We start from the raw sequence: 137969 nt of genomic DNA on the forward strand, positions 1-137969 counted from the left end.
AGCAACTCCTGGAATTTGGTAAAATGAACTCCCTATTTGATTTCCAGCAGCTTGGTAAAGCAGCTCACTAGAAACAAGAAGTTGACAAAGCTCGTCGAAGAGGCTAACGCTGCCTGGATTGCGGCCGCTTTAGATTATTGCTGTCTGTGTTATTTGCAGTGAACGGCACCTTTCTCTTGTAATCTTTTTTTTCTTTGTGTAACCCGCACACTAGGAGGCATCTCGCCAAGTGCTGTCAAGGGTGTTTTTTTCTCTCTCTAAACTCCTCTTAGAGCAAGTATTATAATACAGCCAACTGCTGGCTGTAAGATTTCTTTATAGCTTTCTTACAGCCTACTCATATAATGATTAGCTCATCACTATTAATAGATGGTCCACTTGTCTGTCTCACAGATTTTTTTGGTTTTTGTGTCTGAGCCGGGCTGTAAGCTTACAACCCGCTTTTACTCTCTCTCCTCCACCTCAGCATTTAGCTGGCTTACAGCCTGCTATAATACTTGCTCTTAAAGAAACACGTGTCACGCATGTCCCAAAAAAAAACAAAGCTCCTCGAACTCTGTAACTTTTGGCGAAGAAGCGCGTATCCGTCCTGTCACGCCGGTTTTTAGTTTCCCCCAGACCCCACGTTCTTCTTTTCTCTGTTTTGGCGCCGCCCGAGCGGCAAACACGGCGGATCAGGCCATCAGCGTGATTTGCGTTAAAAAAAAAAAAGGCCATCAGGGTGATGGCGACCATCTGGACGCCGCCAGGCCTGGCCACCCCGCGATGGCGCGTTCGGCGTTTGTGACTAGTGGGAGCTTATGGTTTATCGCTAGGGGATCTCATTGTTCTTATCTGTTTCTTTCTAATTTTGGTTCTAGGTTATTTTATTTTTTTTTGAACATGGAAAGGTTCTCCATTACTCATAAAACTGCGCCAAATCATTGGCGACCAGAACTCGAGTACAAGTTGGGATGCTGTCCACAATCGGACCTTCACCCGGATTCAAACTCGCCCCTAGGGCAGCAAGGCTATCAGCAGCCGAATTACAAGAACGGGATGTGTGAACTACAGTATAAGAGGTAAAAATTCTTTGAAGAAGGGTTTTAAGCTCCCACAAGAGTCCTCCAGCAGAACAGCGATCAACGTCTTGAAACCTCAACGCTTGCACGATCGAGCTTGCATCTGTTTCTAGGATGATTTTTTGTATTCCGAGATCAGCTGCCCTTTGCAAAGCTTGGAGACAGGCCACTATCTCAGCATGGAAAGCCTCACTGACCCTTTCAATTTTGCCATAACCCGATGTGATTACTCCTCCATCCCATTCCCGTATCAGGAAACTCCATCCACCTGATCTATTGCTTGCAGAAAAAGCTCCGTCACAGTTGATCTTCAACACATCTTCAGGCAGTGGCGACCATCTCTTCCTTGTTACCGTCTCTTTTGCCTGAATGGCGTGTTTCAGAGATGACCATTCTGTTGCATAGGAGCCAATCAACAGGGCCAGCCGACAACTTTCTCTAGGTGTTTCTCCTTCCCTGACTCCACAACGCTCAGACCACCACAGGTACAACAAGGTTATCACTTGTCTTTGCATTTCTGGTTTCATCTTCAGAATCAGGTCCAAGGCTTCTCTGGCTGATATACATACTGCTAACTCCTCCCGTACTGTCTCGAGTTGCAGACATGTCCAAACACGACGCACCTCCTTGCATTTGAAAAACAGATGTGCTCCATCCTCATCAAAACGCCCACACATGACGCAGCTTGGATTAATCCCCATCCCCCTCCTTCTCAGGTTTGTCCGGAGAGCCAAGCTGTTGTGTCCCAGGCGCCATAAGAAGTGGGTCATCTTCTTTGGACAGTTCAGGTTCCAGATATTTCTCCAGAAAGGATCACTCGCCGTCGCAGCAGTACCCGACGTCGAGCCTCCTCCCCTGCTGGCCGCATCCAATTTTTTATTTGCCACAAAAACCTTGTACGCCGATCTAACAGTGAAATGCCCATTGTTATTGAAATGCCAAGCCACCAGATCATCCATACCTTCATGAACTGGTATACATAAGATGCATTCAGCGTCTTCCTCCCAAAAGGTGTCCCTGACTAAAACTTCATCCCAGCCTCCCGTGCCTGGGTCGATTAGTTCATGGACGTGTGAAATCAGGTTGGAACCTCTTGGTGGTGGTGTTGACATGTAATTTTGGGCAGAAGTAAAATGTGCTCATCAATTTACATTTGTTGTACCTTTCGCAGAATCATTTGTTATTTATTATATCATGTTTTTAGAATCATACGTCAATTTGTGCAGCGGTAGGTCAATAAAATTATAAGCCATTACGAAAAAGAGCCAGTTCTTTGGATCATTGCTTATAATAATACAATATGCACCATTTGTTATTATTTGCTCCCCTGTCCTAAAATAAATGCAACTCTAGAGTTTGACACTTGTTCAAAAAGAATGCTACTGACACTAGCTTGTCAAAAGACAATGTAGCATTGTTAATGTAACTTATTCCCCATTCACAATTCCTTTTGTTAGGCTTGCTAATGTTTCTTTTCTCTTCTATGAAAGTACACCCCTATAGTTTAGTTTGAAAATTTTGGCGAGGCCTGGTGTCGCTCTGGCATTGATATTCACATTTCTCAAACTATCAAGGTGGTGTTTGGTTCATTTTAGGGAGTGGTAATGTTAATGTAAGTGGATCACCCTGCTATGAGTTTCAGTCCAACGGAAATTGAGTTTTGTTTGGTTAGCTGTACGAGAGTGATGTGCGGGCTATAGTCATTAGTGTTCAGGGGCAGGCGGTGTCGTATCCGATGCTGCGTCAACCGATTACGTGCCAACCAAACCAAACGATATGTGCCGTAACCCAATCCCACTATAGAGCTGATAGCATTAGCAGGGCAAAAGGCTCGAAACAAACGCGTTCTAAGATCATTGCAGAAATGCCTATTGCCACGTTGTCTTGAGTGTTCATGAGTGGCCATGAATATCTATGATGATGATCCCGACATATGGACTAATCACACTAGTCAATGAAAAGTTCATCAGCCCTTCTCATCATATTCCTATCAACGTGCCCAAACAAGCTAAAATGATTGATGATTTTCTCGTCACCATATACAGATAGCAGATCATGCCATCTACGCTCCAACGCTAGCTTGCTTGATGAGAAATATACCCATTGTCTTCACCCAAGGATTATGATGGTGAAATCATGCATGGAAGGGCGCAGCTAGCTCATATATAGACACATACAGTTCTCTGATTCTTTCGATCAACCTCTAGAACTAGTTAGAACATGATTTTCGATGATTTGCCGTCAGAAAATCAATAGGACACTAGCTCCTCTCCCGTCATGCAATGATGTTTAAGATGTGGACATTGTCTCACAACAATGCCTTTTACTGCTATTTTTTCCTGGCAATACATTCATATATAAATTACAAAAAATAATCATTAAAACACTTAGTACCAGCATCATTTTTTTTTGCAAATTGTTTGCTTGGTTTCTGTTAGTGTTCAAAGTTTTTAAAGTAGTATTAGTATATTTAATATTTGGCCACTAATAGAATTCACTAGCACATGTGAAAAAGTTATATAACATTATAAATGATCTTTTATCTTTTTTATTGAAAATGTTGCTTAAATATTTCATCATATTAGTATAGTTTGGTTGCATTAGTTTAGCTCAAAATATGTTGCTTGGGCTTACAAGTCGAAATGAATGCCGATTAAGAACCTAATCACTCCTAGCTATCTCCAATTGAATGAGTATGCAAGCATAGCAGGAAGCAATCTCAGTCATGAATCAAACAGATTAAACACAAAAAAGGAACAATATAAATACGTTCTATATATTCGAACGGTTCTAAAGTACAAGGCAGAAAGTACTGTTGGCAGAAAGTACTGTTTGTCTGATAAGTCATGGTAGAAAGTACTGTTGGCTGATTTGTTGTGAGAGAAAAATACTGCTGAATGGCTGACAGATTCGGCTGATAAGCTCAAGCGAACAATGTGGACCAGATGGATGCGCATAACTAATACAAATAGTTGTTCGATATTTATTCATATCTTAAATAGAAGGTATTGAGTTTCTTTTGTAGTATTGATGATATTCTAAATCTAGTACACAGTGCTTTTCAAATTGTGTTTATGTATTCATAAAAAAGAGTCATGTGTGGAGAATATGCTGCAAAATATAAAGTATTTTTATTCCATATGACATTAAAGAACAACTAATATATACTAATAATATTCTTCTTTGTGCGAGACACTAATGATAATACTGAAAATAATGTTTGCATTTACATTTTTATAACATACTTAGCAATTCAAATTTCAAATAACATTTGGGTTATGGGTACAATGCAGCAATAAACTATAAAGATATGTTGAGCAAGCGAACGCTAGACTAGTTGGTCTGGCTGTGCAATTTGCACCCTGCCTGGCTAGAGTTTGAATCCCCTATGGAACAAATTTGTTGGACGGAGGAGACGTAGTTTATTTGCGTGTTGAAAAAAAATCTCTTCATCTGCTCCATGCCAAAACACACGTCTAACGTCAGCCCAATCTCATGAGAGCTGCAATGCCGCTACGTATGAGTGAGGTAGAGATTCGGGGGTTTTTCTCGACGTGTGTGAGAAGGTCTTCTTTTTAAGCACAATGCTCGCTTGTGGGTTGAGTTTTTTTTAAGAAATGTTGAAACATGTTTATAATGGGTATAGAGACAATTAAGTTAGTGGACTATATACAATAGTTATGCGTCACCAAATATACTCCTTAATATATGGAGTATGTTGAGAAAAAAATGACACCATATATATGACTTGGCATTTTATCTAAAAAAATTAAAGTCTTTATATTTTTAGCTCAGCTGTAATACACATTAATATAGAGAAAAAAAGTAAAACAATTAAGAGAACGCCAACTAGGAATGGATTTCACATCTGCGATAATATAAAACTAGAAAAAATAATGAACTAGCACATACCGAAGTACGTGTTGGTTACTCATGTCCGTACTGCCGAATTCTGTTGCTTGTCTATTGTATGCAACATGCTTGGCTCGTTGGAATCAATTTTGCAATGCACACAATACCCCTCGTTTACTGTGTTCGCGTACTGTCGTAACTTTTTGGCCTCTTTAATTACACTGTTAGCTTTGAATTTGAACAAGCAGGTTATACTTGAGTGCGGAAATTTTTTAAGATTCTCCGTCACATCGAATCTTTATCTTTAGACGTATGCATAGAATATTAAATATAGACAAAAATAAAAATTAATTATATAGTTTGGTCGAAAATGACGAGACAAATTTTTTAAGTCTAGTTAGTCCATAGTTAGACAATAATTACCAGTAGTTCCTAGAAACTGCTACTATGTCCTTCGGAAACTAAACAAGACCTTATAAGAAAAACTAATTTTAATGAAAAACCGAAGAGAGAGACAGTAGTTCCTAGAAACTGCTACTATGTCCTTCGGAGGAGCCCGGATAAGTTCTGCCGAACATCCCGTAAATGTGCTTGGCTGCTTCTTTGAGCATTCGGATCTAATATTCCCAAAAAAGAAAGAAATAAAGAAAAAAAATGGAGACAGGCCCAACGGCCACCGCTAATGCCGCCTCCTGCCTTTAAATACGTCTCTCACCTCCCATCCTCCTCTCCTCTCCTTGCACAGCAGTCCATTCCATCCCGTCATTCCCAGAAAGACAAGGCCAAGATCGCCAGCGCGCGGTTTCCAAAACGAGAAAAGGAACAGGGGCGAGATCGATGAGGAGTGGCCAGTCGTCGCCGGTGGAGTCAAGCGATGGAGCATGTCTACATGGCGACGATGCCACGGGCGCGAGCTCCAATTCCAAGAAGCTGTGGCGCGGGATGCAAGCCGTCTACCTCGTCCTTGTCAAGAAGCACCAGCCGAAGCTCGCCGCGCTCGGCGTCCACCTGCACAGCCTCCTCTCCAGCAGCAAACGCCGCGGTCACCGCCGCAGCAGACTCGCCGCGCTGGAGCGGGAGCAGAACCCCGCGCTGATGTACCTTTCGTGCCGGTCCATGGACCCCGCCGCCGCGGTGGTCCACCCGTACCCGCGCGGCCACGGCCACGGCCACCGCCGTGCGTCGTCGAGGCACGCGGCCCCGTCCTCGCTGTCGTGCCGGTCCATGGACCCCGCCGCCGCCGTGTGCAGGTACCAGTACCGTCCCCGCGAGGTGGAGTTCAGCTGCAAGAGCACGCCAATGCACAAGCGCCGGCGCGAGGATAAGCGCCGCCGACGCCTGCAGCAGAGCCGCGCTGCCCTCGCCGACCAGGGACAAGACCATGATCACCCGTCGTCGGCCGCGGCGGTGACGAGGCTGTTCGCGCTCATGGACGTCGAGGAGGTGGCCGAGGGCGAGGAGGCGGACGTCGTCGTCGGCTACGATGACGGCGATCTGGACCCGGACCTGGATGCCGCGGCGACGTGGCCAGCGCTGGCGGCGGTGGGGTACGCTCCGCGGCCGGTGCGGATCACGGACTCGCCGTACCTGGCGAGGGAGGAGGACAACGAGGGGCTGAAAAGCGCGGTGGACAGGCGCGCCGACGAGTTCATCATGTGGTTCCACGAGCAGCTGCGCACGCAGCAGCAGCAGCGCAGCACGCGCAACTGGATCAGATAAGGTAGTGACGCAGATCGAAGCAGACCATCGCCTCTACTAGCAGTATTATGATCTTGTGAATAGTTCATGCATGCATCAATGGCATGGATTACGTATTTAGATAAGGAAGGGTACACATTTCTTGGAGATGCGCACTCATGAAACATTTTCATACGGTAGTAGTACTTTTAATTTTTTTTTGACAGTTTTTGATGTATACGAATTGCAGTGCTTGATTTTTGTTACCTTGAAGGCTTGAACATGACACTCCCTGGACTGCTAGACTTGCTACTTCAGTTTTACTTTTACATGTCCCTAGGTGAGGGCTAAGATTGATCAGTGAGCTAGGGCTAGGGTAGCTTGCTGGTTTTTGACTTGTGCTACATAATAACTGAAACCGAAAGGTTTGCACCTGTGTTTCCTTCCGGTGTTGTGGAAGAAAATCGCACTTTGCAGTCAATTTTGGCCTATAAATGTTGATGCTACAGCAGTGACATCAGGCCTAAGGAAGTTGTGCATGCTTTTCTGAATGAAAGCGTGCTTCGGAATTCTGGATTAACTGCGTCGATAGGATTGATGCTGCTGCATTCACCGAGTTGCCGTCCAAAATTTGCACTGAACTTGTGTGGACTTCAGGGTAATCAATCACGTATGTTGATGCGACACCACATATTATAACAGAAGTAACGATGATACTCCTGCTCATAGTATACCAAGCTACTCCCTCCTCTGATCCCAAAAAGAAAACATGCATGTCACCCGGTCTAAGATTCAAAATCTGTCCATATCTGCACATATCTTCCCTGATCTGGAGACAGTGATGTACATGATCTGTTATCACCTACTCCTACTCCTAGTACTAAAATCTGAATGTATACTTTAATTTGTCAGGTAAATGGTACCACGCATGAACGAGGATAGCATGTACTGTATCTTTTTCTCATGGCAAACATCAGTAGGATGAAATGATGGCCAATCATGATCTGGTATTTACACTTCTACAGCAAGCGACAGCATGTGTTTCTGCTGAAAGGAAGTCACTGTCTCTGTAGATTATTTTCCGATCTGCGATTCCTAACCAGTGCAGTGCAGTTCATATATACACTAACATTTCCGTGGCAATTTCGTAAGAAGTTTATCTCCGTTGCCTTCCCTGATTCATGACGAGTTGAAAGTTGACGGCATAATGGCCGTGCTTCATTTGTTTGCTCCTTCATGAAGAAATGAAGGAGCTGCTAGCTGCCTTTTTTTTTTGGTTGAAATAAGTGTTGGGGATGAGATGAACGTCTCAATTCCGTACCTCTAAACATGAACTGATAGCAATTGCGTTAAACTAAAAAAAATGCACTCACTATTGCGCTGAATCTCTAGCACATATCTCTGCTTGTAACATTTCTGCTTGTATGCTGTTGTCCAGCACCTGTTTGTTTATAGGATTTGTCCACTGCCTGATGACTAAACAGCAATTTCAACAGGGAAATTGCTTCGCGAACAGATGGAGGTTTCCGTGACCGGCTTCCCCACTCTTCACACTGGGAAATTGCTTGCCCAGGTTCCGAGTCTGCTGCGTAGTCTAGCAGTTAGTTTCTGACGTTGAAGCTGATGGCGAGTCCTCGCTCCTCTCTTTGAGAGCCTATCAGAATTCATTCCGAGCTTATCACGAAGGAGACGAGATTTAACTCTGATGGTTCTGCCGGACCTACGGTATCACCTGCAGAAGCAAACTGCAAAGCGATCGTTTCAATCCCGTCCATCGCAAGGACCACAGCCCACATGGAGGAAGGGAGGGAGACATCGAGTAGACTATCACCAGCACTTGGCTATGCCCTCTCAACTAGCTGGAGCAAAGCACTGGCCACCTGGCGATAAGAATGAAATTTCAGAAACTTTGAAAATGTCGAGTGAAATTCAATTATTTTTCTTAAAAAAACAGTATCATTTTACTAGAACACACTGCAATACTCTGTCACAGAAGTAGAGCAGCGCAAGATGGCGGACTGAAAGCGAGCGAGTTACCTATATATAGTGGTTGCGTCGGGCGTAGGAGTAAAGAAATTGAACAAACTTGGAGAAATTTAGGAGTTGGAGAGTGTTATGGACACCCATTTTAAGGCAGTTGGGTGTTCGGACTCAAAGTCCGATCGAGAAAAAAGGCAGTTGGGTGTTATTTTAGGGTGGAAGATGAATTCAATCAAAAAATTTCGACCAATAAAAAAAATGTAGACATCAGCGAAAAATGCGATATTTCGAGAATTTCAACGATATTTTGCTGAAATTGTGAACCCTGCTGGCCATTGGCCACAAGTCGCGTCAACCATCGCCGCCGGGTGAATTGCCGCGAAATCATTGTCGTTATAGCTATCGCCCGCTAGGCCGCTACCATTTATTTCGTTTCAGAGACGCAACACGAAAGTTCAGGCATCGTTCAACCTTGGCTCCTGAGCGCGCGGCCACCGGCCAGCAGCAGCAAGGTCGTCCTCGTCCCGGCGGAAACCGCGACAGGCCGGCTTGCGCGGACGCGAACGGCCGGCGCGGGCGTCCACCCGGCCGGGCCCCGCCTCCCTTCGATCGCTTGCAGGAGTTGGACGGGAATTGATGAGCGGAAAGGGATCGGCACGACTGGCGGTTTTACCCGCGCAAAGCGGCAGCGCAACGATCTAGCCAGCGGGCAGCGGGCGGCGCGGCGGGGTGGCCGGCGGCCTCGGGAATTCTTCCCGTCCGAACGCTCGGACGGGAACCGCTATTTCCCGCGCCGGGAGCCGAGGCGGAACGAGTGCAGGAATCGGCAGCCAGGTACGTTGCGTTAGTTTTTTTTCTTATTCCTTTTATTCTTTCCTTTTCCTTTCTTTTTCTTTCCATTTTGATTTCTCTTTTTCCTTTTCGTGATTTATTTTATTTTTATTTCTTTTATGTTTTATATAGTTATTTTTATTATTATTTTCACTTTTTATATTTTATATGTTTTTTTATTTCTTTTTATTTTTTCCTTTCTTTTCTTTCTTTTTCTTATTATTTTTATTTCCTTTTTTCACTTTATCTTTCACTTCTCATTTCTTGTTATTTTCATGCTTCTTTTTTATTTTTTATTATTTTGTGTTTTACATATTTTTTATTATTCTTTTCACTTTCTTTTATATTTTGTATGTTTCTTTTATTTCTTTTTCTTTTCATTCCTTTTTTCTTATTACTTTTATTTTTCTCTTCACTTTATCTTCTACTATTTGTTTCATGTTGTTTTTCATTACTTTATTTTATTTTTCTACGTCTCCAACACATGCGCGGTATGAATTTTTATACAACCATTGGGTTCAGTATTTTTAGATGAACTTTTATCGTAACTAGTAAGTTGTTCATTACTTTCCTTTTTTATTTCTTTTTTATTTTTCTTTTTCTTTTCTTATTTTTTATTCTGTGTTATTTTATAGTAATTAATTATTATATTTTTCATATACATATTTATTTCATATTTTCCAATATAATAATCATTTATTATTCATGTTTTATGTTTTTTCTCTTCTTTGCTATTTTTTCATTTTTATATTATTATTGTTATTACTATAATTGATTACTTTTAATTTATATTCTGCTTTTTATTTTCTATATTTCATGAGATGTTTATATGGTATAGATTTATGTTCTACGATGTTTCATGTGGTATATAATGTTATGTCCTGTGATGTTTTTATGATGTTTCTGTAATATAAATTTGATGTTTTAGATACTTTTTGTGATGTTCACATATTATAAATGTGATGTTCTATGATGTTTGTATGTCCACATGGTATAGATGTAATGTTTTATGGCGATGTCCGTACAGTATACATGTGATGTTCACGTCGTATGTAATGGTGTTCTATGATGTATTTCATGATGTTCATGTAGAATACATGTGGTGTTCTATTACGTTTTTTTGTGATGTTCTATGGTGTATCTAGTGGTGTTTACTTACTATATACGTGATGTTCTAGGTATATTTAGTGATGTTCACTTACTTTATATGTGATGTTCTATTATGTATTTAGTTGTGTTTATGGTTTATTTAATGTTGTTCCTGTAGTATATATGTGATGTTCTATTATGTTTTCTATGTTTGCACAATATACATGTGATGTTTTATGATGTATATAATGATGTTCACATAATATATATGCGATGTTCTATAATATATTTAGTGATATTTTATGGTGTATTTAATGTTGTTCACTTAGTATATGTGATATTCTAGTCTATTTAGGACGTTTAAAAAATATACGTGTTATATTCTTTTTATCTTTTCTTTATTATGTTTTCTCTTATGCTTTACTTTAAAATTTATTGTCATTTGTTTATGTTATCTGTCTATATTTATTTTTATATCATATTATCATAAATCTAAACTAGAATATTATTGTTCTAAACTGAGAACATTTTTTTATTGAAACTTAGAACACCATCTCTGCCCAATAATGTTCTATCTTTGTAAGATAAATATTCGTTAATAAAATATTATCTAAATATATCCATGTGAGATCTTATTTTGAAGAATTTATTGTAACAAAACCGTTGGTGTAATCGGAATTTAATTTTAATGATTAGTATAAAAGTTATGACTTTTTTAAATATGTTGAAGACTATTTAATGCGTCAGCCTAGTTGACGTGGAATGAGATGAGCATCGGTCAGCCTAGAAATATCTACCCACGCGCTGAGCCAAAACCTGTCACTTTCTACTATTGGCCTATACTTACTAGGCGTGAAAATCTATCCGCAAGAAAATTCGGCGGGAATTGCCGGACGCCGGACTCGGTCGGAACGGCCGGACCGCAAGAGGGCCCGGCGGCCTCGCCCTCGATCGCCCTCGAGGTGGGCAAGGGCCCGTTGCTCTCGGGCGCGTCGCGGTCGCGGTCACGGGCCAGGCCGGGCGCCGGCTCGTCTCGGGTGGGCACGCGCCGGAGCGCGGGTTCGGATGCAAAAGCGAATCGCTGGACTGACGACGGTTTGGTGCGACGTACGGTGCATGTGTGGGTGGTTAGGACATAGGAGTGTGATTAGGAAACGTGATGCTGGTTGCTGGAGCCCAAACACAAATCTTTCATTCAATAGAAATAGACGCATCTGTTGATCAGGTGACTGATGTTGATGACGCCTATCAATTCGACAGGCGGCAATCAGAAACTGCAGAGGATTAGTTTTTTTTTTATGTCACACAATGATAACTAAGTACGCCTACTTAAATGTGTTCCAGTGTTACAGTAACTAGTCTTCTTTGATCAACAGCGGATCCCGTGTTCCTGAGTGAGATGGTGATAATTGCGGAGCTAGGATAGACGGTATATATATGAGTTAAGTGTAGCTTATTTATTTAGGTTTTGTGGTGGTAACTGTCTACCTGAGTTATTAGTTGACAGCAAGACACACATTTTGTAACTCTTAATCTTGAAATCTACCGGTATAATATTTTTGAGGTTCTCATACGGAGTAGTAGGTGTGTTTACGTGAGGGTGCATATACGTGAGCACCGTGTTTATATTGTGAGTTAGCGCAAGTACGACAATGGCCTTATAGCTAAGTTAGTCAGCATTTTTGCTGACATGAAGGAGAGAAGAGAAGAAAGCTTAGCTCTTATTCTAGCATCAAGTTAAGCACGGAAGCATAGGCATATGTGGGTCCAAACAAGAGTATATGTTGAGAAGGAGTGGAAAAAGAAAATAAAATATATAGGATACAACATAATAATAAAAGACTTTCTTATAGATAAATAGGAAATAACTATTGTATGACTTGAGGGTGTACCAAATCGTCCCTTAGTCATTCTAAGGTGATGCTGGTTGCTGGAGCCCAAACACAAATCTTCCAATAGAAATTGACGCATCTGTTGAGGTGACTGATGTTGGTGACGCCTATCAATTCGACAGGCGGCAATCAGAAACTGCAGAAGATTAGATTTTTTTTTTATGTCACACAATAATAACCAAGTACGCCTACTTATTAATGTGTTCCAGTAACTAGTCTTCTTTGATCAACAGCAGATCCCGTGTTCATGAGTGAGATGGTGATAATTGCGGGGGAGCGTATGCTATGTAAACCGGCTAGCTATGCAAACTATACAAACTCTAATCAAGTCCATAGAATTCTAATTTGATGGCTTTAGATGAAACTGAGTCAATTTAGCACTTAAATCCTCCCACTAATCTCATCCTAATCATTTTTTGTAAAACAATCCCAGTAGTCGCCGTCTCCGTTACGTCCATCGCGAGTCTCCCGTCGCTCCCGTTTCGTGATACGTCGCGCCGCCTCCTACTCGCGTCGCCCCTCCCGATCGGCGCGATCCTTGCGATCTCCCTAGGGTCGCGCGGGGGGGTGGGGGGGGGGGGCAGGGATCCTTGCGGAGGGTCGTTGAAACGTGGAACAGCGATCCTTGCGAGGGCCGGTGAAACATGGAGCAACGATCCTTGCGAGGGTCGGTGAAACATGGAGCGGCAGAGATCGATCGGACACCTGCCAAGACGTCGTTGGAGTCTACCATGTGGAGTCTAGCAAGCTCGTGTATGCAATTGTTGGACGTGCATGACCCTGTAGTTCGGTTGGGCATAAATGCATTGTTCTGTTCATTGCCTGGGACATGCGGACAAATTGCGGCATGTCCCTGTTGCGAACAAACTGTGGCCTGGGGTCTGCGGACGAACTGGGTGCGGACAAATCATCATAGTGGCAGCGGTGATCATCACAGTCAGCGGGCGATCATCTGCTGGGCGGATGGGCGATCGTGTGCTGGGCGGCAGTCATTTGGACTCTGGATGGGGCGAGCGGCGGCAGTCCATCTGTCGGGGCCTGGCGGCGATCGGGAGGAGTAGGAGACGGCGCGACGTATCACGAAACGGGAGCAACGGGAAACTCGCGACGGACGTAACAGAGACGGCGGCTGCTGGGGTTGTGTTGCGAAAAAATGATTAGAATAGGATTGGTGGGAGGATTTAAGTGCTAAATTGACCTACCTTCATCTAAAGCCATCAGATTAGAATTGTGTGGACTTGATTAGAGTTTGTGTAGTTTGCATAGCTAGCCGGTTTGCATAGCATACGCTCCCTAATTGCGGAGCTAGAAATTATAAATAGACGGAGGCAGAGAAATTCGATATATGTGTGCATCGTGTTTGTATTGTGATTTAGCGTAAATACAACAATGGACTTATAGCTAAGTTAGTTAACATTTTTGCTGATGTTGAAGGAGAGAAGAGAAGAAAGAGAAGAGAGCTTGGCTCTTATTCTAGCACCAAGTTGAGCACAAAAGCATAGGCATATGTGGGTCCAAACAAAGAGTGTATGTTGAGAAGCAGTGGCGAAGCCAGAAGCTTTTGGGAGCCCGGATAATTCCTTTCCTTTTAAATTTTGGGGAGAAGCCCAGCCGGCCGCCCGGGGTAGCCGGGCGGTGGCTCTGCCAGTGTTGAGGAGTAGGAAAAATGAAAACAAAATAGGATACCACATAATAATTAAAAACTTTCATATAAATAAATAGGAGATAACTATTGTATGAATTTCTTATATGATATACCAGATCGTCGCTTAGTCATTCTCTCTCCTTACTCAACCAAATCCGACGGTTAATGTTGATACATCCGTTTTGATGGTGTTGCATTTTTAGGTGCATTTGTGGGTGTGGGTAACATAGGTCATGATTGTGGAGAAGACATTTGCTGTGTAGCTATAGATTAATTCTAGCAGGTGTATTATAGGGGTAAAGGTAAAGATGTCTCTAGACCGACATGTTTTTCTAAAATGTGTAGAATCTTCAAGGCTTATAGATTAAAATTTATTTTAAATAGATTGTGGATTCACATTTATTTAAAATTCAAACATTTTTTTCTTATGTCAGTTGATGGATATTTTTTTTGAAAATACGTATCTGTATTACTGATTAAGAAAAATATATAGTCGAGCATACGAATACAGACACATACATACTAGATATAGAGATTGTTGTGCCGTCAAAACTACACAAAAAACCCCGAAGAAAGAAAAATTTACATTGATACCTCTGGAGTCTTCGTGACTCGTGAGCCATCCGCCTTCGACTGCCTCGCCGCCGTCGCCGGAGAAGAAGTCGAACGCCACCCTGAGCTAAAGACGTCCCATCGCACGCATGCTTTGAATGGAGCCGGAATAGACACCCGTAACGAAGAACCAGTTGATGGATCATTGACACATAACATCGCTCTTTGAGAGGAAGTAGACTTTTATTAATTCATAATGTTTTGAGGTACATGTAGAATTTCTGAACACCCAAAAAACCATAAGTATCTCCCTGGTGCCAATTTACAAACACTTTTAGCAAGAGCATGAGCCTCACAATTTAAATGACATCGCTCTCTTTGTTCGTTTGGTTTGGCAATCGAGCCTTGAGCGGATGAGCTGGCGCGGCCCAACTTTGTTTCGAACAACTCTTCGTATCAGCTTCCTGGCCCAATAACACAACCCCCTCAACCCTCGTCCCCTGCCTCATTCCGCTCACGCCCCCGAGCCCCGCACGCCCCGTCGCCTGTCTTCTCCCACGACCCCAACCTAAGCCATGGAGTATGTGTTTTGATCAATTTGGTACGTGATTTTGTTTTGAACTCGATCTGCAATCTGGATCGTCGTTTACTGGGTACCAGGTCGTGTTGTGTTGCCGTTTCGGAGTCGGGCACGTCGCACGTCCTGCAGGTGTCGGACAAGTGATTTTAGTTTGAACTCGAACTGGAATCTGGATTGTCGTTTGCTGGATCCCAGATCGTGTTGTGTTGCCGTTTCGGAGTCGGGCAAGTCTGCAGGTGCTCTTGCTCGGACTTCGGGCTATATATCAGCCGGCAGGGCAAAGGTTCAAACAGTTTGCAGCAATCAACATCAACAAACATGGCGCTGACGAAGAGTTTCACGAGCCGCGCGCTCCGCATCCATCGCCTCGTGAAGCGCAACCTCGCCGCGGGCCTCCGCCACTGCTCCCGTGGCGCGGCGACCACCGCCGTACCGGCAGCAGCATCGCCGTCGTCGCCTCCGGCATTGCGCCAGCTCGGCGAGAACGCGTTCGCGGTCGACGCGGACGCCCTGCTCCTGAACCCGTCGCCGGGCGCCGCGTTCCCGCCCTACTTCCTCGCCGCCGTCGAGGCGGGCGGCTACGCCCGGGGCCTCGTCCTGCTCGCGCTCTACCCGGTCCTGCGCGCGCTGCCCCGCGGCGCGCGCACGAGGGCCATGGCCATGGTCTCCTTCTGCGGGCTCCGCCGCGACGAGGCGGCCAGGGTCGGCAGGGCCGTGCTCCCCAAGCTCTTCTCCCGGGAGGCGCCGGGCGTGCACGCCGTCGAGCCGGCGCTGCGCGCGTTGCCCAAGGAAGCGAAGGTGGTGGCCGTCAGCCAGACGTTCCCGACGGTGATGGTGGAGGCGTTCTTGAAGGAGTACGTGGGGTTCGACGCGGTGGCCGGGAGGGAGCTCAAGGGAGGCGCACGTTACCTCACCGGGGCCATGGACGAGCTTGACACGGAGAGTGTCGTTTCGCGTGTCCTGGAGCAAACCGAGAAGACGACCTCGTGCGGTTATGGCCCGAAGCCCGTTGTGTTCCACGACGGCCGGCTGGCGTTCACGCCGACGGCGGCGGCCGCGCTCGCAATGTACATCTACTTCCCATTCGGCATCGTCCTTGCCGTCATCCGCATCGCCATCTACGTCCTCCTCCCGTGGCGCGTGTCGGCCGTCGCTGCCGCGCTCACCGGCGTGAGGGTGCGCGTCATCGGGGCCACCACCACCACTTCGGCAGCGGACGACGACAGCGGCAAGCCTCGCGGCGGGCGGCTCTACGCCTGCAACCACCGCACGCTCCTCGACGCGGTTGGCATCGCCAGTGCGCTCGGGAGGCCCGTCGCCTCGGTGTCGTACAGCCTTGGCCGCCTATCGGAGGTGCTCTCCCCGATCCCGCTGCGGCGGCTGACCCGCGACCGCGAGGAGGACCGACGCCGCATGTCGTCGATGCTGGCGCGGAGCGACGTGGTCGTGTGCCCCGAGGGGACGACGTGCCGGGAGCCGTACCTACTCCGGTTCAGCCCGCTGTTCGCCGAGCTCGCCGCCGAGGTGACCCCCGTGGCGGTCGACGCGCGGACGAGCGTATTCTACGCGACGTCCACGTCGCCTCTGGCCAAGAGCTTGGACTCCGTCTACTTCCTCATGAACCCTCGACCGGAGTACAGCGTCCAGTTCTTGAAGCCGGTGAGCACCGAGGGCGGTAAGAGCAGCATAGAGGTGGCAAACGAGGTGCAGCGTGACCTCGCCTCCGCGCTCGGGTTCCAAGGGACAACTCTCACGAGGAAGGACAAGTACCTCCTCCTCGCCGGGAACGAAGGAGTAGTCAAGACCAAGTAGTACATTGATGTTCGTGCATTGCTACGGCCTGCTAGTTGTACGTTTCGATTTGAATCTATTTACTTTTTTGCGAATTTTTTTTATCCTATTTATTGGTAATAAGTGATGTACATTATATTATTATATGCGATCTTCCAATGCGTTGCTACGTTGAAGGTTAAATTGTATCTTGTTTTCTTTAATATAGGAACTCAAATCCATTTTTATATATCTATCAAATGTTTTCAATTAACTTTCAAACGCAATAGGTCACCTAAATAATGTTTTGCAATTATCAAAAGAACTGATCAACCCGTTTAGGTGACCATTTTGCTGCAATAATAACAATATAATATACTCTACAAAACCAGTTGCCCCATTTACAACAAGGAAGCACAATAGCTGTAATTATGAGTTGCAGTTTTCAACATTGGTAATTTGGAATGTAAGTATCCAGGTTATTTGTGAATTGGAATCTTCATCCAGCTCATTTTTACGATGAATAACTACGATCCTCTATCTATTTCTGATAAATAGTATCATCATAGAAGCACGTTGTCTTGCTCTTTCTAATACTAAATCCAATCTTATCGACAAAGATGTTGCACATGTCATAAAATTTGTCCTCTCTAGTTGAAATGTCATTCCAACTCTAGGAACAAATCAATAATTGAAAATTAAAGTTGTACTACATATACAGAAAATTCTCTCAAATTTGCTATTTATATATTTTGTTACCTCACCTCGTCTCATATTTGAACTGCTACGTATTTACTATATTTGCTATTCTTTTCCTTATTAATTATTATTATTATTATCATCTAAATAGAGGTAGTGTTGCCTAAATTTACTTCAGAACCTACATATTTTTTTTATTGCCTAACATCTGCTAAAGAAAAGTTAGGTTAGTTCGGTTAGAACTAAAACCAAACCAAAATAATTGTAAACCGAAACGGTTCACGTCTTTTAAGAGCCAAATTTCTTTGAGAACCGAGAAACCAAACAAAAAAACTAGGTGACCACCCCTAGGCACAAGCTCCGGGCCACAAGCAACGAGGGACCCATAATAACAAAAAATGGACACAAAGTCTACTTAGCCTCCAAACTATCGTTGGTTGTCTACTATACCCCGCTCACTTATAAAACTGGATATTTTGCCTCTTAAATTACTAAAACCCATCTAAATGAGGAAGAAAATTGATCATCTGCCACGCGTCAGCAGTTGAGTCTAGGGGCGCATAGGATGTCGAATGGACCTTGAGAAGGTTTTAAAGGTGGTTTCATTGAGGTGGCATATTATATGAGTGCTAACATGGAGGTAGTCAACAAACAATAGTAAAAAGTATAACCCCCTAGGCCCTAGTATATCAACGGTTGAGTACATCCCCCCCCCCCAACACCCATAACTATTGTAATATTGTGCTAGCCCTTAAACTCTTAAAACATTTAATAATGTTCAAATAACCCTAGATGGTTTTATAGGGTCATTTAGATATTGTATACTCTCTCCATACCTATATATAAAGAAAATCGTTTTGGACATATTTTTGGTCAAACATTGGAAATATAAATCATGAATGAATTTTAAGTTATTGAGTTTAAAAATATAAAAATCATATGAATAATAGATTTATTTTAAAAATACTTTTATAAATATATATATACCACTTTTTAATAAAAATTTTTATAAAAAAGTTAGATTTTGAAAACTATATAGTTGTCCTAAACGATTTTCTTTATAAGTATGGAGGATCCTACCACGCTAGCCAAAATATCCATACTTGCACGTATGTCCATATTTGGCCTGGTTTAGTTCGCGAAATTTTTTTGGATTTGACTATTGTAGTATTTTCGTTTTGTATTTGTCAACTATTATCCAATCATATACTAACTAAGCTTAAAAGATTCATCTCGTAAATTACAGGTAAACTGTGCAATTAATTATCTTTTTTAATCTATATTTAATACTTCATGTATGTGCCACAGGATTTAATGTGACGAAGAATCTTAAAAAATTTTAGAAACTAAACAAGACCTTTATCCTTTTCTCACAATTCTTTCTAGGTTGACTCACCACTTGATGAGCAACATCTGACATCTCTTCTCCTGCTCCACCTCCTAACACTGCGTTCAGGCACAGCGCCTGCGTCGTCATCCAGCGCATCCCACGTTCTCCCTCTGGTACGTAAAAAAGCCTCTACCTGACACGCTTGATAGGGGTCTTTTAAGGCCTTGTTTAGTTCCGAAAAGATTTCAGATTTCGGTACCGTAGCACTTTCGTTTGTTTGTGACAAATATTATCCAATTATGGACTAACTAGATCAAAAGATTCGTCTCGCGATTTACAGCTAAACTGTGTAATTAGTTTTTGCTTTCGTCTATATTTAATGCTTCATTCATGTGTCTCGATGTGACGGGAAATCTTGAAAACTTTTTGCTTTTTGGGGTGAAGTAAACAAGGCCTAAGTGTGCCATTATGAAAGCGTACTGCCTACCTGACGCGAAAACAAACTCTACCTGTCGTGCACAGGAAAAATGGTTTGCTGGTTAGAATTTTTCTTCTTTTTTATTTGACACCAGACGGCGACTGGCCGAAACAGCAACACGCAGATTATGTTTAAAGTTTTCATGTCAGGCACTAACTAAGTACACGCCCCATCACTTGTACATGTTCCACAATCAACAGTCCGGTCCCATTCTCACTATTTCATTTTCTGAAATCAGAACTGTGGTTTGTCTACGAGAAATTTCTCATGCAAAAACATGCATGGCGCCATGCCTCCGTCTTCCTGACGATGTAGTAGTCATCATCCATATATAGGGGGAGTATTCCCTCGCTTTTGCTCCTGTCGGTCATGATCAGTATCTCGGAACCGTAGGTTACCTGCTAGTCTGCTACCTTGGTGCACGCGCCATGCCTGAGACCGGTAGCTACGTACGCGGCTACTATGCCCCATCACAGGCTAACACCCATCCATCTCCATGCGCCCGTGTTCAGTTCGTCCATCACGACGTCACACGCAGTCCCCTGGTCACATGACGTCCACCGCCGCCAGCGCGCGCGGCTCGATGGGGGCAACGGCGTCCCGCTTCGTCTCGCTCCTCGCCTTCTCCCTCCTCGGTCGCCCTCGATCTACCACACTCGCCCAACGTCGTGTTTTAATTTCTTGATGGTGACCTGGCGTACGTACGTGTGCAGCGTCCATGGCGTTGATGCTGGGCTACTACAGCCCCGTGGAGCTGGCCGTCGCCCCGGGGTGCTCGCGGCTCGTGCAGGCCAGTTCAGTCTTCGTGCAAGGCATCGAGGTGAGCAGCGGCCGCACACTGCGCCGGCTCGCTCATGCTCTGACTCTGAGAGGCACTACACTGAATTTTCTTGCTCTCTGAACAAGCCTGGAGGCAACAAGTGTGTGTGCTTCGTGCGTTTTCAGGTCAGCGTGGACGCAGGGTCACAAGGGAGCGGCGGCGGTCTGGTGCTCTACGGGCTGCCTGTGGCTTCGCCGCCCGACGCGCCGACCGAGTGGCCGGAGTCCCGTCGCGTCGTCGTGCCGGCCAACTCTCACAGGGTAACGCCGCGTTGTGTCGTCGTCGTCGTTCGTCTCTGGATCTGATTGTCGCGCTCCGGTTACTGTCACGCAATGTCTCTCTGTCAGAATTCAGACTGTCTGTTGTTGTTAGGCTGGACTTCAGGTTGTTCTGCGCGTTCACAGTACCTGCTGGCTTCCGGCAAAAGCTTTCATCAGAACGTCTGCAACCAAACTAAGCGCGCGTTACTGCAACCGGCTCTATGAATCTATCTCGCCTCTGAATAGTGTTGTTTTGTTTGTATCGTGCAGCAATGGACGTATTTCCTCAACAAGGGAGCTCGACTTCAAGCCGATTACAGTGTCATGTCTGAAGATGACGTGCATCTTCCACTCTGCATCATCATTGCACAAGGTAAGGTACCGTCAGATATAAACTCAAGGCGTGGTTGGTCCCTAACGAAAAGGAGGGAAGAAGATGTGCCGAAGGGTTTGCATCGTATCACGAAATTTATCATAACTGCAAGATACCATCATCTTCCTTTTACTTTGGAAAATTCTGGTTGTGTGATCTTTGGCTCTGGCTCCACAGGCAAGGAAAGCTTCATTCGGTGGACTGAGATGCCATCAGTCCATAACAGTAACAGCACATTATTTTGGGGCTTGGTGCAGGGTTAGTACTATAATATATCAACTAAAAGAACCAGTTCAGTGAAATTCTGAATGCTAATGCTGTCAGACTGTCTGACCACAGGAAATGGAACAGTTGAGCAGACCGTCAATCTCTCCTCTGAGTACTACATTGCCGTGCGCAACCTAAACAATCATCACGACACGACGGTAAATTAAGTAGCCATCTTGAAAGCCTGGTGGAGTTCCTGAAGGTTTCATCCGGCATTTGTTCTGAAAGTTTCATCCGGCAGGTGCAGCTGGAATTCAGAATCAGGGCCTTGCTCTACAACACCAGCGGAGCAGATTACAGATGCTCACCGGGACCGGGTCACGCTATCTGCACCTACAGATTGCCATTTCTAGGACGGAATGTCGCAGTCCTGTTGTCCGGCCACACAGAGGTAAACTCCACATTCTTGTGATCGTCAGGTAAATTCCTTGTCTGCGTTAATTGCACTCACTGATGTAACAATTCTTCAGAGACTGAATTCTGATGCACAGCACGTGAAGCTGTCATACGAACCTCGCTGGACGGTGTACGTGGTTGGATCAGGTACGCTGTAAAAATGTTCACACGCCCTCTGATTACAAGCAAAGCAAACAACACAGTTCGTCGCATCTGCCTTTGCAGTCGTCTTGGCTCTTGTGCTGCTGCTCTTGTACGAGATACTGGACCAGCTGTTCGGTCCCTGCACCGGAGGCGGTGGCGGCGCGGACCTGAGAAGGCCACTGCTGGCGGGCAAAGAGGACGACGGCGCGAGCCTGGGCTCGTCGTACGACTCCGTCTCGCACGATGGCAGCGACGACCGGGAGCCGGAGGAGAGGGGCGAGGGCGGCGGCGGATGCGTGCTCTGCTGCGACGCCCCGAAGGACTGCTTCTTCCTCCCGTGCGGGCATTCTGCCACCTGCTACGCGTGCGGTGCCAGGTAAAGCCTCGGGCTTGCCATGAACCATGATGGTCAAAGAAATGATGAAGTGGGTAAATCTTAAACGGGCGCAAAACGATGGTGTTTTTGGTGGTGCAGAGTCGTGGAGGAAAATGGTGGCTGCCCATTCTGCAGAAGGAAGCTCAAGAAAGTGAGGAGGATCTTCACTGTATGACCAAACTGACTGATCACCAGTGTTGCTACTGCCAAAAACAAAAGAAAAAAAAAAAAAGACCAAACTGACTGATCACTAGTGTGTTGCACTGCTGCACTGTCAAAAACAAAAACAACGCCCACCGTGGGGCTCGAACCCACGACCACAAGGTTAAGAGCCTTGCGCTCTACCGACTGAGCTAGACGGGCTTTGTGAGTGTGCGAGCAGAATGTAATAAATATTTTAATACTATTATTAGCAAAAATGATTAATGTGAGGCTAGGTTTGGCCAGCCTAAAACCACCTGTTTTCCTAATTCCTGAGATAAAATATGTGCGTGAGTATGATACCTACAAAGTATAGCATTTATATAGGTTGAACGATGTGTCTAAAAACATGTTCGAAAGAAACCAAAACAAGTTAAACTTCTAAAAGTTTAATCACATTTATAAAAATAAATAAATCGATCAAAATATATTTTATAGTGCATCTAATAAATCTTGTTTATGTTGTACATTTCCGCATTTCTCTAAAAACTCAGAAGGTCTATCAAAATATGTTTCATGCTATACAATAAATGATTTTTTAAAAATATGTTTCATCCTATACAATAAATGATATACTTTTTAATACCAATACAGATGTAAAAAAAAATACAAGCACTCACCACACCTTATCCATATGAGCACACCTGAACAACTCCGATCAACTAAGATGACTAACAAAGGACGTTGCGTGGGTATTCTTGAGAATAACCAATATTTTTGCTAAAACATTGTGTATATATATCAAGTAGGCACATGTGTATATGTTAGTTGCATTTTATTTTCGTCATTTTCTTTTTCATCTTTTTATCAAAAAAATGTAACTTACCGGCCTCTCCTCCAACCACACTCCATCCAAATTGTCATCCAACGGTTACCTAATCTTTCTCAGCTCCCAATCGCACATGAGTACATATCACTCCTAATCCTAAACCCCATCCTTCTAGAACAAGAGGATGGGGTTTTGTTATAAGGAATGCAAATGGAGAAGTGCTTGCATCTAGAGCTGGAAATATCTCCTTTTGCAGCATCAGTGATTCATACTGAAGCTATCGCCGCTTACAAGGGCCTCCATCATGCATCGCAAATTGGGTATGGCGAAAATCATTTTGGATACCGACGCAATTGTTCTTGCTGATGCTATGAACTCTATGCTGATTGATCAAAGCTCTATTTGTTGTTTATTAGACAGATGTGAGACTTCATGCAATTCGAGTTCTCTTCTTGTACTGTCTCTGTTTGTAATAGAAATAGTAATAAAGTAGCACAGTCTAGCAACTTATGGAGCACCCTGGCTCTTCTGCTAATGAGCCAAACCCCTGAGTTTGTATCTGTACTGGTATGTGGCGAGTTGCCAGGATGTAATGCGTAAATTTTCAAAGTTTTTTTAAAAAAATCCTCTCGTGTTTCTCAAATAGTCAAACCACAAATTCACAATCCCTATATTTGTACCAGTGACAGCTCTGAACAAAATCGTTTCCAGAAACAAAATCGTGTTTCAACAAAATTGAAAACCACAATGCACTCTTATGTGTATGTAGCAGAATATATGAGATTCCTGACAAATTATTTGTACCAGTGGCAGCACTGAACAAATTCGTTGCCAGAAACAGAACGTGTTTCTATGTAATGGAGTTTTCCATGCTTATAAAAGTAAACAGAAACATGTTTCAAGAAAATTGAAAACCGGAATGTTTCTTATGTGTTATATGAAATTAGATTGAGAAAAGCTCAATACTTTCAGGATGCATCAAACTGGAAATTTTCAGGCAACAATTTGGTGGCATATATACAACTCTGGAGGCACACCAACCTCTTCAAATGGTCACAGGTCAGAATGTTTCACATACAATCGAGCATTGTTTGGTTTTGCTCGGCAAATGATCAAACGAAAGTCTCAAGTCTTCTGTCAGCGGAATGTCTCACATTTTCTAAGACAATCATAGAATGGTCCTACAACTACCCAGCAAATTCACATTTCAACTACAAGCACATCACAACGAGCAACATGACCATGCTTTACTATTGCCATCTTTTAGATCCCTTGACTGAAGAACCTCCTGTCAGCTGGCTCGATGGAGCTTTTGTATTACCTATTCAATTAGTATAACTTTTGTTAGAACGGTAACTGTAGCTTAACATGCTCAAGTAATTGTATGGCTGATTGGCCTAGAATACATACTTGGAGTCTTAGCGTCCTTTGATTTTGATCTAGACATAGATGCCTGCCCATTTTTTGTGAGAGTGAATCTGCTTATTCTTGACGGAAACCTATGCCTGCAATTTTAACATTACCAAATAAGTTATCATTCTTGCTATTGTTGAATATAATGAATAAAGAAAGAGAGAATTTACAAGTAAATGATTTACAAGAAGTGAACGAAAGTCTAGATGACTTACAGCCGTTCCACTGTCATCTCAGCAGCTGAATTCAAATTGTCGGTTTCACCTGATAAACCATCATCGGATGCATTGTCCTCATATTCTGGTTCATCTAAGCTCACTGGTGCAGTACCCGTCAAATTATGGTTAGAATCTCCATTCATCTCACCATAACTCAGAGGATCTGATAGAACTCTGTCACTAGACTTAAGCATTCGTTCGCCTGATGATAAATTTGGAGATTTAACTTTGTCTTTGGTGACTTGGAGCTGCTCTATTTCCATATCTTTGCGTGAAATTGTGTCTTTCAAAGACGCAACCTGGATAAAATATGTAAAATGCTACTCTTTCAAAACTGCTGCTGTTTCAAAACCGAGATAATCACAGCAAAAAAAACAGGAATCACATGCAAAATGTAGTACATCATTATCAGCGTCTCTACTACTAGTCCTGGTTTTCCATATATCTAAAACTATACAAACTTTGGACATTGTAAATGGTGTGAAGAAGGTTCAGACTTGAAATTTCCCCTTTTAGTTTCCATTTTATGATTGATCCAAGAGTATGGTTTCATCACAAAGAAAAAGGATGAGCTACTAACTTAGTATATATGTAGCATTAGGGATGTTCTGTGACTGGTGACTGGTTTATCGTCATGAAACAAATACAAAAAAAAATAAACTATAGAAAACTCAGCTAGCAAGAGCCTGGAAAGATTCTAAAAAAAAATAAAATCACTTAAGCTTTAAACTTTGATTCAGGAGCTAGGACAAGAAGTGATTGTAGTATGCAAACCATGCTTTGACAGTTGAACCTTGATAAATACTAACGTAGCATTCATACAAAAGCTTGCCCTTTTTTCAGTATACTATTTCTTTTAAACTAAAATTGCTTAGACAGTCAAACAGAATGAGAAAAAGTCAAAAATAAGAAATACAAGAACCTGTTCCAATAGCTCTTTTATATCCTTTCCCTCCTTGTTACTTCTCGCAGCACCTAACTCTACTCCAGATACCCTTTCAGCAAACTTTAAAGTGCTTATAGTTTCTGAATATGACTCAACATCAGGATTTATTTGAACAAACATTAGAGTTTTTGCTTGTCCACCTGGAAGAAAACAAAAGCTAACATAAATATTTTCAAGATTCGCATAAATCTATTTAATATTTATAATTTACCGGTAGTAAATAGATAATTGATTACCTAAAGAACTTTGAAGAACTTGTGTTAGCTTGCTGTTTCTATAAGGCACATGGGCACTTTTCTGTGACAAAGCAAAAATCACATCACCTAATGCAGAGAGTGATTTGTTAATGTATTGAGCTTCTTTTAATCTATCCCCGGTTGCTTCAGACTTCTCAACCCTTTCACTACCAGCAAGATCAATAAGATGCAGACAACCCCTAGAGGTGGATCCATTCTTCAAATCCAACCCTCGAACATGTACAGTTAGGATACTGCAAATAAAATATTCAGAATAAGATGCCATGCTCAAGTACATGTAGAGGAAACTAGTTATTGGCATGACTAACCTGTGCGACCGACTACTTCTTTCATTTAGGGCTGTTGAACCAACTGCTCTATTTGCTTGCCCAATTTCCATCAAGTCTAATACATCAGATGTTGACTTAACTGAGTGCAAGCTTGCGTCTGGAACAACAAGCCCATTGGGTTGAGAAGTGCTCCAAATCCCAAGTGTTTCTTTATGTTAAGGAAAAAATATTTTTCTAGATGCAAGAATATCATCAATATATGAATATTTTGAAAATAAAAACTATAATGAAAAAGGCTAAAATGATAGTTCAAAAAGGATATCTTCTCTGTGCAATATCATTTGATAGCAGATCACGGACTTGTTCATTATATATCTCAACCATTTGTACCCCAACTTCATAAGAGAAGGCATTTCTCCTACTTAGTGAAATATCAAACAAATCATTTAAAGCTCGATAATTGACACCCCAATCTTGCTTTGATGTGCTAGGCCCACTCTAGAGAATAAATAATAACGAAACAGGTATCATAATTAGTAACATTACTATGTAGTGATAACAATATTTTTATTGTGATTGATCCTACAATACCATTGTGTAAGTTTTGCCAGAACCAGTCTGGCCATATGCGAAAATACAAACGTTGAATCCATCCAGAACTGATCGGATTAGTGGTTGTATGTCAGAAAAAACCTCAGCTGTGAAATTACAGAGAATAACAGATTATAAAACTATTAACATGTAATAACTAATCAGATAGTTTTAAATTATAAAAAACATATATACCTTGAGAAGCAAATGGACTGAACACTTTATTAAACTTGAACATTCTATGTCCGTCCTTCCCTTGCTTAAATGGATTTGATATAAGCAGCTCACCATTTTCCCCCATGTAGTCAATTGTGGTAGACTTTTTGTCTTGACCGGAAAGAAATGGCCTAACACGACAATATACTCTTATATTACCTGGAAAAAAAAGACAAGATTGAAACATGACTATCGCATCTATACTTAGATTCTAAGGTAAAGAAAACATTTCAAAACAAAAATACCTTTTAGTTCTTGCACTTCATTAAATAACTTTTGGTTCTCCGCCAGGACTTTATGATAATTTTCAGCAGCATCAACCAAACATTTTAACCCAGATCCTACACAGATTTTTAGCAAAAAAATGTCGAACATATTAAATAAATATACTTTACTATGAACTTTTGTATAGCATATCACAAAAAAAAACGTACCTAAATTAGATATCTCATTTCTCCACTGCATTTGAAGTGCATACATATCGTTTTTATATGATTGCGACAATATTCTTATGTCCTGCATTTTTTAAGTAGCGGAATGTAAAGAAAATAAATGACATAAAAAATGGATTAATAAATAAAATAAAAGGAGTCACTAATGGTAAACAAACCTTGATAATTAATTGTTGATTATCCGTGTAGCTCTGAAAATTGTTTTCTTTCTTATCCCATAACTGTGATTTTATCCTGGAGGCAGTCTCAACTTCTTCAACTTTCTTATTTGATTGTAGCAAGAGATACTCTACTTCTTTAACTTTGGTGGTCAGTTGTTCCTCCATTTCCTTTGCCTTTCTTTCCGTTTGTTCAAGTTGCTGCTCATGCAACCTATTCATGGCTTCCATATCTTTCTTTAAGTTTGCTATAATATTTTCAGAATGTTCTTTCTCTTTCATTAATCGATGAACATCTTGCTCACTGAGTTTTCTTCTCTCTTCGATTTTTGACTTCTCATTCTAAAAGAAGAAAAAGATATAATAACATTAATCATATTCATAGACCACTACAACTTTTACTAATTACCAACTTAAGTGGTAATGCTGAGATGTTTACTTGTGTCATCATTTTTATAACATCATATACATAATAGCTGACAATTTGAGGATACATCATATCTGCTACCGTAAGTTCTACTAACAGTATAAGTGGTCAAAGTAAAACATCATTGTTTATTGACTCATCATTTTTATCACATCGGATATTATGTATCTGACAGTTCAGAGATCTTTATGTTATTATTGAAGCATACATAATGCATGGAATAAAGAAAGAAGTTTTGAAAACATAGGAAAAGTTTCAAACCTTGACTATCTGAAGTCTGTTTATTGCCATCTGAAGAGAGAAACTACATGTCAATATTAAACGAGGTAAAAACTTTTACACACGCATAGTTTGTCTAACTAATCAACCAAATGAATTATTACCTGGTTTTCTTCATTTGTGCCATTTACCAATATTTCAAGTGCTTTAATTTTTGAACAATACTTCTGTTCTCTTGTCTTGATGATAACATTTTGCTGCAGCATAGGGTATTCGATTCATTGTAAATATGAGTGCCCAAAAGGAAAATTCATGTTTTAAGAAGATTCTCTTACACTTCTTATGTGTTCTGCTTGAATACAAAGACGGCGCTCAATCTCTTGAACGACTTTCCTCAGTAAGTAAACTACACGCTGAGATGAGGCAGTCAAAGTTAAGCACTGTTATAAACAATCATCAATGGAAAGATACTGATGTAGTACAAAATGAACACATACATGTGGTATTTCTCCCTTTTTCCTTTCTATGCTTTCATCCAAAATGCCATTAACAACACTAATAAGTGACTGTGTGGATGCATTCTGCAAGAAGATTACTAATGTTACGACAGGGACACCAGATAGCAGGGTAGCATAACTCAACAACTTTGGGCAGTATCCTTGAAGAACTTACATCTAAGCTATTAGAGTGCATCATCTCTGAAATCTTGGCAGCAGGAAGATCGGAGTATGATCCGCGTTTTAATTGGAAAACTTCACGAAACTTTTGTCCTGCAGGATACATAACAATCCCCCATAAATTAAACAGATATGAAATCTGCACTCCAATGCAATGAATGGCGCTATACAAAATGGAAAATGTTATAATATTGCGGCTGTGCAGCTTGGAAACGATATTAAAATAATAGTGATTATTGAAAGTTTGTGTGTGAAATAAATCTACCAGAAAAGACAGGAGTTTTCTGATGGGCTTTGAGATCTGCAACACCGTTTCTCTTGTCCTCTACAGGGGATCTTTTCTCTAGTGCTGCACCAGGAACTTGAGGCTTGTCCATTTCCAAAACTCCCCATTGTTTTCTCGATGGAGTTCTGGTAACATCTGGTGGAATATTACCACCTAATTTAGGATCCACACTGTCCCTCAAAACCAAGAGACACTCCACTACAGAAGACATTAATCCCTGTAATCATCCAGCCTAGAAGTTAACAGAATGTGACAACCAGGAGTGCAGTAACTAGGGCAATAGTATGCCACATCTAAGTACTCCCTATCTTATAGTGCACAAATAGAAAAACTGTGGAATTTTAATCCATGTTCCCGTGCTCATGAGCCTCAGCAACATAAAAACATTCAAATAGAATGACATGTTACAGGATTGTATAGCTATGTTCTGACATAAGGTTTAAAGCAACAACCCATCACATTTGTAGTTGAAGGCCACCTTCGTGAAAGCAATCAGCATAGTACAAAAAAAGGAACTAACAAAATCAAGTATATTTACCGTGGAACAAGATCTTTGTTATTGCTGCAGTTCAATCATAGCTACACACTGTCATGGTATCAAGAACGCATTTATCACCAAAAACAAAGGAAAGGAATAGCATATAGAAGTACATTCCAAACTTCTACTTGTCTGTATATAGATGAATGGAAAATGTCAAAAGTTCAAAAACATGACCGATAATGCTATGAAATACTACATAAAAAACAGCATCCATGCAATAAAAATTGTTCTTCAAAAGTATGGCAATTCAGAGTTCTGGCGTGCATACCAACTTTTGTGTGTGTGACAACTGATAATGGAACCCTCACCTCATCAAGATCTTTCACACTGAAACCTGGCAGCCCCATATCCGCAACCACAGAGAGGAATTTCTTCACATTGCCTAACCTCTGATCTGACGGTGCGTAACCCTCCCAGGATCCCTGAACAAAAAATGACCACACTCAAAGCACAAACATCAACATCTACACAGCACAACAAAAGCAAAAGCAAAACATATTATCAAACGAAAAAAAAAAAGACTTGCCTCGAGAACCCCCGGGATGAGTGTGTTCACAACACGGCACAGGACCACACCGTCACTGAGCAGCTCTCGTAGCTCTTCATCCGATGAATCCGGAGGCAAACTGAATTCCGGGAGTAAGGCATTCATCCATTCAATCAACTGCGCACGCCGATTAGCTGCAAGGATTTTACAGCACCGTGTGATATAAATATGACCAAAAAAAGGGGGGAGAAAAAAGAGGAAATGACAACTCCGAGCTCGACTGCTCGACAGCTCCAAACCAAAATCTCAGAAAGGCACGACAGCTAAGTTCAGCCATACACACTGATGCTACTTCAATAAATAGAGCTAAACAATCAAACACTGAGATCCAACCAATGAGACCGTCAAGCTAAAATTCAGCTCAATAAACACAAAACAAGAGCTGCCCATTGGTGGGTGACCAAAATCATGAGAAGACTCTCCCTGACCCCAACCCAAACATTCGAGCTGCCTGGCTCGAATTCCACACCCCAAAGTGCACCCAGATCAGCACACGGCTCACCTTCGTGGATCCCCTGGACCCCGCCGTCCACGCTCCCCATTCCTCTGCCGGCGCGCGGCGGCCCCGGCTCAGATCGAGCCCGCCGGCGTCGAGATTGCGCGGATACGAGCTCGGCCCGGGCCGAATCGGAGGGTTCCGGCGCAATGCGGCGCGGGGTTTTTGCCTTCCGCCACGGGTCGCCGGGCTGCGCGCTCGCCTCTCGCTCTTCGTGAGCGGCTGAGCGCTTTGTTTCGTTTCGGGATGGTTTGTTGTTTTCTGTTTTCTCCTCGCGTTGGTCGGGGGGTTTCGATTTTCGAATTGTTTTTTTTTGGACTCGCGTGTTGAATTGCGGCAGGCGGAAGCGGAATTGGCTCTCCTGAGTCCTGACTCGCTCTTCCTAAACTCTCGCGCGCCCCGTCACTGTTACCGTTAGCTAGTAGGGGCCACAGGAGTGATGCCGTTTTTATTTTTCTCCATACTTTTTTTTTGCCCGAAAATTCGGATCGGATTTTAAATTTAATTCTCTTGGTTTTTGCAAGAGAAAAATAGCAGTATAGTGTCTGAAACTCATTCGCACCCACCACCACAATTCGCGAATTATGCTTCAGCGCGGTAGTAGGTTTGAATTTCGTAATTATGGGGTGTTTAGTTCCTCTTTTTTCTAAAAAAAATTAGGTTTTGGTCTAGGAGTATCATTTCGCAAAATAGAACTAAACTTCATGCAATTTTTTTTGTCAAAAAGGTGATTATTCTTCATTTTGGATTTTGATTGACGCCAAAACAACCTAAAAAGATGACAATAAATTCTACATTTTAGATGGAAGTAAACATGACCTTAAAAATTTTAGTATTTTACATTTCACGTTCCAAAATAGTTGGCATTTTGCTTTTTTTAAACTAAACACCCCTCCGTATATGTCGTTAAGTAGAGTCGTTAACATCATGACGTGTCGACATGAACGCCTTGAGATGGTTCCAGCAACTGCAAGATGCGGCATCATACTCCTATTGGGAATGAATGAACAGAATGGGTAGATGCTTGAGTATACTCCCTCCATATAGAAATTATTAGAAGTTATTTAGGATATGATTATATTTACTAAGATGTCATTAATTAGGTGATATTTTTTATGTTTACCCTTGCAGAAATCATTACTAGTTCAACTGTGGGTGGCTTTGCCGAAGAGACGCGAGCAAAGCCGTGTGGACCGGCAGCGCGCATGCCAGGGATAATCGCATCCGAAGGAGGCCTCGATAGTGTGAACGATATCTTTTGCCAAATCTGGCCTCGAGTCCAGTATGACTTCTAAAACCGATATGAAGGGAACAACTTCTAAAATCGATGTAGAGAGTACATTCATATGCAATGAGCAATGCAGCAAGGTTAATCGTGTTCATATGATCAGTTGGTTTGTTGGCTTGTTGGCTTTAGCATAGTTGGGAGAGGCATATACATTTATTCAGAATCACATTTCCTTGCATCACAAAGTGGAGTGGTAAATTACATGAACTATTTTAAATTTTAAAATGCACCTCGCTTTATTTTTGTTTTAAATGAATTTTTAACTTTAACTAAGTTTATATAATCTAGAACTCTCTAGCTAAGTACAACCTCATAAGTCATAACCCATCAATAGATGTAATATAAAAACATTTAATGTCATATAAATATAAAAAATATCAACTTATTTATTTGAGCTTATCAGCCGAATCAGTCAGCCATTCAACAGTATTTTTCTCTCATAAGTCACCTTGCTTTATTTTTGTTTTAAATGAATTTTTAACTTTAACTAAGTTTATATAATCTAGAACTCTTTGGCTAAGTACAACCTCATAAGTCATAACCCCTCAATGGATGTAATATAAAAACATTTGATGTCATATAATATAAAAAATATCAACTTATTTATTTGAGTTTATCAGCCGAATCAGTCGGCCATTTAACAATATTTTTTCTCATAAGTCAACCATACTTTCTGCCATGACTTATCAGCCAAACAAATAAAGCGATGTTTTTAAACGGATGTAGTACTCGTATGGAAAAAAAAAGTTGCGTGAACCGATTTAGCAACAAGTACCGACCGATTCAAATGTTACACGCTTCATTCCCTGATTCAACACATTTCATTCGCTGATTCAACACAGTTCATTCACGGTCTCATTCACTGTCAACACATTACATTCAACGGTATTAGCGATAACTTATTATTAAAAAAACGGTATTAGCGATCATACATATTTTTTAGCAACAAGTTGGACTGTTGGATTGTTGAAACTGACGACGTCAGATTGCTCCGGCTCCGGCCGTCCGGCGAACCCGCCGAACGTACGTACTCGACGGCACCAACATCCATACAACGTGCGCGCGTGACGCTTTTGAAGCTTCGGGGAGCACAAACCTGAGAAAGCCCTCGGTTCCTCAAAGAATCACGGGAATGCCCTTTCGCAGCTCTGTCAACGAGTCACCGTAGCACTAGTCCGGAATGGCACTCTGGTTAATCTATCCAGTCGGCGGGCTAATATATTTTATCCATGGGTAAACCGAGACTTTTCCTCGATGACAGAGACGTGGGGCCCAGTGGGTGGCCGGCACGTTCGGCAGCGTCGACAACGTCAAACAATTCTAATCGTGCTCCCGCCTCGCCTACTCGTGGCTGCTTGTCAACCATTTTTCTCTTAAGATTCAAATGAAGCCGGCCGTGCTGAGCCAAAGGCCTTGTTCAGTTTCAAAAAAAATTAAGACTCTTTGTCATATCAAAATTTTAAACTCATACATAAAACATTAAATATAGATAAAAATAACTAATTGTATAATTTATTTATAATTTATGAGACAAATTTTTTGAGCCTAATTAGTCTATGATTACACAATATTTATTAAATATAAATAAAAGTGCTACAGTAGCTAAAGCCAAAAATTTTCCTCAACTGAACAAAGCCCAAATCGCTCCCCACACGTTTTTTGTTAAGGCCTTGTTCCATTACATTAAATCTTGCGACATATATACGGAGCATTAAATATAAATAAAAAATTCTAATTGTATAGTTTATATGTAAATCGTGAGACAAATCTTTTAAACCTAATAACTTTATAATTGAACAATGTTTATTAAATAAAAACGAAAATACTATAATATCAAAATCTAAAAACTTCTTAAACCTAAAAGGCCTGCAGGCTTCGACTAATCTGTGTGATACAGAGTAGCATTTTTTAAATGGTTGCAACATTAGAAAATAGAACTACCGACCAACCGTAATACCGTAGGCTGTGGCCCACGAAATCTATTGCAGAGATTCGAAGTGGAGGGAGTAGAATATTGTTTTTTTTGTCTGATCTCTCTCTTTTTCTCCTAAATCACATCCCACGATGAGGAATATGATAAACTTGACGAACTTCTCTCGTTTCTTAAATAAATAGATTCCTAAAATTATCTTAAGCTAAAATTTGTAAACTTTGGCTAATTTTTCTAAAAGAAATTAAGATTTAGGATATCAAACTAGTATCATTAGATGTATCATCATAGAATATATTTTCATAATATACTTATTTTATGTCATAAATATTGTTACTCTTTTTTATAAGTTAATTAATTTAAAATTTTTTAACTGACATGGATCTTAGAAATTGATTTATTCGGGGAGAGAGGAAGTATAAGAATTAGAGAGAGAAATGGTTTCATTCGATCCAAAGGTGAGAGAGGACCAAGTAACATAATTGGCAGTACCACAACTGATCATGGATATCCAAGACATAGCTAACTTTTTATTACTAGAATATAACTTGTACTTGTATTTACCCAACATCCAATGATCCTAGGTTAGAGCATCTTTTTTTCTGGTTGAACACGCAAAATGTTTTACGCGACATTGTATTAATAAAGGAGAAGTTTGGGTACAAAGCGCTTTGCTCGCCCTGCACGGGGGTGTGGCGCTGGAAAAGATTACAATGAAGCTCATGGCCACCCTAAGCCCATGCTAACTAAACTATTATGTTATAAATTAGACAAGAGAAAGGTTAGAACATCTCTAAAAACTTCTTAAAATTCATCAGGTAAATCAATGATCACGCCTGTTCGCTTGAATTTGTGCTGATGCTGCAAAATACTGTTCGTAATTTGTTATAAGAGAAAACAATATACAATGGCTGATAAGCCATGCTGATAAATTCATGTGAGAGTAAGCGTGGAAGGTGCAGACATATCTTGGAGTTGAGGAGATTTACCAATTGCTTACCTTTACACATTAAGGTTATTCTACCAAACTCTTGGATGTTTTTTATCCCTTTTCTAAACAAAATTCGAATTAGTTCAACTTTCTATCCATGTGTTTTGGAATCTTGTAGTTTTCACCTTCTCTTTCACCTCATTCAATAATTTTCAGGCTCCTCCGTTCCAAAGTCTCTTATATTTTTTTTTTACAAATAAAGTCTTATCATGTTTCAAGAGAATATATTTATATGTTCTAATTATAAGCTTAGTCATGCTCGTCAGTCGTCAAAAAGATCTTGATCGCATCTATCGAGTTACCGACACGGATGGTCATGTCGCGTCTTGATTTTAGTTCAGTAATGTCCATCAGGTGTTTGATTGCACCCATCGCAACATCGAGTCCTCAATGGTTACCGACAGTTCTGAGCAGCTGCACATCACACAAGTACACAACATCGAGACATCGCATTCTGTATGACAGAATGGACAAAATCAGGGCGAAAAGCAGAGATCTCATGATGCAAACATGCAAACTCCATCGAGTTTATTTGACCAACATATAGAGGCAGGCATGGACAACACGCCTACCAAACCACATCACTCTAGTCTGCTCTTATATGCCGGCCTAGTACTAGTAGTCGGCAGCACCAGCTTAAGGGCCGAGATTAGCGCATGTTACACTTAAAAACCTGTAGAGAACTTCCCAATAGCAAACGGGGAAATTTCTTATTCATGGCCCGTCGTTACCGCTAGCCCCAACAACAGCCTAGTGGAGCAACCCTGCACGTCACCACGCCAACAGCCGTTCTTTACATGCCTCTAGGCCTGGTTGCAGTCACACTCACAGCATGACCGGCTTGTCGCAGCAGCTGCACGCAGGCGAGAAAAGCAAGCAAGGTGATGAATGGTATGGTTCCGAGAGATGAAGCTCGGCGTGCTGGTTGGTCGAGAAAGATCACCTGGAAGTAGGATTCCAGCTTCTGCCTGAGGACTCCATGCTCCCTCTTCAAGTTCTGGAAGGACCTCATACAACTGCGAAAACAAAAGGTAGGTGTATCATTAACAGTAATGGATGATTAACAAGTCTCGCTCAGAGAGAAAAGTTAGTGCCCATCACAGACAAAAGGACAACCAGCCCGTGTAATTGTCAATAGCCAAGAAGGGCTGAACCGCCGAAGCTAATCCAATTGGTTCTAACTGTTAGAAGAAAGAGGAGCAGTAGAGCATGTGTAGCTAGTACGGTTCCACATGACACGGCCAAAGCTATGGGCATTGGCTGTATTGGTGCTTTCTGCAAAGTGCCCATGGGTTGGGTGCTCAAATATCATATTAATGGGAACTAGAGTACTTTTACATGCCCTTTTTTTTTCAAGGGACTGGGGAATTTGGTTTTAGCAATCATCTTAAGATTGACGACCCAAAGTTACCAGTTCAAAGGCCAAAAAGAAAATCATCATGCAGATTACAGACAGAGTGAGAGGGAGATACCCTTCAGCATTCTCGTCTCCACAGCTATTCCTGAATGAGGTGCACTCGTTCTTCATCCTAGAAGCACCAATACTGTCACCGGTAGTGTTATGTTAGGCATGAATAGATCATACAAAGACATAAAGTCGTTACGATGTAAACACATTATCAAAATGTCTATGTATCACTGTATAATTGTATCACATATTCACATATATAAAACTGTGACAGTAATATCACAATATCTTCTATACAACATTGTTACCTTGATATATGCATGAACACAACTTTTAGTTTGTAACGTACATTTTTACGATGAGACTGATCAAACTAAAATTTGCCTTTGCATTAGCAGATCTCATCAAAACAAAATATGCTACACATTTCTGAGCATTGTTACCTACCATTTTGCCAGGCTATGCATTTCAAATCAACCAAAAATATTTAAGCATCCAGGCAAATGTAAGAAGTAACAGATGGGGATGAAGACTTGTTCAGGTTCTTCGCCTATCCAGGCTATATAAAGGGTAGAAAAAAATAAGCTATTTTTTATTCCATTTTAGTTTTGTCTTCCGTGTTGGTTTCTTGGCAAAATAAATTAGGTCTGATGATAGATTAGTTGAACACTTGTTAATATTTGAGAGTTAACAGTATAGGTAACACATGAACAAGAACAACAGTTAAAACCTAAACATTATCATTTTCATTTCCAACCCATGAAAACGACCTGGGTATATTTGGCTCTCCTCCACCTGGCAGTGGTTTTCAAATCTAAGTTGGATCAGTTGTTAGAGAAAGTGGGATTTCTCTCCCCCACCAAAGAGGTGACCAACATTTATAATACATTTGCCTAAAGGCCAAACAAGTCCAACTCAACCTCTAAAGTCCATTGTCAATAGTTCTATCACATAGCCATGCATGATATATGCAGTCAAACAAAGACAAGCAACTATATGGATGGACCAACCTACAACAGCTTCCTTTTAATTGCTGCATGTTTACATCCCATCTACTGAAATCTCTAGGGTTCTTCTCCCTGCACGGTGTTGTTAGATTACCAACAAAACTTGATGTCAGTGAACATGAAAACAGAACAAAGTGTTGTCCTAGTTTATGACATCGCAGCTCTCCTGCGCATTCAAGAAAAAAGACATCGCCAACACTTACATAGCTTGCTCAATAATTGCCATTAGCCTCGTTGAGTTCTTGAAGAACAAGGAAACAACTTCTTCTGTAAAATTAGGGCTTGCTTCATCCTGCAAGTCCTCAATCTGACAAAATTGCTCATCCAAGTATCCCTGTTATTATAATATGGAAAATCAGCAAACATTTTAACAGCACATATTAAAGTAAGGTAGATAGCAGAATTTGGTAATAAAACCAATGTGGCCATGAAGACCTTCGCATCAGTTTGCCTAGTAAAGGTCCACACTAACATTTAGTGGAATTCTAAATTCTATATAAATAATGTTGTCACACTTAATTCAACATTTTTTGTTTCAGGTTCTTAGCTATCTGTCAATTAATATGAAACGATGCAAATGATTTCCCCAAAAACACTCTATTGTACTCCCTGCTCAATGCTGAGCAGAAGATATCACAGAGTAACTATAGATAGAAAGGAATGAGAAGTAGAGTTGCATAGCCTCCAAAGTGAGTTGTTCTTGTGGTACATAGTATATTGGTAGGTATACTGTGCAACACTTAACAAAATGGAAGCACACCATTGACTGGACCAAAATGCGAGCATAAACCTGATCAAAGAGGCTCTTTTTCAAGGATGATGCCTGCTGTTGCAAATTAGAATACTCCATTTATAAATGAATGGCTTCAAGGTAGAGTAGGCACAAAATGCATATGCAACTGGTTGGTCACCTTGCTTGTAAAATAGTTGGCTACGAGATCCATTTATATAGCCGAGGAGGCTATTGCTATCGTCCAACATGAGTAAAAGTGCAGATATTTCAAAGTATGAACAACAAATATTAGCATGCCACGTACAGAAGGGATTTTATTGCCAAGGTGTGCAACATCTATCCACATTTTGGACAATGACTTAAACTGCTGTGTATCTGATGCTCCTTTGAGGTGCATGTTGTGCACATTAGGCCTGAAGAAACAATAACGGCTCTTCTTTCAACTAAGCAGACTGATTAGTACAAGATCCAAGAAGATTGCCATTTCATTGGTTATCGATAAGCAATCCTCCTGAACAATGTTTATTATTACTTGTGATGAAATATTCCTAACATTTCACATGGTCAATAATACATTAGCATCTCAGGTAGACTTTCTGCCTTTCACAAACTCTGATGTTTCATCAGCAGAGTTTTTTCCCCAGATATTATTTTAGTTTCTACTTGTTCTGTCCTTTTTGTACTGGGCAGGTTTTCAATCGCTGAAGAACAAGGAGATGATGGAACTTGAAGCAGAGGTACCAAAAGGGTTGGCACTGCAATTTCACCAGCAGGAAGCAGAACATGACCAAGAAGTGGATGGTGTTGGAGCTTAGAAGATGCAGTCTATCTTGTGAAGCTGGTTCTGCAATCTGTCGGCGGAGTTTAAGTAGCTGCTATTTCGTTGTTTGTTTGAGTAATGAAATTAGGGGATGCCCGTTTGTGGAGAAAAAAACTCTGAGCTGTTGTTCACAGAGAAAAATTTAATGGAATAGAGGAATCCTATATTGTAACTACCAAAAGATGTTAATATTCCTCAACTTGAGAAGAAGAATAGATGAACCCCTTTCAAAACAAATTAGTTGGGCATGGTTAGCTGAATTGAAAATTGGAAAGCCCCCACCCCCGACTTGAGGGCTTTGACTAGCGTCTAGACTCTAGACAATCTAGATGCATGCCTGGGTAAAACTTCTGTCCAAATCGTTCAAGAACTGAAACCATTAAAGTCAAATTAGAAAAGCAGAAGTAAATCAAGAATCAACCATCGTGGGATGGAGAAGGAAAACAGCGGCATTTGGTCTTGTGCCACTCTTGTGAAGTATCAACTTACCTCTCTAACTGTCCTATGGGTCCATTTGAGTTACCGACAGTGGATGAGGGTGCCAACTTGTATGCTACTCACCCTCTCATGATCTCATCTAGGTTCAATTTACAGTGGTCAGTGGACCACGTTTTACACAAAGTCATGTTGCTAGGTCAAGTGTTTACTACAGATGTGTAAAAGCAAAACAATTATCACAAAAAGTGGTCATACATTATCATGTTTCACATGATGATGTCCTTTTAGATTCAAATGATTTATGTATCTAAGTTTATGAAATATTCTAGCATCTGTAGGGCGACACATTGCTGCAATGAATATGTTGTTTGAACGACACGAGGAGGCTTGAGTTTTTGCCTCCTCAAAGTCCAAGAATAATATTGCAGTAAAATTCAAGACAACGGTGGAGAATTAGAATAGTACCAAGAGATGCCTACTTTTTGCACTGATAAAAAAAGTTGGACAAAGAAAATGACTTCAATAGTTTCTTTCAGCAGTTACGAACCATAAATCTCTCAGATCACTAGAGACTGGACCACATAGCAAAAGGGGTAAAACAGATTCACTAAATGATTGGTTTGGCGAGTGCCCTTCACACCTCCAATCATCTTCACATCTTGATAAGAGAATCTGATGTGGAGTGAAACAACCAGAAAGCCTACTGATGGAACAGATGAAAAAAGCAAATTCTAGTATATCAAATTCATGACTATGAAGGTTGAAATGAACGGACAAAATTGTCTGAATGCAAGTTAAGCAGTTGCAACCATCTCTGAATGATAAATCTGTTCATAAATGATCCTATAAGATGTTCACTATAGAACCCGACAGTGATATCACTTTCCCTTTATCAATGGAACATTCTCATGACAACATTCTTACAATAGTGTACCAACCTCAACATACAATAGGTAATGAAATATCTCGGTGGAAATTGCATGAGGAAACAATAGTAGTTTAGTATTCATTCCAAATTGTAAGTCGTTCTGGTTTTCTAGTTACATAGCTTTTGCTATGCACCTAGATATACACTATGCCTAGATACTTCGTAAAAGCTATGTATCTAAAAAGGCTAGAACAACTTACTAATTGGAATGGACAGAGTTATATTTTTTACATCACACTAAAGATTTGAAAAGTGCAACATCCATCTGTGGTGTTTATAAAAAAAAACAGCAGCAGCAAAACCACTATGATACATGCTTACACTAATGCTTCATATCTATACCTAGAAATAGATGAAATATAGTGGCTTTATTTAGAGTATGTAACATGTTATTTGTGGTGTGATCTGATATGAAACAAATGATTTTTCATAATAAATGTGATAATAGTATCATGGTCATCATACTGAAATATTGACACATGTGGTAAACTGGTAATTTCTTGCTACCTATTGTACGTTAAAATAATAATCAGTCCACTATCCACCCTTTGAGATAGTGCTCAGTTTTTCTTTTGTTCATTTCAGTTTTCTGAAAATTGCAAGAGAATGGTTTTCCTGGACGTTGGGGCTTTTCTTGAACTGTTAAGTGTTACATGCTTCATAGTTCATATAAGAGTTTACTTGATGTATCCAATGAGGAGGATAACATAGATGGTGGACCACTGTCATATGATGAGAATATGGGATTCTCTGATCATGGCCAGCAGCACCATATACATGGCACACATGGCATACATATCCTCTTGCGTACGTGTAACGAGTCTATCCTCTATTCCTCTGTCTATAGCAAATTAGCAATGGCTTCTACCAGCTGAAGATTATAGGTATTTAGCATGCCCTTCATAGGACTATAGCAGGTTAGCAGCCACGAATGCAACTTCCTGTAACTTAAACAGCATCACTTAGTGCGAATGTATGACATAAGCTTTTTACAGTCGAGGATTGGCACCACCCTCCAAAATGGCAAAAATCTCTAGTCTGTTTTGCCTTTGGGAGATCCTTGGTTTTTTTCGTATATATGTTCAATTGCCTTTTGAAACTAAGATTTCAATCCGACAGCCAAATTGAATCTGCAGGCACACTAACAAATGGTGTATGTTCCACAAGTAGTGCTGTATCATGCAATTGTATCGCTTAGTAAGAACTCGGAACCATCCACGTCCAAGCATCACCAAAAGGAGCTACATAGCACACAAGTTGAGAAATTATTCAGCGATGCACACAGCGTGCTCCTAGTGGCATTGCAACGCTAGACCGATGTTCTATTTAACTGAAAACACACAAACGAATACCCAAGTTGGGCAATCCTAGTCGAATTTGGTATTGGCAATGTGAGTCGAGTGAATACACTACCTCTTCTTAGATATCTTGATTCCTTGGTTGATGTGAAGGCACACAGCAACACATTCTCTCCAGTGACATCCATATTGGGGGGCAAAGCGGCAGCGATGGCTACACAAGGCGACACATGATTCTTGGACCGGGCCCTCCAGTAAACTCCATAAGACCATAAACAGCTGGTCCCCGATTCGCCGAGCAATCCAGCCGTCACCTGCTCACTTCATTACGGATCAGCGTGGAGCCGTGGACACAACCTAGCACCGGAATCTCTCAAAAAAAAAATCACACAAATGCTTTCGGAAAGAAATCAAAACATGGTTGAAGTTGACATAACACAAACCCGAACAGGAGCACGGGTGAGACTGAGAGTGCACGTCCCCCTTCCAGGAGAGAGGAGGAGATGGGAGGGCGAAGCGCGCGGAGGAGTGGCTACCAGCTTGAGGCCTTATGCCGCCGGCTTGACGGCGGCGAGTAGACGCCCGCTTGGGACGGCAAGGACTTTATGCGTAGCAGCGGATGGGCTCCGCGCTGCATTTTCTGAGAGGCGGCGGTCCACAGAATCGGGCTGCTGGGATAGGACGACTGGACGAGTGATGGTTGGGCCATATAGACATGGGCCCAATGTTAGAGGGAAAAGAGCAGTGGGGCCGCGACCGCCATACAGCCCAACAGAAAGGAGAGGAAACGAACCAAAGAATCGACCAAATCTCGCCTGCGTTTCTAGCGTGGTGTCTCTGTCTCCGACTCTCCGTCCCTGGCACCGGCGGCGTGATGGCGGACTGGGAGGGGATCCCGGCGCGGGAGCGGCGGCAGATGGAGGAGATCCTGCAGCTCGACATGGAGGAGCTCAACGTGGAGGTCGTCGACGACAACGACGAGGAAGAGGAGGAAGACGAGGGTGACGGCAACGAGGAGGACGACGTCGTCGATGCCTTCCTCAGGTGACTCCAAGGCCACACGGCCACCGCACAGTCCTTCCTTCAACTCCATGCGTGTATTTTACCCTTATCTTCCTTCTCCGACATTGGGGCCCCACTGTGCTGGCGTGCTGCTCCGTGTATTTGTCGTACGGATGCTGCTTACCCATTTCTTGTGGAGTTGAGGCCGAGTTGAGGCCTAGCCAGTGCAGTTAATGTTCCGCAACATTTCAAGGTAGTAATTTGGACGCTGTGGTGATCGTTAGCTTATGAAGATCCTAAGAGCCCCGAATTCAGTCTTGAAGATCTAGTGTATTTGCCTAGGATGGGGAATTTGGGGATTTCAGCTTAAAGGAACAACTCTGGAAAGCCGGGGCAGTGTTAACTTTGCATCCTTCACCGACATTTCAGATCCAATGTCATGAACTCTTGATCATTTGTGATTATTGATTCATTCTTGCAGTGCCTTGTGTTTTGATTTAAATGGAATTCATGATCAGGTGTGGTGACTGCTGAAAATTGCAGTGTAGCTTAGCATTGCTCAGCCTTACAATTTGTGTGCTTATTCACTTCATTCCTATATACAGATATTGGTGCCTTTATAGACCACCTACAAACTTATTCATAGTATTTTCGAGATGTTTGTCCAGATTTGTTTAACCATTTGAATGTTTCTATTTATCAGAGATAACAATGGAGATGGAGTGGCTAGCACCTCTGGACCTTTCACATTCAATAGGTCTCTAGCCTCATTGCACACATACCTTGGCGGTAAATGTCGTACCTAGTCTTAACATATTTATCATGCCGATTGCAAACTGTGAAGTTCTCTTTTTATATCACTCAGAGGTTGATGATACTCGGGGTAGAGTTACTCTCTTAGATGGTGGCACAGTCCTCAACTTACCAATGTTTTATCTTCAAGGTAATGACTGATTGTAGTATTCTCTCTCCTACATTCTTTCTTTTGATCATCTTGTCAATATTTATTTTATTTTATTTATTTATTTGATAATGGTCAATCTCTATATTGAGGTAAGTACACTTGCTCCAATTCCACCATACTTTCATTTATTATATTTTTTATCTGCTCTTCTAAGTTGCAGTTTGCATTTGTTTTTACATTATTTTCATCCAAGCTGGCTGGATACAATGTTTCCATATAGTTGCTAGTACTGTCTGTGGGTATGTGGAAATTTGTCTTGTAGTAGTATTATCGTGTCACAAACGTATTCATAAAGCAAATATAAGACTTGCAAAATTCAACATGCCCATGCATGGTGCCCAATAGGAACGTCCAGAAGGATTAGGGTTTCTCTTGATAATCAAGAATGTTTTGCGATTTATACTAGTTCTGCGTGATCCTTGAATGGATATGGATATCGATATGTGTAAAAACTTTGCCTTAGCTGCAAAGCCTGTGCATTAGAGATGAGACACACATGAACCAATCTTTCACTTGACTATGCAGAACTATGCATTAACAGATTGCAGCCATAATTTAAAACTGTCAGCTCTCATAAACAGTGTATCAAAAATAATGGTCCTATGCATTTTGGTTCTGCAGGTGTTGTTCTATTTCCTGGAGCTACCCTGCCTCTCAGAGTAATTGAGGATAGATTAGTAGTAACTATCGACAAAGCTTTGAGGCTGGTCGATGCTCCATGCACAATTGGTGTGGTGCGTGCCAATCATGTTAAATTCAGCTGCTAGCTTGCAACTTTTTCTTGTGGATTTTATTTGTATTGATTATGATCCAATTGTCCAGGTTCTCATGCGCCGACTCCCAAATCGTCGACATTATGCTACTGCTTCTGTTGGAACAACCGCAGAGGTCTTGCACACCTGTTTCTATTGTGATTTTTGTTTCATTTTGCAGACCAGTTAGCAATTGTTCACCAATCTTTCATGTGGTTGGATGAATTTTAGAGAACAACTGAATCATATGTATGCAAGTCCATGTGTCAATCATGTGCCCCGTGGCTAAATATTGTTGATCTTTCGTGCATAAAGCTTCAAGATTATCTCATGCGTAGTATGACTATGAGCATTAACATGTTAATAGGCATCTCGCGGGCTTCGTTCCCTTTTAGTTACTTAGTCAACATCATAAGTTGCAACAATTTCTTCTTTAAATACCCTGTTCAGCTCAGCTCATATTATTTTTGGTCACTTTATAGATACGTCAACTTGGAAGGTTGGAGGATGGTTCATTAAATGTTGTTGCCCGTGGGCAGCAACGATTTCGTCTTAGGAGGCATTGGATTGATGTTGATCGGGTGGTAAGTCTAAGCGTGTTCTTATTCTATTGAAATAGGAACATTTTAAGAATATAGCTAACTTCATTTTTGTCTTCTCAATAGGTGTGGGGTGAGGTACAAATTATTGAAGAAGATACTCCCTTGAGAACTCCTAGAGATGCATTTGCTCAGCTAGCTGCATGTAATAGCTTCAATCTGCACGCTTCGTCATCAGTCATCAGTTTGGATATGTCTCATATGAAACAAGGCCATATAGATTCAGAACTAGAGTGCGATACTCCATCACCAAACAGTAATATAAGCAACCCTTCATCAATGGATACAAGGCTGTGCCATCTAGGTTCACAGTCAAGTGACTCGATGAAATCATCCTCAGATGAAGACGGAGATTTGATGCACACACAGTTTTGGAGGCGGAAGCAACATTCTGTGAGGGAAAGTGGTGCATCAAGTCATTCAGACAACAAGACCAACATGAGCAATGAGAACAATCTTTGCTTGACGCCTCTCCAATCATTGCCGATAGCAAAAACAAGAGATGCTAAGCGGCGGCGACACTATCATGCTTACTCTAAGCAGGCTTCTCAGGCACCATTATCATTTTGGCCTCGGTGGGTATATGAAATGTATGATTCATATAAACTTGCTCGCAGCGCTGCAGGTATAGAAATCCAGTCTCATCAGCCTATTTTCTATGTCTGCAGTTTTGTAAAACTCTTTTCCTCCTGCTAAGTGCAAGCTGCCTTAGGTGTCCTTGGAATGTTTTGTCAATTGTTTTAATTACACTGTTGCCTTCGTTGCAGAGTTATGGAGACAGATAATTGCAAACCCAAGCATGGACGATCACATAAGAAAGCCAGATATTTTGTCATTTCACATCGGAAGCAAACTTCCAGTCTCAGAATCTGTGAGACAAAAACTTCTGGAGATTGATGGAATTTCATATCGCCTACAGAAAGAAATTCAGCTTCTCAAGGCCTTTAATCATATTAAATGCAGAAATTGCCAGGTAATGGTCTACTGTATCTGGAAGTGCTATTTAACGAAGTATCCTAACTAATGAACCTTTTAATTGGATTTGCTCTGTAGTTTCCATAACAAAAGGTTTTTCTGTAGTCAAATGGTATTACAGCTATGATCTTTGTTGACTAGATTTTTTGACCTTTTGGCTGCCCCTTGTCTAGTTTGAAGTTGTAGGCAGAGGCAATAGGTCTTATTGGTTAGCTGTAGCATCCTCCATGATGATTTAGTGAAAATTACATATAGATCAAGCTGGTTGATACTTCTTATGGCAAATGTTGGCCATCGCCGTACTACAAAATAAAACATACATAATTGAATCTAAGAATTTTTTAGATTATTTTTACCACCCCATTTTACTGACTTGTTTGTTTCTTCTACAGTCTCGTATAGCAAAACGTAGTGACATGGTGGTGATGTCTACTGATGGGGTTCTTGGTGCTTATGTCAACCCTCATGGTTGTGTCCATGAGACGATTACAGTCAGCAATGCAACTGGGCTAGCACTCATTGGCAATCCTTCTACAGTTCACAGCTGGTTTCCTGGGTATGATCTTGTCTCCGTTGTTCATTTTAGTGTCTGCCTTTCTCTGTAACACAACTTAAACTATGAAATTAAGTCGAAACAGTGCTACTTGCAACTCTAGTAAGTGCTTTTTCTTTGCCGTGCAGATACTCATGGACGATTGCAGCATGCATGGCCTGCGAGTCCCACATAGGCTGGCGATTCAAAGCCACCAAGAAGAATCTGCGACCCAGGTCATTTTGGGGGATCCGCAGCTCACAAATTGCAGATGACACAGTAGATCAGAGCGACTGATTCTCCAAACATCCATCCATATAAGGCCATAGTAGCAGTGAACTACTAAGCCATGTATGACCTGTTGTTCCCAATCCATCTCTTCCTGTTATCTCTTGGCATAGTAGTGACAGTAAAGTTCCTTGTAAAATAATCACTTTCTCAGGGGTGTTGTACTGTTGTAGTGCCCTGCACTGAAGGGTTTTACTGAATCCTTTCTTTTGTTGTCTAAATAAGATATCTGTTTCCATAGTACATGCATGATTTTCAATTGCAGATGTCCCATGGTGTGGCATGGGTGAAAGCCAATATCTTTTCTGTTTGGAGCCAGATAACCCTATCACTTGTAAGAAAATGCTGCCCGGATCACTCTAAGGGCCGGTGAGAAGATAGGCCCGACCCAATTTCCATAGGCCTGCAAGGTGAGAAGCTGACTAGCTCGATCTGCACTGTTGCCATTGTTGGCAGAAAGGATGATGATGGCACCATTGAGCCAGGAAGCAGCTGAGGAGGTGCCTCCAGGGCTTATGATGACTTGTTCTTGAGCCGTGCACCATCACCAATTCTGAGTTAGCCGAAAAGCTTCGTGATGTTCCCGTCAACTAACAGTTACCTGGGTCTGGGGATGGACCGGCTTATTTATTGTGGCAAACGAAATCTTTTGGTACCTGGCAAACCTGGTTTGATCAAACAAGGTGTCTACCATGGTAGGCTTTTCTCTCTCTCTCTCTTGTCTGACCACTTCCTGTTGGTCTTTGTAAAACCCTTTGTAAGACTTCTTGTTCGTCTTTTTTATTTATGTGTGCTGTAGGGGCTCAAGCCCCTCTAGTTTTACTAAAAAAAAAATGGTAGGCTTGTCTTCTTCAGTTCGCTGCTCAGTATTCAGGTGTACATATTTGAGTATGCAGAAACTGTAAGGGTGTTTGGTGCAGCAGGTGCTGTTTTTATGCAGTGAACAGCAGATGTGCTTGTACGCTTTACACTTATCCTGCTAACAATGGTGGTCCAAAAACTTTTTAAATTACCCGTCACATCATATCTTATGACACATATATGGAGCATTAAATATAGATAAAAAAATAATTAATTGTATAGTTTATTTATAATTTGCGAGACGAATCTTTTAAGTCTAATTAATTTATTTTTGGATAATAACTTGAGTGGAACTAAACAAGGCCTGAGGGCCAATGCCAACAATATCAGCCTGACAGCCTAGCTACTCAGGTCGCAAGTGTTAACAACAGTCAATGCGTATGGCATGGGCGCATGGCATCTGGCGATTCTAGGTAGTGTCCTGCCTTTTCTTTCTTTTGAGCCAGAACAGAATCTATGGAGCCACTAGCGGCTGCGCAGAGGCAGCTGACGCGCACGGGTGGCGGCACAAAAGCACGAACGAAGGAGCCAGCGAGCACTGCTTTCACCGGAGGGGAAAGCAGGAATGCACTTCCCCGCGTTGTACCCGACCTTCACGATTCGCTGGACGTGCTCAAAGGTGCAGCAGAGATGTGATGATGATTGATGAGCCACCGGACTAAATCACTGACATGTGACATCTGACGGGTGTTTTCTGTTCACTGCATAATTAGCTGATGCTACTGCTCCATGCTAACATTTTTTTTCTCGAATATGCACTGAGTGTGCATATCATTGTATTAGAAGGTAGAGAATTTTATGATACAGAGAGTGCCGTTTCCGGCCATTAGTACATGCAGGTGCTACATTTTAAAGAGAATGCAACCCAGGGTAGAAGCCGGCTACACGCGCACTAAGCGGCCGCCATAGATCCCAGATCACCGGCGCCCGCCTGAATCCAGCAGTCTGCTTCGGCTTTGATTAGTTGTAACAGGTCGCTGAAGTTTGCGCTTTGCCCTCTGAAACATCTAGCATTGCGTTCTTTCCAGACTTGCCAGGAGACAAGCGCGAACAGAGAATCAAATCCAGACCGCTGCTCACCATCAAAGAGGCAGATCGCGCCACCAGCGAACCGTAGTTGCAATGGTTGGTGGTAGCTGTCGCCTGAAAGTTCGCAGGATATGAAACCATAGCTCTCTGGAGAAGGGGCAGCTTGCAAGGATATGGTCGATGGTCTCTGTGGCTTGATCGCAAAGGTAGCAAAGCTCTCTAGCTTCTAAGCCATGCCTCGCCCTTCGCCCGTCCAGTGCCTACGCTCGAGTGCTAGCCAGAGGAAAATCTTCACTCTTAGTGGCGCCTAGGTTTTCCAGATCAGTTTGTGGCCAAACATCGGGGTGGAACCTTGATGCAACATGATGTATGCTGATTTGGCTGAGTATTTTCCGTCGGCTGTCCATCGCCAAAGGACCCGGTCTGGCTGATCGTTGAGCTGCACCGCGGCCACCGCGTTCCAGAGTTAGAGATAGTCCAGGATCGCCTGCAGCGACATACCCCCGCTGATGTTGCGCGCCCAGTTTCTGTTTTGCAGTCCGTCTTGGATAGATTGCCTCCGTCAGACTCTTCTTGGCACTAGGTGGTAGATGCATGGTGCGAGCTGGGAGACTGACTTGCCATTGTCCATGCTAACATAAATTCTTCATTTTATTCTGTTTTACGGCGGTATGGTAAGGCCGTGTTTAGTTTCTAAAGGAAAAAAATTTGCGTAGCACTTTCGTTTGTTTGTGGTAATTATTGTCTAATCATAGACTAACTAAAATCAAAAGATTTGTCTCGTAAATTTCGACCAAACTGTGTAATTAGTTTTTATTTTTGTCTATATTTAATGCTCCATGTATGTATTTAAAGATTCGATGTGACGAGAAATTTTGAAAAATTTTGAGTTTTGGGTTGGAAGTAAACAAGGCCAAAGAAGAAGAAAAAAACTAATTATGGGGAGTTTTTTTTATCTATCTTCATTGGAATTTGGAAGTTTTGTATATGTGCTGCTAAGCATGTCTTGCTGATCCGGCGAACAACCACTGATGACACATCCCCGCTTTGCATGCAGGCATTACCGCGGGTTTTGTGTAATTTGACCATCGTTTGAGTCAGTGAGTGAACAATTATGAGGTGCTTGTTCTAGGCAAGGCAAAGGTTGCGCTCGCTTCGCTGTTCATACAATCATCCTTGTTTATTCCAGGTTTATACAAGGAAATTGTTCCATGTTAAAAAAAATGTAGTTAGAAAAGGCGCTTTATTTTCAGAAACAATATTATACCTGCACAAAAAATACTCCAGGTTCATGAGAACGATTGATCCGGATTTTGGACCAAAATGTTCTAGGGTTATGCGAAAAATTTTCCATATTCAAAATAAAAATGTTCTTTTTTTGAACCCATTACCAAGATAACGGAAATACAACGAGTGTTATCCCAGATACATGAGAGGAGCAAAAGCTAGAAAACCAAGAACTAAGAACGAACCGTAGCCAGCTTACCAAGCACTCACACATCTCAGCAAACACCACCTTAACCCTACAGAAAAGCATAGAGCTCGACTGCAGAACATCCAAGCCACAGTACCAACAAACCAAAGATAGATCCTAAGATAGCAATAGCATAGAGAGGCCTATTACAAAAGATCAGGCAAAACAAACGCCACTTAACATCCTTCAGCCACGTCTTCAAGTCTTCCTTTAGTATGTGACTGTCACTCTTCATTCTGACGATCCTTCTCTGTGTCCTGCAACAACAAACAGCTTTCCTTCCGAGGTCTTTTGTTCAACAGATCAGTTGCAATCCTCAGCATAGTGGTAGCTCCTTCTTCCAGCGCCTCCTTATCCATACCTTCATATAAACCTGCCCAGTAACTCATAAGGGCACATGCATGGCATATAATTGAGATAGGGTTAAGAATCATTTTGTTCTCAAAACCAGTGTTTTCAAGACGTCCGATTAATCGCGACTAATCGTCCTGGACGGTTGGAGGTACTCGACCAGGGCCTCCGACTTGGCCAGAACGACCAGGAAACTGGTCGTCCGATTAGTCGTCGTCCAGTCGCGATTAATCGTCCGTCCAGGTTGTCTGGCGTCCAGTCAGGAGATGGTCCAGTCAGTAGATGGGCTGCATCTTAGAGTTTGGGCCTAGCTAGCTGCCTTATATTTTGGCCCAAGCCCATTAGAGTTTATGTTGTCTACCCCTCACTCATTTTAGCACAACACATTCATACCTCTCCTCTCCTCCCGTCCAGCAACAGCAGCCACCCCCATTGCTGCCCTCCTCTCCTCTCCACTCCTCTCCTCCCTTCTGTCTCCCAGCTGCTCCTCCTCTCCTCTCCTCCCTTCCGTCTCCCAGCTTCTCCTCCCTCCCTTCCAGCTGCCCTCCCTCTCTTCCCTGCAAGCGTGCAGCTGCTGCTGCAAGCCTGCAGCTGTGCAAGGGAGGAAAGGGCTCTGCAGCTTTATTTTTCTATAATTTCAGTTTGGCAGCAGCAGCCAGCAAGACAAGAAAGGGCTCTGCAGCAGCCAGGTAAGTGGCCAGCTTATGTAGACTCTAGAGCCTAGAACACGTATATATATATGGTATAATGTGTATTGTATATAGCTACATAATATATGTGGTATATATCAGTCCCCATATGTGTAGGGACGACCAGGACGTCCAGGGGACTCGTCCAGGGTCGATTAATCGTCCTGGACGACGACTAATCGTCCTGGACGACCTGGACTGTCCCCCGGTGTCCAGACACGACCAGCCGTCTTGAAAACATTGCTCAAAACAGATTTTATTTCTTGCTTTCCATATCGCCCAACAAATGGACGCTATCCCAATAGTATGAAATTTTTTCCCAGCTGGTAACCATCTCTCACACCAGACTCAGCATTGATCCAAAGTCTTAGATACATTAGTAGCCCCAAAACAAACAGCTACGGTTGCCCAAATCACTTTTAGCAGTGCTACATTGAAATAACAGATGATTAACAGTTTCAGGTTGAGAACAAAAATAGCAAGTGGGTTCTCCTTTCCACTTTCGTTTTATCATGTTATCTTTTGTTAAAATTGCGTTATTAAGAGCCAACCACAAGAAGATTTTTAATTTCTCAGGGATTTTCCCTTTCCAGATTTGTTTATAGTAACGACCAGACTCATTAACAGTTAAAGCATTGTAAAGTGATTTAACAGAAAAAATTTCTTTTTTCCCAAATTTCCATCTCTCATACTAAAACAAAACACCGAGACATCATGTAAAATCTTTGACCAATCTATCCGCCATTTATCAATCAGCCATCTACTGAAACTTACAGAGTTATAATTTTGTTTTACCTTGTCAATAGAAATATTTTTTTGAAGGCACATAAAAATGTTCTAGATTCACGAGAACAATTGATCCATAATTAGAAAAAAAATGTTTTAGGTTTACCAATTTACAGAAACAATCGATCTCTATTAAGAAAAAAATCTTCTAGATTCACAGGAAAATGTCTGTTAAAAAAAAAGTTCTAGGTTGAAGAAAAGTGTTCTAGATTCGTTAGAATAGTTTCGTGAAAATTGTTTCATGTTCAAAGAGAAGTTTTGTAACATCACGAGGAAACAAGTGCCACCTTGATAAAATATTTCCCCCCTTTTCTCATTTACAGTGTTCCTATAAATTATTATTATGGTTTCTCTATTTTAAAAACAAATTGCAATTTACAAACCAGGAAGAATATAAAAACAAAAAAGTAAAAAAAAAGGGGGGGGTGGGGGGGGGGGGGGGCAAGGAACGGCCCATGTCGCAGAAGGCCCGTGCGGGTGCGCTTGCTCCACGCCTCCACCTCGGCCGCCATTCTCCCTCCTCGCGTGCTCTCTCTCACGTCGGCTACCGCCGCCGCCCTCCGCCAGCTTCCCAGCATCCCAGGTCTTCGTCAGGCCCTTCTCCGGCGAGAGCACTCAGGTATGCCCGCCCCTTCTCTTCCCTCCCTGTCGTGCGAAACCGAGCACCCAAAGCCTAACCTAAGCTATTCTGATTATTTGTAAACGGATCTGATCTAATTGCAACTTGCAAGTGTATACATGTACTGTTATGCCTGCTAATTTCGATTATCTTGCAAAAGATTTTTTTGGGTGTATTGTGTGCATCCATTTCTTTTAGGCTGTTCGGTTGACAAGTTTTGAATCCATTCATGGATTTAAGACAGGGTGATAAATCCTTTGATCCTCCCTAATCCCTCATTTCAAACCTTGTGCTCGGAAATGACAGGGATTGAGACTCTGTCAACCATATTACAACAGCTTCACTTCAACGATTTAAATATGCAAGTCTTTTTGCGGCCAAACTTGAAGAGGTCACAAAATAGTATATTGCATTAGCTTTACTCCGATAAGCAATAAGTAGAAATGTAAAAGCTGAAACGCTTATATTAGAATGGTGCCTATGTTCTCTACTTATTGCAGCTACAGGACATGCAAAGATTCTGAACAACCTCGGCATATGATCCACCTTTGTTTGAGTAAGGCATGGATTTGTTGGTGATAGGTAGGAGACAAAGTAGAAAAGTCACCACTGTTACCAGTGCTGCTCCGTCTGTCTACAGTGTCAAAGATTAACAGTCAACCATTTGTGTGCTCAAGGGGAAATAATAAACACTGAAACTGAAATTATGTTTTGTGAATGTTTGGTGATAGTAGTAACAGATTCAATCTTCTATTATCCGTAGTATTGTAATAACAACTATATGTCTTCTTTCAATAAGTTATAAACAAACTTAATGGATCACTGGCACATTCTAGAAAAAAATAAAAAATAGCATTTAGATTAAGTCATATGCTAGAAAACACAATACATAGTGAATGCAGCTGTATCTCGGCCTAAAGCTCCAAGCTAACTAATGCCCATTTCATTTCTTAACCATATCAGGGCAGATTCTTTGATCCCCATGATAAGCACTCAAATAAATTTCCCTGTTTTCTGGATTCTTGAAGACCCCATATGCTTTGGCCTTCTCCAATCATTTCCAATGTGTTGAGAACAGATATGTGTCATTTGACTGAGAAATCATCGCCTTGAGAAGATCTCCTTTTCTTTTTGCTAATTGTGCAGCCTCGTCCTCATGTCAAGATATCTGTCCATCAGTCCTTCTATGTCACCACTCTTTCTCTGTCGTTTTGGTTCTTTTTCGTGGCTGTTTCTTGATGCAACTTCAACACTTCTTGGTAGACTTGCAGCTTCTTCCTGTTCAGTTGGCTGCACACTTGCATCAGCTTCTTCCCATATTATACATACACTGTCATTTGCTTTGATGGTATTGTCAATTAATGTGAAACTCTTTAGCTGCTAGTGGATCATAGTCTGTTCAACAAGCACCTCCATTCAATATTATTTGACATTTCAGACACCCAAATTGGCTTGCGATTAGTTGTATTTTTCTGTAAGAATGTGAGGTGATAATGACTGGAGGGAATACTGTCATACTATCAGTTGTATTTTGCTGTAAGAAATGTCAAAGTGATGATGACTGGAGTGAATACTGTCATACTGCCTATCTAGTCACCTTTCATCTCCAATTCATCAACATTTATCATGTACTCGTACATCTTGCTGATTTTGACCACATAATAATAATAACAATGTTGTTTGCCTTCATGCCCTGCTGCACAGATCGTGAACCTCTACAGCCTAAAGATGGCGGGATTCAGAAGCCTTGCACCCAAGACCAGGAACCTGGTGGTGGCTGGGGGACTGTCTGCCTTCGTGCTCGGGGTCTACTACTACACCATGAGAGCAGTGGGAGGCACGGACGAGCTGCAGGTGGCGATTGACAAGTTTGAGGAGATGAAGAAGAAGGACGCTGCCAGAAACTCCAACCCAGGAGGATCATAAACACGCCCTTCCCTTCTCTGTACTAAACTTGGATCTGCAGGCTGACATGAATGATGCGATAGTCAAGTCGCTCAATAGACCAAAACCATGCATGCTTCTGCTACTGTGTAATAAGTAATGGGTGGTGCTCGTTATCAGAAGATAGAGCTTGACAGCTTGTGCTTTGAGGAGAGATGTACACTCGAATGTTTTGATCCTAATATAAAGTGGCCGCAATGTCTGAATTTTCCTGATATAACTCCTTCCCAGAATTATACTCCTTTGCCAAAAGACCATCCATCTCCTGCAATAGAGTGTTTGCTGTGAACCCTCCTTCTGGCCTCTTCAGTTTACCCCTTTCAGTCCAAGCTTTTGCCCAATTTCAAGCGCTGCAGCAAATCCTACGGAATCGAGATCTCAACAGCAATTTTGATATCTGGACTTATATTTGGGGAAATAGTTCTTTCACATCCAAACAGGCCTATAATCATTTAAGGGGAACCATTGCGGCAGTCCCAATCTTCAACTGGATTTGGAGATCTTCTTGCCGGCCAAAGCACAAGGTGTTTTTCTGGCTCCTTGTACAAGACAGGGTCAGCACCAGAAACTTGCTGAGAAGAAACATAACTTGCTGAGAAGAAAACATATGTTTCGAAAACATATGTTTCTCCCATCCTACAACTGCATCTTGTGCAATGAAAACTGTGAAGAAAGTGTGGATCACTTATTCTTGGATTGTAACTTCTCCAGAGATTGCTGGGCTCTGATTGGCCTAGCAGTGATTAGCTCTCCTGACCTGATTCAAAAATTTGAAAGTCTCAAATCACATATTGCGAGAAACTTCTTCATGGAGATTATTATCATCATGTGCTGGACCATTTGGACTGTTAGAAATGATGTCATTTTCAGAGGCATTCCACCCAGCAGCCTTCGTGGTTTAGAAATCTTCAGGAACATCTTCAAACAACTCCTTTGGAGGACGAAGAAAAAATATTTCCCAGCTATTGAGCTATGGCTAGAGCAAAATATGTAATTTTCTTTATTTTCTTTGTTTCTTTCTTTGTATCCTGAATTTTTTTTCCTTTTCTCCCTTTTCCTTTTGAATCTGTAAGATGACATGTGGTAGACTTTGGTTTCCAGACGGAAATTTTGTCGAATAATACGTATTTGCTTGTGTGATTCCCTTTCTCCAGCTCTGTGGTCAGGAATGAACAACCACTTAATTTCATAACTGGTGGTTCATTTGCAGTTGTGCACTCGGACTCTCGGACACGTGGTGGATAACACTTACTGACCCATGAGTCCATCCGTGAAACCAAAGTGTACCCTGTTAGTTTACCGCGGGCTTTCTGTGATTTGACCAGCGAGCAATTATACCATGACTAATTCCTCTCTTCGCGTGAGGAAAGATTGAACGCAGCAAAAATACAAGAGGAACAGTGCTCCGAACAAAATCGATCACGGGGTGAGAACAATACAGCGTGTCAGTGAATTAGACTTCACTTGCCGGCACAGTCTCCGAGACAAATCCAGCACGAGAAAAGGCAAGGCAGGCAGTGCGGCGCAACTGTACCGTGCGTGTGTATCTGTCCGGATGCCATCGTCGCTAATGCGACACGGCGAGCTGAGCCCGGACGCGACCACCTGCATGTGCCACGCGCCCGCGCCCACCGGCTAGCTAGATTAGATGCGCGCGCATGCGGTGCAACAAAACCAACCAACATAACAGCTTCTCTCCCGCCCCCGGCGCGGCTCGTGCTCGTCGTCACTCGTGAGCCGCGTCATTCCGTCCGCCGTCCGTGGCGCGCACGCCCGTGATTCTCCTTAAATTCGCCCCCGACGCTACGCCCTCCGGAATTATAACCCCGGCCCGCTTGCTAGTTATTGCAGGCAGCTAGCGGCTAGCGCAGCGGTGACCACAGCCACCGCGCGACGACGACGACCAGACCATGGGCGTGCCGTCGCGGGCGCGGGCGCGGCTCCTCCTCTGCTGCGTCGTCGCCGCGGCGCTGCTCGTCGTCGCGCCGGGGGAGGTGGCCGCAGCCGCCGCGGGGCACGGGAAGCAGCGGCACACGCACACGAGGCGGCTGCGGCCCGGGAAGAGCGCGGCGGCGGCGGCTGCTGCGAAGCCGTTGCCGTACTACCCGGTGAACGCGACGCGGGTGGATGCCATCGAGCGGCAGTTCACGCGGTGGGTGCGCTTCATGGGCGGCGTCGGCCACAGCAGCTACAACCGGGCGCTGAACCGCGCGTTCCTGCCCACGCGCACGCTCGTCGTCGACAAGAACCCCGCCGCCGGGAACTTCACGTCCATCCAGGCCGCCGTCGACTCGCTCCCGCTCATCAACCTCGCCCGCGTCGTCATCAGGGTCAATGCCGGCACGTACACGTACGTACATTTCTGCATTGCATCGCGCGCCCCTTGTTCCTTGCCCTGCCTGCTGCCTGCTGCCTCGAAGATGGTTTAACCGTGCCGCGCGGCGCGCTGTGCAGGGAGAAGGTGAACATCTCGCCGATGCGCGCGTTCGTGACCGTGGAGGGCGCCGGCGCCGACAAGACGGTGGTGCAGTGGGGCGACACGGCGGACACGGCCGGGTCCTTCGGCAGGCCCATGGGCACGTTCGGCTCCGCCACGTTCGCCGTCAACTCCATGTTCTTCGTCGCCAAGAACATCACCTTCAAGGTTCCTCGAGACCTGTCATCATGTCATGTGGGATGCATCAATCTTCACTGTTGCCTGACACTGCCATCTATTTCCGGTGCCCAGAACACGGCCCCCGTGCCGAGGCCCGGCGCGCTGGGCAAGCAGGGGGTGGCGCTGCGGATATCGGCGGACAACGCGGCGTTCGTGGGGTGCAACTTCCTGGGCGCGCAGGACACGCTGTACGACCACCTCGGCCGCCATTACTACCGCGACTGCTACATCGAGGGCTCCGTCGACTTCATCTTCGGCAACGCGCTCTCCCTCTACGAGGTCAGTCAGAGTCAGTACGCAGCTTTGTTATGCACAACAATGTCCAGTGAATCTCGATCTGCACGTTCCTTCCGTTAAGCAAAGCAATGCAGCTCCAGGCTCCACCAGCTTAACCAAAGGGCATGCCAGTAGCCACAGCTTCGCGCACTGAGCATCTCGTTCGGCGGCCTAATATGTGGCAGTATCCACATCCGTACCGTATCCCAGCAGTCGCAGAGGCCGTCATTGCAGTATCGCACTGCTATAGGGCACTTGTAGGACACAGACACTGTTAAACCCGGGAGTTCCTCGTTCCTAGGCAGGGGGACTGTGAATCTGTGATGCTGTCCTCCCAGCACCCATCCATTCTGGGAGAACATGCCATTCCGCAAGCTGCGCGGCGGCATGCCCACGCACTCAGCGCCACCGATCGATCTGCTGCTGTTGTTCACTGCATCTAGGACCCCCTAACTGCATCACATCCTCTCGTGCTCTGTCCTCGTTTGGCCTCATCTACAACATGTCCAGGTCCGGCCATGGACAAGGGGATGCAGGTATAGTACGAGCACATTTTGCCAGGAGTACACCCATCAGCCTATCGTAGTGTGTAGCTGTGTGTGCTCCTACCACGGTTACTGCCAAGGAGTCACTGAAAAGCATTGTGCAAATGGAATGTTGATGCACATTAACTAATCGACCCCCCTTTCAGTTTTTAATGGGGTACAGTAGAATGAGATGAACCTTTGATGTCGCGCCCACTTGTCGTTGGCGGCGGCACGGTTTGTGGAATGCGGTTTTCTGAGACCTGCAGGTTCCCTGGCCCCATGCGTGGTGCCGGCCGCGGGCCGCGCCCGTGACGCCTGCCATGCCATCGCTCGCAGGACGCCTAGCTCCTCGTCGTCTTCTCGTGCCTGCCTGGCGGCTTTGCCTTTTACACACACACAGTACCACTTTCTTGTGTTCCCGTGGCTGTATAAACATGAAACATCGCAGAAAGAGCGTAAAACGGATTGTATGAAAAAAAATTTGCAGGGGTGCCATGTGCACGCGATCGCGCGGAACTACGGGGCGCTGACGGCGCAGAACAGGCAGAGCCTGCTGGAGGACACGGGGTTCTCGTTCGTGAACTGCCGGGTGACGGGGTCCGGCGCGCTCTACCTGGGCAGGGCCTGGGGCACCTTCTCCCGCGTCGTCTTCGCCTACACCTACATGGACAACATCATCATCCCGCGCGGATGGTACAACTGGGGAGACCCAACACGGGAGATGTACGTCGTCACTGCTGCTCCTCCGATCCTCCTTTTTTTCCGGCGCCGATGCATGGAATCCATGGCATCCGCCGTGCCGTGCGGTGCGTGACCACCGCCGCTGGCGCTGACGCCGGTTGATTCGCGTGCGTGCGTGCATGCAGGACGGTGTTCTACGGGCAGTACAAGTGCACGGGGCCGGGAGCGAACTACGCCGGCAGGGTGCAGTGGTCGCGGGAGCTCACCGACGAGGAGGCCAAGCCATTCATCTCGCTCGACTTCATCGACGGCTTCGAGTGGCTCAAGTTGTAGCACTAGCACGGGATCCAGTCCAGGAACTCATTGTTGACACACCATGACCTTAATTTAATTTCTGTGAAGAGAAAACAAAAAAAAACAAAAAAACGGAACGCAAATACTAATTCAATTGTTGAAATTGCGTAAGATGAGATTGGTCATTGGTGAGTGATGGCTGGCTTGATGAGGACTGCAGACCTGCAGTAGTGCAGTGCAGTCTCTTTTCCGGTGCATCGAATCGCTGCAAGTAGTCACTACTCCCCACGGGCTGTTGTGGGCTAAAAAGGCCCATAGACTCTCATTTAAAGAGGCTTATGTACCTGGCCTGGCTTGTTCCAGGCCTTGCGTCAGGTTTGGTGGAGTTGCTGACGTGCAAGTGCATTCGAATTTCAAGCCCAGTTCCGAGCATTCATATTTACAGTCAAGCCCAGTACTGTTTACTGGCACGCGTAAGAGCATCTCCAGTGGTTTGCTAAACACACTTGTTATCTTGTATAATTTGGCAAAACTAGACAAATGACCCCTCCAATGGTTTGCTAATCAACTTACCAAAAAAATGACAACTTGCCATTCTGCAGCCATCGACGCGCAAATTTGCGCGGCTCGTTCCGCTTGCCATCGCGAGATCCGGACGCCGTGGCCTCCTCTCCCGCGCGAGTGAATTTTCATCGTCGGTTCCCGCTGTCGTTCCGGGGGAAGTTCTTGCCCGGTAATAACAACAAGCAGGGAGGCAACGAGAAGAAACCGTCGGCGGCGTCCTCAAAGAAGCGGGGGATGGACGCAGCAGACGACGTCGTCTACGGCGTGTCCAGGGCGTCGTCGGCGCTGCTGAGCTCCGCGTCGTCGCTGGACTCGAACACATCATTGGCGTCGTCGTCGTCGTCGGCGTCGTCTCGCTCATCCACGGCCTCGTCCTCGCCGTCGGTCTCGGGGGTGCTTTACCCGCCGGCGGTCAAGCGGCAGGCGAGTAATAATAAGAGGCCCGCGTCGTCGTCCCCGGCGGCGGGCGCGGCTGCCGTGGTGCTGTGCCTCCTCATGGTGGTGTTCTGCGGCCGCGTCGGGGCCACGCTGCTCACGTCCACGGCGCTCTACCTCTTCCCGCGGCGGTGGCGGCCCGCGACGACGACGCGTAAGGAGAAGAAGGGCGCCGTCGACTCGCGTCGTTGTCAAGCGTCGCCGAGGAAGAGGAGACGGCGGAGAGGAAGGTGGTTATGGAGAGGTCCTCGGTGAGGAACCGTAACAAGTGAAGCGATGATACCCGTCGTTTCGTCCCCACCCCCTGCTAATCCTTTTTTTCTTTTTGAGGAATCACTGATTCTTTTTGTTTGGATGAGAAGGAATAGTTTTTGCAGTACTCAATTTGCGCGGCCGGGGTTGCTGCTGCCGGCTCCTCTGCTGCGCGGTGGTCACCGCGGTCGTGCTGGCGGTGCTCGCCGCGGCGGCCGTCGGCGCGCTGTACCTAGCGCTCGACCCCAAGGCGCCGCGGTACTCGGTGGACCGCCTCTCTGTGTCTGCGTTCCAGGTCGACCCGTCGATGGTGACGGCGCGGGCGAGGTTCGACGTGACGGTGACGGCGGCGAACCCGAACTCCCGGATCGGCATCCAGTACGAGCCCGGGTCCAGCCTCGGGGTGTGGTACCAGTCGTACCGCCTGGAGCGCGGCGCGCTGCCGGCGTTCTACCAGGGCCACCGCAACACGACGGTGCTGCCGCCGGCGCTGGCCGGGGAGGTGCAGCTGGCCACCGCCGTCGTGTCCGGTTTGCAGGACGCGCAGCGGACGGCGCCGTGCCGCTCGTGTTCCGCGCCGACGTCCCCGTGCGCGTCGAGGTCGGCAGCTTCAAGGGCAGGGAGAAGTCCAGTCAAAGTTAGTTGATGAAGTGGACCTACTTTTCTTAATTTACCAAGCCAAAATAGCAAACCACTGGAGATACTAAGAATTTACACTTGCTATATGTTTTAGTCACTTGCCAAATCATAAGATTTGGTAAATGATTTTTAACAAACCACTGGAGATGCTCTAATGTGTGGAGCCGAGTATAAACGGGAGTACTACCGATCCAAGCATTGATATTTTACAGTCAAACTCAACTACCCTCGTTGTCCTCCCTTCCAAGTTCCAACTCGTTCCGTCTTTTCAAACACAAAAAGACTCCACGATTTCACTGAACCTGGCGGTGCATTTGATTCTGAAAAGGGGCGACGAAGTACTAGCATTTACTTCGCTTGGTTCAGTTCTCTTAAATTACACTTTACTTATTTATTTATTCTATATCATATGAAAATATTCTATATCATATTATGGCTTTGTTTACTTTCTAAAAAATTTACAATATTTTTCAAGATTTTTCGTCACATCAAATCTTGCATAGAGCATTAAATATAGATAAAAAAATACTCCCTCCATCTCATTATAAGACATTAGCAGAATTTTGGAGAGTCAAAACATCTCAAGTTTGACCAAATTTATATGATAACATAATAACATTTATGATACCAACTAAGTATCATGAGGTTCTTCATTAGTTATGTTTTCATAGTAATATCTATTCGATGTTATAACTTTTTTTTTCTATAGTGTTGGTCAAACTTGAACTTGAGATGTTTTGACTCTCCAAGATTCTTGAAATAACTTATAAATTGGGATGTTGTGAGTAACTAATTACACAGTTTGCCTACAACTTAGTCCATGATTGGATAATATTTGTCAAATACAAACAAAAATACTACGGTGTCTATTTTGACAAAAAAAAATTGCAACTAAACAAGGCTTTTGCTTGTTATTGTAGCTTATAGTTCTTGTGATTACATAATCTTATAGTGTCAGATTTATACACATAGGAGACTTTTGCTATGAAAATCTTCGCTAAACACGGGTGATCATGTTTTTAAAGGTACTTAGGCGCTTCCTCGCTTAGTGAACTTTACAACAACAACAACCGATGGTTGAAACTAAGGATTGATTGTGTGCAAACCCCTTGCAACGATCAGAATAATTTTTTTGTTTGTAAAAAAATATTATAAAATTAACTTTTTTTTTAGATAAAGGGAGTTTCTTTCATCAAGCAAATGAAAAAAAATCTCAATCTCTACATCAGATGATGTATATGACTGATAGTTAGTATTAGATAATTGTACTATGGGATAGACTTCGCCGTCCGCACAGTAAACACACACAGCAAAACAAAAACGGCTGACTTAAGCAAATAGTTTATCACAAAATTAACCTATTACGAAACCTCCAACTATACTTGCGAATAATTCCATTGTCAAGGATTCCAAAAGACATCATGCATTTCACAGGGAGCTCCGATACTCCTTTTGGAACAACGACCACATTCTGGTCCAATGTGTGCCCTGCATTAGAGAACAAACAGGAGCATGTTTAGATTCATTTTTTTAATTTGGACACTGTAGCACTTTCGATTATATTTGACAATTATTGTTTAATCATGGACTAACTATGTTTTAAAGATTCGTCTCACAAATTACAGGAAGATTGTCAAATTAGTTCTTTTTATTTATATTTAATGTTTTTTTGTATGCGTTCAAAGATTCGATGTGACGAGAAATCTTATAAACTTTTGGAATTTTGAAGGTGTCTAAACATGAGTGTTTTGTCAAATACAACACCATTCCGGCTTAAACATATGACTCAACACATGGCACCTGTTTGCACAATAACTTCATCAATATTGTGTGTCATTACATTTTGTAACCAGATACTAAACAACACTTAGAGGTAGTTTTAGACTAAAAGTTATCTTCATCAAACGCCATACAAAATTAGTAAGCACACAATCGAAGAAAAGGTGTTCTATATTTTAAAAAAACAACACTTCTCATTTCCATGCCAATTTCTTGTAACGAAATTGTCTTTGGTGAGCGTTACTCCTCTACACAGAAACCTTTTGAGGAATTTTAAGTTTCCATAGGAATCTCTTATGAGGCATAAAGTTTAACATTTGACATATATGAAATGCCTAAACTGGATTGAATTACCCTACAAATACTCTTAGTCCCGCTGTCTATTAATAGATGATGATGTTTGTAGCTCTAGGTAAGAAATTTTAAAAGGAGTTAAAAGGATATATGCATAAAATAAAAGGAGAAATATAGATAAAGATATATTGGTAAAAAGAGAAAGATACATTAGAAAGTAAAAGTAATATTCATTTTTTTTGAACTGTCAAGGAGGGATTAATCCCCACGTAAATAAGTATTGATATATCATGGCATAACTACATAAACAACCTCGTTTTGGGGAAAATGAGAAAAATAAAACTTTTTTTAAGCGGTTAATTTTCAAAAAAAAAAAACTAGACTAAAATCAATATAGCAGTCATTGCACATTCTCCGTGGACGAGATTAATATTAATTTAGGATAATGTAGAAAACTAGAAGGTCAAATATTGTGGAACTGAGATGTGTACAGTCTACTAACAGGTCAGCACTGTATTTGACTCCGAGGCCGCTCACTGACAGTCGTCAAGAGCTTGCGTACACGATTGTATAGCGCCAGCGCGGCAGAGCTTTGCCCCAGGCCGGCCAGCACGTACGTACGCCTGCACAGGCGCAGGCAGATCGGGCCACGCCGGGCTGTCGAGGGCGGGTGCTGCAGGATCGATCCAGATCGAGAGCACGAGCAGCATGCAGACGCAAACAAATCTCAACTCCGACGCCTCCGAGTCACGCCGTCGTCTCAAACAAAAATCGACAGCTGCAGGTCATGTGGTGTCGTCTGCGTCTGCTGCGACGGGCGACGACGGCGAAGTCTTTTGGCCGGGTCATGTGCCTGTGCCCCGGCCGGAGTCCCCGGCCCCGGCGTCGAATCCATCCACGCGTCATACCAAAATGGCCTCAGAAGCACGGGCGACAGCTTGGCGAATTGCGAGGCGGCAGAAGCACAGATATAATACTACTTTGCTCGATAGTGCTCGGTAATGTGACGCTGTCGTTTCGGGTGTCTGGATGCTGTAATCGACTAATCGCGCAGCTTAGCTTTGAGTAGCGTTCTTCTCTGATCTCCAGTGCAGCGCCTATTCGGGTACTGAAACTGGACAAATCCAAACGTGCAGCGGCATTGAATTGCTTGCGAACTCTTGCAGCCAAAACAAGCTAACAGACGACGCTCAACAGATTTCCCGGTACACGCGCGCAGGCCAAGCTCAAAGTACGAGTCCAAGTGGTAGTGATCCTTTCACGATCCTTGCCTCACACTTCACATCGTCAGAGCACGGCACGGCACGGCAACATTAAACGATCTGCGATCCATAGCTCAATGAAGGACGACGGTACGTACCAGACAACCACAACATTTGTTTGTCTTTAGTTCAAAGGATCTCCATTGCCATTGCCAATGCCGAACTCGTACCAATCTCCATGCCATTTATACTAGTACGGTCAGATTCCACGTCGTACTCCGTACTACTAGCCACAAGTGACGTCGATATCAGATTCTACGTATCAGCAGTATTGAAGCTGCACCTATACGGTGTAGTAGCAAGCAATCACTAGCAGTGGAAATAAAAAAATCAATTCTTATGCGTGCGCGGATTTGCGCACAACCGAGTAATTTGCCGTCGCGCCCGCATGTAGCTGTTCGGGCTGCTTTTCTCGCACGCTTGTTGATTATAGGCCTTTTTTTTAAGTTTACCAAACTCGTTGGCAAATTGTTAGACATAGAAAAAAATCTCACTTGTTATATATTTTAGAAACTTGCCAAATCATAAAATTTGGCAAGTGAAGTTTACAAAACTGTTGGAGATGCTCTTTATAGAAAAGAGTAAGGATATCTCCAAAAACACAAACCCAAAATAGAGACCCATTCTATCATATAGGTCATGCACAGTGAAAAGATAACCCACCCAAAATCTTCTTCCTCCAACAGCTACCGCAAAACAGACCACGCAAAAACCGCTCAAGCCGCTCGCCCGAGCCACTCCGACCGCTCGCATGGGCACATCGCGGACCTCGCCTCGCCCCGCCGGCCGCGCCCTGCTCCCCGCCGCGGACCTGTCCTAGCCCCTACCGGAGTTCCTCTTCCCCCTGCACCCACCCCAGCCTTCTCCTCCTGGCCACCATGGCTGCCGCAGCAAGCTTCTTCTCCTTGGTCTCCAGGCCCAGCTTGGACCCCACGCCATTCACCACCACAGTTGTCACTGTCCTCCGCGTACGCCGCCTCGACCCGCACTAGATCCGCGGCCCTGCGACCATCCTCACCTCTGAGCTGAAGGTCGTCGCCTCGTCTGTGCCAAGGACATCCGCGTCTTCATCTCCGACCTCCACTTGCGCCTCCGGCTACGAGGACGACGTCTACGACGACGACGAGGATTAGCGGGCGAGTGGGCTCCGGTCATGGTGGTAGGCCTACTCCAACCGTGGAGATGCAAAGGAACGAGAGAAGACACATATTTGCCTTCCACGTCGAAGGCAACGCAAAATGGGTGACTCGGTGTTGGAGAGTGTTTTTCCCCTCTAAAAACACTGTGCACCACGTATTTTAGCTATGGGTCATCTTATGCCTATCCTGCTGGAGATAGTTTAACATCTATGACATAAAATGCGCATCATATGAAAATATATTCTATGATAAATCCAATATATTAATTTAATACTATAAATTTAGCATTTTTTTAAAAAAAAATTGTCAAAGTTTAAAAAGTTTAACTTAAGCCAACTCTACGAATTGACTCTTTTGTGGACGGAAGGGAGTAGTACAGTAGCTCACAGCTGCACTCACGCCTTGTTTAGATGCAAAATCTTTTTGAATTTTGATGTTGTAGCACTTTCGTTTGTATTTTAGAAACATTGTTTAATCATAAAGTAACTAGGTTTAAAAGATTCGTCTTGCAATTTATAGATAAACTGTACAATTAATTATTTTTTATCTATATCTAATATTTTATGTATATGCCGTAAGATTCGATGTTATGGAAAATCTTGTAAACTTTTAGTTCGTTAAATGCATGCTCTCGCCAGGTGAGGCGCTTTCGTCGTTGTTTTCTTTTCCATTTTTTTTCAAATGGTCACATGTTGTAGTGGAAATGTAGTGCTAGAACACAATTTATTGACTTCTCTATGACACCATACATACTATGATACTCGAGCTCCATGGCAGTAGAGATTGGTAGTAGTCGAACTAGCACATCATGGTATTATATTTCACCATGATCTACACCTTGTTTGATCCTAATAATAATACTAATACTATGTACCGAATTGTTAACCTTCCTTCTCCTAGACCAGTCGGGTGACTCGGTGTAAAGGCAGAATCACCAGAGCCGGTCCAGGTAGTAGTCTCTGGTGACCTCGTCGCTCACCTCCGATCCCTCCACGCGGCTGCGGCTGGTCTCCGAGCTCTTGAAGCTGAAGCTGTCCATCGCCTGCAGCTGCGACCGCGCCTGCTTCCTCGACCCGCAGCGGCCGACGCTGGGCCTCGCCTCGGCCGCCTGCTCCTGTTGCCCCGCGTGCTCGCCCTGCTGCCGCTGTTTGGGCGCGCTCTGGCACCGGGTGCGCGCCACGGACGACGCCGTGTCCGCCATGTACCGCGGGCTGCTCCCGGCGGCGTCCCGGTTTCGCCCCGGTTTCGCCGGCGACCCGAGGTAGTAGCCCGGGAACGCGCTGAGGCGCGGCGTGTTGTGCGTTGTCTTGGGGTGCGGAGGCTCCAGCTCTTGCTCATGGAGGCGGCGCCACGCCGACGGCTTGTGCAAGAGGAGGAGCGGCGAGGCGCCCGGCTGCTGGTATTCGCCGGCGTACCGGCTCGTGATCCGGGACGACCGGCACCGGAGCTGGCACGTGTCCATCTCCACGATCCTCGGGCTGCGATCGAACCCGGTGTCCCCGCCGTCGGAAAGCCGCCGCCGGTGCACCGCAGGCACGGCCAGTGGCTTCACGCCGCGCGCAACGATCCGCTCCTTTTGCAAACAAAAAAAAACGAAGAAAATTTAGAATCTGATCTCATTTTTTGAAATGCGTTTGGTATTATTTGTTGCTTATCAAAGTCCTCACTTGCTCAACGGATTTCCGGGACGACGCCGTCTTGGCCTGGAGCCTCATGAGCGCCTGCAGCCTGCGCAGCGTCATGGCGGTCTGCTTCCTCACGAGGTAGCCACGCACCAGAGCTTGCAGCTTCACGAGCGACCTGAGAGCACGGAGTGCCTTCCGAGCCTGCGGACGTTGGTCGCAAAAAAATTCAAAATTTTTACAGTCACATCGGAACGCTGCAGGTCGCATAGGAAACCGAAAAAAGAATTGAGCATTAAACAGCTGGGGTGACGACTAGGTGCGTCACGCTGCGCGGTTCACGAAGCACTCTAGCAAATAAACAAGAATATCGGGAGGGTTTGGAAATAATCTAATCTGAAGGCGATGATTAAACAAATGAGCAGTAGCTAACGACTCAACGGAAAGGAACAGCAGCAGCAAAGCGGCCATGGATTTGCAGCGGTTAGTGAAGTCAAATCTCTCGTCCAATGCAAACGCAAAAGAATCTGCGAAATTCATGCATGCCCACTTGTTCATCCGTTCATTTCTTGGTACTGAAAAACTGGACCGACGACAGAAACCAAACGAATGGCTAAAACCACCTAAATCTTGAGTTGAACAGCGCATAATCATAAGCACAAAGAAAGAATGGATTTGTTTTAGGGCAATATACTAACAACTTACCAAGTAGCCTCTGAAGGCCTTCTGGATGACGACGGCGGCCTCGACCTCGCGCTCCTGGCCGCAGTTGCAGGGGCGCACCTGCGACAGCAGCTCCCCGGCGGCGACGGCGGTCACGGAGGAGGGCCTCCGGCCGGAGTCAGCCACGCTGTTCCTCGGCTTCGCGAAGCTCCACCGCCTCTTCTCCGCCTGCGGCGGCGGGCCCAGCCCGACACCGCCGCCGCCGCCGCCGCCGGCGCACGCGGCGGCATTGTGTGCCTTGCGATCCCTGCAGTCCGCTTCCTTCTTGCTGCTGCCGGTGAGCACCTTCTTGAGCCATCTCATCGCGCGGCCCATGGTCCTCGTAGCTGCTGCAGGAACTGATGCGTCAGAGAGAGAAGCAAGCGTTGAATGGATGGATGCAGGAAAAGCAACGAGACTACAGAAACAGAACTACTCCTACAGCGTGGGAACTCGCGAAGATCAACTCGGGACTGATGTGCGGATGCAGAGGACCAAAACCTAGCTGGGAGTTTTCAATCCTTGGTCGAAACAAAAGGTTGCATCTTTTGAAAACAAGGATTTCGAAACAAAAGGTTTTGCAATCTGAAACTTGAGATGAGAAACAAAAAGGTTTTGCAATCTTTTGGCAGGAAATAAAAACAGGGCGATGAGAAACTTGAACAAGGCAAGAAAAGAAGCTTCACTTCACCGGGAGAAAAAGGGCAGAGAGGAGGCCTGCTGCAGCTGCAGCCAAGAAACATGGGGAGCGAACAGAGAGGCCAAAAGCGTAGGGAAGGTCCCTCGCAGAGCCCGGCAGAGTTAAATGCAGAAGTGTAGTAGCGCCAAGGGAGAAGAACGAGTGGGGCCTTGTTTAGTTCCTAAAAAATTTTGCAAATTTTTCAGATTCTCTGTCACACCGAATCTTTAGACGCATGCATGTAGTATTAAATATAGACAAAAATAAAAACTAATTGCACAGTTTGGTCGGAATTGACGAGACGAATCTTTTGATCCTAGTTAGTCTATGATTGGACAATATTTGTCAAATACAAACGAAAGTGCTACAATGTCGTTTTCCCAAAAAAATTTTGGAACTAAACAAGGCCCCAGGGGTGGCAGCAGGGGAGCCACAGTGCATAGAGGGGCACAGCCTTTACTTCCAAAATTTTTTGCAAAATATGAATAGTAGCGCTTTCGTTTGTATTTGATAAATATTGTCCAATTATGGACTAACTAGGCTCAAAAGATTCGTCTCGTCAATTCCGACCAAACTGTGCAATTAGTTTTTATTTTTATCTATATTTAATACTTCATGCATACGTCTAAAGATTCGATGTGACGGGGAATCTGAAAAATTTTGCAAAATTTTTGAGAAAGTAAACAAGGCCCCAGTGGCCAGTGCAGCAGGGGGAGGCCAGGAGGGGAAGGGAAGGGCCGAAGTGGAAGTGGGAAGCAAAAGGGTGGTGACTGGTGAGGCCTACAACGTGATGCCCCCGAAGAGGAAGCCTTTTTCTCGAGAACTTTTGAGCCAACCACCACCGACCGACCGAGACGAGCAGAGGAAACCCACTGTAGCAGGCAGCACTCCAAGCAGGAGGGCAAAGCGGATACTCGGCGGCGGCGAAACGCGTGTTCTCAGTTCTCACGACGCAACGCAAGCCGGGGAGCGGAGGGGAGGGGAAGATTCTGCCTAGTTGCCTAGGAGGAGCCCTGGAGCGCAAGGCAACAAGGCGAGAGAGGCCAGCCGCCGGCTCCCGGCTCTCGTGCCACCGGGCCCGGAACGCGGCTCAAAACACGCGCGGCACGAGCGGCACGAGGCGGCAGGACGAACGCGAACCCGCAATCATTCGCACCTCAAAAGGGTCGGGCTGCGACTGCGATCACCGCGAGCGACCGAGGGCCGGCGCGGCGCCCACCCCGGGCGCGGCTTTTGCGGCTGGCTGGCTGGCGCGGCCGCGTCCGGCCAAGAGCCCGCGCCAAGATCCGATCCGGCAAATGGTTTTTCTTTCTGGGAGGCCACGACGCCGATCGACCTTTCTTTTCCGGTGGGTGTTGGCTCGCTGGGTGGGGTTAGTTTAGTTTCTAACCTTGAGCTAAAAGCCTCGCCCCTTTCCACACTACCCAGCCCTTCAGCGTGTACTCTAGTAGCACGGCTTGCAGCGAGGCTGGTGCCTGGTGGAGTACTCGGTAGCACTCGCTGATCCGGTCAAATAAATGTGCTCGTGTGCGAATTTGTATATCGCCGTCGACGGATGCGGAAGCTAGGCGGCAGCGGAGCGCGCGCTATTCTGTTGTGTGGGCGATCATGGACCACCACCACGCTGCGAGAGCTTGTAGAGCCTAGGAGGTGGTTACGCAACTGCAGCACAGTGGTACGAGAACCTCTCGCGTTACCATAAATGCCTCGTAGTACATGAACATTGTTGGGAAAGCCTACGCGTGATGCGCTATAATGGCTGGCTGTCCAGCCCATCATCGGATGCGAAGACGATCGATGCCTCTCCGGGGCGGATGTGTTGGCTTATCGCGTAAATGTGCAGTACTACTACTACATGATGATGATGATGCTTGCCGTTTAACGGTAGTAGGGTACTGTACTCCATGGCTCCATGATGATGCTTGCTTAAATACTGCAGAGAAATTCAAAACAAATACGGAGAGTACACGAGGGCTCCTCCCTCGCCGGTCGCCGCAGCGCGAGCGCAACGGACGGCTGCTCCCCGCCGCTAACGAACGCGCGACGCAAAGGCGAACGCGCGGCGGAGCGGGAAACTTTTGACCGAGGGCCTACGGCGTCTCCTACGGCTGGACGCAGCAAAAGAATGGCACGACGCGGTTGCCGAGGCGGACGTCCGGTGATGTGTCATTCCGACGAGGAATCAGGTCCATTGAGGTCGTCGTAGGACTACAAGCAGTACCTGCGATCCGGTGAGCACAAGGAACAAAGAGCAGAATCTGGGGGCACTGTACGGCGGGGCCCGCAGGCAGCCTGGCAAGTCCGCACGTGACGTAGAGTAGTTATTATGCCTTGTTTAGTTCCAAAAATTTTCAAAATTTCTTATCACATCGAATTTTTGGTCGCATGCATAGAGTATTAAATATAGACAAAAATAAAAACTAACTGCACAGTTTACCTGTAATTTGTGAGATGAATCTTTTAAGCCTAGTTACTCCGTGATTGAACAATGTTTGTCAAATAAAAACGAAATGCTATAGTACCCAAAAACAAAAAAAATTTGTGAACTAAACAAGGCCTTAGGCCATCCTCAATGGGAGTTTCATGACACAGTTTCCAACACATTTATATTTTGGAAACAGTGCATATGAGTTTCATGGAGATAAAACTCTCTCTACTCCCATGAAACTTTTATCATCTCTATCTTCATTAATATAGCGCCACATCAGCATATTTAATGTGCATGAAACTCCAATAAAACCCCATTGAGACTGGCCTTAGTACTAGGAGTACGTACGGGTATCGAAGTGCAGATCTACAGACAGCTCCCTATGGTATACCGTCGTATCGTATTCGTATCAGTATCCCCGCGTGTCGTGAGTCGTGACTGTCGTCCCCGGTCCCCGGAGCTGGAAGGCACCGTCTGATCCCGTGATCCGCGTCGGCGTCACGGTGGTTTTCTCCTCGTGGACCTGCCGGTTTCGGTGTCCCTTTTCACTTCTCACCGTGTGCCGCCGGGGACCAGAACAGGGGTATTTCACTTGGGATTCATGGCAGCAGAAGCAGTTCGCCATGAATACAAACACACACACGCCGGTTCCGGGGCCGCTTTATCGTCGTGCTGCCGGGCACGTATGACCGGCCGACCGGGCCATCTCACTTGGGACTCATGGCAGCAGAGAGCGTCGCGGCTTGCGAATTGCACTGCATGTGCATGCATGGTGCCCCAAAGCAGTGCACTGCACGATGGAGGGCATACCGCATACGCGGCTGCGAATTGATCGATCCTATGGCTAGCCAAGAGCCAAGAGCAGCATCACGGTCACGGTGGAGTAATGTCGATTTGAGGACTGGGAATTGATTCGGCTACGAGATCTCTGCCCCTTCCGTGCCGTGCGGGCCGGCCATAAACGCCGCGCAACACGGTCCGGTCCTGCTGCTGCTGCTGCTGCTGCCTGGTCCCGCTTCGATTTCGATTCCATCGGTTCTGCACTTCCGCTGACCGCTGCCGCTCGCACTCCTGCTCCGGCCCCGGCGCCCCGGCCCCGCCCCCGGCCGTTGCATGCATGCTTGCCCTGCGACTGCGAGGCATTTTCGGCTCGGCTCAAGTACAAATGTAGAACTAGACCTGCCACGACGGTTGGGCAATTTGCCGGAAGCGGAGTGCGCCGCGTTCAATTCCGTTCAGTCAAAACCCGAGAGGGGGCCCTGCCGAGTGCAGCGCCCGGAGCACCCCACTGCACCGGACAGGCTATCCATTTCCGTTAAGAAAGCGCAGTGCAGACGTGCAGTGTTGCAGGCTTGCAGCGGGCGGTTCAGTCGTGAAGACCGGCCATGCGCGTCGCATGAACGAACGAACGAACGAGAACGAACCAGTGGTGTGTGGGTGTGGGGCGTGTGGCCCTGCACAGCATTGAGCCGCATTCAAGAGGTTTACGGCCTATGGTTGTTTAAAAAAAGTAGCAACACATATAATCAAGCCACCTTAAATATCTGTAGTTGGCCATTCAAAAAATAAACAAAGAACAATATGGCTGCCGTTTTTTTTTCTGTCTCGACAAATTTAGGAGAAGCAATGCTTGATTTCATCATACCAACTGTGTCCATTACATGCATAATAGCTTGATTTAGTCGTCTAGAGCTTCCTAACATGCGAGCAGCATACCGGATTCACATCCCTCTAAGCTCTAACAATGGTTATCTTCATTCATAGCTGCATATTGGGCTGACTTTGACACTGAAGTGAGTTTGCAGTTTATTGAAAATAATTGTGATGAAAATCTTCGCCAGGCAGATGTCTTCTAATAGGTCCCCCCCCCCCCCCCAACCCAAAAAAAAAGATGTCTGCTAATTTTTTTTGAGCAAAAAAGATGCCTTCTAATAGATTTTATTCTTTTTTTTCAAGAGAAAAAGTTCAGCAGTAAGTTTGTTTTTTCAGTCGAGTACATACAGGACGTCAGGACCAGTACGAGAGTAGGCCTCGGTATTGACCACCTGGGCAAGTCACGACTTGGGCCAACACAGACCAGCCCACATATCAGCAGTTGGGCCTCTAGTTCACAAGTTTAGGCAGCCCAAAGAATAAACAGCAGATCGGCCTCGTTTTCATCCTCCGTTCCCGTTGGCAGCACGACGCGACGCTCCTTCAGATCGACGTAGGATCGGTCGATCAGGCCATGGCTGCAACATGAGCACTAGCGTGTAGCGACGACCGACGAGGCGACGAGGTAGTAGCGCCGGCGGCTACACGGAGACTAGTACATTCTACTAATCAGTCTTGTGAGGGGTTTCAACAAGGGGTTGTTTAGTTCACCTTCTGTCCAAAAATTTTTGAGTTTTAGTTTATCATTTCTTTAAATGAACCTAAGCATTATATAAATTTTTTTAGCAAAAAATGATTATTTTTTATTTTGGATTTTGGCCTCATGTGAACCCCCCCCCCCCACAAAAAAAAAGAGCCTATATGTTTTAGTTGAAGAAAAGAGATGATTGCACCAAATATAAGACCACTAGTCATATTTGCTAGTTGAATCAAATGCAGGCCCGGTCTTGTCAATTTGGTGACCTGGAGCGGAGCTATAAAGATAGGCCCTCTAATATACTAACTGTAATATAAAAATAACAATTTTTCTAATCCATAAAAAGAATATTCTTACCAAACAAATCATAAATGTTACCTTTTGCCGTCTCTACCATTGTGTATCAACTCTTCTGTCCATTTCTTCTTTTTTCTTCTCTCATTGGCAAATGTTTGCTTTCTAGGAACATGAGACCACTGAAATTTAAGAACAATTAATAAGTAATTTACCCAAATTATGCCATGCTAGATTCAACATTAAAATCAACAGAGTTAGTACATTACCTAGTTGAGAAATTGAGATAACAATTATTCACTAAATAGTGTAAGGTCGGACACTGCCCTAGCTGCAGCGTGTGCACAAGCCTCTCAAATCTGGTGTTGTAAAGAATAGAAATGGAAGAAAAAGGCAAATTAAACATTGATTAAATATATGAAACTGGCACAAATCAACAAAAGGAAGAGCGATTGGACAAACATACGTACCTGAATGGAAAGTCTGAAACACCTCACGTATGGACTTGTCACTCGCGTCGTCCGTAATCACATGGCTACGGCCGGCTGTCAGCGAGGTCGCGAGTCGCGATGAGGCCGCAATGGAGCGGCGAGGTTGCTGCGACGGCGAGGGTGCAATGATGCGGTTTCACGGACACTGGATGTAGCGGACGGCTTCAGACTTCCCTTGTCAAGCAGGCTTTCCTTCTCATGCACGGAGTTGGGCCCCTTGGGTTCGAGGGCCCAGTGCAGGGGCACAGCTCGAACCGGGACTGATCAAATGCCTAACATAGCTGCTCCAAAGGGTTCGATTTTATTGAAAAGTTTCAACCAACAAGGACATGTGTGGAAAAAATAGATCAAGGCCTTGTTTACTTGGAAAATATTTTGGAAAATGTGAATAATACCAATTTCGTTTGTATTTGACAAATATTATCCAATCATGGACTAACTAGGCTCAAAAGATTAGTCTCGTCAATTCCGACCAAACTATGTAATTAGTTTTTATTTTCATCTATATTTAATAATTCATGCACACGTCTAAAGATTCGATATGACGGGGTTTGCAAAAATTTTTTTGAGAACTAAACAAGGCCCAAGTGCATATCCCTTTCGTTCGCGTTGTGTAAATAGATTTATCTATTACTGGCAAATAAGAGCAACTCAAGAAACATTTGGCTCCACACACATTTCGATCTCCGTGTAGACATCATCCCAAAAGACGAGGCACGTTTTGCCATCTTAAAAGATCACTGAAGCTAAACCCCCTGTATTTGTGCAACAACCGTAAAAGAAATCATTCCAACAAAAAGGCGCCTTTCTTTATTTGATTAGGAAGCTTGCCATTTTTGCTCAGAGTATACAGTATATGTATCCATGTTCATCTCTCTTTATCTCCTTTTCGACACAGGAACAGGCACAACATGTGGTGCCACTGCAATCTTTTTTTTTTTTGGGGGGGGAGATATCACCAAAATGTATTCACCGTATCTAGGGTTTGCACGGCCCATGTGTCGGTGGTGTTTGCCGTGGCCCGTGAGCGATGGTTGAAGAAGAGCTGTTCGTCCACCGGGGACAGTCGCTGCGCCGTTGACCTTGGAACCGCCGCGTGGATGGCTGCACCGTACACGAATCTCCAACAGGCCCGCGAGACATCCCGTCCTCACGTCCGGAATCTCCGCCGGGCCCGGCCGTCCACGTGGGCATGAGACCCCCGCTTTCAATGCGGTATCCCTCATCTAATTGCCTTCTGATTTGGGCTCATAGCCACGACCGCAGTCTCTGATATGTAGGCCCCGTGATTGTGGGAACCACCCGTCAGTGTCTACTGGCTACCACGACGCGCCACCGATTTTGTTTGGTGAGACATTTCTTGCCGAGCGCAATCGCTTATCTATTTCCATCCTCCAACTAATCTCATACCAATCCAGTAATTAACACATATATCCAAATATCCTCTCGTCCGCGTAGCCTATATTACTAGACAACCACCCCAGATCCGTTCACCTCACGCTCCGATCTGGACCGTCCAGTTTGACGCGAAGCGGATTGTGGCCGTCCAAATCCGAGGGTGGACCCGTGAATTCCGGAAAGACGAGGGGTGGTTGTCTACCGGTTAAAAACGCCCGTGCCAGTGGCTCCCGTCTTCCTCTTCTCCTACGCGGACGGACGGGGAAGGAGGAGGAGGAGGAGGAAGTGGTTCGCTGGAGTTGGCCTGGCCTCGGATCCAGAGCGCGGAAACTCGTGCGGCGGCGTTCGGATCGACCCGCTCGAAGGCCGCGGGAGCGCGAGGTAGGTAGGGATCAGGACCGGCGAGGCGATGGGGAAGGCCGTGGTGGTTGGCACGGCGGTGGTGGCGTGCGCGGCGGTCGGGGTGGCCTTGGCGCTGGCGCACCGCAGGCGGAAGCGGGATGCCGAGCTCCTGGGATCCGCGGAGGCCGAGAGGAAGAGGCGCGCGGCCGCCGTGATCGAGGACGTGGAGAGCAGCCTCGCCACGCCCACGGCGCTGCTGCGGAGCATCGCGGACGCCATGGTCACCGAGATGGAGCGCGGCCTGCGCGGGGACATCCACTCGCAGCTCAAGATGCTCATTAGCTACGTCGACAACCTCCCCACTGGGTAAAGGGCTCTCCCCCGCTCCCTGTCTGATCTCGCATCTCCTTTTCCTTGCCTTTCTTTTTCCTTCGGGTTGTGATCTGGGCCGTGAGCTTTGTGATCCGAGACATGCCGGCTTCTGGTGGGAAAAGGGCACATACGGACGTGATCTGGACTCAAAAGCGCGTCCTTGATCGCGTAAGCCTAGCGAAACTTTTTGAATCGTCAATGGAATGGCTTTTGCCCAACTGATAGAGATCTGCTGATTCCTTGTGATTTTTACGGGAAGGCTGCGCTTGTCATGAATCATGATTAAGCGATTTAGGAATACCACCTCAAATATGATGTTCCTCGCTTCTCGCATGACGTTTCGATATTTGTAGGACTGTAGGAATCAATGAGGATGGTACCCGTTTTGGTACATTAAGCATTCTGATGACAATTGACAAGCTGGGTACTGTGTTTGCATTGCAATTCTGAGGCCTTCATGCGTAACTGCCAGTTTATGGCACAGATATGCTTATGGGAGTGTTTGCTTGGAGCCTCGCATAGGCAGAAGGCAGCTCCAGAGTCTGAGCACCCTCCAATCCAAGCAGGCTCTAGATATTAGATTTAGTCCCACTCTATCTATATTGCTTCTGTAGAAATATGTATGTGTTGTTCCAGGACTTGTGGTTTATTTTAGCAGTTTGTGCATTTATTATATATACTAATTGAGCTTATCTGGTGCAATAAATTGGTAAAATGATTATGATCCCAAGAAGCATTGTAGTTAAAAATTGTTAGTCAACTCCAGAAAATTAAGTGTTATTAAATATAAGAGCATCTCCAAGAGCCTTCTTAATTTCATTCTCTAAATCCGCATTTGGAGAGCCGTTTGAATAAAAACCCCCTCTCTATATTCTTCCACCTTCTAACCATTTCTCTATATTTTGTACGCACCTTGGAGAACCATCGCTGCTCTCCATCTTTGGCTAGTGAGAAACTGAGAATAGATGATGACAATATTTGGAGATCTAATTGAAGGGCTGTTGGAGTTTTCTTTTTCTTTCACCAAAGTATATATTGCTATCAATACGGAAGGATATAAAGAGGCTCTTGGAGTTGCTCTAATGATTCTACCACCACCACTTTGTTAAGGCAATGCACTCCTGAGTGCGGAATGTTAACTCTAGCACTTGGGCTACACTTCATTCAGCAATCATATCGGTTTTGCTTCTGCAGAGATGAACATGGGCTGTTTTATGCACTGGATCTTGGAGGCACCAACTTCCGTGTGCTGCGAGTCCAACTAGGAGGAAGGGAGAAACGTGTTGTCAAACAACAGTATGAGGAGGTTTCCATTCCACCGCATTTGATGGTTGGGACTTCCATGGTGAGTACTCGCTGTTCTATTTTTAGTTTCTTGAAGTTGTGTGTTTTCAACATTGTTTGTCTTATGTATCTTGAATTATTGATACAGGAACTATTTGATTTCATTGCTGCTGCATTGGCTAAATTTGTTGATACTGAAGGTGAAGATTTCCACCTCCCAGAGGGTAGACTGAGAGAACTTGGTTTCACCTTTTCCTTCCCGGTGAACCAAACATCAATATCATCAGGAACACTCATCAAGTGGACAAAGGGCTTTTCCATCAACGGCACGGTAAAAATTCGAAACATTTTTACCTAACCCCATCTATTAAATGCCTTCCTGTAGTTCAGTAAGGTGGGATCAAATTAGAATTTCTTATTGCCTAAAAAAGTGAAATTTCTTAATAGTACATGAATTTCTTCCATATTTCCTTCATAAACCTGATTAGGGGTACCTATGTAGCATTATGCATAGCACCAGGTTGTACTGCTTTATATCCTGACCACATTTGCCTTATGCAAAGAAATGATATGTAGTTTCTCCTACATTTTTTCTAGTATAGAGTTTGGTTTAGTATAGAGTAGTGACTCTGTGTTAGTTGTCAAGTGTCATAAGAATAATAATTATTTGATTTGGGTATTTGATTGTCCCTGACTCAGGTTGGTGAAGATGTTGTTTCTGAGTTGAGCAGAGCCATGGAGAGACAGGGGCTAGATATGAAAGTTACGGCGTTGGTAAGTAGCTGCCAGTTAAACTATTGAACTTTTTGCATAATATCTTTGTAAAATTCCTGATGGTATGTTTTTTGAACTTTTTCTCTGTTGATAGAATGGCAAAAATGTTAAATGATGCAAAACATTTCTTTCAGAGGCTTTTTCTTTAAACCTCCAATGTTTAGACTGAGTATTGATATTTTGTAGGTCAATGATACAGTTGGCACATTGGCTGGTGGGAGATATATGGATAACGATGTAGTTGCAGCCGTAATATTGGGTACTGGTACAAATGCAGCATATGTGGAGCATGCAAATGCAATTCCTAAATGGACTGGGTTACTGCCTAAATCTGGAAACATGGTTAGTACTTGAATTCCTTGTACTAGGAATATCATAGTTTTATGAAACCATCATATGGTATTACACCATTAGAAATGCACTGTATATTCGCTGTTATGGAATTCACCCACATGAGAAATGAGAAGCATGTAACCTTGAAATTACTCTTGGTGCTCTAGGTAATTAATACAGAATGGGGGAGCTTCAAATCCGACAAGCTTCCTCTTTCAGAATACGACAAAGCCATGGACTTTGAAAGTTTGAACCCTGGAGAGCAGGTATTGTTGCCCAGGCTGTTGACATTCCCATTTTTGTCTTCTATTAGATAACTGCATGAATATATGTGGATAACTTACTATGGCTTCCAACAGATATACGAAAAAATGATTTCTGGCATGTATCTGGGAGAGATTGTGCGAAGAATTTTACTGAAGTTGGCACATGACGCTTCTCTATTTGGGGATGTTGTTCCATCTAAGCTGGAGCAGCCATTTATATTGAGGTATGCTTTCTTGTCCTATGCCTGTTTGCTACGTTGCTGGCGTGGAAAAGTTGTTTGTATTCTTTACTTAGCTAACCAGCTTGAGCTGGTGAAGAGTTTTCTCAGCTTCCATGATCATGGGCATTGAATTGTAACGTATATGACATCTAGAGTTTTGATTTTTCCCTTGATAATATTTAGTCTGTGGCAATAAAGTCGTACTTGAACAGACAGGGGGTTGCGTATCTTATCAAGTTGCATGTCAAATCAGTAAATAATCGAAAGGTGACATGATAGTCTTATCAAGTTGCATGTCACATCGGTATATCCAAAGGTGACATGATAAAATATTTTTGGTCGACTCTGTTTTGTTTCAATTGGTTGCAATAAACATGGTCTCTTATATGCTGCAAATTTTGGATACCTAGAAATTGTGTGCCTACAAACAGCTTGCTTCAGGGAGAAATAATGTATTTACCAGGTACATGTATTAGGTTCTATAGCATATTTGAGGCATGTTGAACCCCCCATGCCATTAGTAACATCATCTTTGTGTGACGCTTAACATTTTCTGACACCAGCTCTTCTGTGCTCTTTTATGCTTAGTAAGTTGAAACTTCTTATGTATGACATGTTTTATGAATACATTCATTATGGTATCACAGGACACCAGATATGTCAGCCATGCATCATGACTCCTCGCATGACCTCAAAACTCTTGGAGCTAAACTGAAGGATATAGTTGGGGTATGACTTGTTTGTGCCAAATTGGTTATCATAAATCGTCAATGCCTATTGGTCACTTATGAAATATTTGCTTTCATGTTCAGGTCGCAGATACTTCCCTGGAAGTAAGATACATTACTCGCCACATCTGTGACCTTGTTGCAGAGCGGGGAGCACGCTTGGCAGCTGCAGGTATATATAGCATCCTGAAGAAGATAGGCCGGGACAAAGTACCAAGTAGTGGCGGTAAAATGCCAAGGACTGTAGTTGCCTTGGATGGTGGGCTCTATGAACATTACAAGAAGTTCAGCAGTTGCGTAGAAGCAACTCTTACAGACTTGCTCGGCGAAGAGGCCTCTTCCTCCGTGGTTGCCAAGCTGGCCAATGATGGCTCTGGCATTGGAGCTGCTCTTCTTGCAGCCTCACACTCCCAGTATGGGGAGAGTCACTAGTCTTGAAAACGGGCGTGGATCGAACTTTGAGTGTAGCTCTCACTTTCTTTTTTTTGCCCCCTTCAAACATTCCTAATATTCCAGCTCTCCTCGGGGAATTTTTTGGCTTCCTTTCTTGGCTATTCTGTGGATGCACATAAGTGTCTGCAGCGGGATATAGCTAGTATAGAACCAATGAGTTTGGAGGTTATCTAATGGCATAAGGTTTGGACGGCGGGAGCATGGAAATGGAAGCTGAACAATGCCATTCATGTTCTGCCCATTTTTCTCCTTGTATGGTGTTGTAAACCAATCGAAAATTTTAACCCTTTTTTTGTTTTGGTAATAAAGAGGAGGACACAATCCAATTTGACCATTTGTTCTCTTCATTGCTTTGTCAAATATAATTCTTGATTTAGGTTCATAGTTTCAAAATTATATAGTTTTGCCGTTACAGTTACAGTACATACACACCTATAGGATTGGCACTGTCCATCAGTGTTGTTGTAATGAGCTGTGATGACTATCCTTATCTCTGCTGTCAGGCTAAGACCGTGGACGGTGCACAAGCTCAAGGTAGCTGGTGTAACGGCTATGCCTATATCCTAGATTCCTAGGTTCAGGCCTCAGGTGGTCTGGATTCCTATAGTCAGCCTGTTCGGAAACTTATTTGTCGAATCTGCTAGCCATTTAACAGTGTTTTTCTCTAACAACAAATCAGCGAACAGTACTTTGAGCCATGACTTATCAGCGAACATGCTCTGCTCGTTCTGATTTTCATCAGATGTTGCAGTCGTCGAAACCGCCCTTCCCATCGTCGTCAGTCACTTTGGCATCGGAGAGTTGTTTCCGGCGGCTGCCTCCTCGCGCCTGCAGGAGCGGTGCGTTGTCGTAGTCGGCGACCTTCTCGTCGAAAGTTTTCTGGTGCGCCTGCTCACACCGCTGCAGTATCTGAAGGACACCCTTCATCGTCGGCCGTGAGGACGGCTGACGACCGGTGCATATAATGCCGAGCTTGAAGACGGCCTCGACCTCGTCACCATAGCCGGCGTCCGCGATGTGCTTGTCTGCGGCATCGTCTATGCTTTTACCGGACTGCAGGTGCCGCCACGCCCAGTCGGCCAGGGAGCCGTGCTCGCCGCCGTCGTTGGCCTCCCTGCCGGTGGTGAGCTCCAAGAGAACGACCCCGAAGCTGTACACGTCGACCTTCTCGTTCACCTTCCTCGTGTACGCGCACTCTGCACAAAGGAACGTGATAGATAAGTTGGCGTGTCACTGGAACTGGCGTTCGTTCATCAGGATCACTGATCAGCAAGACGAGACACGTACCGGGAGCCATGTAGCCGAATGATCCGGCGACGGCGGACACCGTGTCGGCCGTGCCGGCCTGGACCAACATCCGCGCTAGCCCGAAGTCGGCGACCTTGGCGTTGAGCTCCGAGTCGAGCAAGATGTTGCTGGACTTGACGTCGCGGTGCACGATGGGCGGCGAGCACTCGTGGTGCATGTAGTACAGCCCGCGCGCTGCGCCGACGGCCACCTTGACCCGCGTCGGCCAGTCCAGCGGCTCCCGCCGGACCGACGGAGCCCTCGCCATGGCGCTCCCGGCTGTCCCGGCCAACCTTTTGTGGCCGTGCAGCCACTGGTCCAGGCTGCCGTTGCCCATGAACTCGTAGACGAGGAGCTTGGTCTCCGCGCGGGAGAGGCAGCACAGCAGCTTCACGATGTTGCTGTGCCGGATGTGGCCGAGGATGTCCACCTCCGACGCGAACTCGCGCTCCAGCTTCTTGTCCAGACTCCCGCCGGCCCAGATGCGCTTCACGGCCACGGTGCCCCCCGCTTCGCCGCTGCTCCGGCTGGTGTACGTGACGCGGTACACGCGCCCCGAGCCGCCCTTGCCGATGAGGTTCTCGTCGGCGAGCCCGCGCAGCACGGAGGACTCGCCGAAGTCCAGGGGCTGGAAAGCGGTGAGCTTCCAGGGCTCCTCGGCCCGCGCGAGCCGCCGCTTCCGCCTCCTGATGTCGCGGACGACGAAGACGGCGAGCGCCGCGATGAGGACGACGAGCGCGGCGCCCGCGCCGAGGAGGCCCGCGCGGAGACGCGGCGAGACATGGTCGCCTGGCTGGGCCGCGCACGAGCGCATGCCCGACAGCGGCGCGGCGGTGCAGAGGCCTGGGTTGCCCAAGAAGCTTTGGTCGTAGGTGCGGGCGAGCACGTCCGGGACCTCGCCGGTGAGCTGGTTGGACGACAAGTTGAGCTGGTTTAACCTCAGCGATCCCAGCCCCGGCGGTATGACGCCGGAAAGCTGGTTCGACGAAAGGTCCAGCAGGTTGAGCACCGGCATGGAGCCTAACCCCGCCGGAATCCCGCCGGTGAGCTGGTTATGGCTGAGGTTCATCTGCGACACGCCTCTCAGCGACGAGATGCTCTCAGGAATTGCCCCAGACAGCTGGTTCGCCGACAGGTCTAGCTCTTGCAGCAGTGGCATCCCAGCGGTGAACCCCGCTGGTATGTCGCCGGAGAACAAGTTATTGCTGGCGTGGAACTTCTGGAGCTGAGTGGCCGATGCCGGAATCGGTCCGGTGAACTGGTTGTTGTCGACGGAAAGCCTCGACAGGTTCCAATACAGCTTCTCCGGCAGGCTTCCGCCCAGCCGTCCATTGTTCTCCATTGACACGGTCAAAAGCTTCGGTACCGTCCATAGAGCGGCCGGCACCTCGCCGGACAACTCGTTATCTCCGACGAACAACCATATGAGACTCGTGCAGTTGGCAAGACTGAACGGGATTGAGCCGTTCAAGCGGTTGCCGGAGGCGGTGAGCACCCACAGCTGGTTGTGGTCGCAGATTCCCGCCGGTATTGGGCCGGAAAAGTTGTTGTCGTCGATCTGAATATCCCTCAGCACCGGCGTCTGTTTTCCGAGCCCCGCCGGAAGCTCTCCACTGAGGCTGTTGTTCCACAGCCACAGGAATACCAAGGATGGTAGCTGGGCAATGCTTGCCGGTATCTCGCCGGTGAGCTTGTTCTGGTGCAAATTCAATAGCCTGAGGTTCATCAAGCCTCCAAAGCTCTCTGAGATGGTTCCACTCAGCTGGTTCTCGGACAGGTCGACCTCTACCAGACCTGTCGCTCCGATTGGGCCATTGATGCCGACGTCGCCATAGAGATTGTTCATGTACAGATACAAATTCGTCAACTTCTGGAGGTTCCATATCCCGGGTGGTATGGTTCCGGTGAATCCATTCATCGACAGGTCGAGCCACTCCATCTCCGGCATTTCTGTGACATAGCTCGGGATCTCGCCGGTGAGGTTGCAGTCGGACAGCCAGACGGTCGTTAGCTTCGTCAAGTTCTTGTACGACTCCGGCAGCCCGCCGGCACTGAAGGGAGTACTCTCGATCTTGAGCGTCCGAAGGCTAACCAGCTCACCGAGCTCCGGCGGGATGGTGCCGGTGAACTTGTTCCCGCCGAGAGAAAGGTACGTCAGGTTCGTGAGCTTGGATACCGCCACCGGTATCGCGCCGGTGAAGTTGTTGTAGTCCAAGGCTAGGTAAGTCAGGTTGCCGCCACTGCCAAGCCGGTCGATGTCGGCCGGGAGCTCCCCGACGAGCTGGTTGTAGGAAAGGTCGACACGCGCGAGTCCGGTGCAGTTGTAGAGGAACGCGGGGAAGCCGCCGCCGACGCTGGTGTTGGAGAGGTCGAGCACCGTGAGGGCGGTGAGCCCGCCGATGGCGTCGGGGATGGTGCCGGTGCCGGCCAGCGTCACGTTGGTGAGGTTGAGCGACGTGACCCGACCGCCTTCGCAGGCCACGTGTGCCCAGTTGCAGTGCGCGAGCGGCGCCGCGGCCGTCGCGTTGGTCCACGACGCGAGCGGCGCCGGGTCGCCCCATGCGCTCTTGATCTGGAGCAGCAGCCGCGCCTCGGCGTCCTGCTGCGCCGCGGCGTGGCGCGTGAGGCACAACGCCAACGAGGCGACGAAGACGCAGGCGCACAGCAGGGGCAGGGGCAGGAGCAGGACGCGTGCCATGGTATTTGGCGTGCGTGGCTTTTGGGGTGGCTCTTGCTCCGCCGCGTGATTTTCTTTTCCCGACGACCGCCGGCGCGTGGGCGCGCGCGTTCAGTTTGCTCGGCGGGCGCGGTGGTGACCTGCCATCGCGGACCGTGGGACGCGACGCGGTGTGAACTGTGAAGGCTGGAGCGTGCGCGGGCACACATTATGTACTGGTCACTGGGAATCGGACGGGGATGGTGACGCCTGGCCTTTTGCATTGTCCCGTTAATTATTGGCCTTTTTTGGGTGGTCTGTTGGGTGATGGTTGCTTGGAAGCTTCAGAGTCGCTGGTGTCACTGGATAGTGCCGGTTGCACGTTGTTTTCTTGGGTTTAGACGGGTCAAATTTTAGCTTTTAGTTGAAAGGAATATACTTAGCTTGCTTATATATAGTAAAAAGAAGAGAGGATATGTTCAGGTACGTGGCTCAGTGGCAAGGATTGAATATTTGCGTATTGTTAGATAAACTTCGTTGATTTTGTGGCCATCTCGAAGAAAATAGCACAATCTGCTCTGGTTCTTTGGACTGGAATGGTGCCGCGGCGGCTCTTTTCTAGGCTGGACAAAAAAAAAACCAAACTTTTCCACTGCAGCGATCAGCAGGGATGAGATCGACCGCTTGCGACAAAAAAATAATGGTCTGAAAAATCAAATGATCAGGTAGCTGTCAGTGCAAACAGATTTGGCATTCACCATTTTGTTAACGGGCAAACACGTGAATGTGCCTTTTTAAAGTAAAATTCTATTTCACAACTGTGTGTTTCTTGGGTATGTTTGTCGGACGCCACTATTCGTTCAGTGAAAATAAAAGTAACGGTCAATTTCCGACAGCCACTTTTTTCTTTTTTTGGCAGTGCATATGTTACTTTCTATTTTCGAACAGAACAGAAAATCGTTTCTCTTTCTATTTTAAAGCATTTGAGTATCTTTTCACTTTTTTTTTTCTGGATCACCCGTCCTTAAACTTAACAGTACTAAGGCCTTGTTTAGTTTGAGAAAAATTTTGTATTTCGCTACTGTAGCATTTTCGTTTGTTTGTGGCAAATATTATCCAATCATAGACTAACTAGGATCAAAAGATTCGTCTCGCGATTTACAGGTAAACTGCGGAATTAGTTTTTGTTTTTGTCTATATTTAATGCTTCATGCATGTGCCGCAAGATTCGATGTGACGGGGAATTTTGAAAAAATTTTGGGAACTAAACAAGGCTTAACTTAGAAGTGCTTCTAGACAATATAAATTCGAGGAATAACTCAACATTGCTAACTTAGTCGTTCTCGTGTATTCTCTTTTAGGTTTGAAGAGTCATTTTTTTTCTCTCTTTTTGAAAAACTAAACATTTGGAAAATGGGAAGAGGATTTATAAAAATATGGGGGATGAAATAAAAGTAACTTTTACAACTTATAGTACATAATACATTCCATAGAATGATGATGCACCCTTGGACAACCAAGATAAAATAATTGATTTTTAAACTTGTGTAGCGATAATCTCAGCATCTGTTTCTTCAATTCGTAGATCTGTAAAATAATTAAATTATAAAATTTAAAATAACAAATACAAAACACAAGTTAGATGCATTACTGTTAATAGTAACTTAGACAAATAAGTTAGCTAGCATACAGCACATGAAAAACACAAGTTACTTATATAACTTTGCACACTAACTTAATCTCATAAGTTAGTAGCCTATACATAAAAAGAGGAATTAGATAAATACAATAAACTTAATATAACTCAATACAATAAACTTAATGAACTAAGTTACGCTGCATAGCCATAAAAAATGTAATTGACTTTTCTAAATTGAATTTACTATATATCTAGACACAACTGTATATCTATACACATAGCAAAATCAATATTTGTAGAAAAATCAAAACATTTTATAATTTGGAATAGAGGGAGGCATAAATTACACAATACAACTTATGTATATAAGTTACACAACTAATAGACTAGTGTATATAGAAAGTTATGCAGTTATTATACACAAACAGAAGTTATACAATACAACTTAGCAGAATAGGTTAGCAGCATAACTTAGCAAAATAAGTTAGCAATATAACTTATATGTTATAAGTTAATATACATAATTTGTTACTAGAAAAATAAAAATCTTCAAAACATATAGAAGTGGGGTCTAGTTTTGTTCGTCTCGTCACGTTGAACACATCGGTATAGACGGAATTAAAAATAGATACATCATTCAAAAGTTATAGTAGTTTAAAAAAATATTTTGCTTTTTTCATGATGACGTCAAGAGCAGAGAGAAAGGGAAGTGAGGGAGGAGGGTGGGCGACCAGCATGCATTAGCTATCGGATCGTTCGCTAGATTAAAAATGACTGAACGACCGTAAGAATGGAATTGGGATGTTCGTCTTATCTGTTCTCCAACTCTAATGAGAAATTAGCGTCCAAGGCTAGGGTGAGGAGATAATAGAAGCTAGACTCTGTGAGGAACTGCATATAATTGATTTGATTATAGTCATTGTACCATAGGTATTTTTTATTCTCAATTGACACTGTTCGCTGGTCTGAAAAGTTATGGCTGAAATTTCTATTGGCTGATTTATTGTGAGAAAAAAATACTGCTGGCTGGCAGAAAAAGTATGGCTGATAAGACAAGCGAACGGGCACGCGTACCAGCCCACTACGTAAATATGCCTATACGTCTCTCTCCATGCTACTCAAATCTTCGGCATCTCCCTTGTGGCCTACTACCTATGCCGCGCCCGCTTGCGAGCCGGGAGGCGGCACCCTCCCGTAGCCTAGGAGAGAGAAAACGGAGAGGAGGAAGAAGCCTCTGCTATCCCCAGCCCACACTCCGCCGCCGCCGCTTCTCGCCTGGTTCGCCTCGAGCCTAGCCCCCTCCCACGAGCCTTCCACCTCGCCTAGAGGCTGGGACGCGGTCTGGGTGCTTGACGACCAGCAGCACCGCCGCCTCCACCAGATCTGGGAGCACGGCGTCGTGTGGTTGTGGGGGCAGGTGGTGTGTGGCGGGCCGGCTCGGGCGAGGATCCTAACAGTGGACACATGCAGGGGACGCCGTGCTCAACTAGGGAGGAAAGAGAGGGAGGAGGCGACACTGGGTCGAGATGGAGAGAGGGACGGGCGGTGCCGGCTAGAGAGAGAGAGACGGGCTTTTGGCTCTGAGTACCGGCTGTTGGAAAATGACACTTTTGGGTTCATGATGCATTTGCTGTGCATGACACAAAGTGTAAAATGAGTCTTCGGTTTAGGTCTTCACTGTTAGAGTTAGTGTTAGAGCTTGTTTAGATGCCGTCTTGGATGAAATTTGCCTGGCCTAAAGCCTTCATGGAATCTTCCTCAATGACGTTGGGTTGGACCGTTGGAGTCCTGACAAGTTGCCTGGCACAGACAAGGGTCTCGAACCCCAGGTGATGAAAATTGTTTGATTGGCTCCCGTTGCTTTCTTTGCCTGGCATAACTTCGTTTGATGCATTATTTATTGTTTATCGTTTATTGGTACACTTTATGAAATAAGAGACATGTTTTTTCTTTTAGTTTTTCTCGAGACTAATCTACCTAAAAATATTTATACAAATATATATTTTTAGTAAAACTGCAAAAGCAATATGCTAATTATATACTGTGGGGGTATAAACCCCTATACCTTTACGGCCAGACTTGGGCCAGGAGGCTTGGCCCAGGAGGCTTGGCCCATTACGAGACAAGTTCGAGGCTTGATCTGACAGCTCGGAGTTTCACGTAAGGGAACAAGACGTGGAGATTAAGCAAGATTCTAGTCGGTTAGAATAGGAATTGATACCGAACTAGATGGAATTCTCATGACACTAATGGTGAGAAACGAAAGCGCGGCGAAAAACAGTATTCGACGCCAATTAATATCTCTGCTTCTAGAAAGTTTAGCAAATGATTAACTGCATTGCGTTGGCCGCTGGCCCATTGACTGGTCGCTCGTCCCGCGATTACAGATTGCAGAAGGTGAGCTGGTGCAGGGAAGGAAACGAGCGTCGCCGTGCAAGTGCAACGTCAGGTACCCAAGGAAGTTTCCATGGCTGGCTCGCCTTTGCTGACCATGACGACCATGGTGGAGTCGCCGTGCGTCGACCGGCTTCTCAAAGCTGCACTAGCTGCTGTGCTGTCCAAGGGAACACAAAGTCGCACTAGTGCCCACTGCTCTTGGCACACCCACCAACTAATGTCTCTGTATCCTGTTATCAATCACAACTCAACTTGAAAATGTCTTACGTGCCTCTTAGCCGTCTCTGATATACTATCATATGTTCTGATCGAGTGAAAAAGGATTCAGTCGTTCAAACATGTCACTGTCTATGATGCAGCACTTTAAATTTGGTGCGTTTTCAGTGCGAATTCAACATTCCTCCTCATTCTTTTAATTTTTGCAAAATGGTGTGGACGTCAGAAGAGATAAGGTACTAGATCACTGGATCGACATGTGTCTTAATTACCCATAGACTGAAAAATTGGCTTCGAAAGAAGAAGGCTAGGCCTTGTTTAGTTTTTCAAAAAATTTTGTAAAATTTTTCAGATTCTCTGTGACATCTTGTTGAGTGTTTACTAATGACTACACGCTACACAACAGACAGCAAAGCTGCACGAGGCTAGGAATAGCATCTTGGACACCTTCTAATAGAATGGGAACTCTTGTACGTATGTCTAAGTGTTAGCATCACGAGATTCATAGAACTGAACTGTAGCATACAGTGTCTTTGAATTTGAGTCCAATACGTCTGGGAAACAAACATGCCTACCATCTAGAAGCATACTAGCAGGATAGCACACTGACTGCAGAAGGAGAAAAGCAGCAGGAGCACTAAAGAGAGACATCACATTTTGATCTCTGTATCATGGCCTGTGTTTTCATCATTCGAGATGCCGACACCACCGCAGCAACCGATGACTTTTCGCATCGAATTTCACTTGCACACTCTCAGCAAAAGGACAGTAAGTAAATAGCAACAGACGAGCGGCCAATGGGAGTCTACCGGACGACTGAATAATCTGCTCTTCCGGAGAGAAGAAACTTCCTCTTCTGGACTGAACGTCGCTACCTGCACCTGCACGGAGGGCCGAAGGCAGACTACTATACAACCGTGCGTGGATGATGGATGGGAATGCTCAGCTCCACCGGCGGCGTCCGCCGTCCGTCTCTCTGTTCTTCGGTCTTCGGAGCTGTGAGGTGTCTGGTGAGAAAGGGAGCGATGGACAACGAGAAGTGGTCACTGATGGTGACTGAGGTGAGCCACTCATCAGATCGCGATCTGCGACCCAGGGTATCAAATTTCAAAAGGCAGAGTGGCACGCTCGTTTTGTTGTACTCTGAGTGCAAAATCTTGTGCGAAAGCTGCAGACACGATCGGGACTGATGACTCGGAGATTGGCATAGCATCAGACTGCGATGTCCGAGTCAGTGCCCATCGTGTCTCCAAGCCTGCAGCTGCAGCTGAAGCCAGTGCCCAGTGGGAAGCACAAAGACACAAGGCCTCACAGACAGACTCGTCCAACGGGCCTCCCGTGGCCCGCGTAACGCCGATGTATGGGCCGGACATCGCAGCCCACGACTCCACGTAGTATTAGCGGTTCCCCTAAAAAAAACGTAGTGTTTTTTTTCTACCGCTTCAAAATTATTAGCAAAACTAATCGGGCGATTCAGATCAAATTTTGTTAAAACCGTCGCCATCTTCTTGTTTGACGAGACAAATAGATTGCCGGTCGGCTATGCATTGCACGTCACAAAAAGTCATAACTTATAGAGATATTAAAGATCATATATACTTGTACAACTCGACTAGTACTTTTTGTTTAAATTCATATTAATTCCGGCACAATCAGTACTACTACTTTCCCCGTTTTAAATTACAAACAAGTTCTTTTGTTTTTTTCTCTAAATAGAAAAATGCATTGGGCCCGTTCCACTAATGAATTAGGCACGGCCCACAATTGCGAATAACTCCGCCGAGCCGATTTGTGCGCCGCCACCGGCCTGCCGGCCAGCCGGCCGCGCCGGCCTGGGTCCAGTCAGCAGTTCAGCACGGTGGAGTGCGGCCGGTTGCGCACCCTCACACCGTCGGCCGCCAGCACTCGCTGATCAATTTGACATGGTATGGGCCAGGCCAGCTAGATTCCCGTTAGCTGCGAGAAATTTCAATATTTAGGATTCAATTTGCATGCCTCTCAAAATTTAGGACTTAGTTCGTCCGCCTTTTAAAAAATAAGACTGAACATGTGAATTGCTTCAAGATTTAGGATTTCAGGCATTTTCATTCATTTATATTTTTTCTGAAACGTTTTCACCTCTCCCTGGTACCTAAAATGACCAAAGTGCCCTTGCATCTAAAACATCTCCCTGGGTCCTTCATACGCTACTTTTCTCTTCGATCCGTCGCGGCCGCGACTCCCAGTCGCGCGAGCGCGACGCTTGCCGTCCGTGCGGACCTTCGCTGGTGCTCCATCGCCGGCCAGCGGCCTCCGGCCCTGCACCGCCCTCTCTCTCCGCCGCCCTCCCCCTCTTCCCTTGCCCTCCAGTCCGCCGCCATCCCCATCCGCCAGCCTTCACTGCGCTCAAGCTGCAGCATGCTAGGGTTTCGGCTGAAGAGGAGGCTCGGCAGTTGGGCCGGGCAAAGTGCGTGCGCACATGGGTCTCGGACACCACGTCGACACGGCTCTTGGCGTGGTGCAGCGCCTGCGCCATCACCAGCAGCGCCAACCGCTCTTGTAGCTGAACCCATAGGGCTTGCTCATGTGAATGGCGATGTCCAGGGTACAGGGCAAGTGGGCAACCTTCACGATTAGATGCAAGGGGCACTCTGGTCATTTTAAGTGTCAGGGAGAGGTGAAAACATTTCAGAAAAAATAAAAATAACTAAAAATGTCTGAAATCCTAAATCTTGAAGCAATTCGTATGTTCAGTCTTATTTTTTGAAAGGTAGACGAACTGAGTCCTAAAATTTTGAGAGGCATGCGAATTGAGTCTAAATATTGAAATTTCTTGTTAGCTGCAGCCTGCAGGTCTCGCCAATCCGGTCATCATTTTCTGCGGAAGCCAGAGCGGAACCGTGCGCCACCGAGAGTTCCCCCTCCGACGACGACGGCGACCCGACTCCGATCCTCGATCCACCGCCGCCCGTCGGCTACTCACTCCAGGTTGGTTTTCCTGCTCGGGTAGGCGGGCGGGCGCTGCTTCTATTTGTGTGGCGGGTTTCGCGGTGTCTGGTGGGTCGGAGCCTCGGGAGGCCAGCCGGCCACACCGATCGGTCGTCGGCAGTGTGAACTGTGAAGGGAACCAGAACCACCATGGCATGGCGGCCAGCATTCTGGGCGTCGTGGAGACTGCTGCAGCACACCTGCACATGAGGGTGGACGACTCGATTGAATTGAACGGCAGAGCATTGGGTTACATTTTGGCACCGAGAGGTATAGGAACAGTGGGTGCCTTCCCTTGCGCGGTCAGTAAATGACGTCAAAATAGTGAATGGCCTGGAAACCTTGGGCATTTCTGTCAATCAAAGTATGTTTCTGTTTGCTCTCACTGAATACACTGATTGAAGTGAGACTGAACCATCTTAATACTTAGCTGTGCCGCCCTGTACATCAATACCCCTGACTCCTTCTGTAGTTCTGTTTGCTGTGTAGGAAGATACATATCAGTCAATCCAAGGCTGAACCACAAGCTTATCTTCTCCTTGATGTGATGGCACTGAACACTCGCATGTCAGATCCAAAACGCTATCCAATGTCAGATTAGCATTTGTCTTTTCTGGTTAGTGCTACTCTTCCTCCAGATGCTCACCTAGAATTTTACAGGTGTTCTCCTACAGCTACCCGATGCTTTCATGTGTGGAAAATTGTACTAGTGGATAATTTGAAGATATAATGTTAGAACAAAGTATCCAGGGGGTGTTTAGTTCCCATTTTTTCCCAAAAAATTTTGGGTTTTGGTCCATCATTTTGCAAAATGGAACTAAACACCATGTAATTTTTTTGGCAAAAAGGTAGTTATTCTCCATTTTAGATTTTGGCCTCAAGAGGCCAAAAAACCCCAAAATTAGCCTCAAGAGGCTTCATGACAACAATAAATTCTGCATTTTGGATGTAACTAAACATGATCCTAGAAAATTTTGGCATTTTGCATCTCATCACTCCAAAGTAGTTGGCATTTTGCATTTTGAATTCTAGGGGGAACTAAACACCCCCTAAATGAGGATATTCTACATTTTGGTTGGTGCATGTGTGAATCTCTTCAGCTCTTTATGCCTGATGTCGGAGTTGGACATAATTCCTTAACTGTCGTGTAGTGTGCTCTGTGTCTTATTTTAACTGGGCCACCTTTGAAATGGGGGCAGAATCTGGACCTACCAAAAGCTGTTCTTTGATGCAATGTCTAACTTATCAGGTTTGTCTAGGTTGCATGTTTCTAGCATTTCTGCCTCTCAGATAACTAAGCTTGTTAGCACCACAAGTTTGCATGTCGTGTCTTAAAGTTTTTTCATTGGTTACAATTACTTGAACTTTCTTCTTTGGTTTTATCTTTTCACAATGCGCCAACTTGATGACTTTCATTGAACAGTTACTTTCAGTGAGTTCAATTGCTATCTAGTATCTTTCTGGAAAAGAGATGCCTTCTATTTTCACCATTCGTAGTTATCTATCTGGCCTGTTAAATATTCCTGGTTGGAATTTTTTAAAGGGGATTTTAAACCATACTCTCATCATCATTTCAACTGATGGACTAAAGATCGTAAAATAATGTCACACGATCATTTGCAGTCTGCAGCTTGCTTGTGACCATGTATCTTATCAGGTGACATATGCAGATGGCTCTTAATTTTTTTCTCATGTTCATGTACAACCTATATATGTCAAAATTGTGACTGTTAGACATGATATCTTCATCCAGAGTCTTTCAAGGGCTGCCAAAAAGAAAAACAGAACCAGCTATGTCTTTTGAGGTACTAGCTACTTAACATTACTAGGACACTTTTACTGAATAATAATGTATGCTGGTATGGATCTGAATCCTGTGATTGGACAGTGATGATGAATAACTATGCATGCCGGTATGGCACATATGATTAGACTAAGGGCTGCTCAGCTGTTTTTAGAGAAAACAAATAACTGTTTAACCTAAGTGCTGTTGTGGTCTGTAATTGTTTGGCTGCATGCACTTATTCGTAAGTGTAGAGGCCGGAACACTTTTTTCCTTTATCTAAAAAACGGATGAATTGTTCATTAGATCTCAATTAAGTGCTCATCTCTACCATTTATCGCATCATTTAAAACACCTTTTCTTTTCGTTGCGCCATTTCTGTCACCAAAGACCAAACATCTCAATCCACCACAGTGAACAGGTATTTATCTGACAAGCTGTATTCATGAGCACAATACTGGAACATACAGGCAGGAGCCAACTGATACTTAATTTTATGAAAAAAGCCATGGGTTGGGCAATTGGTAATTTGGCATGCTTAATTTTGTAAGTACTCATGTTGCTTTCACCTGCTCCAATGCAATGTTCGTGCAAAGGCAATATTGCTTTCAGGCTTGCAACTAAAATACGCACTAGCGACATATGAGCTCACAACACGGGGGATACAGATGTTTGGGAAGGACACAACAAAAGTAGCTAAAGATTCTTTCGTAATCCACCCCGTCTCTTCCTCTTTTCCGCCGTTCGGTATTCAGGGGTGGTCCAATGACAAGGACCTTTCCTCTGTCCCCAATTCCAAGGCTGGAAGTATGGCAGTGAATATTTCCATCTGTTTGCAGAAAAAAAGGGTAGTTTTTTTTTGGTCTGTTGTCCTATTCCTGATGTTTAACTTACATGTTTTCATTATCTGCAGATGGAGCTATTGGTTATAAACCAGCCGTTTGGCTGTTCACGAATACCTGTTGCAATAGTGAAATCGAGTGCCTGAGCTGCAGCAAGCAAAGCATATAAGGGCTTTCTCCTTTTCCCCATGGTACAAATTACAGGTATCTCTCAGACTTCTCGTGGTATCTAAAGTTGAATCAGGTCAAAGTATTCACTGTGCTTGTGACAGATCCTCAATTATTGATGACCTATCTGAATCCCATCCTTTGTTTACTTGTTCCTTGGGTTGGCAGAAGGAAACGCTTTATCATGGTAATCTAAACATTATGTATTTACGTATGCCTTTTGCGTCTCAGTGTAGTTAGCTGAAAATTACCACATCACACTAAAAGCACATTCTTTAACTTTAGTAAACCTACTAGACCTAGACCATGTCGAAAAGAACTGACCAGCGCTATATCTGAAATAGAGCAAGGAAAATTACAAAACATGCAGTGCATTCAGGGCATCTGCAATATGCTAACATTATCTTATTAGATTTATCTCTACAAGCCAAAAAGGGGTCATCCGAAGAAGCCAATGATTGACACAGCTTGCATGATTCAAAGGCTGGGCGACTGGCCCCCGTATCAGTTATCAGCCCTCTCAGAGGCAGTTTTAATCTGTAAAATAACAGTTAAAAAACATAAATGAATGGAAACTAAGAATTGAGGAACTGAAACAAAATCAGGGATTTATGTCAAGATAAAATAATTAATTTTATATAAACTTAGCAGTGATAAAATTTTGAATTTCCATAACATGAAACTAAAGACAGCTTGAATCTGCACTGTACTTACCAGGACATGAGGAAGTTCAGAGCTTTTCATAACCCTCAGCCTCTTAGCAGTAGAAACAAATACACTGCAGAATTAAAGAATTTAATTTAGATAGGACAGCCATTTTTTAGTTGCTATTCTAAATTTTGATAAAATGAGAAAAATAATTACATTTGTTAAGAACACACCATAATCAAGAAAAATGATTGTACCTAAAGGATATAGCTTAAGAAACATGAAATCTACTAGGTTTGTGAATTCTCATAGACATAGACAGAGAGAGGAGCAGGGAAGGCTTACTTCCATGGTAGGTCCCCAACTAGTGTCCTGCCTCCTTCACTGTCTTCAAAAATTAAAGTGTATTCACCAGTTCCATCCAACAACCCTGAAAATATTTTCTCTTCTGCTCCTTGCTCTCCAATTTCAGAACAGGCTAAATCCTTTTGGGCAGCTGAACAACCAAATTCATAATCTTTAGAAAAAATTGTCCCATTAGGGCTATACATATGCACACAGTATTTGATTATATAAAAATGACCAAGTACTTCTTTTCTATTTTACTTGTACCTTCAAGAAAGCCACAAAACAAATCTTCGACGGCAGATGACAGCTTCTGATAGTTGTTGTATGCTGAGAGGTTTATTTTCCTTCCAATGGGGATGCCGTCCATGTTTATTTTGATAAGTGGGCTTCTCTTGCAAGTTTGTTTCGCCTTGTCACAAGCTTCATCGTTTTGTTGGTCAGGGGATTGCTTAGATGAGCTGACATTTGTGAGGTTTCTCCTGAAGGACCGTACTGGAGGCCAACCAACCACTGGAAGAACAGAGCCTCTACATTGAATTTGAGCGAGTTGAGTAAGTTTGCAGTCCTTTTTTAGGTTAATCAAATCACAGTCGTGTTAACAAACTAAAATATCTGAAATATGTATACGCATCTCATGTGATGTGACTTAAATTTGAGAAGCTGTTAAATATCCCACAGTTTTTTTGTTTTGGCAGTAGGATGTATACTATAGCTGATTTGAATGTGAATCAGTTCACTGGCCGGAAAGGATAGTCAGAACTAACAAGAAAAAGTTTAGGACAAAAACTAACCTGTGTCATAGAAAATAACCATACGGTTGATTGATAGGCAATTTTCTATTATAGCAGACTAGGGAATTTGCGTGACCAAGGTTACTCCTTGAAACTGGAAACTTCATAACTATTTTCTTATCTAAGCTCGCTTGCCTATCACTTATCAGATTTGATTCTGAGAGCCAGGATCAAAAGGTCAAAATGAAGTGGACTGGAACATTAGACTATGTAATCCTTTCCCAAGATCACGCATATGCGATGACAAAAAACAAACAAGCATAGCTCCCCCAGCTGGGGGCACAAAAAGACGGGAAAGCAAGTAAAACAAGCCTGTCCTCAGTGCTCACCTCGTCAGGTGGGGGTTGCTGCTGTGCACAGCAGGCCCAGCAGCCGAGTCATGCGACGACGACGGGGGACAGCACCCTTTCTTCCTCTCACCTGCCATGTTTTCACCTCCCAATGTTAATAACTCATTCCCACACCCTTCCCTGTCCTCCTGCCTCTGCTTACAACCTTACAAAATCACACAGAAAAATATGTCAGAAATTAGTAAACGGCCGGGATTCCAGCTCACTATGAACTTACTAATGAACGGCTGCATATTTTACCTTCTGCTTTGGCACCAACGGTTGCCAAGAACCCTCTCTTTGCCCCGGTGGTAGTAGCACCAGTGCTGGTGGCGAGCTTGGAATGCGATGGGAAGCAACCAGAACCAAGGGAGAGTACCGTGCAGCTCTCCTGCTGTTGCTCCATCTTCTCTCCTTGCCGCGCCATTCTCTCATCATCTTGGGCGCCAGGGAGGCCGAGCTTCAGCTCAAGCTTGGAATCGTCCTCGACATCAGGGCTTCTGGTGGTTGATGAGCCCCCTCCATCTTCCGCCTCTCTGATCACCTTCCATTCTCTCTCGTCTCGGATGAGGTTCAGCAGCTGCGGAGTGGAAGGAGCTCTCTCTCCGGAGCTTTCCTCCATGGGACTTGATCTAGGAGAGGCAGGAGAAGACAAAGGTTCAGTTTGCATATATATATATATATATATATATATATATATATATATATATATATATATATATATATATATATACGTGGATGGTGCTAGTTCAGCAAGGACTCAGAAGGTAACCAGCAATTTTCAAGGCTTCAACAGCACTGAAAACCCTACGGCACTGATAACGTTCGACGAATAGTTGGGAGGAATAGAAGTAAGGTACTACTGCTGAGAAACTAAAGTTAGTTTCACACTCAGCTTTGGACGGAGAAAGCTGTGAAACTAAACGTGGGATACAATATATGCAAGGTCAAAGCGAACGAAAGCCGGGATGGAAAAAAAAAACAAAAACAAAAAGCCGGAAAAGACATGACTCCGGCCGGGTCGCCAAATCAGCTCACGTCAAAGGCATTTTGGGCAAGGGAAATGGAGCCGGCAACTCATCCTATTCGGCGACGAGATGACTAAACCCTCTCGAGACTCGAGAGTTGTTGTGTTGTGTTCCACAACGCAACTATATCCTTGGAGCGAGATAAGAGAGAATCGACTCTTAGTAGGCTATATAGTTGCTCAATTAGTAGAGGAAACGATCAGAACAAAGTCACTTATCGAGACTGATCTTTCAGCACAGTCATTCCGACAAGGGTAGCCTCTCTAGTTCATAGGGCCCTGAAACTCTCAAACTGAATCGTACAGCAAGAGAATTCAGCAGAGCGAGTAGCCAAGAAACTCACCTGAGAAGAACGGCTAGCTAGCTCGCTGAAGTAAGCAAGCGTGGAGCAAGGGAGGTGCAGCTATCTGTGGCAGAAGAAGTGCCGCCTGGCCTTTCTTTTGTACCAGTCCAGCTCCAGCATGATGCCTTGCCTGCCCCGAGTGCGAGTTGGCGCCGTTCTTTTTTCCCTGGCCCTAGCTATATCTATATCCCTGTAGCGTAGGTGAAGTAGCTAGGGTGTATCCTCCCTCAATCCTGCACTTTTCCGCCTATAATATCTGTGTTTCTCGGCAACGGCAAGCACTCGGCACTGCTGGCGCATCGCAAGTTCAGAGGCAACGGCAACAGCAACGGCGTCGTCGCGTTGCGTTGCGTGTGGGCGGCGTGCGCGCGTGGGATGGATGATTGGGGAGGGGGGGCCGGGCAGGGGAGGAGCCCGGAGGAAACGACGCGAGTGCGGTGAGGTGATGCGATGTGATGGGATGGATGCGGGTTTGGTGATGTGATGCGATGGTTCTTGTTGCCTGCCGTGCCTGGATTCAGCAGAGCTAAAGCCCAGTGGCCGGGACCACTGTCGGCGTTGTTGTTGCCTTGTGCAATTTGTACCTGACCCATGCTGTTGAAGAATATGTTCGTGTTGGGCTACATACCGCATCCTTCAATTATCAGGAAAGGTCCATGCGCGCAGCTACCTCAGGCCCTTTTACTTTTTCAACGCAAAATGTTCTTCTTTTTTTTTGTTGGGCAAAAATGACTCATCGTTGGACGAAAGAAACCTTTTGCTACTCCGTCCATTTCAAATTATATATTGTTGTATTACATTTCTAGTCAGGTTGTCTCTAAAATGCAATTATACTTGTGATGTCTGATGAGCAAGGTCCTTGCTTGCTGCTCCATGCATGGGCTCCCAAAGCATCCTTCTCTGACCATGCTGCAGACCTGGTGTGTGCATATAAGGTAGCGCCGGTCTACATGTAGCCGCAACTGGAGGACGCACTTTCCGTGCGGCCGTGCCCATGCACACGACCAAACTAAAAAAAGGTACCAGAAAGAGCAACCACCTCTCACCTCGAATTGGTACTTGCCGAAACGAAACGATGGCCTGGTTTAGTTTTCATTTTTTTTAAAGATTCTTCGTCACATTAAATATAGATGAAAAACAAAATCTAATTACACTGTTTGCCTGTAATTTATAAGACGAATATTTTGAGTCTAGTTAATTCGTAATTGGATAATAATTGTCAAATACAAATAAAAGTGCTAAGGTAGCAAAGCTAAAAACATTCGTGAACTAAAACAAGATCGAAACCAAGCCTGCTGAAAACTGGAGTAAAAAAACGTGCATGGAACTCAGGCAACGCTCGCAGGGAGCCCAGAGCCACACACGAATTAGGCACGGTATGAATGCGATACGACGGGCACGCGCAGCTAGCTAGCTCCGCAAGGAAGAGTGAGTTGTGGGGGTGGACCTCTCGATCGGCCGGCCGGCAGGCAGCTATTCTGCGCCGCCGCGTGGAACAGGAGAGTGGACTTATCGGTGTTAGCCGCACACACAAGTGGCTGGCTGGCTGTGCGTGGTCACCACACCGGCGGCCGGAGGCGCGGGCATATGCCTGCAGTGCCGGCGCACGCGCAGCACCAGTGTAGATGGACACGGTACGGCCCGGCGCTGCGTCTACGGCGCCCGAGTGGGTGGTCCAGCGCTACACTACCGCTACACCTCTCGGTCTCGGCTCTCGCGAAGCTGGAGTACAAGCTCGTGCCATGTGCCGTGCGCAGGCGCGCGTGGCCGGAGACGTACGTCGGCGCGCGCGCGACGCCGGCCGCCGGCCGGGCGAGAAGCTGGCATGCAGCTGTGCGGCACGTGGTCGGTTACGTGCGGTGCGGCGCGATCCTGCTGCTGCGGCCGGCACCGGCCCGGAGCGCGCGGGGCGGCGGTGTAGAGAGAGCCCGTGCCGTGCGCATCTCGTGGAGTCGTGGGGGATGGATGGGTGGGAGTGGGAGGAAAGCTGCTGCGGGAAATGCCCCGGGTGCGATCTGCGGATCTGGCCTCGATTTTGGGCTTGCAGACGGCGCCGGCCGCCGCGCGCGGCTGTGGGCAAACTGCGCCTTTTTGCTGCCTGGGACGGAGCGGCCGGCACACCGCCGGCTTTGCTGCTCACGTCACTGGGTGGTGCTGCTGCCGTGAGCCCGTGACTGGTTAGCGTAGCGCCGTAGCAATTTCTGGGAGTAAACTTTTTTTTTTAATGAAACTGGAGGGGCCGGAGCCCCTACATGTGAATTTATTCACACGGGTGCCAACGGAGTAAACTTTCCTGTGTCGCGAGTGGGTCCCTATTTCTCCGTGGCACCGTTACTCTAGCACATGAACTCTATGTATTCACATGTCAATACACATACTTTGGTTAGGAATGCAGACGACTAACGGGGGGAACATGAACTCTATGTATTCACATGTCAATACACATACTTTGGTTAGGAATGCAGACGACTAACGGGGGGAAGTGCAAGATCGCTTGGCTGCAGGCCTACAGACTTGGACGGTCTTGGTGTCCTCGACTTGAAATTGTTTGGTTTCACGCTGCGTTTGAGATGGGAGTGGCTTGCTCGTACTAATGTGGAGTATTGCTGGGCTAAGCTGTCATCTAAAAAAGAAAAAGCCGTCGACGCAATGGCCGCGGTGAGTATGAAGGTCAACGTGGGAGATGGCGGCTCCGCTTCTGGACCGACAATTGATCTCTAATTGGGTTGCTGTGCCGGTTTGCTCTGAACCTGTTTGCTGCAGTATCTAGAATGGGCAGAAGGACTCTCAAGGATGCAGTTCATCAGAACCGCTGGGCAAGAGACATAGTCGAAGCACTGACAACCTAGGTTCTTTGCCAATTTCTGCAGGTATGGAACATCGCTCGGGACACCAAGTGGACCGCCGATGGGAGCTACTCAACCTCCTCAGCATACAGAGCTTTCTACATGGGATCGGCCTCTCTGCCTGGGGCTAAGGAGCTTTGGCGGACGAAAGCGCCACCAAAGGTCAAGTTCTTCTTCTGGCTAGCTCTTCACCATCGGCATTAGAGCGCAGAGCGGCGGTGGAGGCATAGACTGCAAGATGATAGTTCTTGTGTCCTCTGTGCACAAGAACCGAAGCTTGATGACCACCTGTTCGCTGGATGTGTCATCACAAGGCAGCTTTGGCATATGCTGCTGAAACCACTCGAACTGTCTCGACTGCTGCCGCTATCAATAGATTGCCTGATCAATTAGTGGCTAAGCTAGTGGTGCTATGTTGTTGTAGACAGTCGGTCGTGGTTTGACACTCTAGTTTTGCTCACCACGTGGATCATTTGGAAGGAACAAAACAACTGAACCTTTGATCGGAAGTCGGCTGAGGTACAAGAACTCTATCTCAGAATGACGACTGAAGCAGCCAATTGGGTCCAGGCCAGGTTCAGGACTTTAGCGCTTGCTTTTACCTTTGTGGTCATAAAATTCTGTGGTATTGTAATACATCGGAAGTCTGTATCCAGTAGATAGGTGTGTGCTCTTAGCCATACTTGATTGCTTCTCACTATTGAGCTTGGCCAAGCTTGTGTTTGTTGTTTAACTGCCTCTTAATGAAAAATGGGTGAATGGCTCGATCGTGAAAAAATACACATACTCTGTATATGAATGAATGATTTTGTAAACTCTGTCAGCCATTCAACTTATGACAAACTCTTGTATAAATACTACTACAAAATACACATTATCGACAACATTTGTTTTCATCAAACACCAAAACCCCAAATTAGGGTCTAGATGTGTGCTGATGGTATCATACATAGGTGTTGCACTCGGAGCAGAGACATGTGCAATTGGATGAGATTATAGTATAAATTTCAGTTTTTAACTGATCTTTTCTCTAAAACTATGGATTTATTTAAAGAGCTTGTGTAATGAACAAATAGTTATTTCTCTCTGTTTCAGTAACCAGTTGTTTCAGAGGGGACAAACAACCAAAAACACACAAAAGGAAGAACCAGTTGTTTTGTTGGTTTCAAATAACCGGTTATTTTAAAGACAAGAAACAACCAAATTTGAGGCTTTTAGGCACAACAGTTATTTCACAGACAACAAACAACCAAACTTCAAGCTTCAAGCATAATGGTCAACCCAAATAATTCTATAGACATATATATTTAGTTGTTTTGACTGTTATCATAGAAAAAGAATTTCAGGATTCAAACATAATCTTACCTGGATATATATAAAGATGTTCTTGAGTCACAAAGCTGCACAAGTATTCACACAAAAATAAAATTGCTAGCTAGATATTTAGGGCACACCTCAAGCAGAGAAGGAATATGGAAAACAGTAGAAAAACTTAAATCATGACATACACACAAACAGAAACATAGTTAATATAGAAATACCAACTTTTTATTACATAAGCCAACTAGATCACGATATATAACTTGACCAACAATTTTTAAAAAAACACACAAAAGATTTAAACTCCTAGGCATAAGACATGGATAATCTTCTCCCAAAACAAACACAAAAGCCATATCTTAGAAAGAAACAAAGATCCTTCAATAAAAAAGTCTTCATCATCCATAAGCAACAGCCCCAGACAAAAATTAGTCAAAATGACATTCTCTCAGAGGCCAAGTCTGAGAGCAATAAGCAGACTGGTAGAAGTCATCATTCTTAGCTCGCTACTCCATCTCAAGAACACGGCAGAATAAAACATTTTTGCCATCCACTTTGAAAGAGTGTCCGCTCATAAAATTAGCATCTTCAACATTCTTGGCTAACATATAAACAACTTGATTGACCGGATCCAAAGCATACTTGTACTTGGGAACAAAGGAAGGGTCGTGACCGTGACAATAACTAACAAGCCTAGCAACTAGCTGCACCTTGTCTCTGTTTTGACAGCAATAACACTTGACTGCTGTCCAGGGACTAAGTCTAGATTCTCAAAAACAAACAAGGAGAGAACTTCATTTTGAAGAGTAACACCATCACAATTTTTCTTTGCAAAAAACATAAAATGAAAGGAATTAAGAAATGAATAAATACTTAAAGAGAATGCTAGGAAGAACAAACTAGATGGAATTCGGATAGGACAAATTTCACCATTATAAAAGATCTAAAAATTATCATTTCATTCTTTTTATAAAATAATAAGTAGACAAAGAAAGGCAGCCCTACATAGGCTATACTGCTACTGACTGCAAAGTGAACAAACTAACTCTAAAGTACACTGTGTTCTAGAGATTGAACTAACCTAAAGTACAACTGAAAATAATTCTACTACAGTAGAGCTGAACTTCAAATGAAACAATTAACCAGGAAATATCAGTAGAACAAACGCATCCAGCAGCCCCCAGGGTGTGCAGCAAACAAAAAAAATAGGAATTCTAAAAAAACAACAACAAAGCAGGAAGAAAAATTTACCTTAACTGTAATATCAACACCAAGATATGCACTGACTGAATCCATCCTCAAAGAGCTCCAGCTTCTTACTGGAAATCTAAAAGAAGTTAGTAAAACAAATCCAAATGATAACAAATATATATAGAGAGAGAAACTAAGACAGACACACAAACACACAAAGCACAAACATGCTCACTAGTACAAGGCCTAATTTTCATACATACAAAACAACTAATGCTAAAAGCTGATACAAAAACTGAAAACAAATAACTCAATACTAATGACAAAAATGATTCCAAAAAAGTTATTGAAACAATTGCAAATGCTCATAAACAGATAAACAGAGAGAGAGAGAGAGAGTTAACTAAGACAACAGAATGAACTGAAACTAACACAAACATACAAAAGCACAAACATGATCACTAGTACAAGACCTGATTTTCATAGATATAAGATAATTAAAAAATGTCAAAAATCTTGGATGGATGCGAAACCGCAAATAGTAGACTTGGTAGTCTTTGGATGAGAGCTAAAGTTGGTTCTTTTAGCATGAGAAAATTGAACCATATTTATGTGAAAGCCTTGAAGATAATCATGTAACATCTCATTTATGTAATATTAATATTTTAATTCTAAAATATATCATTGAACATCACATGTATACTATAAGAACATCATAAAAATACATCAAACAACATCACATGTATATCAAGTGAGCATCACAAATTACATCATGTATTGACACATGTATATCACGTGAATATTACAAAATACATCATGGAACATCAGAAGTATACTATATGAATATCACAAAATATATTATAGAATATTACATTTATACTACATCAAGCATAAAAAAAATAATAGAACATCATATATATATATACTATGTTAACATCACAACTCATATTATACAACACAAACATCGTAGAATATATCCTAGAGTATCACATGTATACTACGTAAACATCTCATGTATCTCATATAATATAGAAAATAAAAAAGTAAAATTTATAAAGTAATTAATTAGAGCAAAATAGGAAACAAGAAAATGCACATAAAACTAAATAACAAATGATAAATATAAATGAATATATTAAATAAGAAAGGAAAAAATAAAATAAAATAAAATAAAATCACGTGAATACTATGGAATATGACATGTATCTCATATAACATATGAAATAAAAAACTTGAAAAATGGAATAGTTCATATAGAAAATTAAAGAAAGAAACAAAAGTAAGAAAACCACACACACGTGTGAAAATTTAAAAATATTTTTTTAGTAAGCTAAAAAGAAAACAATAAAAAAATATAGAAATATAAAACATAAAAGAAAATGGAAAGGGAAAATAAAACAGTCGCTTGTGGGCCTATCAATTGCAGCTCACAGGCGAAACCCAACCCACGCTCCCGCCGCCGTCAAAGCGCAGGGTACGTAGTCCTTCCGGAGCCCCTACGCAACCCACCCCTACAAATACTAGGGCAAATCCTCGCTGTATTACGCCATCCATCCACCAACAGAAGGCCGCCGCCAACACCGCCATGGGTCGTGTTATTCGAGCGCAGCGCAAGGGTGCGGCGGGGTCGGTGTTCAAGTCCCACACCCACCACCGCAAGGGCCCCGCCCGCTTCCGCGCGCTCGACGTCGGCGAGCGCAGCGGGTACCTCAAGGGCGTGGTCACCGACATCGTGCACGACCCCGGGCGCGGCGCCCCGCTCGCACGCGTCACCTTCCGCCACCCGTTCCGCTACAGGCAGCAGAAGGAGCTGTTCCTCGCCGCCGAGGGCATGTACACCGGCCAGCTCATCTACTGCGGCCGCCGCGCCAACCTCTCCATCGGCAACGTCCTCCCCGTCGGCACCCTGCCCGAGGGAACCGTCATCTGCAACGTCGAGAGCCGCGTCGGCGACCGCGGCGCCCTCGCGCGTTGCTCCGGCGACTACGCCATCGTCATCAGCCACAACACGGACAACGGGACGACCAGGTATTCAGAGTTTCAGATTCATATGGGTGAATAGTAGTAGATCATTATCCTAGCTCTGTCGCCGTTCATGCATGCTCTCGAACAATTAACTTATATGTCATGGATGCCATGCAGGGTGAAGCTCCCGTCTGGCGCCAAGAAGTTGCTGCAGAGCAACTGCCGAGCGATGGTCGGGCAGGTCGCCGGCGGCGGCAGGACGGAGAAGCCGTTGCTCAAGGCCGGCAACGCCTACCACAAGTTCCGCGTGAAGAGGAACTGCTGGCCCAGGGTGCGCGGCGTGGCCATGAACCCCGTGGACCATCCGCACGGAGGAGGCAACCACCAGCACATAGGCCACGCATCCACCGTCCGTCGGGACGCTCCTCCTGGAGCAAAGTCGGGCCACATCGCGGCACGGAGGACTGGAAGACGCAGAGGGCAAGCTGCTGTGGCAGCCGGCAAATCAATGTTATGAGATCTTTAATCTGTGGCAGTCTGCCAGATATCTATCAGCTATGTTCGTTAGTCAGTTATTTCGAGATAGAGTTACGTAGGGTAGGCTAGGGTTTTGTTGGATCGATCGGATTGTCTGGGTCCCGTTGTCGGGTTTGTTGGGTCAGACTCTTCGAGTGTAGGTAGACCCATAGTAAAAGAAAATTAAGAAGACTCACGTTTGAGATTATATTCTTATATAGATAATAAGTTTTGCTATGCATTATCTCTACATGTTTTTTTTTTTTGGAAAGCTCTGAAACCAATTATCACTTCATTGATCGGACACCGTATAACCTATTATACTTCCATCGACGACCGGACACCGCCAATCATTGCTAATCCTCCTGTGTAAAATATACAAGAAACCATCGGCTTGGTTCGTTCCAATGATCCTTAACACTATTGACAATGATGACCTTGTTCACTGATTTATTATGAGAGAAAAATAATATTAATTACTGATAAATTCGACAGATAAGCTAAAATAAACATGATTATGTCATTGATACGGTACCTGCTTTATATAGTTGGGTCACTTGGGGGCTTTGTATAGTTAGGTCACTTGATCCCAAAGCAACCTAGGATCTTGATAGTTGGGCCACTTGGGGGCTTTGTAGTCAGGTCACTTGGATCCCAAAGCATCCAGCATCCTAGGATCTTGATAATGAAGCCAGATCGCTAATGCACATCTGGCATTAGGGCCTGTTTGGATTTTCCCCTAAACTTTATAGCTCTAAAAAACTTTAGAAGACTTTAACTCACTTTTAATGTCCAAAGCTCTAATGTCACTTGACCACATGTTTGGAGCTTTAGTTCTCATAAAGTTTAGAAGTTTGGATGGGATGATCCAAACAGGCCATTAATGTGCTAGCACATATTCTGTAGCAATGGATCTATTACCAGGCCGTATAGGACTATGCGACATGACACATACTGAGATCTTTACCCTACTTGTTTGAAATTGTAAGTAATTTGTGTATCCCTCAAGTATCTCAATTGAGAAAGAGTTAAAAACATCTCCAAAAAGATTAGTCAAAGCGTCTTCTAAAGGTAAATTTGGCTATTGTTAGAGGAAAACACATCACACACGCACATTCAGGCATATCACAGACGCGTTCGCGCGTGTCAAAAATAACACGTTCTTAATAAGGCTTATTACGGACATGCATAATATGCATATATAGTAAGCGCGTATCTACATGCGACTGTGACTGAAACGGACACGTGTCTGTAAATACGATATTACTGCACACGTGTACCTACATGTTTGATAGTTCGGCTACTTGCTATATATAATCTCATTCCAGAGCCAAGCTGTTTTTCTCTCATCTTAAAAAGAACTAACTAAGAGCCAGATGAATCCAGTATTTTTAGCTTCGAGGGCTCTCTAAACCAATGGAATCCATAGCCGTTTGGAGAGGCCTGTATCGATCTACTGTGAGCGAACGGACAAGAAGTATTTGTTATTACTGAAGAAGCCATCATATATCAAGGAAGGATACTACAGGCCGAATTCCATCAGGGGTAGATGCCCAGCCTTTCCACCAACATGTTGCACTGCCTGGCAGTCATCGGTTGGTCGTAGATGCCAATGATGAATCCCAGCCCTGTCTTCATCACGGTGATGCCTCCTGATCCCTGAAAAAAAAACAAAAAAAAGTGTTTAATTTGTTTAGGGAACGAAAGGAAGATCTTTACATGTTAATTAATTATAACTAGTAAAGCGTGTAACGGCCACCTAAAATACAAGAGAGAAGTGGATCCAAAAATATTTGACCACATTTCGTTTGGAAACAACAAAGATATGTTTCACAATTGAGTAAATTCGAATCATGAGGATATTGGAGAAAGATTAGGCCTTGTTTAACAATTGAGTAAATTCGAATCATGAGGATATTGGAGAAAGATTAGGCCTTGTTTAGATCCAAATTTTATTTTGGATTTTGACACTGTAACACTTTCGTTTTTATTTGACAAATATTATCTAATCATGGAGCAACTAGTCTTAAAAGATTCAATTTACAGACAAACTGTATAATTAATTTTTATTTTCATCTATATTTAATGCACTATGCATATGCCGCAAGATTTGATGTGACGGAAAATCTTGAAAAGATTTTGGTTTTTGGGTGAACTAAACAAGGCCTTAGTAGATTTCAAAGAACATTACCTCTAGAATCGCTATTGTTTCTTTAACGAGAATCTTGCTCCATAAGCAAAATCCATGCCACAGGGGCATGTAATGGTCATATAGGTTGAACGAAAGAAAGCAATTTATGACAAACCACAACCGATGAAGAAGATCCGGGACCTGAAAGTTTAGTCTAAATGAGTTTGTATGAAATCTGTTATAAACGTTGACCCACGTTATGGTTCATTGATCTATGTAATAAAAAATAGTATGAATCTATTGCGTTTAACATCTTAACACAAATGAAATAATTGAATAAATAAAGAACACATTGTATAGGGAGTATGGAAACCATTCCAACTAGGGGGGGGGGATATGCCTATCTACTTTTCTTTGCTATATTCTTCGGTGGCAAATCTAATTTTGCAGTATAAACTCTAACAAGGAGCAATTCAGAATATTTAGCGGCCAAAGGCTTGTGGAACAATATTAAGGATGTGATGACCCTCCAAATGGATACCCGCGGTTTACTAAATGAACCAAATGAACTCATTCAAAAAAATATATTGTTGTACTCAAGAAATTGTTGTTATCCCTTCTCTGTATTAATAATACAATATTTTTTGTTGTTATACAATGTAACTAAATGAACCATGAACAACATTTTGTTGTACTCAAGGATGGAGATGACCCTCCAAATGGATACCCGCGGTTTTTCTCAAGTATAACAACACTTGAGTACAACAACAATATTTTTTTGCTGTCACTCAAGTATTTATTGAAAATTGAGTTATCATGAGTTCATATTTTGTTGTTATACTCTTCTCTGTATTAATAATAAAATAGGCACCCTCTGTTCGTTCAAAAATATTGTAAGGGACGATATATCATGCACGAGCGACGAGATTCAAATATCTGCAGAAAAAAAAAATATATATATATATATATATGAGTACTTGCTTAGTGATTAGGGCATTCCTCCATGCGATTCACGCTACAGCCAAATGATCGAAGCAACCCAAGAATGTAAACTACAGCGAGTGAGCCAGAACTGAAAACTTCCAGCGGAGCAGCTACTATCTTCATCTTGTGGCGGTGGAGAAGAAGAGCCAATGCAAGCAAACAGGGAAACATGCAAAGGTCTTGTTGGCTTTGTTATTGAAAGAAATCTGAACTGAGCCAAGCCATATATCGACATCCAGGAAGGCTACATGCCCTGTTCAACCAGGTAGTCGCCCAGCCTTTCCACCACCATGTTGCACTGCCCGGGAGTCATCGGCTCGTCGTAGATGCCAATGATGAGTGCCTGCCCTGTCTTCTTCACAGTGATGCCTCCTGATCCCTGGGGGAAAAGAACAAGAAACAATTCTAAAGATTTGTGTAACACCACCACAGAAAAACGAACAGGAGCAGCAACGATGGGCAATCAATCACCTTCTTGCCACGAATGACAGCGCCGGGTTCACCTTGGATGACCATGTACTTCGTGGCTCCAAGAAACAGGCCTGTCGGCGCGAGGTGCCCCGGCTCATCGAAATCCTTCATGATGTTGGTCATTTTTTTTAAAGATTCTTCGTCACATTAAATATAGATGAAAAACAAAATCTAATTACACTGTTTGCCTGTAATTTATAAGACGAATATTTTGAGTCTAGTTAATCCGTAATTGGATAATAATTGTCAAATACAAATAAAAGTGCTAAGGTAGCAAAGCTAAAAACATTCGTGAACTAAAACAAGATCGAAACCAAGCCTGCTGAAAACTGGAGTAAAAAAACGTGCATGGAACTCAGGCAACGCTCGCAGGGAGCCCAGAGCCACACACGAATTAGGCACGGTATGAATGCGATACGACGGGCACGCGCAGCTAGCTAGCTCCGCAAGGAAGAGTGAGTTGTGGGGGTGGACCTCTCGATCGGCCGGCCGGCAGGCAGCTATTCTGCGCCGCCGCGTGGAACAGGAGAGTGGACTTATCGGTGTTAGCCGCACACACAAGTGGCTGGCTGGCTGTGCGTGGTCACCACACCGGCGGCCGGAGGCGCGGGCATATGCCTGCAGTGCCGGCGCACGCGCAGCACCAGTGTAGATGGACACGGTACGGCCCGGCGCTGCGTCTACGGCGCCCGAGTGGGTGGTCCAGCGCTACACTACCGCTACACCTCTCGGTCTCGGCTCTCGCGAAGCTGGAGTACAAGCTCGTGCCATGTGCCGTGCGCAGGCGCGCGTGGCCGGAGACGTACGTCGGCGCGCGCGCGACGCCGGCCGCCGGCCGGGCGAGAAGCTGGCATGCAGCTGTGCGGCACGTGGTCGGTTACGTGCGGTGCGGCGCGATCCTGCTGCTGCGGCCGGCACCGGCCCGGAGCGCGCGGGGCGGCGGTGTAGAGAGAGCCCGTGCCGTGCGCATCTCGTGGAGTCGTGGGGGATGGATGGGTGGGAGTGGGAGGAAAGCTGCTGCGGGAAATGCCCCGGGTGCGATCTGCGGATCTGGCCTCGATTTTGGGCTTGCAGACGGCGCCGGCCGCCGCGCGCGGCTGTGGGCAAACTGCGCCTTTTTGCTGCCTGGGACGGAGCGGCCGGCACACCGCCGGCTTTGCTGCTCACGTCACTGGGTGGTGCTGCTGCCGTGAGCCCGTGACTGGTTAGCGTAGCGCCGTAGCAATTTCTGGGAGTAAACTTTTTTTTTTTAATGAAACTGGAGGGGCCGGAGCCCCTACATGTGAATTTATTCACACGGGTGCCAACGGAGTAAACTTTCCTGTGTCGCGAGTGGGTCCCTATTTCTCCGTGGCACCGTTACTCTAGCACATGAACTCTATGTATTCACATGTCAATACACATACTTTGGTTAGGAATGCAGACGACTAACGGGGGGAACATGAACTCTATGTATTCACATGTCAATACACATACTTTGGTTAGGAATGCAGACGACTAACGGGGGGAAGTGCAAGATCGCTTGGCTGCAGGCCTACAGACTTGGACGGTCTTGGTGTCCTCGACTTGAAATTGTTTGGTTTCACGCTGCGTTTGAGATGGGAGTGGCTTGCTCGTACTAATGTGGAGTATTGCTGGGCTAAGCTGTCATCTAAAAAAGAAAAAGCCGTCGACGCAATGGCCGCGGTGAGTATGAAGGTCAACGTGGGAGATGGCGGCTCCGCTTCTGGACCGACAATTGATCTCTAATTGGGTTGCTGTGCCGGTTTGCTCTGAACCTGTTTGCTGCAGTATCTAGAATGGGCAGAAGGACTCTCAAGGATGCAGTTCATCAGAACCGCTGGGCAAGAGACATAGTCGAAGCACTGACAACCTAGGTTCTTTGCCAATTTCTGCAGGTATGGAACATCGCTCGGGACACCAAGTGGACCGCCGATGGGAGCTACTCAACCTCCTCAGCATACAGAGCTTTCTACATGGGATCGGCCTCTCTGCCTGGGGCTAAGGAGCTTTGGCGGACGAAAGTGCCACCAAAGGTCAAGTTCTTCTTCTGGCTAGCTCTTCACCATCGGCATTAGAGCGCAGAGCGGCGGTGGAGGCATAGACTGCAAGATGATAGTTCTTGTGTCCTCTGTGCACAAGAACCGAAGCTTGATGACCACCTGTTCGCTGGATGTGTCATCACAAGGCAGCTTTGGCATATGCTGCTGAAACCACTCGAACTGTCTCGACTGCTGCCGCTATCAATAGATTGCCTGATCAATTAGTGGCTAAGCTAGTGGTGCTATGTTGTTGTAGACAGTCGGTCGTGGTTTGACACTCTAGTTTTGCTCACCACGTGGATCATTTGGAAGGAACAAAACAACTGAACCTTTGATCGGAAGTCGGCTGAGGTACAAGAACTCTATCTCAGAATGACGACTGAAGCAGCCAATTGGGTCCAGGCCAGGTTCAGGACTTTAGCGCTTGCTTTTACCTTTGTGGTCATAAAATTCTGTGGTATTGTAATACATCGGAAGTCTGTATCCAGTAGATAGGTGTGTGCTCTTAGCCATACTTGATTGCTTCTCACTATTGAGCTTGGCCAAGCTTGTGTTTGTTGTTTAACTGCCTCTTAATGAAAAATGGGTGAATGGCTCGATCGTGAAAAAATACACATACTCTGTATATGAATGAATGATTTTGTAAACTCTGTCAGCCATTCAACTTATGACAAACTCTTGTATAAATACTACTACAAAATACACATTATCGACAACATTTGTTTTCATCAAACACCAAAACCCCAAATTAGGGTCTAGATGTGTGCTGATGGTATCATACATAGGTGTTGCACTCGGAGCAGAGACATGTGCAATTGGATGAGATTATAGTATAAATTTCAGTTTTTAACTGATCTTTTCTCTAAAACTATGGATTTATTTAAAGAGCTTGTGTAATGAACAAATAGTTATTTCTCTCTGTTTCAGTAACCAGTTGTTTCAGAGGGGACAAACAACCAAAAACACACAAAAGGAAGAACCAGTTGTTTTGTTGGTTTCAAATAACCGGTTATTTTAAAGACAAGAAACAACCAAATTTGAGGCTTTTAGGCACAACAGTTATTTCACAGACAACAAACAACCAAACTTCAAGCTTCAAGCATAATGGTCAACCCAAATAATTCTATAGACATATATATTTAGTTGTTTTGACTGTTATCATAGAAAAAGAATTTCAGGATTCAAACATAATCTTACCTGGATATATATAAAGATGTTCTTGAGTCACAAAGCTGCACAAGTATTCACACAAAAATAAAATTGCTAGCTAGATATTTAGGGCACACCTCAAGCAGAGAAGGAATATGGAAAACAGTAGAAAAACTTAAATCATGACATACACACAAACAGAAACATAGTTAATATAGAAATACCAACTTTTTATTACATAAGCCAACTAGATCACGATATATAACTTGACCAACAATTTTTAAAAAAACACACAAAAGATTTAAACTCCTAGGCATAAGACATGGATAATCTTCTCCCAAAACAAACACAAAAGCCATATCTTAGAAAGAAACAAAGATCCTTCAATAAAAAAGTCTTCATCATCCATAAGCAACAGCCCCAGACAAAAATTAGTCAAAATGACATTCTCTCAGAGGCCAAGTCTGAGAGCAATAAGCAGACTGGTAGAAGTCATCATTCTTAGCTCGCTACTCCATCTCAAGAACACGGCAGAATAAAACATTTTTGCCATCCACTTTGAAAGAGTGTCCGCTCATAAAATTAGCATCTTCAACATTCTTGGCTAACATATAAACAACTTGATTGACCGGATCCAAAGCATACTTGTACTTGGGAACAAAGGAAGGGTCGTGACCGTGACAATAACTAACAAGCCTAGCAACTAGCTGCACCTTGTCTCTGTTTTGACAGCAATAACACTTGACTGCTGTCCAGGGACTAAGTCTAGATTCTCAAAAACAAACAAGGAGAGAACTTCATTTTGAAGAGTAACACCATCACAATTTTTCTTTGCAAAAAACATAAAATGAAAGGAATTAAGAAATGAATAAATACTTAAAGAGAATGCTAGGAAGAACAAACTAGATGGAATTCGGATAGGACAAATTTCACCATTATAAAAGATCTAAAAATTATCATTTCATTCTTTTTATAAAATAATAAGTAGACAAAGAAAGGCAGCCCTACATAGGCTATACTGCTACTGACTGCAAAGTGAACAAACTAACTCTAAAGTACACTGTGTTCTAGAGATTGAACTAACCTAAAGTACAACTGAAAATAATTCTACTACAGTAGAGCTGAACTTCAAATGAAACAATTAACCAGGAAATATCAGTAGAACAAACGCATCCAGCAGCCCCCAGGGTGTGCAGCAAACAAAAAAAATAGGAATTCTAAAAAAACAACAACAAAGCAGGAAGAAAAATTTACCTTAACTGTAATATCAACACCAAGATATGCACTGACTGAATCCATCCTCAAAGAGCTCCAGCTTCTTACTGGAAATCTAAAAGAAGTTAGTAAAACAAATCCAAATGATAACAAATATATATAGAGAGAGAAACTAAGACAGACACACAAACACACAAAGCACAAACATGCTCACTAGTACAAGGCCTAATTTTCATACATACAAAACAACTAATGCTAAAAGCTGATACAAAAACTGAAAACAAATAACTCAATACTAATGACAAAAATGATTCCAAAAAAGTTATTGAAACAATTGCAAATGCTCATAAACAGATAAACAGAGAGAGAGAGAGAGAGTTAACTAAGACAACAGAATGAACTGAAACTAACACAAACATACAAAAGCACAAACATGATCACTAGTACAAGACCTGATTTTCATAGATATAAGATAATTAAAAAATGTCAAAAATCTTGGATGGATGCGAAACCGCAAATAGTAGACTTGGTAGTCTTTGGATGAGAGCTAAAGTTGGTTCTTTTAGCATGAGAAAATTGAACCATATTTATGTGAAAGCCTTGAAGATAATCATGTAACATCTCATTTATGTAATATTAATATTTTAATTCTAAAATATATCATTGAACATCACATGTATACTATAAGAACATCATAAAAATACATCAAACAACATCACATGTATATCAAGTGAGCATCACAAATTACATCATGTATTGACACATGTATATCACGTGAATATTACAAAATACATCATGGAACATCAGAAGTATACTATATGAATATCACAAAATATATTATAGAATATTACATTTATACTACATCAAGCATAAAAAAAATAATAGAACATCATATATATATATACTATGTTAACATCACAACTCATATTATACAACACAAACATCATAGAATATATCCTAGAGTATCACATGTATACTACGTAAACATCTCATGTATCTCATATAATATAGAAAATAAAAAAGTAAAATTTATAAAGTAATTAATTAGAGCAAAATAGGAAACAAGAAAATGCACATAAAACTAAATAACAAATGATAAATATAAATGAATATATTAAATAAGAAAGGAAAAAATAAAATAAAATAAAATAAAATCACGTGAATACTACGGAATATGACATGTATCTCATATAACATATGAAATAAAAAACTTGAAAAATGGAATAGTTCATATAGAAAATTAAAGAAAGAAACAAAAGTAAGAAAACCACACACACGTGTGAAAATTTAAAAATATTTTTTTAGTAAGCTAAAAAGAAAACAATAAAAAAATATAGAAATATAAAACATAAAAGAAAATGGAAAGGGAAAATAAAACAGTCGCTTGTGGGCCTATCAATTGCAGCTCACAGGCGAAACCCAACCCACGCTCCCGCCGCCGTCAAAGCGCAGGGTACGTAGTCCTTCCGGAGCCCCTACGCAACCCACCCCTACAAATACTAGGGCAAATCCTCGCTGTATTACGCCATCCATCCACCAACAGAAGGCCGCCGCCAACACCGCCATGGGTCGTGTTATTCGAGCGCAGCGCAAGGGTGCGGCGGGGTCGGTGTTCAAGTCCCACACCCACCACCGCAAGGGCCCCGCCCGCTTCCGCGCGCTCGACGTCGGCGAGCGCAGCGGGTACCTCAAGGGCGTGGTCACCGACATCGTGCACGACCCCGGGCGCGGCGCCCCGCTCGCACGCGTCACCTTCCGCCACCCGTTCCGCTACAGGCAGCAGAAGGAGCTGTTCCTCGCCGCCGAGGGCATGTACACCGGCCAGCTCATCTACTGCGGCCGCCGCGCCAACCTCTCCATCGGCAACGTCCTCCCCGTCGGCACCCTGCCCGAGGGAACCGTCATCTGCAACGTCGAGAGCCGCGTCGGCGACCGCGGCGCCCTCGCGCGTTGCTCCGGCGACTACGCCATCGTCATCAGCCACAACACGGACAACGGGACGACCAGGTATTCAGAGTTTCAGATTCATATGGGTGAATAGTAGTAGATCATTATCCTAGCTCTGTCGCCGTTCATGCATGCTCTCGAACAATTAACTTATATGTCATGGATGCCATGCAGGGTGAAGCTCCCGTCTGGCGCCAAGAAGTTGCTGCAGAGCAACTGCCGAGCGATGGTCGGGCAGGTCGCCGGCGGCGGCAGGACGGAGAAGCCGTTGCTCAAGGCCGGCAACGCCTACCACAAGTTCCGCGTGAAGAGGAACTGCTGGCCCAGGGTGCGCGGCGTGGCCATGAACCCCGTGGACCATCCGCACGGAGGAGGCAACCACCAGCACATAGGCCACGCATCCACCGTCCGTCGGGACGCTCCTCCTGGAGCAAAGTCGGGCCACATCGCGGCACGGAGGACTGGAAGACGCAGAGGGCAAGCTGCTGTGGCAGCCGGCAAATCAATGTTATGAGATCTTTAATCTGTGGCAGTCTGCCAGATATCTATCAGCTATGTTCGTTAGTCAGTTATTTCGAGATAGAGTTACGTAGGGTAGGCTAGGGTTTTGTTGGATCGATCGGATTGTCTGGGTCCCGTTGTCGGGTTTGTTGGGTCAGACTCTTCGAGTGTAGGTAGACCCATAGTAAAAGAAAATTAAGAAGACTCACGTTTGAGATTATATTCTTATATAGATAATAAGTTTTGCTATGCATTATCTCTACATGTTTTTTTTTTTTGGAAAGCTCTGAAACCAATTATCACTTCATTGATCGGACACCGTATAACCTATTATACTTCCATCGACGACCGGACACCGCCAATCATTGCTAATCCTCCTGTGTAAAATATACAAGAAACCATCGGCTTGGTTCGTTCCAATGGTCCTTAACACTATTGACAATGATGACCTTGTTCACTGATTTATTATGAGAGAAAAATAATATTAATTACTGATAAATTCGACAGATAAGCTAAAATAAACATGATTATGTCATTGATACGGTACCTGCTTTATATAGTTGGGTCACTTGGGGGCTTTGTATAGTTAGGTCACTTGATCCCAAAGCAACCTAGGATCTTGATAGTTGGGCCACTTGGGGGCTTTGTAGTCAGGTCACTTGGATCCCAAAGCATCCAGCATCCTAGGATCTTGATAATGAAGCCAGATCGCTAATGCACATCTGGCATTAGGGCCTGTTTGGATTTTCCCCTAAACTTTATAGCTCTAAAAAACTTTAGAAGACTTTAACTCACTTTTAATGTCCAAAGCTCTAATGTCACTTGACCACATGTTTGGAGCTTTAGTTCTCATAAAGTTTAGAAGTTTGGATGGGATGATCCAAACAGGCCATTAATGTGCTAGCACATATTCTGTAGCAATGGATCTATTACCAGGCCGTATAGGACTATGCGACATGACACATACTGAGATCTTTACCCTACTTGTTTGAAATTGTAAGTAATTTGTGTATCCCTCAAGTATCTCAATTGAGAAAGAGTTAAAAACATCTCCAAAAAGATTAGTCAAAGCGTCTTCTAAAGGTAAATTTGGCTATTGTTAGAGGAAAACACATCACACACGCACATTCAGGCATATCACAGACGCGTTCGCGCGTGTCAAAAATAACACGTTCTTAATAAGGCTTATTACGGACATGCATAATATGCATATATAGTAAGCGCGTATCTACATGCGACTGTGACTGAAACGGACACGTGTCTGTAAATACGATATTACTGCACACGTGTACCTACATGTTTGATAGTTCGGCTACTTGCTATATATAATCTCATTCCAGAGCCAAGCTGTTTTTCTCTCATCTTAAAAAGAACTAACTAAGAGCCAGATGAATCCAGTATTTTTAGCTTCGAGGGCTCTCTAAACCAATGGAATCCATAGCCGTTTGGAGAGGCCTGTATCGATCTACTGTGAGCGAACGGACAAGAAGTATTTGTTATTACTGAAGAAGCCATCATATATCAAGGAAGGATACTACAGGCCGAATTCCATCAGGGGTAGATGCCCAGCCTTTCCACCAACATGTTGCACTGCCTGGCAGTCATCGGTTGGTCGTAGATGCCAATGATGAATCCCAGCCCTGTCTTCATCACGGTGATGCCTCCTGATCCCTGAAAAAAAAACAAAAAAAGTGTTTAATTTGTTTAGGGAACGAAAGGAAGATCTTTACATGTTAATTAATTATAACTAGTAAAGCGTGTAACGGCCACCTAAAATACAAGAGAGAAGTGGATCCAAAAATATTTGACCACATTTCGTTTGGAAACAACAAAGATATGTTTCACAATTGAGTAAATTCGAATCATGAGGATATTGGAGAAAGATTAGGCCTTGTTTAACAATTGAGTAAATTCGAATCATGAGGATATTGGAGAAAGATTAGGCCTTGTTTAGATCCAAATTTTATTTTGGATTTTGACACTGTAACACTTTCGTTTTTATTTGACAAATATTATCTAATCATGGAGCAACTAGTCTTAAAAGATTCAATTTACAGACAAACTGTATAATTAATTTTTATTTTCATCTATATTTAATGCACTATGCATATGCCGCAAGATTTGATGTGACGGGAAATCTTGAAAAGATTTTGGTTTTTGGGTGAACTAAACAAGGCCTTAGTAGATTTCAAAGAACATTACCTCTAGAATCGCTATTGTTTCTTTAACGAGAATCTTGCTCCATAAGCAAAATCCATGCCACAGGGGCATGTAATGGTCATATAGGTTGAACGAAAGAAAGCAATTTATGACAAACCACAACCGATGAAGAAGATCCGGGACCTGAAAGTTTAGTCTAAATGAGTTTGTATGAAATCTGTTATAAACGTTGACCCACGTTATGGTTCATTGATCTATGTAATAAAAAATAGTATGAATCTATTGCGTTTAACATCTTAACACAAATGAAATAATTGAATAAATAAAGAACACATTGTATAGGGAGTATGGAAACCATTCCAACTAGGGGGGGGGGATATGCCTATCTACTTTTCTTTGCTATATTCTTCGGTGGCAAATCTAATTTTGCAGTATAAACTCTAACAAGGAGCAATTCAGAATATTTAGCGGCCAAAGGCTTGTGGAACAATATTAAGGATGTGATGACCCTCCAAATGGATACCCGCGGTTTACTAAATGAACCAAATGAACTCATTCAAAAAAAATATATTGTTGTACTCAAGAAATTGTTGTTATCCCTTCTCTGTATTAATAATACAATATTTTTTGTTGTTATACAATGTAACTAAATGAACCATGAACAACATTTTGTTGTACTCAAGGATGGAGATGACCCTCCAAATGGATACCCGCGGTTTTTCTCAAGTATAACAACACTTGAGTACAACAACAATATTTTTTTGCTGTCACTCAAGTATTTATTGAAAATTGAGTTATCATGAGTTCATATTTTGTTGTTATACTCTTCTCTGTATTAATAATAAAATAGGCACCCTCTGTTCGTTCAAAAATATTGTAAGGGACGATATATCATGCACGAGCGACGAGATTCAAATATCTGCAGAAAAAAATATATATATATATATATATATGAGTACTTGCTTAGTGATTAGGGCATTCCTCCATGCGATTCACGCTACAGCCAAATGATCGAAGCAACCCAAGAATGTAAACTACAGCGAGTGAGCCAGAACTGAAAACTTCCAGCGGAGCAGCTACTATCTTCATCTTGTGGCGGTGGAGAAGAAGAGCCAATGCAAGCAAACAGGGAAACATGCAAAGGTCTTGTTGGCTTTGTTATTGAAAGAAATCTGAACTGAGCCAAGCCATATATCGACATCCAGGAAGGCTACATGCCCTGTTCAACCAGGTAGTCGCCCAGCCTTTCCACCACCATGTTGCACTGCCCGGGAGTCATCGGCTCGTCGTAGATGCCAATGATGAGTGCCTGCCCTGTCTTCTTCACAGTGATGCCTCCTGATCCCTGGGGGAAAAGAACAAGAAACAATTCTAAAGATTTGTGTAACACCACCACAGAAAAACGAACAGGAGCAGCAACGATGGGCAATCAATCACCTTCTTGCCACGAATGACAGCGCCGGGTTCACCTTGGATGACCATGTACTTCGTGGCTCCAAGAAACAGGCCTGTCGGCGCGAGGTGCCCCGGCTCATCGAAATCCTTCATGATGTTGGTCATGTCCTCGGGCTTGAACTGGACGCCACAACAACAAAAATTCCCCTGACATGTCAGCGGGATCTATCACACGCAAACAATAACCATAACATAATGCTAACAGGGGATTGTAATGTGATGGTGTGGTGACCTCGGGGAATGTGGCGCTCTGAGCCCAGACGGCGCCGTCGTGGCCGGCGATGGCCGCCGACGTGAGGTGGTGGCCCTCGATCTCGCACATCAGGTGCTCGTCCACGTACGTCTGCCAAGACATCTTGGATCGCCCGGGCCGCTGATCTCACGCGCACTGGTCGGTCGCGCGCTAAAGGACGGAGAGGGAGGTCGTCTCGCCGGAGGGCTCTCGATCGTGCTCCTCCTCCCAACTGTTTGTGAGGTGACTGACGAAGAGCTTCTACTTCTAGCAGCATGCACGGGACCGGTGGCTAAATAGAGAAGGGGACGGGGGACCGGATCCCCGCCTCGCTGCGGCGAGCCACACGTTCGTCTCCTCGCTCCGCCTTGGACTTCGCCATGTTTCGGGGGCTGCTTGCTGACTGCTCTCTGGCGATGGCGGGATAAAACTGTGATCAGCGCCCGACGATATGGTGGGTATGCATGGCCGGAGTGTCGGAGTCCTGCATGCCACTGCAAAACAAACACTGACTAGTACCGGAACTCTTTTACAGACTAGCAAATTCAACTATTTGAGGCATCCGAGCGTCCTTGACTCCTTGTAAATCTCTTATGACCACCTATGATGCTATTAAGACATGTTGATTGAACTTTTCTTCTATCTTAATATAAATACATACAAACTTTTGCACGAAAAATAGAGAAAAAAATTCAACTCTTTACACACTATAGAGCAAATTGTAGAGTGGTATACTTTTCTTGTGAATGCATAGATTTACCGTGAAGATGCGAATATGATGAACCTTTTATCATAATCACTTTTTTTTTTGTCTTTGCATGGTGCGTCCACATCCACTATTCTCCATATATGTAGATCCACCCCTACGAGAAACCGATTGATGCAACCATGAACAAACAATTTATTTAAATATTACTAAACATCAGTGTTGCAACATAAAGAATGTGATTTTTTTTAATGCCAAAATAAGGGTATGTCTGGAACAAAGGATCACAGGATTAGAGTGTAGATATTATGGTTAAACAGGGGAATGCAAAAGCATAAAAAAATATAGACAAGGATGTTTAAAACGTAGGAAATATAACGTAGGATTCCAAAACATGAGATGTGATTAAAGAGATGAACATAGACACACAACCATAAAGCGCCTACTCCCTCTGTCCCTATTTAATTGTCGTTGTTGGTGTGCGTGCAACATGTTTAATTCGATTTATAAAAAATATGTGCAACATTTATATATTTAAATAAATTTATTTAAAAACTAGATTCAAATATCTTTCTAATGATATTAATTATGTACCATAAATATTAATATTTTTAATATATATGTAATTAAAGTTTTTCCTCGACGGCTATTTAAGCACAGAGGGAGTATATTCTATTAGCTTCTACTCCTTGTGTTATGTAATACAATGTATTCTAGAAATTTTAAAACAAATTTAAAAAGAACATAAAAGATGCATGCATCTTCATTTTATTTTAGAGCTATTGCGTTCTTACCCTTATTTTGACATCTAATTGTAATTTTACCCTTGTTTTGTTCACCGTTGTGATTTTACCCTTGCTTTATGAAAACAAAGCTTCAGTTTACTCCTATTCCGTGAACGACGGGTAATGGTGTTAAATGGGCTCATTAAGGACAACTTTGCCCTTGTGAAAATGTCTCTACTTTTCTGAGTATATTGTGATTTTTAAAATGTCGAGAATGGAGCGTTTGGTTCCTGCAAAATCGTGTTGTTGTTACAGTACTCCAAAGGAAATGGATAACTTGCTTCCTTTCTTCCAAACGTTGTATTCTACTTCCTTTCCTTCATTTCGTTTGGAAATCCTTAGTTCCAAACGGGCCCTAAAAGGAAGAAATCCACGTATGTACAGCGAAGAAACATGCAGACCTGAGAAGTTAATTTGGTAGCTTCAAATGTCAAAATCTTATACACAAAAACTTGCTCTTTTACAAGTGGATGATGATCACATAATATTTTACGGAACAAAACTTATGCCATAATTTTTATTGTACTTTGACATAATTTTGTAGAAAAAGTTGTCGTGACTATAAATTTACTGCATTGCAAAAGTTTGTCGAGCACCTTTTTGTGTATAAGATTTTCTATACAAGTGGATGGTCAGATTGGTTGTTCGTATGTAATTTGCTATTGTTTGTTTGTCAAGATAGAAAGTTATACAGTGTTATGCGTGTGATGGATTTCCTACGCAAGTGACCAGAGATTATGTCTTGGGATGTAGGAGAATGGGTATATAACTAGATACAGTTAGAATTTTGCCAAAAAAAAATATGAGATGCAGGTTTGGTTGCTTTGAGAACAAGTCTGCATATGACTAAGTGAATTTGTATAGGTAACCAACCAAATAGACCATAGCGCTTGGGATGACAATAGTCAAGGATCACTATTTTGCATTTGGGTATGGTCTACCTCTGTCACCCTTGGAATGAGGGAGAGAGACCAAAAACGAAAGAAGAGTGGTCATCAGAACGAGAGATGGACGAACAAGAGAGTGATGGATGGATGAAAAAACACAGATGAAAAACTGATGGAGGTGGGCACCCAGTGACTTTTACATAAACTCTCGACAGTTATCATAAGACTTTGGTGTGGCCCACAACTAGATTGTTGTACACCTTTGGATATAGAGATAACAAATTATTTAAGGGTCCTAGTATAGAGTGAGTGTAAATTGTTTAGGTGAGAGTTATTTGGATTCTTCAACTCTTTTATGTATAGAGTAGATATAGATATGTACATGTGTGAAGCTAGATAGTTGTTAGGGGTGCAAATGCTCCCCCAAAATTCATAAAAAAAATAATGGTTTTGTCTAGATTTTCACCATGTATGCACAACCATAGCAAAAGTCTATGCACCCACAAAGTAAGTGCATCATCCTCTAATTTGCTCTAGCTTGACCATTAGATATAGATATAGATAATATTATATTAGATTTTGCAAGTGAATTAGATATCAATTTAAGTTGAAGTGAACTAGTAGTTGGGTTTGAATGATAGTGATGGGCCTGAATTTACGGACACGAAACAAAGCACAATCCTGACCTCGAAGTTATGGGCCCTGCTGTGCCTTCTCTAAAACTTCAGTAAGATGCAGCCACAATACTCCCGCAAGGCCCATGGAAGCCCAGCAAATCGCCCGACAAAATGACGCGAAGCAAAAGCTTGTGCCGACGCACCCAAATGACCCCTGTTGACCTGTGAAGTCATCACGCTTCGCAGCTCGAACAAAGCGAGCAAGCTGCACGGCCCCCACGGCCACGCCACCACGAAGAGCGCTCAGCATCCGACGTCACGATCATGGACCAAACCTAACACGCGGGTGCCCGCCGGGGTCGCCCTTGGTCGATCGACCTCACACCACACTTGACATTCTGCACTCCATCTAAAATCCTGGGAAGAAAGAAGAGACTAGATACCGAGGAACATGCATGCTCCGTCGGTCATATGCATGCATGGAAACCGCATGGTTTCGTGGTGGAAAACGCCGAACCTGCCTGCATTTCCAACCGCTGGCGTCGTGTCGAACGAAGAAGATGGCGTGGCGTGACCCAAGCACGCATCTGATCTGATCTGGACTCTGAAACCTCCTCCTCTTTCGCTCCTGACGTTTCCCTTCCTCGTTCGTTCTCATCCTCCGCGCTTTATTCCCGCCGGAGGAGGAGACGGATCGGAAGAGAGCAGCAAAAGTCATGGAGACACAAAGGCATTATCGCTGGGATTGAAGTGAATCACATCCCATCCCATCCCATCCCATCATCCCATCCCATCCCATCCCATCCCATCCCGCGATGGGGACGTGCGCGGCAGAAGCGTCGGGAGAGGGCCGCACGGGGCTTTTCGAACCGGCCATTTGTTCGATGGCTACAGCAGCACAAGTAGCACTGTAGCAGCAGCACCTGTCACGTTGCACCAGCTGTGCTGTACTGCTTGGTTGGTAAAAGGCCCCGTAGCAGTGTGCTAGTGCCTTGCCAAAAGCGGTATATACCCGGCTCCTTTTTTCCCCCCCCCATTCTTCGTTCGCTCGGTGCACCGTGACGTCGTCGATCGTCCGTCGCGCGCTTGTTGGATCGGATCAGATGGTCCAACGCCACGTGCTGCTCACTATCTCTTCGTCCGTATCTTCGCTAACGTGCTATGACGACTCACGACGAGTCGTTGCAGAATCGTGAGGCGTAGAATGTGTCACGTAGGTAGAACAAACCCTACGAATTAACAAAAAGTACTTCTTTATTTAGGAGTGATATACACATATACTGTGCACGCCATCCCGTTTCGGGATATAGACGGATTACGGGATAAGGAGACATCCAGATCCGCGGGCACGTAAAGAGATCGCGGCGCGAGCGCCAAACCGATCCACGCGCGACACGCCAGCTGCTTTCCGTACGCCACATGGTGATGCGTTCCGCCGCCATCCATCCACGGATCCACCTACCCATGCCGCCGCGTCGCGTGCTCGGGCGCTGGCGAAGCCTGAGCCGAGGCCAGCCACCCAGGGCCAAGCAAGGCCGCCGGAGCCGGACGCGGGGAGCCTGGCACGGCGTGGCCGCGGTCGTCACCGCACCGCCGCGCGCGATTAGTTTGGTCGTTTTCCAGCCAAGGTTTCAGGGAACCCTCGTCGTCCGCTTCGTTTTCTGTTCGGCGTAAACCACGCGGTCAGCAGCTGGCAACCGTGTGTTTGGTCGATCGTCGGTCTTTAACTATGGCTCACTCGCCAGTGGTTGCAAACCGGTCGCAGGTCGTCCGGCCGTGCGTCCCCGCGCTTGGGCGACGCGTCTGCCGCACCGACTCAAAACACAGCGGGACCCAGGTGAAGAACCGGCCGGGTGGCCGGCTGGACGGGCGCGACGGGCGCAGGTCCAAATCCTACACGTCCATCGCCGCTTTGAATTTTGAAACCCTGTAGTACGACAGGAGTTTGCTCCAAACCCCGCGGGTCACGTCACGCCGGCCGTAGTAGTACAGAACTGTACCTGGCTTTCGTGCCGATCCGCAACGCTTGGCTCGGAACAGCCGCGACTTGGATAGGCTCAAACACATGATTAGCCGCTGTAACGCCTGACACGATATCGATTAGGCACGCCAAGCCAAGCGCAGGGGCTAGTAATGCTGAGGATCAGGACGGACACTGGATCATGGTCTCGAGGAAGGCCAACCCAAAAAAAAAAAGGCGAGAAAAGGGCCAGCAAAGTGATCATCATGCAGCCAGTCGACAGGCGCATTTGGGCACAGCGCGGACGACACGCATCGTGCTCGGCGTCGGCGACGACCTCATGCGTGCAGGGGCACGAGAAAGCCTGTCCCTGGTCTCGCTGGCCGGACCCGTGGCCGTGTCCCCGGAAACGGCGCCGGCGCAGGAAGCGCGGCCGGGGTGTCGAAAAGATTATTCGTCCACCCCCGTCCCGGGCGCCCTGCTGGCTGGCCTACGTGTCGTCTCGACCCGCGGCGTGTCAGGCTCGCCGGGCTCCGCGCGGGACACGCTCCTGGCGCGTAGCTGTGGCACGGTGACGCGTGTCCGCTCTTCCAGAATGGAACTCGGCACGTCGCCCGCCATGCCTGACGTTCTCTGCCTTTTGTCAACTGGGAAACTGGCATCTGTTGTCGACCGGGAATGATGTTGCACAGTTGCAGTACATACACGTGAGGGCACTGTTGTTCGAGTAAGACTGGTGCTGTTTCTCACGGAAAGGAAACCGATAAATTCATTCATTCATGCGGTCCGTGTTGTGAGACCACAGCAAATCATGCTTTTCCAGGCGTGTTTTATCGCTTGACTTGACTGATGTGGTTAGGAGAAAGAAACATGTTTGTTGTTGGACTTTATGTATATGTATTACTTCCGCGTGCACGTTTCTGTAAACCTGATATGATGAATATATCAGGAGCTGAATTGGTCCGTGAACTGTGTGATGCTTACTTCATCCATCCACTTGAAAGGCTCGATCTAGGTGCTTTTCAGAAGAAAAAAAAAGGGTCTTTAGCTATAGATCGTGCGAAAATGACACCGTGCCTAAAACGCTCATGAACTCTCGTCGATAGATCATGGGAAAATGACGTCGTGCCTAAACACCGAACAACTCTCATGAATCCCAACTCGACCCGAGTTTCATCAGCACAGTACTACTTCTGGTCCCCGTCCCGTCAACCTATACTACTAAGCTTTGTTTAGATCCAAAAACTTTTTGAATTTTGACACTATAGCACTTTCATTTTTATTTGACAAACATTATCTAATCATAGAGCAACTAGGCTTAAAAGATTTGTCTCGTGATTTACGGATATTTATAAAAGGAGAAAATTTCAGTCTGCCTACCTCCTATCCGTCATCCGTCATGTCCGCTTCGTTTGAATCAATCGACGCTGGTAGCTGTAGGAGGAAAAAAAGAATAGAAGTTTTTCTAGGGTTCCTAATACAAAATCTCCTATACACATTAAAGTATATTAAAAATAAAAAAAAGTACAAGGTCCTAAATGCAAATTTGTCAGCACCGACCGCATCAATCGGCCCGTACATATACTACTCGAAGAGGAAAAAGCAAAATCTCCTATAAAAATTAATATCTATACCTATTTATAAAAGGAGAAAATTTCAGTTTGCCTACCTAATTCATAGAAAAATCTAAAAATTATAAAACAAATTTTGTTCAGCTCCACATATTTAGATCCATATAGTAAACAAAAATATGAAAAATTTTAGTATTTTTTTTTGCTGGTAGATGCTTGCCTATGCTTTTTAGTGTAAAACTAAAATTGTAGTTATCTTGCTCCAATTATTATAAAAATTTTATAATAGCCTATTTAATGTGATGCTTGATTTGTGGTAAAAGTTTTAACACAATTCCTGTATATCTCACTGATTTACTAATTTAACTAAATTTATGCTTAAGGATGCTTGCACTACCTTTGCATGGTATGTCGTTATGTCATACCTACCTAATTCATAGAAAAATCTAAAAATTATAAAACAAATTCTGTTCAGCTCCACATATTTAGATCCATATAGTAAACAAAAAATATGAAAAATTTTAGTATTTTTTTTTACTGGTAGATGCTTGCCTATGCGTTTTAGTGTAAAACTAAAATTGTAGTTATCTTGCTCCAATTATTATAAAAATTTTATAATAGCCTATTTAATGTGATGCTTGATTTGTGGTAAAAGTTTTAACACAATTCCTGTATATCTCACTGATTTACTAATCTAACTAAATTTATGCTTAAGGATGCTTGCACTACCTTTGCATGGTATGTCGTTATGTCATACCTACCTAATTCATAGAAAAATCTAAAAATTATAAAACAAATTCTGTTCAGCTCCACATATTTAGATCCATATAGTAAACAAAAAATATGAAAAATTTTAGTATTTTTTTTTGCTGGTAGATGCTTGCCTATGCTTTTTAGTGTAAAACTAAAATTGTAGTTATCTTGCTCCAATTATTATAAAAATTTTATAATAGCCTATTTAATGTGATGCTTGATTTGTGGTAAAAGTTTTAACACAATTCCTGTATATCTCACTGATTTACTAATTTAACTAAATTTATGCTTAAGGATGCTTGCACTACCTTTGCATGGCATGTTGTTATGTCATATGAACATTTTATAAGTCCATAAGTTTATAATCTACATACATTTAACCCATGTGTTTATAATCTACATACATTTAACTGATATATCTTATTTCATAGAAATCCTAATCTAAATTAAAAATAAAGCTATCAACAAACTTCTCGTGTTTTAATATAATACTATGGTATATTAAGAGGTAATATTAAAGTAAGAGAAGGTTTGACTAATTTCTATTTTTATTATTAAATAAATATCTCTCCACACTACATATTATTTTAAGTATTAACTATCTAATACTATAGATGTCATGGTTATCAATAAAATAAATTATGAACTTTAAATTTTATAAAAAACATAACTATAAATAGAATGTAATATTATGTTATAACTTTCTATGGTCATTTGATGTTTTTCTCCTGTTGCAACGCACAATAAAAATCAATCTCAATATTTACATAGACTTCGGCTTACCAATAAAAAGTGTATTGTTAGCTTCTTATCTTTTCACGAACAATGCACAAATTGACAGAAACTTATACAATCTATATAAAATCAAAATCAAACTAGAAATTATAATTCAATAGTAGGTTCCTTTCAACTAGAAAGTATAAGGTGCCATTGCGCGTGAAATACAAATCCTAAAAAGCCTAAGAGCATGTATATAAACTATATATGGACAGTCTCCTTCAAAGTCAGTTTTAAAAGCTTAAAAATTATCAAATTTAATAAAAAAGATAAAACACAAAATATAACAGAGTGCTCATTTTCTACAAACATCTATTTGCTCCCGTAGCAACGCACGGGCATATTTTGCTAGTTACGGATAAACTGTGCAATTAGTTATCTTTTTTTATCTATATTTAATATTTCATACATGTGCCGCAAGATTCGATGTGATATAGAATTTTATAAAGTTTGGGTTCTTTTCCTAATTTCCTATTGCCATTCTCTGCCACACCGTAGGAGCACATATTTTTTTTCCTCCCCTGAAACGGAAACGTATCTTACCGGATCCAGCTATCTTCTAATCGCAACAACCCTACGATCAGACGGCACGTGGTACCCGTAAAGCACACATTCCCCTGCGAGCTCGGACGCGACGTGGCCACCACACCGTCACCGCGTCGGACCCACGCGTGGAGGGCTCCCCCTGTCTCTCACTCTCCACGTCTTCAGCAGCGGCAGCCCCGGCCAGGGTGCACTGCGAACCAAACCGGGCCCCATGCGCGTGACGCGAACTCAGGATAAGATCAGAGCCGTGGAGCGGAACAGATTCCGGGGCGGAAACCCATGTGTGGCCGCGCCGTAGTGGCCAGCCCCGACCCAACCCTCCTTTATTAACGCAGACAAACATGGTCCGGCGCCGGCGGGTCACCCTCTCGTGTCAGCGTTGGTCGCAGGCACCAGGCAGGACGACCCGATTCGTGCCATGTAGGAGTAGCCGCGACGCGACGGGCACCAGCCGGGAAACACGAACCGCTGCAAAACGCGCGCGTTTCTTTTGTGGTTTCCGCACCGAATTGCGCACGTTAGTACTCGCAAACTGGCAGCGTTGGTCAAACAAACCACGAACGGACGACGTACCGCGTCTGAATCCTGAAAGCGAGAGGCGCAGGGCGCGTTATCCCGCCGGTGCGGGGCGCGATGCGGCGCGGCTCGGGGGGTGTTGCCTCCGCGCCGGGGCCTCTGTATATAAACGCGCTCCGCACCAGCGCCGCGGAGGCCGACACGCAGTCTCTCCGCAAGGAAGCGGAGCGAAACGCAAGCGACTGAAACGAGAGCAGCGTGCGTTTCTCTTTGGACTTTGGGTCGGGTGAGCTGCCAGCGAGAGCGCGGCGGGGTGAGGCTTTGCCGAGCGACATGAGCTACCGGCTCGGGGAAGCGGCGGGCCGCGAGGAGGGCGACGAGGAGCCGTTCGAGACGGCGTCGTCCGTGTCCAGCGGCGACTCCGACTCCGACGACGAGGAGGAGGGGGACCAGTTCCCCGGCGGCGGCGGCGGCAGCGTGGCCGGGGGCGAGGCCTCGTGCGACCACCAGGACCGCCGCGCGTTCGTGCCGCAGCCGCTGCGGAGGATGAACTCGGACAGCATCTACGACATGACGTCCATGATGTCGCAGCTCCCGGCCAAGTAAGTGCGCGCGCCTTCACTACACCTCCCGGGATACCCGGCCCCGGACGGCGAAATCACATCAGGCTCTGAAGCTTGCTTTTCATCAACCCATGGTCGTTTTGCTCACGAATCGAGGACTTCTGGTTTGCAGGAAAGGGCTGTCGCGGTACTACGAGGGCAAGTCGCAGTCGTTCGCGTGCATGTCGGAGGTGCGCTGCCTGGAGGACCTGCGCAAGAAGGACAACCCCTACAAGCAGAAGATCAAGTCGTGCAAGAGCTACGTCGCGCTGGGAGGGATGATGGCCAAGAAGCAGCCCGCCTCCACCTCCTGCGTCAACCTCGACCTCGTCGCCGCCAACGGCTTCAGGACGCCGCCCATTCGGAACGGGTACCACCAGTAGGCGGCGCTGGACGGGTCGCCGCTTGCGAGAGAGCGCTGCAATGCGACTGCAGGAACGCCGTTATTGTTCCTCGAGGGTCACTGAACTGTTTTTCTTTTCTCTGTTTCTTTCTACTTGTTCTGCGGGTGATTTTCTTCACGGGCGCATTTAGTCTGTGAGAATTTTACGAGGTGGCGTGAACTGTTACTTGTTCTGCTGTTGGTAGAGTACTAGAGGAACTTACCGTTGACCGTTCTGCACTGTTGCTGCTCGGCAAAAAAGAAACTGTTCTTTGGGTACTGTATGTAAATACGAAGCGCGGCAGTCCAGGGCTCCAGGCAGAAAATCATCGACCGTTTCCTTCTTTTGTGCATGTCAATCTTTCAATCTTCTTTTGTAGGTGACCACTCACCAGTCACTAGGATAGCATGGATAGGCTTTACGCTCTGCTGCGCTCTAACAAGTTGGCAGCCTAGAGGCGAAGAGGAGGCCAACATTTACACACACACACACACAGTACGATGTGCTCCGTCATCCCAAACACATTCTCAATCTTTCGGATTCATAATAATGAGAATTGATAATTGGAATTGTATGGAGTATCCTCTCCGCCGTAATAACCCAAAAAAAAAAAACGTAAAAGGGCCCTTTTAGTTTGGGACTAAGACAGAATTTCTTAGATTTAGTTATACCTATAAAAATAGTTTCAGTATTCATGTCTCTAAATTAATTTACTATAACTACTCTTCATTCAAAATATAAGTCATTCAGTTTTTTTTTTGTAATGGAAGTCAGATATACATTACATATAAAACACATTATATTAAGGTGCATAGTAAAAGACATATATGTATCTTGAAAAGGCTAGAACAGCTTACAATTTAGAATGAAGAGAGTATATTTTATGGTTAATCTAATAACACGTATCCAGTATATAAATGGTAGTATTACTCATTTACTTGTATATCTTGAGTTTTGAAAAATAAAAAACAAGAAGCACACTTTTTTAATGGAGAGCACATCTTTTTATTACAAGGAAAACACTGATATCAGATATGCACACAGACCTCTCGCTCTCTCTACAACAATACACAGGTCTCCTGATAGCCAAATCTCTCTCGCCACCCACAGGCAACACCATACAGTTCGGTCTTCTGTCCCGGGGGAATTCCGCTGGCTGTGCAAACTCAGGTCGGTAATTACACTCTGCCGATGTACAACGAGCGAAAAACAGATGCGGAAACCGTAGCAGATCCACCTAGCAGGTTCGAACCTCAGTCAAAAGGCCAGGTGGTGGCTCGCAGTTGCCGGTAAAGCTTCAAGGACTCAAGGAAGCAGGAGAGTTTCCTCATGATGGACACCATAGCAGATCCACCTAGGCTCGAACCTCAGTCAAACGGCCAGGTTGTGGCTCCCAGTTGCCGGTAAGCTTCAAGGACCCAAGGAAACAGGACAGTTTCCTCATGATGGAAACCATAGCAGATCCACCTAGCAGGCTCGAACCTCAGTCAAACGGCCAGGTGGTGGCTCGCAGTTGCCGGTAAGCTTCAAGGACCCAAGGAAGCAGGAAAGTTTGCTCATGATGGGCTTGCGGCGAACCACTACTTGCACTTCAACAACGTCCTTCCCGTCATCGGCGTAGGTCTCATAGCCCTCTAGATCTTCTTCGGTTACGAAGACTGCATCGCTACAGCCAGTGGGGCTTGTTGGTCTGGACAGCATACTTCGACAACGAGGTAAAATAAAATGCTCGCTGTCAAACTCAGTGGCGGCGTAGCCATCAACTTCAGGGTCTACAAAGGATGCTTCACTGGATTCTTCATCAGATGCTATTGAGTCTTCAGTCGAGCTCTGAATCGAAAGGCATCTGCTGCTCTGCGTGCTCAACAGTTCACTGGATTCCTCATAAGATAGTACTGAGCAGGTTGGGTTCGAGCTCTGTATGGAAAGGCATCTCCCGTTGAGCTTGCTGAACATTTTAACAGCCTGCAGCAAGAAGTACCATATTTCAGCAGCGGGATCACAAAATTGGAGACCAACTGTCTGAGTTACGTTCACAGAATATATGTAGTCATCATGTAATAGAAAATTGCCAAGGAAGTCAGGTAGCATGCCTGCCACTGAGCTGGCGCTAAAAGCACTCTAGGCCTCACAGACCTCGCATGATCCAAAGCTGCTTCTGGTGTCATATTTCTGTACTTGATCTGCATTAAATATGTTTGTTAAGTTTATATTAGAATGCACAGTTACGAGACAGCTAAACCAGAAGCAAAACATTTTCTTACCAAAAAACACAAAACTATAGTGGTGCTTCGTCCCCTTCCAGCCTTACAGTGGACATAGGTGCTACCACCTTGCACTTCATTACCTGGAAAAGAAAGCAATTGATACTTAGCCTTGGCCACCTGACTTCCACACAAACCACACAGAAGCAGGACATAACGACACTGTTTTACTACATATACTACTATAATTGTTACTAAGAGACTGTTTGGTTCTAGGCCATCATTTGCCAGGCCTCAGCGGCGGCAAGCTGTGGCGGCGAAATCGAGCGCCACACTCTGGCAGAAAATGAGTGAGCTGGTGCTGTGGCTGCCTAACCTGCGTATAGGAACCAAATGGTAGCCTCGTGAATGGTGGCGGGCCACAACTGTGGCAAGGCGACATGCCCTAAAGCCATGGAGCATTAGTCTTCTGGTACAATGTTTCAAACTGTCTACTGATCTGCCCTACCATACCGAACGAGGCAACGGCCAAAAAAGAAACTGACAGGCCGTTACTATTTCCTATTGTGAATAAGCACTGTGTTTTTAACATCTTGTTATTTGATCCAACCAAGTGCATTCGCTTCTAGGGATTATCACCAGATAATATCACTGGGGTAGCACTAATGTAAAAAAGAAATGCATAGTACAAATATTAAAAACTAATATCAGTGAGGCAATGGCAACAATGGTTGGCAGAATTTATAAGCTATCTTTCCTGCCCCTTGACTGATTAAAGAACTACCACTTCTAACCATACCATACAGATTAGTTCACAGCACTGTCACATCTGATATGCATCATCATAACTGACTCACTCTGTTCAAAATTACAGGCCACTTTAGGTTTGTCCTAAGTCAATTTTCTCTAACTTTGACCAAGTTTATAGAAAAACAAATTAATGTGTGCAACACCCAGTGAGTGAATTATCAAGAAATATTGAATGGTGGATTTAATGAAACGGCGTTGGTGAATTTTTCTACAAATTTAAGAGAAATTTGACATAGGAAACAGTCAAAGTGACCTATAAATTGGAAAGGAGGGAATACAACTTTATACGAGCAGTCATAATTAAATTGAAGAATGGCCCTTTGCATTCAAGTTGACAAAATGCCCAACGACAGCCAAAGATAATATTCAAGTAACACAGATGATGCATCAAACTGACGACTACCACTACTTCCCTGATCTGAACTGGCACCTAAATTAGCACCATAAAGCTGAGATGGCATCACCAAGACAGGTTGCCTGATGATGGATTGGTGAAGCACATATAAAATTCTAAAAACCCTAAGAAGCAAAAGGAAATGAAATCATGGTTCGTAACATACTTACAATGGATAAAATCCACTGCACGACAAATATGCTCCAGGGATGGGGCAAACAGGTAGTCTCTTGTGGGAATTTCGAGATGATTGATTCCATGAGCCTGAAAAATGGAATTATATAATTATTCAGATCATAAGTTGTAAAACCTGCCAAATATGGTATGGTGCCATAACAATATCTTGCTTGATACCTCCCTAATCTCATGTGCACCAGTACCAACCTAACCAAGTGATTTGCTGATTGCGCAATTCATAAGGCAACGAAATGATGTACATCATCAGAATGCATAGAAGAGGATAAAATGATTCTGCCTACTCCTACAATGACTTAAAAAACTAAGTGCCTCCTGAAGCGATCTACAGCTTACCAACTTAAGTGTCATTAAGTTTACTATGTAGATACTTGTTACTGTTAGGTTAGAATCCTATAGTTCTCTTGGTCATGTAATAACATTATACGTTTAGAGAGAAATAAAAGTAATTCCAGCAGCTACAAGAGGTAAAGGGACATCTACCTGATATAGGGATGTTGGAACCAGAGTTTCATAGGGTTCATTGAGTGTAACAACTCCTCTTACTCCAAGTTGCTTCAGGCGCGGAACATCGCTAGAGAACGGAACAGCACCTAGCAAAACATACTGATGATAGAGGTGGTAAGAATATCAGGCTACAATATCTATTGCACATTAAGAAGGAATGACTTATCGTTATTCCATCACCAATTTTACTGACTTGACTAAATGGTACATTTACACCTCCATAACAATAAGATTGCACGTACATTTGATGAAACTTAATCGGGCAGCAACTAAATTGCCGAACCACACAGCGCTAGCTGTCCCGAAAAGCATATCCCCAAATCGCATCCCGAAACACAAACAACCAGGACATAAACATGGAAGAGAGGCAAAAGATCAGCACCTTGTCGACGCGATCCCACCAGCGGAACTCGCCGTCGAACATGTTGCGGAGCACGTTGTAGAGAAGCGTCGGATAGAACAGGACCCTCGCGCCGGCGCCGACGAGCGCGCGCTTCGCCCGCAGTCGCACAACCGCGACCACCTCCCCGTCGCCGCCGCCACCCCACGATCCCTCCTGCTCCCGCTCGTCGTCCTCCACCTCCAGCCCATCCCGGAGCTCCCGAATCCTCATACCCGCACGACCGGATCGGAGCCCCAACCCGACCGGCAAACCCTAGGAGCCAACGCGCTCTGCGGCGTCTCCTCCAGCGCTCCTCGATTTCAGGGAGCGAGATGGAGAGAGGGGAGCGATTTGTGGATCGAGAGATGATTAATCTACTGGCTTCGAGACGCCAAAATGGGAAGGAAAGGGGGCGGCTGCGGCTCAGCGAACAACCCAGGTGGACGACGGCGACGGGAATACGTCATAGGTGGCGTATTAGGCTGCGAGTTTTGCGACAAATCTGCTTTCCCATCTGTTTACCTCTGATTAGCGGATGAGTAATGACTGAGTGTGCTTTTGCGAATCAGTCCTTGAATGGTTGCATAATTATCTACGCCTTGTTTAGTTCAAAAAAATTTCAAGATTTCTCATCACATCGAATCTTTGGCACGCATGCATGGAGCACTAAATATAAATAACAAATAACTAATTCAATAGTTATCTGTAATTTTCGAGACGAATCTTTTGAAACTAGTTAGTTCATGATTGGATAATAGTTACCAAATACAAACGAAATTGGTACATAGCCGAACCCAAAAAATTTCACGAACTAAACAAAGTCCAAGTCTAGGCTAAAGAATTTTGTAACTATGGCCTTGTTTAGTTCACCCTGAAAACCAAAAAGTTTTCAAGATTCCCCGTCACATCGAATCTTGTGGCACATGCATGAAACATTAAATATAGACGAAAACAAAAACTAATTACAGTTTAGCTGTAAATCACGAGAAGAATCTTTTGATTCTAGTTAGTCCATGATTAGATAATATTTGTCACAAACAAACGAAAGTGCTTCAGTACCGAAAACTTTTCACTTTTCGGAACTAAACAAGGCCTATGTATAGGTTCACACGTTGCAAAACAAAACAACAAAACACCCTTCCTCCTCCTTTTGAATTTCTATCACAAAAATGGAATGATGCTTGTTGTGGCGTATATTGAAATCAAGAGCACCACATGTAAAAAAATGGATTATGGCCATGCTATATTATGATTCTACGTATGAACTCCAAATGCTCACAAACGTGAAGCCCCAAGAAAATAGTAGATGTGGTTTTCGACTGCGTTCGACTCAACTTTTTTGAAAATGTTTCTTCTAACAAAAAATAACATCAATCAAACAGGTGAATTTCATAACAGATTTTTTTTAGAAATACCTGCTTTCGCATATTATAGTTTTCAAAGCAACTTAAACCCTACTTTGACTTTTTAGCTTTGTGCTTTTCTAAATGAATGGATACAGAGATATGTTTACCATATATGTTCCGAGAAATATAATAAGATATGATATGTTTCATAGTTATTTCAACCAAACAATTTATTACTGAGTTTCCACGGTGCATTAAAAAGAGGAAAACATGGTGGTAAGAGCATCTCCAACAACTCCTCAAATGAACTTGCTATCTTTATAAATTTGGCAAAACCACAAAAATCTTTATCCAACAATTCCTCAAGTACACTTGCTATATTTTCCAACTTGCTATTCAGGGGTCTCGCACGCGTATAAATCCGCGCGCGGCTTCGACTGCGAATCGCGATCCGCGGCGCCGTCTCCCCTGTCGTATTCTCTTTTGTCCGCGAAATCCCTCTCCCTCGCCAATAAAACTGTCTCCCGCGTCGTGCAGTCTTCCTTCGACGTCTCGTCTCCTCTTCCCCTCGACGTCGTCTCCTCTGATCTCTCCCTCGCCGTCCCCGTCTTCTCTGGGCGCGAGGAAGGTGCCGGGACGTCCATCTCTCCCTCGCCGTCGTCTTCTCAGGTACGTTCTCGCCATCTGGCTGCTAGGTCTTGCTAGGGCGTCGGGCAGATCTCTGTCGTAATTCCTCGTCAGCCGTAGAGAGAGGGAGGAGGAAAGGGCAAACAGACAAGCAGGAGATGCGATACCTGAGCAGATATGGAGTGATTGTTTATTTACTAGTAGCACTAAGCAGATGGAGTAATTAATTAGGCCCGAGTGGACAGCAACATCCGCTGATGTCCATCTCTCCCTCTGATCTGATAGGGCGTACAGCATGGCACAAGGGCTTGGTGACAATTTTCATAAAAAAACATAGGGATTGGTGGCGGATCAGAGGGCCTACGCGCCGTACCGGAGTAGCTTGACGAGGAGAGATGGCCGTGCCGCGCCAGAGTAGCTTGACGAGGAGCGACGTTGAAGATGCCTGGCCGGAGTACCGAACAGCGGCGGCGGCGGCCACGCACGCAACACGCAAGAGTCACGGCCACGCACGAAGGAGATATGACACACTCACGTACGAAAGGGGATACGGTAGACTCACGTACGAACGAGATACGGCGGACTCACGGCCCAATCTGAGTTGTGGAGAAAGATGGGCCAACTTTTTCAATTTTACCAAGTGAAAATAGCAACTTGTTGGAGATATATCTTTTTTTCACTTGCCAAACTAATTTGCAGCTTGCTATAACCCAAGATTTACCGAGTGAATTTTACCAAGTTGTTGGAGAGGAACCTTGACGCTCCTATTATTACACATTGACTCTTCTCTCTAAACTAAAACCATTGCGGTGCCATGACACGCCACATTCCCTATAGAACCATAAACTTATTTTGTGCGTTCATGGTCCACTTTTTTCATTTGACGGAGTAGTATAGAAGCTAAACCATTTCTTCTCCTTTTGACTAGATCAGAACAACACGTAGGAGTTTGGTATGAATGGGGTTAATTTCTTTAGTTTAATTTAGTCTTTGATAAGTTATTATATAAACATGACTAAGCTATGGTTAGCTTGTTGCCGAAAAGAAAAGACACCGTACCTTATACTGTATTATAAGAAAGTAAGATCATGACAGCTTCCAACAATTTAATAAAAGGCGTTTATAAGGTCCTATAGCTTGATGATCGTGCGATACGGCGGCCTGGAAAATGAGGCACAGAGAACGACACTAACCTCATGGAGGCTGCTGGAAATGCAAAATCGCGTAACGGGCCAGGCCAACAATGCATGGACATCTGATTTTTTTTCCCCCTTTTGTATAAGCCGACGTCACCTCGTGACCTCAATGGCAACCGGCCTAATCACCGAGCGCGGGGTCGCTTTCCGCGCGCAGCTTCCACAGATCGTACCCAGACTCCAACCCCCGTCGCATCTTCGGTGCCGTGCGACGACGGACGTACAGCTGCACTCGAGCGGGCGGGGGCCTACGGGCTACCGGCTACGGCTACGGCTTCGCCGCTCCGCACGGACCGCACCCACGCGTCGAGACAGCCTGTGGCTTTCAGAAACCGCGGCTCCGGGACCGCGCCCGCATGGGCGACCGCGGCGGCGTGGCGTCGTGTCGCCCCCGCTAGCCCGCTTCCCCTCCGGCTTCCGTCTCGCCGTCTCGGCCTCGCGGACGCGAGTTCGTGTGTAGGCCGCTCGACGCGTGCCCCAAAAAAGTAACTAATGTGGAAATGATTGTCAAAAAATGTGGAAATTTGATTTTCACTTTTGTTATCTTGTTTAGGCCTTGTTTACTTCCACCCAAAATCCAAAATTTTTCAAGATTTTCCATCACGTCGAATCTTTATACGCATGCATGAAGTATTAAATATA

At 44.4% G+C, this 137969-nt stretch overlaps 19 protein-coding genes, 1 long non-coding RNA gene, 1 other non-coding gene and 1 pseudogene across 28 annotated transcripts; 12 read left to right on the forward strand and 10 right to left on the reverse strand.

Annotated features, from left to right (window-relative positions):
* LOC8068944 lies at positions 5634 to 6907 on the forward strand. Its single transcript, XM_002440052.2, has one exon. It carries the CDS (start codon positions 5751 to 5753, stop codon positions 6630 to 6632), a length of 882 nt encoding a protein of 293 aa, XP_002440097.1. The 5' UTR covers positions 5634 to 5750; the 3' UTR covers positions 6633 to 6907.
* Positions 15478 to 17034, forward strand: LOC8082995 (glycerol-3-phosphate acyltransferase 1). The gene has a single exon (XM_002440053.2). It carries the CDS (start codon positions 15478 to 15480, stop codon positions 16969 to 16971), a length of 1494 nt encoding a protein of 497 aa, XP_002440098.1. The 3' UTR covers positions 16972 to 17034.
* On the forward strand, positions 20793 to 22443 carry LOC8082996. The gene is made up of 7 exons (XM_021446915.1): positions 20793 to 20889; positions 21067 to 21147; positions 21229 to 21314; positions 21398 to 21547; positions 21627 to 21699; positions 21778 to 22072; positions 22172 to 22443. Exons 1-7 carry the CDS (start codon positions 20841 to 20843, stop codon positions 22245 to 22247), a joined length of 810 nt encoding a protein of 269 aa, XP_021302590.1. The 5' UTR covers positions 20793 to 20840; the 3' UTR covers positions 22248 to 22443.
* TRNAK-CUU lies at positions 22363 to 22435 on the reverse strand. Its single transcript has one exon. It is a non-coding gene; the product is annotated as a tRNA-Lys (tRNA).
* On the reverse strand, positions 24009 to 31024 carry LOC8082997 (kinesin-like protein KIN-14K). Its single transcript, XM_002441358.2, has 21 exons — positions 30762 to 31024; positions 30239 to 30393; positions 30021 to 30134; positions 29151 to 29388; positions 28881 to 28978; positions 28706 to 28789; positions 28544 to 28621; positions 28373 to 28465; positions 28251 to 28280; positions 27563 to 27904; positions 27387 to 27468; positions 27198 to 27293; positions 26932 to 27111; positions 26737 to 26843; positions 26468 to 26643; positions 26185 to 26349; positions 25856 to 26109; positions 25596 to 25759; positions 24671 to 24972; positions 24453 to 24547; positions 24009 to 24363 (listed from the first exon to the last, which is right to left on the reverse strand). Exons 1-21 carry the CDS (start codon positions 30799 to 30801, stop codon positions 24293 to 24295), a joined length of 2964 nt encoding a protein of 987 aa, XP_002441403.2. The 5' UTR covers positions 30802 to 31024; the 3' UTR covers positions 24009 to 24292.
* Positions 35444 to 38308, reverse strand: LOC8068945 (pseudo histidine-containing phosphotransfer protein 5). The gene is made up of 6 exons (XM_002441359.2): positions 38170 to 38308; positions 37583 to 37713; positions 37383 to 37451; positions 36437 to 36508; positions 35908 to 35980; positions 35444 to 35817 (listed from the first exon to the last, which is right to left on the reverse strand). The coding sequence occupies exons 1-6, from the start codon at positions 38227 to 38229 to the stop codon at positions 35758 to 35760; spliced, it is 465 nt and encodes a 154-aa protein (XP_002441404.1). The 5' UTR covers positions 38230 to 38308; the 3' UTR covers positions 35444 to 35757.
* Positions 42330 to 46967, forward strand: LOC8068946 (protein cereblon). The gene is made up of 10 exons (XM_002440055.2): positions 42330 to 42640; positions 43302 to 43387; positions 43464 to 43541; positions 44184 to 44296; positions 44385 to 44450; positions 44797 to 44898; positions 44980 to 45538; positions 45681 to 45886; positions 46281 to 46444; positions 46570 to 46967. Exons 1-10 carry the CDS (start codon positions 42471 to 42473, stop codon positions 46715 to 46717), a joined length of 1692 nt encoding a protein of 563 aa, XP_002440100.1. The 5' UTR covers positions 42330 to 42470; the 3' UTR covers positions 46718 to 46967.
* LOC8082998 lies at positions 52329 to 54678 on the forward strand. The gene is made up of 2 exons (XM_021446875.1): positions 52329 to 52517; positions 54222 to 54678. Exon 2 carries the CDS (start codon positions 54246 to 54248, stop codon positions 54441 to 54443), a length of 198 nt encoding a protein of 65 aa, XP_021302550.1. The 5' UTR covers positions 52329 to 52517; positions 54222 to 54245; the 3' UTR covers positions 54444 to 54678.
* On the forward strand, positions 56160 to 59077 carry LOC8082999 (probable pectinesterase 53). 2 transcript variants are annotated; one of them, XM_002440057.2, is made up of 5 exons: positions 56164 to 56811; positions 56916 to 57105; positions 57190 to 57396; positions 58408 to 58643; positions 58787 to 59077. In XM_002440057.2, the coding sequence occupies exons 1-5, from the start codon at positions 56372 to 56374 to the stop codon at positions 58932 to 58934; spliced, it is 1221 nt and encodes a 406-aa protein (XP_002440102.1). In that variant the 5' UTR covers positions 56164 to 56371; the 3' UTR covers positions 58935 to 59077. The 2 variants fall into 2 exon arrangements, with proteins under 2 accessions (XP_021302863.1, XP_002440102.1); XM_021447188.1 differs by having other exon boundaries at positions 56160 to 56811; positions 56916 to 57396.
* LOC110430486 (putative protein TPRXL) lies at positions 59469 to 60266 on the forward strand (the record flags this gene model as incomplete). Its single annotated transcript, XM_021448198.1, has 1 exon — positions 59469 to 60266. A coding segment is annotated over one exon (681 nt), but the record flags the coding sequence as incomplete, so codon positions are not given.
* LOC8083000 lies at positions 60253 to 61138 on the forward strand (annotated as a pseudogene).
* LOC8083001 (protein IQ-DOMAIN 14) lies at positions 65955 to 68380 on the reverse strand. Of its 6 annotated transcripts, none has more exons than XM_002441360.2 (4): positions 68275 to 68380; positions 67587 to 67930; positions 66927 to 67085; positions 65955 to 66832 (listed from the first exon to the last, which is right to left on the reverse strand). In XM_002441360.2, exons 1-4 carry the CDS (start codon positions 68324 to 68326, stop codon positions 66191 to 66193), a joined length of 1197 nt encoding a protein of 398 aa, XP_002441405.1. In that variant the 5' UTR covers positions 68327 to 68380; the 3' UTR covers positions 65955 to 66190. The 6 variants fall into 6 exon arrangements, with proteins under 6 accessions (XP_002441405.1, XP_021302919.1, XP_021302923.1 ...); XM_021447244.1 differs by having other exon boundaries at positions 67587 to 67933; positions 68275 to 68373; XM_021447248.1 differs by having other exon boundaries at positions 68026 to 68373.
* On the reverse strand, positions 73424 to 74006 carry LOC110430073. The gene is made up of 3 exons (XR_002447278.1): positions 73805 to 74006; positions 73604 to 73693; positions 73424 to 73516 (listed from the first exon to the last, which is right to left on the reverse strand). It is a non-coding gene; the product is annotated as an uncharacterized LOC110430073 (long non-coding RNA).
* Positions 75336 to 80343, forward strand: LOC8068947 (hexokinase-5). Its single transcript, XM_002440059.2, has 9 exons — positions 75336 to 75931; positions 77132 to 77282; positions 77370 to 77552; positions 77921 to 77995; positions 78182 to 78337; positions 78496 to 78594; positions 78688 to 78818; positions 79463 to 79544; positions 79628 to 80343. Exons 1-9 carry the CDS (start codon positions 75633 to 75635, stop codon positions 79973 to 79975), a joined length of 1524 nt encoding a protein of 507 aa, XP_002440104.1. The 5' UTR covers positions 75336 to 75632; the 3' UTR covers positions 79976 to 80343.
* LOC8083002 (receptor-like protein kinase HSL1) lies at positions 80348 to 84153 on the reverse strand. Its single transcript, XM_002441361.2, has 2 exons — positions 81284 to 84153; positions 80348 to 81192 (listed from the first exon to the last, which is right to left on the reverse strand). Exons 1-2 carry the CDS (start codon positions 83979 to 83981, stop codon positions 80735 to 80737), a joined length of 3156 nt encoding a protein of 1051 aa, XP_002441406.1. The 5' UTR covers positions 83982 to 84153; the 3' UTR covers positions 80348 to 80734.
* Positions 94138 to 97741, reverse strand: LOC8068948 (auxin-responsive protein IAA18). 2 transcript variants are annotated; one of them, XM_002441362.2, is made up of 7 exons: positions 97439 to 97741; positions 96329 to 96699; positions 96068 to 96233; positions 95212 to 95474; positions 94945 to 95095; positions 94666 to 94729; positions 94138 to 94488 (listed from the first exon to the last, which is right to left on the reverse strand). In XM_002441362.2, the coding sequence occupies exons 2-7, from the start codon at positions 96687 to 96689 to the stop codon at positions 94456 to 94458; spliced, it is 1038 nt and encodes a 345-aa protein (XP_002441407.2). In that variant the 5' UTR covers positions 96690 to 96699; positions 97439 to 97741; the 3' UTR covers positions 94138 to 94455. The 2 variants fall into 2 exon arrangements, with proteins under 2 accessions (XP_002441407.2, XP_021302760.1); XM_021447085.1 differs by lacking the exon at positions 97439 to 97741 and adding an exon at positions 96840 to 97370.
* LOC110430595 (60S ribosomal protein L8-like) lies at positions 104381 to 105506 on the forward strand. Its single transcript, XM_021448401.1, has 2 exons — positions 104381 to 104823; positions 104938 to 105506. Exons 1-2 carry the CDS (start codon positions 104381 to 104383, stop codon positions 105275 to 105277), a joined length of 783 nt encoding a protein of 260 aa, XP_021304076.1. The 3' UTR covers positions 105278 to 105506.
* LOC110430122 (profilin-2) lies at positions 108343 to 108985 on the reverse strand. Its single transcript, XM_021447133.1, has 2 exons — positions 108863 to 108985; positions 108343 to 108770 (listed from the first exon to the last, which is right to left on the reverse strand). Exons 1-2 carry the CDS (start codon positions 108983 to 108985, stop codon positions 108636 to 108638), a joined length of 258 nt encoding a protein of 85 aa, XP_021302808.1. The 3' UTR covers positions 108343 to 108635.
* LOC8068949 (60S ribosomal protein L8) lies at positions 114833 to 115958 on the forward strand. Its single transcript, XM_002440060.2, has 2 exons — positions 114833 to 115275; positions 115390 to 115958. The coding sequence occupies exons 1-2, from the start codon at positions 114833 to 114835 to the stop codon at positions 115727 to 115729; spliced, it is 783 nt and encodes a 260-aa protein (XP_002440105.1). The 3' UTR covers positions 115730 to 115958.
* On the reverse strand, positions 118793 to 119831 carry LOC8083003 (profilin-A). The gene is made up of 3 exons (XM_002441363.2): positions 119564 to 119831; positions 119314 to 119451; positions 118793 to 119221 (listed from the first exon to the last, which is right to left on the reverse strand). Exons 1-3 carry the CDS (start codon positions 119684 to 119686, stop codon positions 119087 to 119089), a joined length of 396 nt encoding a protein of 131 aa, XP_002441408.1. The 5' UTR covers positions 119687 to 119831; the 3' UTR covers positions 118793 to 119086.
* LOC8068950 lies at positions 128855 to 130018 on the forward strand. Its single transcript, XM_002440061.2, has 2 exons — positions 128855 to 129283; positions 129417 to 130018. The coding sequence occupies exons 1-2, from the start codon at positions 129015 to 129017 to the stop codon at positions 129664 to 129666; spliced, it is 519 nt and encodes a 172-aa protein (XP_002440106.1). The 5' UTR covers positions 128855 to 129014; the 3' UTR covers positions 129667 to 130018.
* On the reverse strand, positions 130577 to 134670 carry LOC8083004 (putative dual specificity protein phosphatase DSP8). The gene is made up of 6 exons (XM_021447625.1): positions 134159 to 134670; positions 133753 to 133875; positions 133245 to 133338; positions 131931 to 132013; positions 131760 to 131849; positions 130577 to 131631 (listed from the first exon to the last, which is right to left on the reverse strand). The coding sequence occupies exons 1-6, from the start codon at positions 134387 to 134389 to the stop codon at positions 131134 to 131136; spliced, it is 1119 nt and encodes a 372-aa protein (XP_021303300.1). The 5' UTR covers positions 134390 to 134670; the 3' UTR covers positions 130577 to 131133.

Source organism: Sorghum bicolor, chromosome 9 (assembly GCF_000003195.3).
Source record: "Sorghum bicolor cultivar BTx623 chromosome 9, Sorghum_bicolor_NCBIv3, whole genome shotgun sequence".
NCBI classification, from domain to species: domain Eukaryota; kingdom Viridiplantae; phylum Streptophyta; class Magnoliopsida; order Poales; family Poaceae; genus Sorghum; species Sorghum bicolor.

What these genes read in the sequence shown, in the direction of transcription:
- LOC8068944 (XM_002440052.2), top strand. Translation starts at nt 5,751, where the DNA reads ATGAGGAGTGGCCAGTCGTCGCCGGTGGAGTCAAGCGATGGAGCATGT.
- LOC8082995 (XM_002440053.2), top strand. Translation starts at nt 15,478, where the DNA reads ATGGCGCTGACGAAGAGTTTCACGAGCCGCGCGCTCCGCATCCATCGC.
- LOC8082996 (XM_021446915.1), top strand. Translation starts at nt 20,841, where the DNA reads ATGTCTGAAGATGACGTGCATCTTCCACTCTGCATCATCATTGCACAA. An exon ending in ACAATCATCACGACACGACG is followed by an intron (nt 21,315 to 21,397) that starts GTAAATTAAGTA and finishes TTCATCCGGCAG; the next exon opens with GTGCAGCTGGAATTCAGAAT. An exon ending in TGCTACGCGTGCGGTGCCAG is followed by an intron (nt 22,073 to 22,171) that starts GTAAAGCCTCGG and finishes TTGGTGGTGCAG; the next exon opens with AGTCGTGGAGGAAAATGGTG.
- LOC8082997 (XM_002441358.2), bottom strand. Translation starts at nt 30,801, where the DNA reads ATGGGGAGCGTGGACGGCGGGGTCCAGGGGATCCACGAAG. An exon ending in TCATCCCGGGGGTTCTCGAG is followed by an intron (nt 30,135 to 30,238) that starts GCAAGTCTTTTT and finishes TTTTTTGTTCAG; the next exon opens with GGATCCTGGGAGGGTTACGC. An exon ending in CAGTCCATTTGCTTCTCAAG is followed by an intron (nt 26,844 to 26,931) that starts GTATATATGTTT and finishes GTAATTTCACAG; the next exon opens with CTGAGGTTTTTTCTGACATA.
- LOC8068945 (XM_002441359.2), bottom strand. Translation starts at nt 38,229, where the DNA reads ATGGAGTATTCTAATTTGCAACAGCAGGCATCATCCTTGAAAAAGAGC. An exon ending in AAAAGAGCCTCTTTGATCAG is followed by an intron (nt 37,714 to 38,169) that starts GTTTATGCTCGC and finishes TTATAATAACAG; the next exon opens with GGATACTTGGATGAGCAATT. An exon ending in AGCTGGAATCCTACTTCCAG is followed by an intron (nt 35,818 to 35,907) that starts GTGATCTTTCTC and finishes GCCTGCGTGCAG; the next exon opens with CTGCTGCGACAAGCCGGTCA.
- LOC8068946 (XM_002440055.2), top strand. Translation starts at nt 42,471, where the DNA reads ATGGCGGACTGGGAGGGGATCCCGGCGCGGGAGCGGCGGCAGATGGAG. An exon ending in ATTGCACACATACCTTGGCG is followed by an intron (nt 43,388 to 43,463) that starts GTAAATGTCGTA and finishes TATATCACTCAG; the next exon opens with AGGTTGATGATACTCGGGGT. An exon ending in ACCAATGTTTTATCTTCAAG is followed by an intron (nt 43,542 to 44,183) that starts GTAATGACTGAT and finishes TTGGTTCTGCAG; the next exon opens with GTGTTGTTCTATTTCCTGGA.
- LOC8082998 (XM_021446875.1), top strand. Translation starts at nt 54,246, where the DNA reads ATGGCGGGATTCAGAAGCCTTGCACCCAAGACCAGGAACCTGGTGGTG.
- LOC8082999 (XM_021447188.1), top strand. Translation starts at nt 56,372, where the DNA reads ATGGGCGTGCCGTCGCGGGCGCGGGCGCGGCTCCTCCTCTGCTGCGTC. An exon ending in ACGCGCTCTCCCTCTACGAG is followed by an intron (nt 57,397 to 58,407) that starts GTCAGTCAGAGT and finishes AAAAATTTGCAG; the next exon opens with GGGTGCCATGTGCACGCGAT. An exon ending in GGAGACCCAACACGGGAGAT is followed by an intron (nt 58,644 to 58,786) that starts GTACGTCGTCAC and finishes GCGTGCATGCAG; the next exon opens with GACGGTGTTCTACGGGCAGT.
- LOC8083001 (XM_021447244.1), bottom strand. Translation starts at nt 68,326, where the DNA reads ATGTTTCTTGGCTGCAGCTGCAGCAGGCCTCCTCTCTGCCCTTTTTCT. An exon ending in TCTCTGCCCTTTTTCTCCCG is followed by an intron (nt 67,934 to 68,274) that starts GTGAAGTGAAGC and finishes CAGTTCCTGCAG; the next exon opens with CAGCTACGAGGACCATGGGC. An exon ending in CCCGGAAATCCGTTGAGCAA is followed by an intron (nt 66,833 to 66,926) that starts GTGAGGACTTTG and finishes TGTTTGCAAAAG; the next exon opens with GAGCGGATCGTTGCGCGCGG.
- LOC8068947 (XM_002440059.2), top strand. Translation starts at nt 75,633, where the DNA reads ATGGGGAAGGCCGTGGTGGTTGGCACGGCGGTGGTGGCGTGCGCGGCG. An exon ending in ATATGAAAGTTACGGCGTTG is followed by an intron (nt 77,996 to 78,181) that starts GTAAGTAGCTGC and finishes GATATTTTGTAG; the next exon opens with GTCAATGATACAGTTGGCAC. An exon ending in AACTGAAGGATATAGTTGGG is followed by an intron (nt 79,545 to 79,627) that starts GTATGACTTGTT and finishes TTTCATGTTCAG; the next exon opens with GTCGCAGATACTTCCCTGGA.
- LOC8083002 (XM_002441361.2), bottom strand. Translation starts at nt 83,981, where the DNA reads ATGGCACGCGTCCTGCTCCTGCCCCTGCCCCTGCTGTGCGCCTGCGTC. An exon ending in ATTCGGCTACATGGCTCCCG is followed by an intron (nt 81,193 to 81,283) that starts GTACGTGTCTCG and finishes TCCTTTGTGCAG; the next exon opens with AGTGCGCGTACACGAGGAAG.
- LOC8068948 (XM_002441362.2), bottom strand. Translation starts at nt 96,689, where the DNA reads ATGGAGGAAAGCTCCGGAGAGAGAGCTCCTTCCACTCCGCAGCTGCTG. An exon ending in AGCAACCCCCACCTGACGAG is followed by an intron (nt 95,475 to 96,067) that starts GTGAGCACTGAG and finishes AATTCAATGTAG; the next exon opens with AGGCTCTGTTCTTCCAGTGG. An exon ending in GTTTTGTGGCTTTCTTGAAG is followed by an intron (nt 95,096 to 95,211) that starts GTACAAGTAAAA and finishes TTGGTTGTTCAG; the next exon opens with CTGCCCAAAAGGATTTAGCC.
- LOC110430595 (XM_021448401.1), top strand. Translation starts at nt 104,381, where the DNA reads ATGGGTCGTGTTATTCGAGCGCAGCGCAAGGGTGCGGCGGGGTCGGTG. An exon ending in ACGGACAACGGGACGACCAG is followed by an intron (nt 104,824 to 104,937) that starts GTATTCAGAGTT and finishes GATGCCATGCAG; the next exon opens with GGTGAAGCTCCCGTCTGGCG.
- LOC110430122 (XM_021447133.1), bottom strand. Translation starts at nt 108,985, where the DNA reads ATGACCAACATCATGAAGGATTTCGATGAGCCGGGGCACCTCGCGCCG. An exon ending in CTGTCATTCGTGGCAAGAAG is followed by an intron (nt 108,771 to 108,862) that starts GTGATTGATTGC and finishes CTTTTCCCCCAG; the next exon opens with GGATCAGGAGGCATCACTGT.
- LOC8068949 (XM_002440060.2), top strand. Translation starts at nt 114,833, where the DNA reads ATGGGTCGTGTTATTCGAGCGCAGCGCAAGGGTGCGGCGGGGTCGGTG. An exon ending in ACGGACAACGGGACGACCAG is followed by an intron (nt 115,276 to 115,389) that starts GTATTCAGAGTT and finishes GATGCCATGCAG; the next exon opens with GGTGAAGCTCCCGTCTGGCG.
- LOC8083003 (XM_002441363.2), bottom strand. Translation starts at nt 119,686, where the DNA reads ATGTCTTGGCAGACGTACGTGGACGAGCACCTGATGTGCGAGATCGAG. An exon ending in AGAGCGCCACATTCCCCGAG is followed by an intron (nt 119,452 to 119,563) that starts GTCACCACACCA and finishes TGTGGCGTCCAG; the next exon opens with TTCAAGCCCGAGGACATGAC. An exon ending in CTGTCATTCGTGGCAAGAAG is followed by an intron (nt 119,222 to 119,313) that starts GTGATTGATTGC and finishes CTTTTCCCCCAG; the next exon opens with GGATCAGGAGGCATCACTGT.
- LOC8068950 (XM_002440061.2), top strand. Translation starts at nt 129,015, where the DNA reads ATGAGCTACCGGCTCGGGGAAGCGGCGGGCCGCGAGGAGGGCGACGAG. An exon ending in ATGTCGCAGCTCCCGGCCAA is followed by an intron (nt 129,284 to 129,416) that starts GTAAGTGCGCGC and finishes TCTGGTTTGCAG; the next exon opens with GAAAGGGCTGTCGCGGTACT.
- LOC8083004 (XM_021447625.1), bottom strand. Translation starts at nt 134,389, where the DNA reads ATGAGGATTCGGGAGCTCCGGGATGGGCTGGAGGTGGAGGACGACGAG. An exon ending in TTCCAACATCCCTATATCAG is followed by an intron (nt 133,339 to 133,752) that starts GTAGATGTCCCT and finishes TCCATTTTTCAG; the next exon opens with GCTCATGGAATCAATCATCT. An exon ending in TGCAGTGGATTTTATCCATT is followed by an intron (nt 132,014 to 133,244) that starts GTAAGTATGTTA and finishes TTTCTTTTCCAG; the next exon opens with GTAATGAAGTGCAAGGTGGT.